The sequence below is a fragment of the Pipistrellus kuhlii genome, unplaced genomic scaffold (genome assembly GCF_014108245.1).
Source record: "Pipistrellus kuhlii isolate mPipKuh1 unplaced genomic scaffold, mPipKuh1.p scaffold_m20_p_1, whole genome shotgun sequence".
NCBI lineage: Eukaryota > Metazoa > Chordata > Mammalia > Chiroptera > Vespertilionidae > Pipistrellus > Pipistrellus kuhlii.
The window spans coordinates 89,291,797-89,435,975 of record NW_023425404.1 but is presented as its reverse complement, the minus strand read 5'-3'; the positions used below and the strand labels follow the sequence as shown (position 1 = coordinate 89,435,975).

Sequence of the window (144,179 nt, the reverse complement as noted above, 5' to 3'; positions counted from 1 at the left end):
AATCAGAGAACATTCACTCAGAATTAACAAATTAGACACAGCTGAGGAGACAATTCTCAATAAGGAAGGGCAGAGGATGCCTGGAGAATAGTAGAAGTGGGGATCTGAACTGGAGGGGAATGCCCATCCCTGGGTCAAGAAGGTGAGGTGGAGGCTGGATTGCACCTGTTAAAGAAAAATAACATTGAAACTTGTAAATAATTTTAGTGATTTTATTTGAGCCAAACTGTTGACATGCCAGGAAGCAGAACCTCAATGGATTGAGATAATGCTCCGAAGAATGGCAGGTTACATTTCTATTTATACTTTGCAATCAAAGGAGGGACATAGGTGGGTTACATGAAATTCATTGGTGATAGATTAAGGAGGTGGGATAAAGCAAAGTGGTGGGAAACACCTAGGATTGGATAAAAAGTAAAATGATGGATGGATACTTAGGTGAGTGCAGGAACAATTAACATAATAAAGAAGGAATTTGAGGCATCTGTCCTGGTGCCAATCACATTTGGTTGTGCCCCAGGGGCTCCAGAAAAAGGGAAGTTACAAGTTAACCAGACATCTCACAGATATGTTATCTTAGAGGCAGGAAAGCAAATGGGCTCAGGAAAGATCTAAGTTGATCTTTGTCAGGGAAAATATCAGCCTAGGACATAACTACCCACTATAACCTGTTTGTAGTTAAAGTATTTAATTTTCAAACCATCTTCTGTGGTTATTTTAGGTCTCTGAGTTTGCAAGACTGTCACACAGGCTTCCCCTGAGCTTGTCAGGTTAGCATGTGGCTCCTTTTGTTCACACACAAAAGCCATGTCCCTTGGTGACAGGTGTAACACCAAATTACGAAACTTCCCTAACTCCAAATCCACAGGGCTGCTGGCGCCCAGGGAATCTAGACCTGGGACCACAGCCATGGGGGAAGGGGCAGGAGGAGGGCAGTGAAAGATGGCCTGAAAAAAAATGGCTCGAGTGGCATGGTGCCTGTGGGCTGGGGGTTGGGGGAAGCGGGGTGGGAAAGAAACCCACCGTTTTGTGGTTGTTTTGCTTTTGTTTTGTCTTTGCTTTTATTCTCTAAACCCAAAATATAGGACTTTTCAGCTGCAAAAACTCACTCAAGTCTCCAGTACAGGGAGAGGCACAGATTTGTGTAGCCTGAGGAGAGGCTGGGGAGGGAGGTAGAGCAGTGAGATGTGACAAAGACTTCCCTAACTCCAAACCTAAGCAGCCATTTTTTTCCCAGAAGAGCTAGTCCCTCCCAGTGGCTGCCTCAAGGCAGAGACTACAGCCTGCCACATCCAGCATGCATTCTGAACTATACAAAGGAAACAAAGACCCTGAATAGCCCCAAAGAGCTCTCAGTGGCTGGGTTGGAAGAGGGGTCAGTCCACTCCAGTATTCTGGGAATCAGATTTATACAAACTCCAGGTTGCTAGCCACCCCACTGGTCTCCATAAAAGAATCTCTGACCAACCAAAGTCAGAGCTATATTTGGGCCACTCAGGTCAGGGAAAATACATCCATCTGATCCCCGGGTAATGAAGCAGCACCAATCCCACCTACCTAAAACCCTGAGAGAAACAGACTCTCGAGTGGTTAAGATTGACAGTTGGCTGACAAGCAAAGTAGGCAGATTGGTTCCACCTGCTTGCAACCAAGGCCTGTGGAGACAGACACAAGAAGAGGAGTGGTGGATTGCCAAAGATAGTGCCTGACAGTGGTTAGAACCTAAATACCTAATAGGGAGCCCAGAAATCAGCCCAAGCCTTATTGCTGAATATTTGACAAAGGAGGCAAGAGCATACAATGGAGTCAAGACAGTCTCTTCAATAAATGGTGTTGAGAAAATTGGACAGATACATACAAAAAAATTAAACTAAATTACCTACTTACACAATACACAAAAAATAAGCTCTAAAAAGATAAAAAGACATAAACGAAAGACAGGAAACCATAAAAATCTTAGAAGAATCCATAGGCAGCAAAATATCAGACATTTGTTGTAACAACATCTTTACTGATACAGCTCCTAGGGCAATGGAAACAAAGGAAAAATTAACAAATGGGACTACATCAAAATGAAAAGCTTCTGCACAGCAAAAGAAACCATCAACAAAACAACAAGAAAGCCCACTGCCTGGGAGAACATATTTGTCAATGTTACATCTGATAAGGGTTTAATCTCCAAAATGTATAGGGAACTCATACAACTTCCTTTAACAAAAGGAAGATAAATAATCCAATAAAAAAAAAAAATGGGCAAATTACCTTTGTAGACACTTTTTGAAAGAAGACAAACAAAAGGCCAAGAGGCATATGAAAACATGTAGAGAGCCGCCTGAGAAGAGACATGGACATTCTTTAAATTGTCAGCTGAGTATCTTTGTCCAGGTGTCAGCAGGGGCAGGTTTAGATATGTAAATCCAGTAATGCTAGAGCCTAGTTAAGAATGCAAATAAGCTCCTTTGACCTTATAAATAAACCTGCTGCTTGGCTTCGGGTCGCCTTGCTGCCTCTCCATCAGAGAGTATGGCACCCACCTAGCACCCAGCTTGATGAATCTATTTCTGCCTTCTTGTCTCTTTCTCTAATTTAGGGGTGTCGAACTCAATCAGAGAAGGGGCCAAAATCTAAAATCCAGCCTAAATCGCGGGCCGAATGGTTTACTGAACAGTCATAAACTGTCATTGTGATGGAAACGCAGCGGAGTGCAGTGATGACAGCGCGGTGTGGGCCACATTGCAAGGCCTGGCAGGACAGATTTGGCCCGCGGGTCTTGTGTTTGACACATGTGCTCTAATTTCTTAATCCCCAGCTCCTCCACTCAGGAACCTGTCGTTTTCCGTTTTGGAGATGGAAAACAGAGAAATAGCCCTCCGCATTTTGGCACACCGAGCAGGGACTGGGTACTGAGGGAAGAAAATAAGGGGGTCGCTTCCAGAAACGTGTGCACACAGATTTAAAGGAATAAGGTACTGTGAATTGAATTGAACTAGGTAGGTGTAAAACATTGGGTAATTTTTATAAGTTAAGAGTATGCTCAAAGTTCTTAGATGCTCTGTTAAGCGTAGTCAAATTCTTTATTTCTTAAAGTTTTGTTGATGAAACCTGGGAAAAGGTTAGAAAACAGTTGCATGACCAATACTCAGCAGAAAGTCCAGAGAAAATTCCTATTTTAATTGGTGATGATCTTGATTCAGCACAGGAGAGTTTAAGAATGTCTAAGTGGGGTGCAGCCATGGCCTTGCAGCCTGGAATGGAAGGGTGCGAATTTTTAAGAATACCATCTGCACCTCCTACACCTCCATGTGTAAACTACTTGTAACCAAGTAAAAAAGGATTAAAGGAATTTCTCAGAAACTGCCAATAATTCTTTATCTTAAAATCTTTTTCTTTCCTTAAAAATAAAAATAAATAAAAGTTGAAAAAGCAATAAAATAAAATAAAAAGGTAGATGCCAGACCATTGCTGAATCTTCTTCCTAAGAAACAAGGAGGTGGGGGGAGGGAGACATGTGGTGATCCAATATGGATACCACTCCCCAAGAAAGCAACCATAAGAGGCCTCATATTCACCATCTTTTTCCCAGCTAATGACTTAAAGCTTTTACAAATTCATAAATGCATTGGGGACTTCTGTGCTCATGTAAAGCAAAAAGGCCAGTTTAAAAATGAGTGCGCATAGTTTTTGAGCTGGGCTTAACTCTTTTCTGTGTACAGAATAAAAACTCTAAACTGTTTTTCAGCTTTAAAGATAGCAAAGATGACAGGGAGACAAATTAAAGCTAGTTTCCCCAGTCCTTTTGAAATTTCTCACCCTGAGGCAAGTAACCAGCAGGAAGTAGATAGCAAGTTTACATATGAGTGGCTGAGAGTTTGCCTCTTGACTTCCCCCAGCTTCAGGAAGGCAAGTTCCCACCTTCAGCCATTTTTAAAGAATGTGTTCATTTGCTTTTAAATGGCGACACCTTTTGCTAACCAACCTTCCCAGAAAAGGTGGCTCCTTTGAAATCAGCTTTCCACCAGGAGCCATTTTTTTAAGGACAAGTTTACATGTGGAAACCTACAAGTTTGCTTCTCAGTTTCCCTGGGCAGAAAAAAAAAACATGGTTTAAAGTTAATTATTAGATTTTGAAATTTATTCTTAAAAATATAAAAGTTTATTAATAAAGAACTGCTAAATATTTACTTACAAGCTCTGAAAGTTTAAGATTCAGATTGAATTAGGAAAAGTTATATAATTGTGGTAGCTAAATGCCTAGAGTATAGCAACTTGTTTTTGAGAAAATAAATTGTGCTCTCTCTTAAATAATTAGGAATTCAAAATATTTTACTTCTTGGTATGATTTAAAAAATAGGATTAATTCTATGATCCAGTTTAAATTTAATTGATATTCTTTAAGATAATTTAAGTATATAAACTTTAAATCATGTATATAAATACATATTATATATTTGATCTTTACAAGTATATTTCAAGGTTTTGAGTGTAACTTTTGGATGTTTTAACAGGCCCTGAAATGTTCAAAAGTCTGTTCTCTCTTTAAAAAATGTTTTTTTAAATTAAACAGATTGATACTTAAATCACATAAAAAGCTTTATCAAATAAAATTTAATTAACATATTTTACTTATATACTACATATTAAAGTTATGAAAGTTTTTGCCTGTAAGAAAGACAAAAACAATATATTTCTTAAATATAGCCAAAATTTTCAACAGCAGTATTTCAAGAAAGAAAAGCCTCAAGCAGCCTGCATGCATTTTTTAATCCACTGGAGGTGTGACACTGTTTATGCTTTTAGATCAGACCAATAAAGTATCAAACCTATAAATTTTACTGAATAAGTTTCTTTGCCATTTTTAAAATTAGATACTTACTTAAAATACTTTATAAATTAGCTTTTAAAATATAATCAATGTCTCATAAGTTAAGTTACATGAAAAACCAATGTTTTTATAAGTAATTGAATCCTGTCTGGTAGCTGCCTGCATTCTTAATTAAGCTAGAGGTGGGGCAACATTTGCAGTTTGTGAATTCAGAAGTAAATTTTTTTTATTTTAAAATGAAGATACCTACTTTAATTACTTAAATAAATTAGATTATTAAGTTATAATCAAGATTTTCAGCTAAATGAAAAGCCAAATATCTTATAAACAATTTTAATAAAGACCAGAAAACAACTAGTGATTGCCTGCAATGTAATTTTGACTTTCTTTTAAAAGAACAAAATGAGCAGCTGCCATGATAGCTATATGTCTTACCGCTCACATGGCTTGCTGCCCACCATCTTGACGTAACAAAGGCCAACCCTCTTACTTTGAATAAGCCAATGCCTTTATAAGCAATTTATTTTTATTTTATTTTTATTTTTTAAAAATATATTTTATTGATTTTGTACAGAGAGGAAGGGAGAGAGATAGAGTTAGAAACATTGATGAGGGAGAGTCATCGATCAGCCGCCTCTTGCACACCCCCTACTGGGGATATGCCCACAACCAAGGTACATGCCCTTGACTGGAATTGAACCCGGGGCCTTTCAGTCCCCAAGCCGACGCTCTATCCATTGAGCCAAACTGGTCTCGGCCCTTTATAAGCAATTTAAATATGTTTTCTATGAAAGTTGCTAAGACTTCCCATAATCCCTCTGTATATGCAAATAAGCATGAGAGGATACTTTAAAAATATAATTATAATTTTAATAAAAAGAGAAATTTTAAAATTTTGAATTCTCTTTCACTAATATTTACATGTAAACTAAGATTGTTGTTAAAATGTTAAATCTGAAAGTTAATTAATAGTCAGCCTTACTGAAAGAAGACTTGTAATATAACTAGCTAGTTGGCTATAGGGTTACTTCTCAAGCTGCAGCCTTACAGGATGCTTGTTGTAAAAGGGGAGACAAAAAGATTCTTAAATGAAATTCTATAGCCTGAAAAATATTCTGAAAGGAAATAAAAAGGTTTCTGTCTAATGCTGTAATGATTGTAATTGAAATCGTATATACTTGACCTCTTAAGAAGGGCAAAACATGCCGAGATCGGTTTGGCTCAATGGATAGAGCATTGGGTACTGAAAGGTCCTGGGTTTGATTCCGGGTCGGGAGCATGTACCTTGGTTGTGGGCGTGTCCCCAGTGGGGGGTGTGCAAGAGGCGGCTGATGTTTCTGACTCTCTATCTCTCTCCCTTCCTCTCTGTACAAAATCAATAAAATGTATTAAAAAAAAAAAAGGGGCAAAACAAAGTAACCAAGTAATTGATAGCCAGTTTGAAATTGAATTGCCATGGCTTAGAGCAAAGAATATCCTTACATTATATTATTCTACAATGTCATTATAAATTTTGATATTTTATAACAGCATATTGTACATTTATCTCAAACTTACAAACTAACTCTATGAATGTTTGGCAGCAATTTAAAAAGCATTTGAAAGGATTTAATCCCTTCCACTGTGTGGAAGGCCCCCTGGGAAGGTACTTGAGCATTCTATATTGGCCCTTTTTGCCAATTTAATTACTCACAACTGTTGCTTGAGTTTTCAGTTCATGCTGAGGTTGAAGCCTCATGGTGGATGGTACCATGGATCTGTCTCTCGCACAATAGTGTGAGCTGGGCCCTCCCTGGAGAAGAAACCTGGGTTCCCCAAGATATGTGATCAAGATATGCCACCCGCCGGCAAGGGGACTCCAAAGCAGGTGCTGGGCATGGAGGCCATAGGGCATAGGCTACCAAAGAAACAGAACTGAGCCTCACATCATCCTGCATGGCCCCAGAGGATGACTGGTTAGTCAATGACGGGTAAGATTCCTCAAGGGAGGAACGACCTAAGACAGGCACAGCCGCAGGGGGCCATCAGGAGGGAACTTGGGCATCAACAGGTGGGGCACAGATCCTCACCCCCCAATATCGCAGGGGCTTGAACACTCGCCCCTTCTGAGGGAGGTCTCCTGCCCCATGGCTGCTTCATGCTTCCCATGTCAAGCTCAAATCAGGACCCACGCAACAAACAGAGATGTCGCCCAGTTACAAAGAGACTTGGCACAGCTCAGACTGAGACCCAGGCAACAGAGATGTGGCTGTTATATTTAAATCCAGTCTAACACCAGGAATGCTTAGAACTTTCTCAAGGATGCATATAATCCTTCTATAGGATAGGCATTATAAGAGCCACTTATTTTCCAGACAAGATAATCCAAAGGGACACATTTCCCAGAGTCCTAGAACTTCTCAGGGATCTATAATACATAAATGTTTAAAAGTGAAAAAATTCTGGAGGAGAAAAACGGCTGTCGAATAGATGGACCCGTTCTGAGCCTAGTCCCAGAGTAGATAGAAGGAGTGCCTGAGAGTCACTCGGGGATTGTTAGTTGGCAAGCTAAGGGGTAGCAGAACTCTAAGAGAAGGTAAGGGTCTGCTGGACAGGATTTCCTGACCAAGCGGCCCTCACTGTGGCAGAGACCTCTCCCAGAGCTACAGGCTCAGAGGAAAAACTACTCCATCTTACAAAGAAAAGAGGATCTTATCTGAGGCCTGAAAAATCCACAACAGTGGAGACCACCAAACAGCTGTGATGCCCCAATTGGCGCAAACACGTGGATTCAAGGGAGTTCTTCAATCACCCATGGAAAGAGTTTGCCGGGGATAACGTGAGGGATCTGGGTCCCGCTGTGGTGGTGGCGGCGGTAGCTACAGTGGCTGCGCGGCCACAGTGGCTCCGAAAGAGGCAGTGGCTGCAGAGAGAATCATGTGCTGCAAGACCCAGTGCTGGGTTTGGCATGATCTTCCCAAAAATCAGGACTTTTTTTAAAATGCCAAGGGATGCAGGACAAATTGTTAAGAATTGGGACTGTCCCACCAAAAGTGGAACATCTGGACACCTTGGCACAGACCCATCCTGCGCCTGGTCCCCTTCAACCCCTTGCTTCTGAGTATTAAGGAAGGACTGCCCAGTTTGGCATATCCTGGGAGACTGCAGGAGGAAATTGCCTTCCTGGAAACAGGGAATCAGAGTGGGAAGAGACTAACTGGTAGCCAGCCCCAAGGCAGCCTACCTCAACAAACCATAGAGAGTGCCATAGAGAAAGAAGGCTAGAGCAGCCAAAAAGATGGGGAAGTCAGTCCAGAAACACTGCCACCTAAGTGCTGAATTACAAACTAACTTTTTAAATTATTATTATTACTTTTAATTAATCAAAAATAAATGGACACAAATAACTAAGAAATAGCCTTCTTAAAATTAAGGACTAGCTTACAAAACTGAGGTGCTGTGGAATGCAGGGAACTGCAATATTGTCTGGACCAAGAAACAGGTGTGCCAAATAGAATAACAGAGGAAGTGAATGACCACTACTGCACATTTTTATGCTAATTTTTCTATTTTTTATTTTATTTTCATTTTTTACATTTTTTATTTTATTTTCATTTTTACATGTTTTACTTAAGAAATGAATTGTTTTCTTTTTTCCTCACTTGATTTTACCTTTTCAATTATTACATTTTTTTAGTTTCAATCATCATTATTACTACTGCTATTTTGCATTTTTTTATTTCCTTTTTCTTTTTCTTTTTCATTTTTTTAAGTATCATTTTATTTTCTCTTTATTTTACATTGGGATTAGTCTTCTTCATTCTATTTTCATCTCTACTATAGCATCATTCAAACCTATCTCAACTCGACCTTTACGCCATCATTCTCTTACTAACCTTTCCCCTTTATGTCTCCTGTTTATCATAACCCTTTCCTGATTTAATTTTTCCCTATTCTTTCTACATACCTCCTGCTAAAATTCTCACCCTACTTATATACCTAATTTCCAACCCCCTGCTCCATGTGCATAAATACCACTCTCTTCGCAATATTAACTATTTTTAAAAAAACAAAAAACTGTTTTTCCTCTCTGTCCTTTTGTTGTTGTTTGCGTGAATGTTGATTATATTGAATTTTTATGCCTTTCAGTGAGATTGATATGCTTATTTTGTTGTTGTTATTGTTGCTTAGTATTTTTTAATTGCTTTGTTTTTGTTTGTTTTTTACTTCTGTTTATCTTAGCCCTGCTTGATATTAGTGGGTATTGTAGTTTGTATTAATCTCCAAGTATTGCTGCTGGCATTTGCTGGGATTAGTGATTGTTCTATTGGAATTTTCTTCACATATATATAGTTTGTTCCCCTTTTCTCTCTTAGTCTGCTTCTTGTCTCTCTCTCTCTTTTTTTCCTGTTTCCCAATTTCATTTCAACACTACTTTTTTTCTTTTTTCTTTTTTCTTTATCTTTATTTATTCCTCTTTTTTTTTTCTTTTTTCTTTTTTCTTTTCTTCTTTCTCTCCTATCCCCTAATTTGCCTTTCTCTAGTGGTCACCTTTATTAGAGGTTATTAATATCACAAATACATTCCTGTTCAGTGCCTTTTGTGTTGTACCTGGTAGTGTTGTATTTTGTGCCTTTAAATCAACGCAGGAGAAAGAGAACTACATAACCAGACATCCTGAAAAGAGAGACCATGGGGAGACAAAGAAATAGCCTGCACATGAAAGAAAAGCGGCATCACCAGAAAAGGAAGTAAACGAGTTAGAGGCAAGCAACCTACCAGAGCAAGAAATCAGAGTAATGATCATAAGATGGCTAAAAATAATGGAAGACAAATTTGACAATATGAGTAAGAACCAAGAGGAAATGAAGAACCAAGAGGAAATGAAGATGAACCAAGAAGAAATGAAAATGACATTGCTACTATGGAGAACTATATAGAAAGCATCAAGAGTAGACAAGAGGAGGCAGAGAACTGCATCAGTGAGCTAGAAGACAAGATGGAAAAAAATACCAAATTAGAGCAGCTTCTAGAAAAAAAAATTAAAAAGCAGGAGAGCCTTCGGGTGCTTCGGGACAATACAAAACAAAACAATATTCAAATAACAGGGGTTTCAGAAGGAAAGGAAACTGAGGAAGACATGGAAAACATATTTCAAGAAACAATGAAAGAAAACTTTCCTGAGATAGAGAAGAAAAAACCCACACAAATCCAGGATGCTCGCAGAGTCCCAAGCAAAATGAATCCCAAAACACCGACACCAAGGCACATTATAATTAAATTGGCAAACACCAATGACAAAGTAAGAATCTTAAAAGCAGGCAGAGAGAGACAGAAAATTACATATAAAGGAACCCCCATCAGACTAGCAACTGATTTCTCAGCAGAAACTCATCAGGCCAGAAGGGAATGGGATGAAATATACAAAGTCATGCAAAGGAAGGGTCTGAATCCAAGAATACTGTACCCAGCAAGGCTATCAATCAAAATTGAAGGTGAAATCAGGAGCTTCACAGACAAAAAAAAAAAAAAAAAAAAGAAAAAAAAAAAAAAAAAACCTAAAGGAATTTATCTCTACCAAACCAGCAATGCAAGAAATGCTAAAGGGTCTGCTGTAAAAATAAAGAAATAGGAAGAGAAGAAGGAACACAGGGGTATAGAATAAAAACAGCATCAAATAAGTACCTATCAATAATAACTTTAAATGTAAATACTCCAATCAAAAGACATAGGGTAACAGATTGGGTATGAAAACAAGACCCATATATCTGCTATCTACAAGAAACTCATTTCAGAAAAAAAGACACACACAGACTGAGGGTGAAGGGATGAAAAAAGGTTTTCCAGGTGAATGGAAATGAAAAAAAAGCTGGGGTAGCAATACTTATATCTGACAAATTAGATCTCAAAGGGAAGGACATAATAAATAATGAAGGCCACTTCATAATACTAAAGGGAGCAATCCATCAAGAAGAAATAACCCCGGTAAACATATATGCACCCAATACAGGAGCACTCAAATACATTTAAAAACAAAAACAAAAACAAAAACTGCTGGAGGACATAACTGAGAGATTAATAGCAATACAATCATAGTAGGAGATTTTAATACCCCACTGTCACCTTTGCACAAATCATCTAAACAAAAAATCAGCAAATAAGCATCAATCCTAAATGACGTACTAGACCAGATGGAATTAATCGACATCTTCAGTACATTTCACCCCAAACCCACAGAATTTACATTCTTCTCAAGTGCACATGGGTCATTTTCAAAGATAGAACACATGTTGGGACATAGGCAGAGTCTCTTCAAATTTAAGAAGATAGAAATCATATCAAGCATCTTCTCAGATAATAGTGGCATAAAATTGGAAATCAACTACAATAAAAATAATTCAAAGAAATCAAACACATGGAGACTAAATAGCATGCTATTGAACAAGGACTGGGTTACCAGAGAAATCAAGGAAGAAATTAAAAACATCTTGGAAACAAATGACAATGAAAACACAATCCAAAATCTATGGGACACAGCAAAAGCAGTTTTGAGAGGGAAGTTCATATCTCTACAAGCCTATTGCAAAAAAACAAGAAAAAAAATGGTAACAAATTATCTAACTCTACAACTCAAAGAGTTAGAAAAAGAGCAACAAGAAAAGCCCAGTGTAAGCAGAAGGAAGGAAATAACAAAAATCAGAGCACAGATAAATGACATAAAGACCAAAAAAACAATACATAAGATCAACGAAACCAAGAGCTGGTTCTTTGAAAGGATAAACAAGATATATGAACCTCTAGCCAGGCTAACCAAGAAACAAAGAGAGAGGACCCAAATAAACAAAATCAGAAATGAAAGAGGTGAAATAACAACAGACCCTGCCGAAATACAAAGATTGTTACAAAATACTACGAACAACTCTATTCCAAAAAACTGGACAACCTGGAGGAAATGAACATATTTCTAGAAAAATATAACCTTCCAAAACTCAATCAGGAAGAATCTAAAAATCTCAATAGACCAGTGACTTTGGAAAAAATTGAAACAGTCATCAAAAAGCTTCCAGCAAACAAAAGTCTGGGGCCAGATGGCTTCACAGGAGAGTTTTACCAAACATTCAAGGAAGAACTAAAACCTATCCTCCTCAGACTATTCCAAAAAATTCAAGAGGAAGGAACACTTCCAAACTCTTTCTATGAAGCCAGCATCACCCTAATACCAAAACCAGATAAAGACAACACAATGAAAGAGAATTACAGGCCAATATCCCTCATGAATATTGATGCCAAAATTCTAGCAAATCAGCTCCAGCAGTACATCAGAAAGATCATACACCATGACCAATAGGATTTATTCCAGGAATGCAAGGATAGTACAATACCCACAAATCAGTAAATGTGATATATCACATAAACAAATTGCGAGATAAAAATCATACAGTCATATCAATTGACACAGAAAAAGCATTTTATAAAATCCAACACCCTTTCCTGATAAAAACTCTCAACAAGGTGGAATAGAAGGATCATACCCCAACATAATAAAAGCTATATATGATAAACCCACAGCCAACATCATACTCAATGGGCAAAAACTAAAACCATTCCATCTAAGAACAGAAACAAGACAGGGATGCCCACTCTCACCACTCCTGTTTGACATTGTCTGGAAGTACTAGCCATTGCAATAGACAAGAAGAAGAAATAAAAGGCATCCAAATTGGAAAAGAAGAAGTAAAGTTATCCTTATTTGCAGATGATATGATATTGTACATAAAAAAACCAAAAGACTCCATCAAAAAACTAATTGACTTAATAAATGAATTTGGCAATGTAGCAGGATACAAAATTAACGCCAAGAAATCTACGGCATTTCTATACACCAACAGTGAACTTACAGAGACTAAAGAAGCAATCCCATTTACCATCACACCAAAAAAACTAAGATACCTAGGAATAAACTTAACTAAGGAGATAAAAGACCTATATGCGGAAAACTACATGACACTGAAAAAAGAGATAGAGGAAGACATAAACAGTTGAAAGAACATACCATATTCATGGATTGGTAGAATCAACATCATCAAAATGTCCATGCTTCCCAAAGCAATTTATAAGTTCAATGCACTCCCCATTAAAATACCAATGGCATACTTCACAGACCTAGAAAGAACTCTCCAAAAATTCATCTGGAACAAAAAAAGACCCCGAATAGCCACAGCAATCCTGAGAAAGAAGAATAATGTAGAAGGTATCTCAATACCAGATTTTAAGCTGTATTACAAAGCCACTGTTCTCAAAACAGCCTGGTACTGGCACAAGAACAAACATACAGATCAATGGAATAAAATAGAGAATCCAGATATCGACCCAAACCTCTATACTCAATTAATATTTGCAAAGGAGGTATGAAAATACAATGGAGTAAAGACAGTCTCTTCAATAAATGCTGTTGGGAAAATTGGACAGACACTTGCAAAAAAATGAAACTAGATCACCAACTTACACCGTACACAAAAATCAACTCAAAATGGATACAGGACGTAAACATAAGACGGGAAACCATAAAAATACTAGAGGCTTCCACAGGTAGCAAAATCTCTGACATATGCCAAAAGAACTTCTTCACTGATACTGCCCCTAGAGCTATGGAAGCTAAAGAGAAAATAAACAAATAGGACTACATCAAAATAAAAAGCTTTTTTACAATGAAAGAAACCATCAACAAAACAAGAAAGCCCACTGTATGGAAGAACATATTTGCAAATGTTATCACTGATAAAGGTTTAATCTCCAACATTTACAGACAGCTTATACAACTAAATAAAAGGAAGATAAATGAGCCAATTAAAAAATGGGTAATGGTCGGGTGCAGCCAGGCCCGGAGCAGCTGGTTGTGGAACAGAGCAGAGCAACAGAGGCCAGGCCCGGAGCAGCCAGGCCTGGAACAGCTCGCTCCTCACCTGCCCCCGCCCCAAGGCTGCCTCTCAGACATGGCTGGAAACTTTTGGGGGAACTTGAGGGTCTGCTGAATCAAGTGATGAAGGCTTAGATCTGAATGTGTTGAGTTAGTATAGCGCTGGGGTGTTGATCTGTGAGTGCCTTGTGTGGGGCCTGGATGAGGTTGATTGATCTATTTGGAAATGTCTTTTGTGTGAAGTGTATCCTTGGGCATGTGGAGGTATTATTGATTTGAGAAAATGCGAAGTAACTGATTTACTATCTGAAAAATTTAAAGTTCTGAAAGTTTAAGGTCTCTTGCCAAAAAGAGGTTTTAAAGCTAACACCTTAATTTTAATGGAGAAAGGGGAAGACATGCCCTTCCCATCCAGAACAGGTAATCCAATTCCAACCAGCAGCTATCTTTAAACCATGTGTTCATTTACACTTGAATGGCTACACCTTTTGATAACCTAAGGGCATGTTTACATGTAAACAAGTTTGCTTCTCAATTCCCAGGGCAGAAAAAAAACAAGGTTTAAAATTATTAGATTTTAAAATTTATTCTTAGAAATGTAAAAGTTTATTAATTTAAAAACAACAACAACAAAAAAGGAGATTGAAAAACCTGATGAACAATATTAGCTGTTGATTGCAGTAGAGTCAGCGATATGGGAGGGGAGTGGACTGACTGTTCTCAGGGAAAGGGGCGTGGTGGATGTGGGAAGAGACTGAACATAAACTGTGCAGCTATGGATGAGGACAATGGGGGTTGGGGAGGGGGCGGAAGGTGGGATGGGAACCTGGTGGAAGGGGGAAGAAATGAGGAACCTTTGTAATCATATGAACAATAAAGATTGATTTAAAAATAATAAAAATAAAATAAAATAAAAATCCTCTAAAAAAATAAATAAATAAAATAAAAAATAAAAAATGGGCAATGGACTTAAATAGAATATTTTCAAAAGAAGACAGAAGGAAGGCCAAGAGACAAATGAAAACATGTTCAAAATCACTAATTATCTGAGAGATGCAAATCAAAACAACAATGTGGTACCATCTCACTCCTGTCAGAATGGCTATCATCAATAAATCAACAAACGACAAGTGTTGGCGAGGTTGTGGAGAAAAAGGAACCCTGGTGCAGTGCTGGTGGGAATGCAGACTGGTGCAACAACTGTGGAGAACAGTATGGAGTTTCCTCAGAAAACTGAAAATGGAACTCCCATTTTACCAAATAATCCCACTCCTAGGAATATATCCTAAGAAATCAGAAAGGAAATATGCACCCCTGTGTTCATAGCAGCACAATTTACAATAGCTAGGATTTGGAAACAGCCTAGATGCCCTTCAGCAGATGATTGGATCCAAAAACTATGGTACATCTACACAATGGAATACTATGCTGCCATAAAAAAGGAGGAATTCTTATCATTTGCAGCAACCTGGGTGGAATTGGAAAGCATCATGCTGAGTGAAATAAGCTAGTCAATGAAAGAGAAACACCACATGACCTCACTCATTTATGGATAATAAAGAACATTATAAACTGATGAACAAAAAGATAGATACAGAGACAGTAAAGCAACAAACAGACTGTCAAATTACAGCAGGGAGGATAGAGAGATATGGGGGAGATAAGAGATCAACCAAAGGACTTGTATGCTTGCATATAAGCAAAACCAATGGAAGAAAAACTCAGGGGGGGGGCAATGGAAAGATATGTACACATATAATACCTTAATAAAAAAAATAATAAATAAATAAATAAATAAATAAAATAAAAGTGAAAAAATTCTGGCTCCAAAATACAAAAACTTCAGAATAACTCAAGCTAATTAATGTCTAATCAGATATCTATAAAATGTCATCAGTTAGTTTATATCACTAATTCTGTTTCAACTTTTTTAATTATTACATTAATTTTCATAAGAATTTCATTATGTTTGGAAGTAATTTTTAGATTGGAGTTTTTTAAAATTCTGCAAGTACTTAAAAAATGCAAGTGAATGCTGGGGTGCTGAAAACTTACAGATAATTGTGCTGTAAATGAGTTACTCTTAGCCAAATAATTTCCAAGGCAAGTGTACCAAAAACATTACTTCATATCATTTTATAGTAATATTTTATATTTAATGTATCAATTCTGTGTGTTTCAATAATTGTTTGGGAGGAACCTCCAAAAGTAACAGCACTTCATCCTAGGAAAATCTTAAAATGTCCTTTGATATAATTATCCCCATTTTACAGACTTAACTCCATGAGCTGAAGTTTCTGGGTCCCTCTACTCAACCTTCCCCAATATTTTCTAGCTAAAACCTCCCACCATCCTCCTTCCCAATGCCCTCCCTAACCTTCCTCACCACCAAGTTCAGCCTGGGCCTGGGCATACATAGGGTGTGTGTGTGTGTGTGTGTGTGTGTGTGTGTGTGTGTGTGTGTGTATGGGAATGGCCAGGCAAGGTAACATTTCCAAGGCCTGGGCCTCGGGCTTCTTTCATCTCTTCTCTTTCTCTCCACTGCCCCTGGCCATCCTTCCAGATCCTTGAAAGCTACATCTGGAATGAGAAAACCAGCTATCCCCCAAATTGCCACAAGATGGTGCCACAAGTTCATAACAAGGCCTCTTCAGGGAGACAAGATTCAGAACAGGAAGCTGAGGCGACCCAGAGACCCTCCCAAAGCATCTCCTTCTCTAATGACTCCTGCCCCTTCAGGGTGACCACCAGGGCTGTGTGCAACACTGTGGCAGACACAGCGGCTTGGCTCCTGCTCCCTCTCTCTGGCCCTGTCTCTCTGTTGTTTTGTCTCTCCATGTTCACCCTCCAGTCTCCCTCTGTCTCTCTTATCCCCATCTCTCCTTGTCTCTCTCTTTCTACCTTATCTTCCTCAACAAACCTTATGCTCCCTCATTTAATAAGTGTTAATAACCAGTTGCTGGTGTCTATTATATGGCAGACACTGCCAGGCTCTGGAAAGTCAATGAATGCAAGTTGGAGTCCTAGTCCAGGGAGCTAGCTCCCAGCAGAATGGGCAAGGCCCATTTGTCTTCAACTTTCTCCCTGTCCCCTCACTTCCTCTCACTTTCCTTTCTCTCTCCTGGCTGAGTGGCAGAGACTCTAGGGCAACAGGGATGGCAAATGTCTGCCCTTGTCCCACCCCCGTACAATGGAGTCGGGCTTGGCAGAGCAGCAGGAAGCCCCAGGATCTTGAGAACCTCTGGGAAGGCTGTCTTTGGGCCTGCAGGCTTGGGTCTTCCCACCTGTGAAATGAGATAGGTGGGTCAATCATTTTCTCCCTTCCAGCTTGGGACCCTGAGGTTCTCCAGAACTATCCCCACCCAGCCTTGGCTTTGAAGGCTTATCCCAGCTTCTTGCCAACATTGAAGCAATGGCTTCACTTAAAGACTCACTGTCCTGGCTGGTCAGCTGGGCTCCATTTGGCTTAGGTTGGGAATCTAGAATCATTTCCCAGAAAAAGACAGAAATATTGTCCTAGTCTCCAATACATAAACAAATCTCCCAGAAGTCCCACCTCCTTATCACTCTCAGTTCATCAACCGGAAGGCCTATGTGAGTGACCCAGTGACTAAAATTTTATTGCCAGCACTTCTTTCCCTTGACTATGTTACAGTTAATTACCTACCCTGCCCCACACTATATGCTAGGCTTTGTATGAGGGTGGGTACATGTTTAGCCCATCCTTATTCCCTTCCTTCTTTCTCAATTCTTCTCTCTCTCTCTCTATTTAAATTCCAAATGGGTCAAAAATTTACATGTAAAAAATAAAATTATAAGAATACTGGAATTCCTTTATGATCTCAGAATAGTTTTTTACTTTATTCAAGATCTAAGATCTATAAAATAAAATATTTATTAATTCAAATACATTTTTTAAATTTCATGGGATAATATCATAAGCAAAGTCAATATACGAACAACAAATTGGGTTTTAAGAAAGAACTTTACAACTCATATAAAAAACAGCTCATCTTCTGTGTGTTTAAAGAGCTCCCAGATATAAAAACAAAAATAGATTCAGCCAATGCTAGAAGAATGGTCAAAGTCAATGAAACAACAGTTCATTGAAAAGGAAACACAATGACTCTTTGGGACTGCAGGAGGGTGCAGGCCGGACTGACAGAAACCACCCCCACCCCCACCCTCCCCAACCCCTCCCCCAACCCCCCAACCCCCCTCCCTCCCCCCCACCCCACCCCCCGCACAAATTTCATGCCTCTAGTTAAATTATAAAATGTTCAACTTCATTCAAAATAAGAGAAAGGACAACTGAAAGGTTTCAAGGTAATTCAATGAGGAAAAGATATCTTTTCACCAAAAAAGTGCTGGATAATTGGATATCTACATGGAGGGAAAAAGAACCTCTATCTTTTAAATCACATCATACATAAAAAGTAATTCAAAATTACCTAATGGCTGAATCTATAAACTTTTAGAAGAAAACATAGGAGAAAATCTTTAAGACCTTAGAATGAAGACATAAAACTTCTGATCATTAAAATATTATATATTGAACTCCATCAAAATTAAAAACTATTTGTCAATTTAAAGCATCAAGAAGAAAGGCAAGCTGAGAGAAAATATTCCAAATATACGCATCTGCTAAAAGACTTGTAGTCAGAGTATGCTAAGAACTCTTAAAACTAGTACTCATATTATGTATATCAATAAAATAATCCAACTTTTAAATGTAAAAAATATCTGGACACTTCACAAGACATATGCCCAATAAGCACATAGGAATGAGGCTCAAGGTTGGCACTAGCACTGTGGAATTGGTTTGGCACTTTCTTGACCCAGAAATTCTCCTCCTAAGTATTTACTCAAATGAAGCATATGTCCATGTTGGCATGGCTATGAGAAAAACACACTCTCAATCACTGATGACGGGAGTTTAAATTGAAATAAACTCCAAAGAAGGTGTTTGGGCATTTATCCTATATAATAAAAGGCTAATATGCAAATCGACCTAACAGCAGAACTACTGGTCACTATGATTCAAACTGGCCACCAGGGGGCAGACGCTCAATGCAGGAGCTGCCTCCTGGTCGTCAGTGCACTGAGCCAGAAGCTAGACTCACGGCTGGTGAGTGCAGTGGCAGTGGCAGGAGCCTCTCCCACCTCTGCAGCAGTGCTAAGGATGTCTGACTGCGCCATCAGTTGGACATCCCCTGAGGGCTTTGGGACTGCAGGAGGGTGCAGGCCGGACTGACAGAAACCACCCCCACCCCCACCCTCCCCAACCCCTCCCCCAAACCCCCAACCCCCCTCCCTCCCCCCCCACCCCACCCCCCGCACAAATTTCATGCCTCTAGTTAAATTATAAATGCTTTGACCTAGCAATTTCCCTCCTAGGATTTTATGCTACTGATAAACACAGCTTAAGTGGCATATTTAAAAATTATTACTGCAACATTGTTTGAAAGAGCAAAACTCAAAACATAATCTAAATGCAAGATAGGTTAAATAGTGATACATCCATACAACGGAATAATATATAACTACAAAACTGAATGGGGACCATCTATGTGCAAATATGGGATAAACCTTAAGGTTTAATGTGAATAAAGCAACATGTGTTTGTTATGTTGCAACTTGTGTAAACACACAGCCACCCACACACACACACAGAGGATACGTATTTGGATTTTCTTATATATATACACACACACACACCAAAAAAAAAAAAAACTTCTGGAAGAATAACCAAGAAACTAGTACAAAGGGTACCTGTTAGGAGGAAGATGTGGGAAACGTGGATGGAGTCAGGAGTATGAAGGACAATTTCATAGTATGCCTTTTTAATCTTTTAAACTGTTTGATCCATGTGACTACTCGCTTGTGGAGAGCAGCTACAGTGTTTGGACAGGTTCAAGCCTCAGACTAATGAGAGGGCACAGTCCTCTCACGGCCATGTGCAAGTCCCAGCTTGGAGGGCAGAGCCCTCCCAGCACAATGATAGCCAGAGGCTATACCTGTAAGCTTGAATCTATGGTCCGAACACGTGGCCCCAGGCGCCTGAGTGATATGGGCTTGATAGAGTTCAGGTGTGTGTAATTGAGTAGATTCGAAACCCACAAGAACTTTGTAAGCATGACCATAATTTGCCTTGTGGCATCTGGCTATAAAATAAAGAGATGGCTTACAGGCCGTGGCGCTGTCACTAGCTCTCCACCAGAGAGGACAGCATCCCACCCAGACCCAGCTTTCTTCTCATCTGTCCTTTCTCAATCCTTCACTGCCTCCTCTCAGGCTCACTGAACCTGGCTGAGCTGGCTCAGTACCTAGCTATACAAAATTTAAATATTTTAAAAGTAACATCAAAATAATATATTATATATTAATATGTAAATACAGCATGACTATTGTAGTATATAGGCAGTGTCTAGTCCATCAGGAGGACATTCTTGGCACACAATAACAGTTACTATTTTTATTCCCACTCATACTTCACGTTCTAGTGCCCCAAATCAGAGGTGCCCAGTTGCTTCTCCTGTCCATGCCCTCACAGGGGCTTTCCCTTCTGCCCAATGTTTTCCCCACTTCTCTCCTCACCCACGTAGCAGCATATCTCAGGCAACACCTCTTCAAAAACCCTTCTCTGATTGACACCCCCTTCCCCACACCCTGACCCTGTTAGGAACCCCTCATTCTCCTGTGGGGACTGCAAGGTCTGCTTAGTCCTCTGAAAGTCAGGGACTCTGAATCTGTGGGCTCACTTTCCTGGACTGCTGGCCTCATCAGAGTAGCAAACAGTTCCAAGATGGGATATACTGGATAGCAGAGGACTCGCTCTCCACCATACAGACACCTGAAGCTTTCAATTTCCCCCGAACACTTATGTTGGTCCTCCCACGCCCAGAGACTGAGGAGTTTCAGTTTTCTTTAAGCGTTTACAGGAAAGGGCCTGCCTCTTGTAACACTTGGTGAGCCTTGTGTAGCCGTGGAGGGAACAGAGGTAGATCTCTCACACATGAAGCTCATGGTTCCACCAGTGCAGGCACTTTTGCAAGGAACTGACTCAGACCGTGGGAAATGGACATAATGAGCACCCCAAAGTGAAGGGGAAGCCCAAGTGAGAGGGAGGAGGACAGTGCCCCATTATGCCTCAGAGAGATGGGAGTATGGCTGGCTGGGATGAATGGGAAGGCTTTTGAATAGACAGCCTGGCCCTCTAGGTGAATGGAGAGGGGCAGGGCAGGGACAGCAGGCTGAGGCTTGGCCCTCTAAAAAGGGTCTTTGGAGCTGCAACCTGGACCTGACCCCGGTGGGTGTGCAGTCTGTGCCGGGAGGACATATTATACAAGAGGGACAAAGCCCGATGCCAAGGAAGCTGGAGAGGGTCCTGAGGAAGGCTGATGCCAGAGACTGTTCCTCAAGAGGAGGGCTCAGATTTCTATGGGGGTTTCCTCACAAGCCTCTTTAAGAAATGAGAGTCATTTCTCTTTCTTTCATCCTTCCTCTTTCTTTCTTTTTTTCCTTCCTTCCTCCCTCCCTCCCTCCCTCCCTCCCCCTCCCTTCCTCCCTCCCTCCCTCCCTCTCCTCTCTCTCTCTCTCTCTCTCTTTCTTTCTCTTCTTTCTTCTCTTCTCTCTTCTCCTTCCTTCCTTCCTTCCTTCCTTCCTTCCTTCCTTCCTTCCTTCCTTCCTTCCTTCCTTCCTTCCTTCCTTCCTTCCTTCCTTCCTTCCTTCTTTCTTCTTTCTTTCTTTCTTTCTTTCTTTCTTTCTTTCTTTCTTTCTTTCTTTCTTAGATTCATTTTTGAGGAATGGAGAAGTCAAAGGGTCCCTGGGGTTTGGGCTGGAACACTGAAGCAGAAAGCCAGGCCAGGCACCAGAGGCACCCAAGAGTAAAAAGAACAGGAAGCTGAGAGCAGCCCTGAAACCTCTCCTGAAAGTGGTGACTCCACCCTGCCTCACATTAGGTTGTTTCGGGACCAGCTCTGACACATGCATACCCCCTCTTTCCTGGCACACCTCCTGACTCTTAAAAGGAACAGAGTGCCTGCTCTTGCCCCAGAGGCTTCAAAATTCCTTGGCAGAAATGGGATCTGTGGGTAATTCACAGCATCATGAAGGTTTGGGTCAGCCTTCAGGGCCCAGGGCCCTGGCTGCAAACACTAAGGACACTGGGAACCATCCATCCCCACACCCCACTGCTCTCCAGTACATTGTAAACACATTTGTTTGAGTTTTCAAACCTCTGCTAAGAACCATAGGAAGGGCAGGGCTCCCCTTCATGCTGCCCTAGGCCCCAGCCTGGCCCATCAGGCATGCAAGTCAGAGTCAAGAGGACTCGGCCCTGTCAGGAGAAACAGGACCCATTCTTTCTCACCCCACCCCCACTGGCCTGGATCTGAATTGCAATCTGGAAGGTTGGACCTGCCTGATCTCCAGATCCCTCCAGCAGTGACCTCTTCTTGGTGGCCACCTCTTCCTCCATCCCCCAACTTCTCTGATCCCCCCACCCTGCCCCAAATACACATACACACACACTCTGGATCTGGGAGCCTGAGCCACATGCTTTGCTCCCTCATACTGGAACCAAATCAGCTGCTGCCAGGCTGTTTCTGTGGGCCCTGCCTCTCCTGTCATAGTGCTGTGTACCAATCTTAGGGTGGTTACTTAGCAGGGGATTGGAATGAGTAAAGGCTTCTCCAGAGAACCACTGTAGGTCAGAAGGGCAGTGCAGCCTGACTCAGCCTCGCCCTGCCACCAGTGTCTCCCAGCCTCCATTCATGGACTGCTGACTGGGTCTGAACCTTCTCAGGGCCTCAGTAAGCTGAGTGTAGTGCCAATGCCTCTTCCTCCATGATGCCCCTCTGGCTTGGTGCCAGACTTAGGCTGAACTGTGGATGGTCAGCCAAGGCAGCTACTTCAGGGCCTTAAGGACAGCTCCAGTTTCATGGCCATTGCTAGGTTGTCCTTTATCTTGAGTAGGGGGATAGGCATGCCGTGGGGAAAATGGGATTAGCATGTCCCACTGGAGGAGTAGAAAGTAGTGATTAAGTATTCAGGTTTTAGAACCCTGAGTTCAAATGCTATTCGCTATGTAATTGATCAAAGCCTCAGTTTCCAAACTGGGGAATGGGAATGATGATACAATCTAAATCACAGGCACACAGTGAGAAATAGGTAAGCTAATGAACAAAAAGTGCTCAGCACAAAGCCTGCCACACAGTAGGCCTACAGCATGTGCAGGGCTCTTGGTACAGGAAGCTTGGCTATCTGAGTTGTCCTGCCGAAGAGGACAGGGTAGGGAGACAGAGGTCTGGATAATCATTGTCTGCAAATGGTGCCTGAGCCCCTGACTGCTATGGGTTTACTCTAAACTGTTGGCAGGATCAGGGGTAATCTAAAAAAGAACCCAGGCCCAGCCAGCATGGCTCAGTTGTTGAGGGTCTACCAGTTCATGTTTGATTCCTGGTCAGGGCACATGCCTGGCTTGTGGGCTCAATCCCCAGTGTGGGGTATATAGGAGGCAGAGGATCAATGATTTTCTCTCATCATTGATGTTTCTATCTCTTTCTCCCTCTCTCTTCCTCTCTGAAATCCATACAAATATACTTTTTAAAAAAAAAGATAAAAATGGATCTGGGGTGGAGGGCAGGGGCTACAAGCAACCTTTGTGGGAAGGAGGGGGTAGGGAGGGCAGTTGCACCTATAGTTAGGTCCAGGAAGTAGATGCTCTGGGTGTCACTGGGAAGGACAACATTGAACTGCTAGCAGGACAACATTGAACTTGGCTGACCAGGTGGGGCTGCAGAGTGTCAGCAGTCCCTTGGCCACAGGCTGCTTCAAGCTGGGCCTAGCACCAATGTGAGGGGCAGGCAACTCAACTTTGCTCACCATCTCCAAGGTGTCTGGTGGGGGTAGTCCACAGAGTTGGGGAAGTGGCAGAGAGGGAAGGTCAATTTGCTGCCAAGGTCAGGATCACTGTGGCCTCCATACCTTCCCAGTAGTTCCCTCTTACACCCCCTTCAAGTCTGTGTTCAACTCCCTACTCTGCTAAGAAGCCACTCTTGAGTTCTCATTTTTAATTCTCAAACCCCATTTCTAAGCTATTCCAGTCTGAATGTAAATCTCTTTCCTACCATGGCCTCCACACACTTAGAGACATGTAGGCTCTTCCCACTGCCTTAGTTCTAGTCGGTTCCAGAATTGGAGTGGCCTGAAGAGATAGGCAGAGTATGGACTGCATAAAACTGCTTGCTTAAGGGAGCAAGTAGCAAAGCTCAGCCTGTGCTAGACACCAAGCTGAGTGCCCTGCTGAGCCCCCCACCCTTTGCAGGAGGCTCCTCACTTGGCCATGGGGGCAGGGTACTTCCTGCCAGTGAGTAAATGCCCCTCCCCAGGATATGAAGAGCCAGCTGCTGGAGGGGACTGTCCAGCTGGGCCCGGCCACACTGTCCTGGGGTGGCTATAGCACAGCCTCCACTGCTAGCTCCACGTGGTCCACTTCAAGCCCCCAGACCCTGGTCATGTTTTTGCTCTCCAGTTGGAGGACAGTGTAGGGATAAACAGAACTCATTCAGCACACTGTCCCAGAGCACCTTCTTTGGGCAGGCTCACGAGGCACCCCCTTGACAAGTTTCTGCTTAGAAACATGGGCACAGAATAATACAATCCAGCTGTGTGCTACTGGCAGTAAGCAACCAGGAGAGGACCAGTGAAGACATGGGGCAGTAAATTATACAGGTGAAAGGCATAATGTGCACAAGCTCAGACAGGAGAGGCTGGAACATTCTGGGACTGCAAGTTCCCTTTAGTTAAACTCTCAAGTGTGGGCTGTGAGGCTGGAGACAGCTGAGGAGATCAGGGGTAGCTGTTCCTGCTCATCTGGATTTATTCTGAGGCACAAGGAGCCCCAGAGAGGTGTATAGCAGGAAGACTTGCTTGTTGAAAAGACTCTCTTGGCTGCCATGGGGACACTGGGCTGGAAGGGGCTGAGGGTAGAGGCACAGAGACCAAAGTTGGATGTTGTTTCAAACTGCCAACAGAAATTATGTGGATCTGGTATCAGGCAGACAGGTGGCCGAGGAGCTCAGATATATTTAAGGAGGAGAACAATTCTGTAAACTATATGAAGCTATAGCAAGATACTAGAGAAAGATAACTACTGGGCTAGTCAGCTGCCCAGATGTGTGATGACAGAGAAATCAGTAAGGAGGAGTCAAAGAAGTCAGGTTTGTGGGAAGCCACAGCTTGCCAATACTGTCATGAGCATGCACCAAGGAACACAGGAGGCCAATGGCCCTTGAGCGTTAGCAGGGCTGACACTAGGCACCGATTGTTCATGTTGAGACAGTGGTAGCTTGAAGCAATCTCCTGACCTGATGGCCTCCAAGTAAATGTTTACTGGACCTTACTGATCCTTACTGACCTTTGAGACTGTCTGTCTGCTACTTGTTTGCCATGCTTTACTGAGGGTAAGATGTGTATCTAAAATTGAATAAAAAACAGATGGGGCCCCATCTTAGTGTGTCTCTTCAAGAAAGAGGCTCCACCTATCCCCCAACACCTTCTAAATTCGTATTTCTTGTATAGTATTTTCATCTGTGTGTCAGCCCCTCCTTCAGATCCTGAATCTCGCAGCAAAGGTCAAGGCAAGGTTTCTGGTATGGAGCATGAGTGTGGGTATTCGTCCAGAAGGGAACACAGCAGGTGATGCAGAATTGGGAGTAGATAGGGGAGAAATCATAATTTTTTAATACATTAAGATTGAGGTGTGTATGGCATAGCCAACTTCCCACTAGGCAGTTGGATAAATGGGTCCAGGGTGCAGGAGAGAGTAGGACTAGTGCAGAGTGGTGAAAATCATTAGTGTCCAGAGGTAGTAAAGGCCCCAGGAGGTCATAGACAAAAAGAGGCCATTGACAGAAACCTGGAAACTGAAGGGTAGGAGTAACAAGAGTGACCAGGAAGGAAAAAGGAAGCTGTGCTGCAGAGTAATGGAAACCAAGGGAAGCAGAGATTGATCTAGAGCACATGTGTCAAACACAAGGCCCGCGGGGCAAATCCGTCCCGCCAGGCCTTGCAATGTGGCCCGCACCGCGCTGTCATCACTGCACTCCGCTGCGTTTCCATCACAATGACAGTTTATGACTGTTCAGTAAACCATTCGGCCCGCGATTTAGGCTGGATTTTAGATTTTGGCCCCTTCTCTGATTGAGTTCGACACCCCTAATCTAGAGTAAGAAGGATGCTGCCAGGTGAAATAGAGGAAGGACTGAAAAGTGCCCTCTGTATTAGCAAGAGGGAGTTCACTGAGTGACTGTTTTAGGAGCCTGAGGGAAGCTTAGACTAAGAACAGGGGGAAAGGAAGGAAGGGAAGGAGAGAGAGGCAGAAAGGCAAGAAGAAGAGAGGATGAATGGATAAAGTGAGCCAGGTTCTGGGCCAGAGGATTATTGGTGTAAGGATAAACCTCAGACAGAGAAAGTAGATACTTCCAACATGGCAGGAAAAATAGCACAGCCCTGGCTTGTGTGGCTCAGTTGGTTGGAGAATCATCCCGTACAATGAAAGGTCATGGGTTCAATTCCCGGTCAGGGTACATACCCAGGTGGAAAGCAACCAATTGATGCTTCTCTCCTCTTTCTAAAATCAATGGCTGAGAGCTTCCTGGAAGATGGCGGTCAGGTAAACACTTGTACATGCTGCCTCTCACAACCATATCAGTGCTGCAAATGGGATCTTACCTGAGACCTGAAAAAAACCACAACTGTGGGGTCCCCGACCAGTGCAGACACGCGGATTCCACAGAAAGGTTGGATTTTGCCGGGGATAACATGGGGTGTCTTGTGTTCCAACAGCGAAAGCGGCAGCCGCAGAAGCTGCGGCCGCTGTGGCGGCAGAGGCAAAAGCAAGCGCGCTGGGACCGCGGAAATCTGTCCACAAAAGCCCCCCGCTGTTGGGTCTGGTGTGATTTGAGAGAGTGGAGGGGGGTCCCCAAGATTGCTAATAGTGGGGTTCTCTAAGGAGCAACCCATTCTGATCTGACACGGAGGGAGAACAAAGGCATTGGAAAGCAGTCTGTTTGTAAGTGCCCACAGACTAGCCCATCGCGTACCTAGGCTGGTTCCCCTGCAGCACTTTGCTTCTGATTACAAAGGAGAGATCACCCAGGTCAGCTGGCCCTAAGAGACAGCAGGGGGAAACTGCTTTTCTGGAAGCTGAGAAGCAGAGCAGGGAGAAATCATCCAGGATTCAGCTCCGAAGCAAACAAACAAACAAAAAAACCGATATTGAGTGCCATAGAAAAAGAATGCTAGAGCAGACAAAAAGACGGGGACATCAATCCAGAAACACTGCCACCTAGTGTCTGGAGTAAAATCAATGGAAACATCCTTGGGTGAGGATTAAAAAACAAAAAAGCACACATGTCCATGATTTTGAAGGGTGATGCTGGAGGAAGATAAAAGAGTTCTAGTTCTAGACTTTTCTCCTGAGGCTTAGGAAGCAAAGCCTGCTGCAGAAACTGATAGGCAAGGGTGGGAGGCTGGACCAAGGCAGTGAGTGGTAAATCAGCTGGCCTGGAGCAGCTAAGGAGAGTCTATCAAGTAAGAGGTGGGGAGTTTTCAATCCTTTCAGATGAAATGTAGGCAAAAAGGAGAGTGAGAAAGAGAAATGTATACCTGAACCAGGGCCTAGGGAGTTGTGCAGGCTTTCCTGAGATTTCATTTTAACCAGAGGCACTGATCCCACTTTACCAGCAGCCAACTGTGCCATTTAGGGAAATGGCCCCTAAATGATTTTAACATCTTGGTGTGAGACTGACTCCCCCTAAACTGTCTCTCAGTTTTCTGCACAGCAAAAAGAAAAAAAAAAAAATTTAAGAGGATAGTTTAGGAAACTTCTGGGACAACAAGTATAAAATATTTGCATCATAGGGGTTCCCGAAGTAAAAGAGAAAAAGAAAGAAATTGAAAATCTATTTGAAGCAATAATGATTGAAGTTTCCTGACCTGGCAAAGGAAATAGACACACAAATCCAGAAAGGGCACAGTCCCAAACAAGATGAATCCAAAGAAGCCCACCCAAGACACATCAAATTAAAATGCCAAAGGTAAAAGACAAAAAGAGAATCTTAAAAGCACCAAAATAAAAGATAATCTGATATCACAACAAAAACTTTGCAGGCCAGGAGAGATTAGCACAAAATATTCCAAGTAATTAAAAGCAAGTACCTACAACCAAGATTATTTTACCCAGCAGGACTATCATTTAGAATCAAAGGAAAGAGAAAGTGTTTCTAAGACAACAAAAAGCCAAAGGAATTCATCACCACCAAACCAGTATTATTGAAAAAGGTTAAAGAGAATTCTTTAAGTGCTACGACCTTCACGGCAGGGTTCAGGATCTGAAGGAAGTCCTCCCACCACGACCCCCTGGTCCTGTCTGCGGCAGCCTTGTTCCCACCGCCACTGCTCCCATGTGCTGACAGTGCCAGCCCTGCTTGCATTTGCTGATGGCACAGAGAAATTGGGTGGGTGCAAGAGGCAGCTCTGGCACCAGCTACAGGTGTGATCAGGGCTGGCACTGGCAGTGGGTGTGAAAGGTGGCTGCTGACCCCATCTCCCCTCAGGAGCAGGGAGAGGTGGAGAAGCCATCACTTGCTGTCAGCCATCACTCGCACCCACTGACAGTGCCTAGCAATCAGAGCCGACACTGGGCACTAGCAGCAGGTACAAGCAGCTGCTCTGGTGCCAGGCAGTGGGTGTGAGTGGGGCCAGTGCCAGCTGCAGGTGTGAGTGCCAGGTGAGAGCAAAGAATTTTTAGTAACCATCAGAAGCTCACCCCAATGACAATGACCAGCACCCCATCTTGGTCTGGTGCCCCCACTCACCTGATCCACCATTCTGTTGCAGCCAATGCCCACCATATTCTGCACTCTGCTGCCTGCTGCCTATACCCAGTATGTGTGTGCCCCTGGTGTTCAGCACACATCATTAGTCACTGGTTGTGAGGTTGTTTGGTTGTTCTGCTGTTTGGTTATTTGCATATTAGGGTTTTATAGATAGATAGATAGATAGATAGATAGACAGACAGACAGATAGATAGTATTGGAAGCCAACACAACAATCAGATGGAAGGAAGGAAGGAAAGAAGCTATAGCTCTCAGCCCACCTCCCTATATTGGACACGGCACCCGCACATAGGCAGGGGTCGGTTGGAGTCTGAAGGGCATCCCTGAATTTCCACATCAGGGTTCTTTACACAGCCCTGGCCTAGCCCACCTCTCTGAAGTGGCCAGCCAGGCTCTAATTGATGGCTGCCTACCATATAACAATACTATATAGGGAACCTGTATAAGATTAAAAAAAAAAAAACACCTATTAGAATAAGTGAATTAAGTAAAGTCGTTGTATATAAAACTAATATTCAGGCATTGGTTACATTTTAATACACCAATAACAAACTATCAGAAAGATAAATTAAGAAAATCCAAGCCCTAACTGGTTTAGCTTAGTGGATAGAGCATTGGCCTGTGGAATGAAGGGTCCCAGGTTCAATTCCAGCCAAGGACACATCCCTGGGTTGTGGGCTCGATCCTCAGTGGGGCATGCAGGAGGCAGTTGGTCAATGGTTCTCTCTCACCATTGATGTTCCTGTTTCTCTCTTCCTCTCTGAAAATCAATAAAAATATATTTTAAAAAGAAAAAAGAAAATCCCATTTACAACTGCATCAGAAAGAATAAGATAATATAGGAATAAATTTAACCAAGGAAGGTAAAAGAACTGTACTTGGAGTACTATGACATTGAAAAAAAGAAATTGAATAAGATATAAATAAATGAAAGCATATACTGTGCTCATGGATAGGAAGAATTAATATGGCTAAAATATCTATACTACCCCAAATAATCTAGAGATTCAATGCAATTCTTATCAAAATACCAAAGGCATTTTTCACATAATTAGAACAAAACAAAAAGATAACCTATTGAATGGGAGAAGATATTTGCCAGTGATGCATCCAAGAAAAGGTTAATAGACAAAATACATAAGAAACTCATATATACAACTTGACACACACAAAAAAAAACCCCACACAAACAATCCAATTAAAAAATGGGCAGAGGACCTAAATAGACAATTTCTCCAAAGAAGACACAAATATATGAAATAATGTTCAAAGTCACTAATAATCAAAGAAATGCAAATTAAAACCACAATAAGATATCACCTGTCAAAATGGCTATTATTAATAAATCAACAAACAAGTTGGTGAGGATATCCAGAAAAGGGAACCCTGTGCACTGTTGCTGGAAATGCATATTGGTGCATCTGTTACCTAACTCAAGGAGTTCACAGCTTGGGGTGCATTGATTATCTTTAGTTTTATTTACTTACAGCAAGTAAAGGAGACAGGAGATTCACAACCAAAGCTATATCTCCCTGATGGTAGGCTTAGCTATTGCTTAGATACACTACTAGTGACCTGGTGCACGGATTCATGCACATTGAAAGGAAATTAATTAGAAGAAATATTGTAATATCACTAGTCACCCTTTGTCTATAATAGAAGTTCCAGAGATGAAAGAAAATTAGTAAAATGTACTAATATATGAAAACAATATATAAATTGATCAATAAATAAACAATAATAACATGATATAACAACAACAAAGACATGATATAAAACAACAGTGATAAAAACACTGACTGGTAAATTGATTAAACTTATCCTAATATCTCCCTGTATATCACAAACACTTTCAGATTGCTTGACTAATTTCCCTTGTGATGAAGTATTTACTAATACAGCTTTAACTTTAACATCACATGCTCTTCGAACTTGAGAGAAAGTAACATATAGCTGACCATGCTGAAAACAGGTTTAGGTAGGAATATTCCTACTCTTGTCTAGAGTTTGTCCTTGTGATTTATTAATAGTCATTGCAACTGCTGGCATAATGGGAAACTGTATTTGAATTAATTTAAATGGGAGGCCAGTGTCAGACATGGACAAATCCTTGGAATCAGAACAAACTCTCCTTCTACAGATCCTGTTAATATTTCAGCTTTGATAATGTTAGGTTGCAATATTTTGATAATAAATCTCATACCATTACAAAGATCACATATACTATTAATATTTCTCAGTAGCATGATGATTACACCTACTTTCAATTTTAATTTATGACATGGCATTCCTGAAGGAGTAATACTATTAAGAAATTCAATGGGAAATTTTTCCTTTTCGGCATCATCCATTGAATCAATGGAATCATCACTCAAATAGATGTGAAAATTTCTATCCAGTGTATCTAAAATTTCTTCATTTAAATTATGAAAGTGATCATTTTTTGGACAAAGAATCATGTGTAAAGATATAGTTTTAATATTATCTATAGATATACTATTTCCAATGGTAGCTTCAATAATAGATCCATTACAAATCATTTCCACAAAAACAACCAAATTCACGATCGATAATAATAGATGGAAACACATGCATGCAATTGGCACCAGCGAGAACTTTATATGTATCGCACATGTGCAAGTCAACATTTATTTTTAAATTGCCAGTGTGCGTTGTATGTGCCTGCAGGACAGTCAGTAAGATGGTCAGTCACTTAGCCTTTTATATAGATAGATTTGGTTAATTAAATGTTGATTTCTTCTTTGCAGTTGGCTACACTTAATATGGCAGGGTTTCTGTCAAGCTCATCCTGTGTACAGCTGCTTCTGCAAATATTGGGCTACATTTTAGCACTTAGCAAGAATGGCATTTAGTAAAAACACCCAGACCTTGAGACCCTTGTCCTGTCTAACATAGCCACTATGGAAAACAGTATGGAGATTCCTCAAAAAACTAAAAATAGAACTACCCTATAACCCAGCAATCCCAGTTCTGGGTATATGCCTGAAGAAATCCAAAACACTAACTCAAACTGTTATATACATATCTATGTTCATTGCAGCAATATTTACAATAGCTACAGTATGGAAGCAACTTAAGTATCCATTAATAGGCAAATATATAATGAAATGGTACATACATACTCATAGTCCCACCCATACCACTGGCTCTTCAAAGGTTGTCACACTCTTCAGGCATGGGGTAGACTGATGCCTAGAATAATCTACTGCTTTGCTCAAAGTGGCCCTCAGGCAAAGTGAGGCCCAGGTGCCAGCTACCAAATTCTGCCCTGTGAAGTGCTGCCTACCAGGAGCTGGTTGCTGATCTTGAGCTTCTCCATCTGGATTGTCCACAGAGGCCTCTTGAGCAGGGCCTTGGTCATGACATTCTGGGCCAAGGTTGTGTTCAGGTCCTTTACAGTCATCACTGACAATACTGGAGCCCTAAACTGGACATTGGCCCCCACGAAGAGCACGGCCCCATTCTTAGGTTGGGGGCAGGGGGCATAAAAGAGGAAACTTTCAAGGGGCTGAAGCTGCAGGGAGATCAGACCCAGAGACCAGCTTGATTTACCTACCTGGTCACTAGACCCTATTGGACAAAATGGTGTCCCCAAGTACATGGGGTTGGAGCAAAAATGGGCTCCCAGCCTCTAGCCTCGATTTTTCTGCTCTCCTCTCTACCCCCCTTCTCTTGCCTCTGATGGCTACTCACAGGCCAAGGTACTGGCACCCAGAATATACTCTGCACAGCCCCCATTCTCTCTGTCCAGAGAGCCAAGAAGCCCCTCACCTCGCATGGAGGGACACTGAAAGCTCGTGTCCTCTTAAAGGAGTCAATAAAGGCAGGAGCAGAACCATGCCAGGCTCTTGAGGGGTACTGGTCCAGCCCAATAGAAACACAATCATCTGATCATAGGTGGGCACAATCTGCTCACAGTGGCAAAGGGAGGGTTCAGTGTGGTGAGCCCAGATTGGCATTGATGTCTGCCCAGGGCCCTCCCTTACCTCTCTCCCCCTTGCCCTGGGTAATGTCAGGTATACTTAAACTGTTCTTACATGAGAAAACAAGGCTCTGAGGGGTTAAATGACTTTCTCAAAAATCACAGTCCCTAACTGAAATAGGCAAGATCTGAATGACTCCAGAGGCCATGCTCTCCACTACCACACTGTATTGACTTGATCCTCAGAGAAACTTTTCTGTAGTCTGAAACTAGATATGACTCAAACCAGAAAACTGTCTTTCCTTGAATTAGTTAGGATCAAATTCTGGGCTGCTCTACCAGCAACCCTAAGCAAAGGGCTTTGCCAACTTCAGGTGCTGGAGTCCTCAAAGAAGTAAATACATCTACATTGAGAACTGAAGGCCCAGAAAAGTAAAGTGACTTGCCCAAGCTCATAGTATTTGTTTCAGTGGCAGTTTTAGGAGTAGGATTTAGGACTTTCTAAGGACTTTTTTCCAGACTACACCAAACCCTAAGTCTTTCTAGAAAAATAGACCATGGCTTAGGGCTGCACAAAGAGCAGGGCCTGCCTGGGTTTCCACTTCACTGCAAGTGTGTGATCCTCAACTATAGTTCATCCTTTTCCCATCTGCAGACACCCCCTATAGAAACAAGGCTTGAATTCCTTTCACTCATTATCTACAAGGCCAATTTTGCTTTTTATTTTTATTTTTTAATATATTTTATTGACTTTTTACAGAGAGGGAGAGGGAGAGTTAGAAACATTGATGAGAGAAAAACATCAATCAGCTGCCTCCTGCACACCCCTACAGGGATGTGCCCTCAACCAAGGTACATGCCCTTGACCGGAATCGAACCTGGGACCCTTGAGTCTGCAGGCTGATACTCTATCCACTGAGCCAAACCAGTCAGGGCTACGGGGCTAATTTCAGTGTTTCCCATTTCCAATTTAGCCTAATCCAAAGGCAGGAAGGTTTGGCAAAGAAATCTGTATGCACCTTAACACTATTGTCCAGAACCCAGGACTTGGGAGTTTGGTTCCTGAGTGACTTTGGACAAATATGAGCCTGTTTCCTCAAATGAAAGATGTGTCCTAGTCCAGCCCATTTCACAGAAGTATGATAATATACTTAAGGAAAGAGAACAAAAAGTTCATCTATCAATGCTCAGTATGATCCAATCACCCTGGGGCTGTCCCGGGCAAACCAGCCAGAAATGGGGAAGGTGACCACCAGCAGCAAGAACCCAGGAAACTGATGAGGCTGTGGTAGAGGCAGGAAGACCAGGTGTGAGGTACATCTGGGGCAAGAGAACAAAGGCAGTCAAGGAACACCAATCTGCTGGCCAGACAGCAGCAGGCACAGTGAACATTTTGCCCACCTCCCTTCCTTCTCAGAGCTCTGTCTGCCTCCTTGCCTAATACTCCCCTATCTTTGGGTAAGTGCTAATTAAGGACTATTCCCTCTTCCCACACATCAAAATTAATCTCTCCCAAGTCCAGTCTTCACACGGCTTTCTCTGCTGGACAATGGTCATTGGATCTGAGAAACAAAACCATGTGATGTCCTCCTTATTGGGCTGAGCAGGAATCAATCTTCTTGTCTGATTTATATTAACTTGGTAGAGAGCCAGGATTGGGTGGGAATTTGTAAAGACAGGTTGGGTTGAAGTGAATGCTCCTCTATCATAAGCCTGAGAAGTGTTCTTTCAAGGAGTCCTTTTGCCTAAAGAGATAAGGCATTAATGGCTCACCAATCAATAAGAGCCACAGGTGATGACTAAGTTGTTCTTTCCTAGTTCACAATTCTTTACCCCCTGAGGGTAATCAAATACTTGCTTTAGTTGAAGAGCTTCAGGGGGAAAGTGGGGAAGAGAGGAACTAGGAAGATGAGGCTCACCTCATGGCCCCTGCAGAAAAGGAACCCTTGGATGAGGTAGCTGTCATTACAGGAGGGTTAGGGGAGGGGCCAAATGCTCCAGTGTTTGGTTTTCAGGCTAGGCCACTAGGGAGTGTGAGATCTGAAATATGGGATTCAAGGCTTTGGAGCAAGACAGGGCCAGAGTTGACACACAGGCAGCTGAGAGGGTTTTTTGGTCTGGAACCTCCACCAGGAAACAGAGAGGTGCTCAAGCTCAGGGAATCTAGAGGTGCGAGGGGACAGAGGGGATTCTGCCACTCCTTAGCAGCAAGTGCCCTTGGCAAGCAGATGATCTTCTATGCCTAGACCTTGGTTTCTTTCTCGTCAAAATGGGAACTTGCAACCTCACCGAGGCCTAACGGGCTGAGCCAAGAGGAATGAGGTGTGTGGGAGCGGATGGAGGGGGGCTTTCTTGGAAGATGAGAACTGAAGGCAGCAGCCCCCAAACCCCAGAAGGGTAGATCGGTGCCAGCATCCCAACTTCCGGTACAGGCCCCTCTCCACGTAGCGTTTCCTCTCGCTCCCTCCTCATTGGGAGCGACTACGCCAGACCATCCTACTACTCACAGGCACAGAGCTCGGGCCTGGCGATGCCATCCGGCCCCCAACACTCACCAGCCCCCGGCCCCCCGCCGCCCCGCTCCCGGAACAAGCGGCCCTTCTGGGAGCCCAGGAAGCCGAAGTTCGACTGCGGGAAAGAGTCAACGTCCCCAAGGGTAGCGCCGGGTACCCAGACAGGAGGAGCAGCGTTCTAAACACAAGTCTAGCCAGTGCCGGAAGTGATCTGCCGGCCTCCGCCCCGCCCCTCCAGGCCTGGGCTTCGGGCTTCTCGGGAGATCCGGCTGCCTCCCGCAGTCGCACATCGCCACCTGCGCTAGGAGGACCGAACTGCGGACACGGGGCTGGGAGGAAAGGTGGTCCTTGCCTCCTCCTGCTTGCTACCTCTGGGCTTTGGAAAAGGATCAGGAGGGAAATTGGCTTTGAAAGGGATTTTTCAGGAACTGAATCTTATCCAGAATCAAGGAACTTGTACCATTCCCTCTCCAAACTCAAATATTAGCGGTGGGTGGGGTGGTAAAGAAAGTATGGAGGCTTATCTAGAATTACTAATGTTTCTCCAGGGCATATTCAGCAAATTATTGCACTTTGTGTACCCACAGCCCAGCAAGCAGAGTCTGGCACAGAGTGGATCTCAGTACTTATTTGTTGATAGGTCACTGTAGTCAAGGTGGGGCGGGAGGACCTGGACTTTGGCACAAAAAGAGAAAATTTTCATGTGAGACCTCAGGGAGCACAGCAAAGTAAGGAACGAGGAGTTAGCACAGAGTTAATGACGGGGCAGACCCTCCGGAACATCTAGAGGTGAGATTTTCAGTCCTTAGATCCAGAAACAGCATATCTCTTGATCCAGTTACCCAGAGGTAACTTGTCTCTCCATGGTTTGAGAAAATCCAAATGCAAATGGGGAGTTTACTCTGAGAAACATAAACTTCTAATAGGGCATTGAGGCAAGCTGTCTTCCAAAATGAGCAGTGATTAATAAAACTTTTCTTGTCACAGCCACATGCTAGTTGCCTCCTCATGCCCCTCAGCCTCTCAGCAATAGCCCAGTTCCAGGTCCCTCCTGCAGATAGCTGCTCACCATCTTTGGTTTTTCCTAGTTTGATGGCCTGATTCTAAAACCCTAGGGCCTAGGGGTACTGATGGGGCTGGAAGTTAGGGCAGGCTCCTGAAGGCTCTCCCACTCCCATACATGCCTTCAGACTATAAGCCTTTACAAGAGCACAGCCCTGTCACCACCCCTCCTGGTCTGTTCCAAGCTGGAACAACACAGAATGGGTACACAGTGGTTGGGATGGTTTGAAATTTGAAGCCAAAGATCCTGGCTCAGGGAGGCTACCTGGAGCTGTACTTTCTCCCTCACCAACTGGGGGTCTGGCATACTTTTCTGCTGGACAAAAGCTAACTTGCTCTCTCTCCTCACTCTTCATACCCTGTCACCAGCTTTCCCCCATCTTTTGGCATCGTCCACTGCCTAAAATTCACCAGCTTTTCCAACTGTCACCCAAGGCATCATCCTGTTCCCCTCATCTACACTCAGTGTCCTCCTAGTGTCTCTGACTCAGGTCCCTCTTGCATCCACAGCCACTATCCTAGATCAAGCTACCTGCCCCTAGGTTGTCAGAGTGACTTTCTAACATGCACAGCGAATCACATTGTTCTTAGGTACCAAACTGACTACAGTCCACAAAACTGGCCCATCTCCTTAACTAAGATCTTGTCCCAGTCCTTTCTAGGCTGACATTGTTCATGGGTCCCCTCTTAAATCCTGTTTCAAAACTTCATGCCTTTTCACGCACTATTTTCTCTGTTTAAAGTGTTTTTCCAATATTTGAGTCCCTGGTGAATTCCCACTGTTCCAAATCCCAGCTGAGGAACCTCCTGTCCAGCCAGTCTCAATGCTGTGTGAAAATCTCCTTTTGGGGCCTGTCCTTCCACTTGATCTGGGTGGGATTCTTCCAAAGCACGGGCCATGTTACTCATCTCTGCCCCAGGCTCCCAGCTCGGGGCTAGCAAAAAGCTGTGCCACTGTGAGCTGCTGAATGCCCAAAGCCCAGAGCGGGGCTGCCTCCCTCGTGTCAGCTCTGACACTTGCCTATTACCAGGACTCAGTGCATCTACTGTTCTCTCTCTCCCTCCAACCTGTCATGGGCGTGTCTTCCAAACCCACAGTTTGGCCTCTCCGCCCCTAGAACCGCCCCCAGTTACGGTTTCACTTCCTTTCCAGTGACTGTCCCAGAACTGGCCCTCCCCTTTCGGACAGCTCCGGAAATTCAGTCCTCTGGAGCGTGAGTCTCCTCCAGCTTCTCTCGCCCCTCCAAGATCAAAACTGAGAATGGAAACTGCGCCGGGATCCATGCAGCCGGAGCCTGCACCCGCCCGATCGGGGACCCAGCAGGACTCTACGCTGCCCTCCATGTCCACCATGCCTCCCCCGGAGTCTCCCTCCGAAAGCCAGCAGCCCAGCCCCGACCACAGCCCCACAGAGGTACTACTGGGTTTGGGGAGATGGGGTTTAGGCTTTGTTAATTTGCTGTTATGGGAGGAAAGGTGAGAAGGTCTGGTCAAGTACACAGAAGGAAAAGACCAGACCCTCTTGGCTCGAGTAGGAATAGAGGAGAGGAGATGAAAAAAAGATCACCGGGATGAGTCAAGGGAGCCTCTCTGGGCTGCTATTCTCCATTGAACGAACAGTGGCACCTCGGACCGGACTCCTACCCGCGCTGGCAATAAGCCTCTTTGCCCCTGCTCTGAGGAGGCCCAGAGTAATTGCCCACGCCTGGCATGGCTCTTGCAGGTGGTGGAGCGGGGGAGGCGGGGGTGGAGGGCGGAAGCGGGTGGAGTGGGGGAGATGGCGGAGAGTGCTCATGTTGGGGAAAACGAAACCCAAGTCCCGGATCCGAACCGAGTGGTGAATCATTAATGGCCTCGCAGCTCCTGTGGTTTCTTCTCCAGGAAGCCTTCCAGATACTTCTCCTGGACACCTTGCCCGCCCAACCCCCTTTCCCCAGGCAGGTATTTTTCCTGGAATCTTTCCCTTAGTCTTTTCCTAACAAACCCCAGCCTCCCACCCCAAAAAGGAGCTTATTAGATCACTTGCTCTGTGTTCTTCCAGGCCCTTTTAAAAGCAAAAATAACACCAGTTGCAGAAATCTGTATTATTTACATAAGTACAGCTAGGAATAATATTGCTTAATATCACTAGTTAACTCTATGAGCACTTATCATGTGCCATGCACTGTATTAAGTACTTCTTTTGCATTTTAAAAATTGTGGTAAAATATACACAAGATTGCCATTTTAACCATTTCTAAGTATATATTTAGTAGCATTAAGTACATTCACAATGTTGTGTAACCCTCACTACCTATTTTCAGAACTTTTTCATCACGTCAAACGAACTCTATACCCTTTAACCAATAACTCATAATTCCTCTCCCTCTAGCCCCTGATAATCTGTAATCTACTTTGTCTCTGTGAATTTGCCTGCTCTAGGTATTTTATATAAGTGGAATCATATATTTGTCCTATGTCTGGCTTAGTTCATTTAGCATAATGTCCTTCCTTAAATATGAAGGCTGAATAATATTTCGTTGTATGTACTTCATTTTGTTTATCCTTTAATGAACACTTGGGTTGTTTCCACCTCTGGCTATTGTGAATAGTGTTCTCCTGAGAATGGGGATATATATATATATATATATATATATATATATATATATATATAAAATCTGTATCTGTGTGGGTCAGTGGTTTCAGTTCCTTTGTATATATGTCTAGGAGTGGAATTGCCAAATCCTATGGTAGTTCCTCCAAAAGGTAGTTTACCTTTATGAGAAACCACCAAACTTTATAGAAGGTTGATACTTAATGTATCTCTTTTCTAAACCGAATGTATCTCTTTTCTAAACCGAGTTCAGTGATAGTAGGGGTAGAGGTATCCTATTTATCTTTGTATCTCAGGGCCTGGTATTGTGTCTGATGGGAAGTAGATACCCAATATATTGTGGAATTAGAGTGGGAAGGCCTGAGTAAATGGGGAGTTGAAATACTCGTAAGCCTGGATTTTCATCAACCAGTGACTGCCTGGAATGAAATATGAAGTCCCATTCCAGCCTCCAGCCATGGGGGCAGGTGACCTATGATGGTGGTGGGAGGTGACTACTGGGATGTAAGATCTCACCCCTCTCCTCTCCCCCAGCAAACTACTGAGGAGGAGTTCCAGTTCCTTCGCTGCCAGGGCTGTCAGGCAGAAGCCAAGTGCCCCAAGCTGCTGCTTTGTCTGCACACAGTGTGCTCAGGATGCCTGAAGCCCCCGGACATGCAGTGTCCTATCTGCCAGGCGTCCCTTCCTCCTGACGCTGATGGACTGGTCCTGGATAACATCTTTTTTGAGAGTCTGCAGAGACGCCTGTCAGTGTACCAGCAGATTGTGGACGCGCAGGCCGTGTGCACCCGCTGCAAAGAGCCCGCAGACTTCTGGTGCTTCGAGTGCGAGCAACTCCTCTGCGCTAAGTGCTTCGAGGCGCACCAGTGGTTCCTCAAGCACGAGGCCCGGCCCCTGGCAGAGCTCCGCGGCCAGGCGGTATGCCAGTTCCTGGATGCCACGCGCAAGTCCAACAACATCTTCTGCTCCAACTCCAACCACCGCAACCCTACACTGACTAGGTGAGCCGGTGAGTGTCTGGCTCATCCAAGAGCCAGGCAGCGGGTGCATGGGGAGGGATCTGGACTCACAAAGCTGAGAATGTGGGACAAGGAGTTTCTTGTAACTCCAGGTGTGGTGCACAAACAAGCAGATCAGTAGTGATGATCACAATTTACCAGTATGCTATGTCACCTAGTGGATAGTAATAGTTTCCTCCTATAGTAAATAATACTGCAGAATCATCTTTGCGCCCTATTCTGTAATTCCTCTGTGATAAATTTTTAGAAATGCCATTACTGGGTTAAGGGGGCATGAAAAATTTTACATTTTGATACATGCTACCTTTTAGAAAGTGAAATTTTACATAAGCACTCTAATGGAATCTATATAGCTGGATTCTAAGATGGGAGAGATGCAGGCAGTTTCTGTCTGAAAAGTTAAAACCTAATCACCGCGCTATCTGGGAATGTATGTATGGAAAAAATCAATTCCAGTTAGCATTATTTTTATTAAACAGCATAAGATTTCAATTATTTTAAAAAATAAATAATATTATTTATATAGTTCAAAAATTACAAACAAAACTTATGTGGGGAGAGCTCAGTCTCTGTTTCTCTTTAAAATCTGCCTAATCCCTACCACTTCTTTCTCCTCCCATCCAAATAATCATTGACACTAGTTCTGAATGTTTCCAAAGTTTCTTTGTGAGTATATAACAGAAGTTACCGTATTTTTCGGACCATAAGGCGCTCCGGACCATAAGACGCACCAGTTTTTAGAGAAGGGAAATGAAGAAAAAAAGATTCTGAAACAAATAGTGTCCTAAAATATTTTATGTGCATTAAAACCCAACATCACAGTCATAAACACATGTAATCAACCCTGTAAAGTAAACAGCAGCATTTAGAACCATTTTAGAGGCGGGCAAGCACACAGAGACCACACAGAGCCGGGCAAGTAAAAAAACCTTTTTTTTAAAGTATATGTGTAGGCTATATTTGGACCATAAGACGCAGGGACTTTTTCCCCCCACCTCTGGGGGGAAAAAAGTGCATCTTATGGTCCGAAAAATATGGTATATAGTCTTTTGAGGTCTTATTTATACCCCTTTTGGACAAAAAAGTAGCATACCTATGTGAACTTTGGGACATTGTCCCCCAGTAAATTTCTTATGTATTGTGTGCTTGTTCTTGGGGATGTAACTTTAAAGTGAAGAATAGGAGACACTTTGAGAACTGCATTCCTGCTGAGCTGACTGTGGCTCACTTTCAGCTTAGGAGGCTTACCACCCGCACTTCCCACTGCCTCTCTTCCAAACCCCTGCCTCCCCTCCCCCCACCTCCCCCTTCCAATTCCTCAACAGTGATATTATCATTTGAATTTGGATTTCTTTGCTTAGTTTTAAGGTTGAAGTTCAGCGGCTTTTCATATGTTTGTTTACCATTTTTTTCTTCATTTGTGAGTTTCCTATTTGGATCCTTTGCCTTTTTTCCCCTTGGAGAAATTAATCTCTTTAATTGTAGGAGACTGTTACAGTGCATGCACAATACTTCACACAACCTAAGGTATTGGCATTTAAGTTTTTAGTTTTATGTAGTCTAATCCATCAATCTCCCTTTATAGAAAGGACGGGGAACCTTTTTTTCTGCCAAGGGCAATTTGGATATTTCTAACATTCAAGGGCAATACAAAATTATCAACTTAAAAATTAGCCTGCTATAGTTGGTCAGACATTTAATCAACTCACCCCTAATGCCTTGACAAGGCCAGACCAAACGGTTTCATGGGCCTCATACAGCCCACTGGCTGGACATTCCCACCCCTGCTTATTCTAGCTTTGGTTATCCTAGGAAAGATTTCCCCCCCCCATACCAATGTTTAAAATATTTTCTTATATTCTATTTTAATAATTGTATATTTTTATTTTTATAATTAAATCTTTAATTCAAATAGTATTTATTTTTGTGTGTGGTGTATATAAGGTAGAAACCTTCACTTTTTCTCTCCAAGTGAAAAGCCAGTTTTCTCAACTTTCATTGAGAGATTTTAATAGTCCACTCTTGCCCGATTTGAAATGCCCTTTTAATCATGTACTAAATGCCCATGTAGTTATGCGTATGTTTGTAAGTCTTTGTTCTGTGCCAGTGATCTCACTATTCCTCTGCTAATCCATATGCTGTGGCTTTGTATCTGATAGAGCAAGTTCCCATTTTTCAAAATAACTTACTTTTCTTATGCAGTTTCAGAACTTACATATTCATTGAGATTTTGATTGAAATTGCAGTACAAATGGGGTGAATTGCCTTCATCTTTAGTTATATCTTTTGGGCTTTAAAATTATAGTTAAATTTTGAATATTTAATAATATTGAGAATTGAATATTATAATTTCTAATTAGTTATCATTAGCATTCACTAACCATCTCAACTTATGTGTATTAATTATAACTAGCCAATTATATCGAACTCTTTTTTTTTTTTTAATGATCTCTTATGCTTCCTTCTAGAAGTTTTTTTAATATATTTCATTGATTCCTCACAGAGAGGAAGAGAGGGACAGAGAGATAGAAACATTGACGAGAGAGAAGCATCGATCTGCTGCCTCCTGCACACCCCTCACTGGGGATGCGCCCACAACCAAGGAACATGCCTCTGACCGGAATCGAACCTGAGACCCTTCAGTCCGCAGGCCAACGCTCTATCCACTGAGCCAAACCGGTTTCGGCTATATCAAACTCTTTTTTATTTTTTATTTTTTATTTTATTGATTTTTTTACAGAGAAGAGGAGAGAGGGATAGAGAGCTAGAAACGTCGATGAAAGAGAAACATCAACCAGCTGCCTCTTGCACACCCCCTACCAGGGGTGTGCCTGCAACCAAGGTACATGCCCTTGACTGAAATCGAACCTGGGACCTTTCAGTTCATAGTCCGATGCTCTACCACTGAGCCAAACCGGTTTCAGCTCGAACTCTTTTTAAAATATATTTTTATTGATTTTAGAGAAGAAGGAAGGTGAGAGAGATAGAAATATAAATGATGAGAGAGAATCATTGATTGTCTGCCTCCTGCACGGGATTGAGCCTACAACCCTGGGCATGTGCTCTTGGCCACAATCAAACCAAGAACCTTTCAGTCCGCAGACCACTGAGCCAAACTGGCTAGGGTTCAAACTCTTTTATTCTGTAAGTTTTTCAATTTATTCCTTTAGTTTTTTTAGGTAATAATCATCTGCAAATAATAAAAACTTTTTTCTTTCAGTATGTACACACATTACTTTGTGGCTTTGTTTCATTGGCCAGAACAGTATTAAATAATAATATTTAGAAAAAGCAACTTTATCTTGTTCCTATGGCCCATGAAAAGTTTTCTTGTTTAGTATGATGCTTATTATTGACTTCCTTAGGTAGCTTTTAAAAATCACATTGAGAGCCCTAGCTGGTAAGGACAGATACAGTATTGGACTGTGGACTGAAAGGTCCGAGCTTCAATTTCGATCAAGGGCACATCCTCGGGTTGCAGGCTCAATCCTCAGTAGGGGACGTGTGCAGGACACAGCTGATCAATGTTACTTTCTCATCATTGATGTTTCTATGTCTCCCTTCCTCTCTGAAATCAATATAAGTATATTAAAAAATAAAAATCACATTGAGAAAGGTGCTTTTCCATTTCTTGCTTACTAAGAATTTTGTTTTATTTTTAACAAATACAAATATTTGTTAAGCACTCGGGAATGAGTGTTCCTTTGGATTCTAATAAGGTTTCCCTTCACCTTTTAGTATTATGAATTATATTAATAGGTTTCTTTATGTTGAGCCATTTTTTAATTCCCAGAAGGAAATCTCTATTTGGTCATAATATACTGTTATTGTTTTAATTTATAACTAGTTTCCATTTATATTTTATTTAGGCTATTATCTGTATTTATAGATGTGATCAATTTTTATGAATATATGTGATTTCTTTTTCAAGTTTTCTTATCTATTTTATACTAATCTCTCTCAATAATTTGTAAGCTTTCCTCTCATGAACATAATCCTATATAATAAAGAGCTAATATGCAATTAGACCAAACAGCAGAATGACTGTCCAGAACAGATGATGCCGGGCCTGCAAAGGCCAAGCCCCTTGCACGAATTTCATGCCTTGGGCATCTAGTAATATATATAAATTACTTAGCATAGCGCCTTGCACATATTTACAATAAATGTTAAAATCTTACTATTTATATCTTTTCTCTGCTCTACAATTTAAAGGATATAAACAATTGAGGCTTATAGAAGTTTCTTGAAAAATTATTTGAGACTGGTGCCTTTTTTGAGGAGTAGATTATTTTTCCATGGTATTGATCTACTTTTGATCTTGGCAGATTTTCTGGAACATTTTCCAGTTTATCCTGAGTTGTCTTTCATAATTTAAGTCTCCTTTAACTATACTTGTAACTATATCTTCTTTCTTATATTTAATATATATTTGTGGTTATTTTAGTGATCTTTTAAAAATACTAGCTTTTGGTCATATATTCCTTATTAATATTAATGTTTTCTTTTCAAGTGGCTTGTAATGTTTTCTTTCTATATTTGATGTTAATTTCTATAATCTGATCACTTAATATGTGAGAGTTCTATATCTTAGACTATATTGAGGTTTTCTTTGGAACCAGGCATATTCCTTGAACTAGTATATTCCTAGGATTTTTTAAAAAATGAGTATTCGTTAGAGTACACACATATCTATCTATCTATCTATCTATCTATCTATCTATCTCTATATTAATAAAAGAATAATATGCTAATTAGACCGGGAGACTTCCAGATGTCCTTCCGGACGAAGCCGGAGGCTTGGCCGGCCGGTAAACCACCCCCAAGCATCCCTCAACCCCTCACCAAGACTGGCCACATTCCCCAGCAGGGACCCCCACCCCAAAGGATGTGTGGCCAGCCTGAAAATGGTCCTCAGCCCCTTATCCAGACAGACCCTGAGAAGGAAAACCTTTATTTTGTAAAACAAAACAAAACCCTGCTGTTTGAAAATTTCTGCTGTTTTTCTTAGATGGCCTCTTAGTTTAAAAAAATGACTTTGCTTTCTAGGCTGCTTTAGCCTGTTTGAAGAATGATGAAGATAAACTTAGCTGTATGACCTTGTAGGCCAGAGACTAGATATGCCCATAATTTCAATGCCATGCCAGGTGCATTTCTTAATTGGATAGAACTGTGTTATTTTCAAGGCCAGCATCGAAATAACCACTAAGTGCACATAGGGCTGGCTCTTTAATAAAAAGGGAAGTTCTACTTGTAGCCTTGCTTAGAATATGAATTCATTTTCTCTAAGCTCACCGCAGTGAATATATTGTATGTTATATATATATTCTTGTTTTATGATTTCCTGTATTACCCTTTTTTCAAGTGAGCTGAGAATCAGTTTGATCATTTTGGCTGCTGATTCTTTTTATAGGTCCTGTGGTTCCTTGTTGTCTGCTCACATGTAAATGTTGATATCTAGTTTGTATAGTTTTAATAACTGATGTTAGCAGCAGTTCTATAAACCACAGTTTCCACCTCCCACTCCTACAGTGAGGATGGGGCCTCTCCTGTAGATGGTGATAGCATACAAGTAGCCCCACCTCTAGTGTGGGGGGTCAGGGGTAGATTTCTCCCCAGGTAAATAGACAAGGCTGGTTCAGCCAGCAAGAGGGCAGGACTCTGGACCTGTGAGCATGACAGATGGCTAAAAAATTTAAAAATCATACACAGTTCACACTGTTTCACAATTTACCAGTGGTTACTGAAAAAACTCAACTTGCTTTTTCTGCACAAAACCCACAACTTTCTTCAGGAATAAATCACTCTACCCTTGGACATTGAACTGATTAGGATACACGTTAAAGAGCGGCACCAGAGTTGGTCTTAAAGTGGGGCTGGTGGCATTTGGTCACCATGTCTGTGGGATCCATTCTTTCAGCCCACCTTCCTACTGTTTGGCAGGCCCTCTGCTATGTAATCCTATGTAATAAAAGGCTAACATGCAAATCGGCTGAATGGTGGAACTACTGGTCAATATGACATGCACTGACCACCAGGGAGCAGATGCTCAAGGCGGGAGCTGCCCCTTGGTGGTCAGTGCGCTTCCACAGGGGGAGTGCCACTTAGCCAGAAGCCTGGCGAGCACAGCGGCAGTGGCTCCATGGCAGCACTAAGGATGTCCGACTGATGGCTTAGGCCCACTCCCCAGTTGGACATCACCTGAGGGTTCCAGACTGTGAGAGGGCACAAGCCAGGCTGACGGACACCTTTCCCCCACCCTCTGCCTCCACCCGAGTGCACGAATTTCACACACTGGGCCTCTAGTAGGGAATAAATATGAACAGATACAGCCCTGGCCCTCCATGAGATCACAGTCTGGTGAAGGAACCAGGTCTGCTCTTAACATTTTGGGCTGCATGGTGCTATGAGGACACCTGCTCACCATCATCAGTCACTCTGTGCTTTGATAATTCCCTTTATTATACTGCCCTCAAGTTTACATTCTCCCTTGCCACTATCCCTGTCTGGTGTGTGCTCATTCAGTTTAAGGGCAGAAAGAAGAAGGAAGGTAAGCACAAAGGCAGATGATCTCAGAAAAGGCCACTTGCCCAGCCTAAATCTGCTAGGGAAGGCAGCTCCAAGAGGGTGTCAACATGCCTGACATATAAGGAAGGAGAAAGGGCATAGAGGTGGGAGGAGCAGGCTGAGGTAGCATGGAGACTGCTGCCTTCCAGGAGCTGCAGGTAAAGGTGTGCACAAAGCAATGTGCAGATGATGGTTTGTTGAGTTGTACACTTGAAACCTGTATGGTTTTGTGAACCAATGTTACCCCAATAAATTCAATTAAAAAAAAAAAAGAAACAGCAAATAAGAGGTTGATGAATTTAGACCTTCATAACAATCTAATTAAAATTTATTGTTATCTCCTTTATGTACAGTGCTCTTTATTGAAGGATAAACCATGTTATAAGTTGATGCAGGAAAAGAAAAGTCTTCCATGAGATTTGTTTGAGACTCAAATTTAATAGGAGGAGATGCAGAGTACTAGTAAAACACAGTGCTTATAATATATAATAGATATACAAATAAAAAGAATTCTTTAGATAAGGGGGAAAAAAGTGTGCATGAAAGCAGGGATTAGGTCAGACAAGATGAGCTAGGAGGAATCAGGGCTTTATCCTATAATTTCCAGGACATAGAATGTTCTCAGCTTGCTCCTTTCTCATGCAATTACTTTTGTTTCACCAGTTAATGACTTATAAAACATACTGTGCATGTCACCTTTTGGGACTCTGTTGGAAATCTGCTGATGGGTGTGAATGCAGAGAGTAGAAAGATCAGGTCCTTTCTATACTGTGCTACTGATTGAAATCAGTGAGTTTAGGAACAGGGAGACCAGTATTTGCTTCTTTAGCTGCATGCTTATTTATACTTCATTTAATTCCATAAATAATTTGAGGAGATTTACCACCATGCTGTTGGATTTGTGTGTCCAACAGAAACTGAAGCAAAGAATCTGAACCAAGGAAGAGTGAGCCACATTAGGAGATTGAGGTCATGGTGCAGGTGGGAGTGAGATCTGCAAGAGTGCACAGATGAAGGGGAGAAGGCCAGAGCCTGTCTGACCTAGAGGTCAAGGTGACTTCCACCCTTTCCATCATGTGTGATAGGGACGCTGAGTACTCTTCCCACCCAAGAGTAATATGGGTCTAGGATGCAGGTGGAGCTAAGACCAAAGTCTGGGTGTCATATCTCGAAGCTTGACCAGATTGGGTGGGGTAATTAATCCAGGGCCTTCAAGGTTGTAGCCAGAAAGAGCTTTAATTATAGTTGAGTGGAGAAAACAAAAGACTGATTAATAAAGTTTGGGAGGTATGATGATATCATAAACTGAGAAAAAGTCCCCAAGACCAGAAGTTGGAATCATCAGCAGCAGGTTGGGGAGAGGCATGCTGGGCAGGCCAGGGAAGGGTTCCAGGGCAGAGGTGGATATCATGCAGTGGCAAAGCTTGTGACAAGGAAGGGGAGCTCTGCTGGCTAAAGAAGAAATGGAAAAGACAGATCTTTCTGGGCCTACTTAGGGTCGGGGCTGGGTGGGGGTGGGGGAAGCCAGGAGCCAAGGGTGCCATCTCTAAGGAGTTCCCTTGCCCTCTGCATTCTAGCTGTCTGGCTGGCTTCTTATCCCTTCCCTGTCTGGTGTCCTCCGGGTATTCTCTGTGAAAGTATCAGTAAATTTGCATCTTATTGGTGATTGGTGATCTGGCTGGGATTGAATGCAGACCTAAAAAGAGCATCACATGGGCAGTAAAAAGGCTGCTGCTGGGAGTTAGACACAGTCAAATGACCCACTTTCTGTGAATTCACCCAAGAGACTTGGTTTCAGAGCCAGAAACAGCTGCCTTTCCTTTTTTCATGGAGTGGTGGTAGGGGAGATCGAAGGTAGATTTGGTTGAATAATATGTGAGTAAAAGGGATTCTCCTTCCCCTCCTTCCCCCCAATGTGCCCTTTTATGTTTTGGAGAAAGAATTTAAAGTAACCCAAGCCAAGATCTCTACTTTCTCCATCTGTAAAGAGTAGGCTTTGCTGCTCAGGGATGGAGACCATAGACATTTTATAAGAATTTTTAACAATAAGACTGGAAAGTATCAGGCTTTTGTCATTGATTTCTAACTCATAAGATTAAACTACCTGGAACCACATCCATCCATCTGTCCAGCCAGCCATTGAACAATCTTTTATTGAACATTTATTGCATGCCCAGCATTGTGACAACTGTTGCTGGGAGAATAAGAATCCCTGTCTTGGAAGTCTAGATCTGTGGAGGGTTTCTGTCTACCGAAAGTTGTGGGTACACACAGCCCTGTGCTCTGTGGCAGGGACCATTACATATTGGAAAACACGGTCAGATAAAGTGCAGAGGCAGTTTTAAGGAGGGGAAAGTTATGTTTAATTGGGAGGATGAAAGAGTTGACATTTGAGCTGTACCTTGACCTTAAAGGTTTGTGTGTATTAATTTTAACTAAGATAAATGTATAAATCAGTGGCACATTTTTATTTTGTGGCTTAAGCAAAAAAATGAGTGAATCACTTAAGTGAATAGGTGTGGAGCTGGCCTCTGGCCTTACTTTATTAGATATTGAAATTGTGTCACCAGGACCTATTTTTTTTGTTTGTTTGTTTGTTTGTTTTTTTCTTGTGACATAGATTTCCTCCAGCTCAGCTCCATCCTTGGCTGCCAAATGATTGCAGCAGCTCCAAAGGTTACACAACCTCATCCTGAAATCCAATGTCAGAGAATAAGAATCTTTTTCTCATGTGCTGAAAATGGGGAGTGTGGGGCTCCCTAAAGGTAAAGTCCAGTTCTGCCTGGTACAAAAAGAAAGAGGAGTGTGTCCTTCATGTGTCATGGAAAAACCAGTGCAAATGAAAGCAAAAAAGAGGAAAGATTCCAGGTGTGTGGGATGCAGTGGAGTAGAAACTGAAGTGCAGAATAGGTCTCTGCTAGCCTCAAGTGAAACTCCCTGACCCTTTGGGAGTTTGGTGCCTGGGCAGCCCCTTTCCAATAGAAAGCTTCCCTTTTCTAACATGGTCAGAGATGGACTGTCTGGTTGGATTCAACCTCTTGTTAACACAATAGAGCACTGTCCTATATTTTGTTTTGTTTTTTAATATATATTTTATTGATTTTTCACAGAGAGGAAGAAAGAGGGATAGAGAGTTAGAAACATCGATGAGAGAGAATCATCGATCAGCTGCCTCTTGCACAGCCCCCACTGGGGACGTGCCTGCAACCAAGGTACATGCCCTTGCCCGGAATCGAACCTGGGACCTTTCAGTCCGCAGGCCAACACTCTATCCACTGAGCCAAACCGGTCCCGGCTGTACTATTTTTTGAGATATTTTTCATGTGCTGTTACCATAAGTCCCACATTCTTCTGCCAGTAACATTTACTGGCATGTAAATTGTTTGTATCACATCATAAGATTTTTGAGGAAGAGAGAACTGTTATCCTTGTATAAATGAGGCAAGAGGTGAGAGCATTCATGGGAGCTAACCCAAACAGGAGGGCTTGCCCATGTCGGGGCCACACAGGATGCCGGTTCACCTGTCTACAGACAGTGCTCCTTTCCTGCTATTGCTGGCTTCTGCATTCAGGCACTCATCAACTAATAACTGGGTGGAGTTGCAAAAAAGGATTCTATAAGTCACTTGTTTAGAACTTAGAGTGTATTTCCCTTAGGATTAGATTATTAAGAGGAAGCATGATATTCAGGCAGTATTAAAATTTAATTTCCCTTTACATTAATGGAAGGAAAAGGAACTGAAGTAAAATTGGATCTGCTAAGCTTCAAAGAAATATTTCTTCATCCTAAAATATTTTCCTAAAAGATCTCTTTAAGATTAAATCAAACAATTATGAAGACATTAAGTGCTTTTAATGAAATGCTTCCATTTCAGACAGTAGTGACTGAGCCCCTTGCTATGAAAGGTCCGGATGGTCCCCTGCCATGTCACAATTGCTCCAATAGACAGCACTGGTCCTTTTACTTTGACATCACCTTTCATGGATTTTTAAATTTTTTATTCAGCTCTTGGTTGGATGCATGTTGTCAATCAGCAGTTTTTCTTCCCAGAAGGATGACTGTGTTCTGAATTCCTATCTCTTGGTGTGAGAATGTCTGTTGGTTGCTCTTATACTTGAATGACTTCTTGTCCAAGTCTAATATTTATCCCTGCATCACACTTTTTCTTTTAGAACTTTGTAAACTTGGCTGCATTGTCTTCCAACATCAACTGTTCGTGAGGAGAGGTCTGAGGCCTGATATACTTGCTTTTTCCGTCTTAATGCCTAGAGATCTTTTTTATTCTTGAAATTTATTAATTTAATCAAGCTGTCTTGGTGTTGAGCATTTTATATAAAATTATTCTGGAACCTGGTATGCTTCTTCAATCTAATAATTCTGTTTATTTTATTGAAGTTTTTGTAGATCTCTTCTCTCTCCTTATTTTCTTCTTTTTGCTCTATTACCATTAGTATTACAATTTTTAATTTATTATTTTAAGTGTTTTTCAGATTACTAATCTGAACAATCCTACCTAATAAAAGAGCAATATGCAAATTAACCGTCACTCTGCTCCACAAGCCACGCACACAAGCCAATCAGAGCAAGTATGCAAATAAACCCAACCAAGATGGCTACAGCCACAGAGAGCAGAAGGGAGGCATTTCCCGGGCAATGGAGAAAGCCAAGCTTTCCACCAGCCCTTGCCAGCCTAAGCCTCCACTCAAGGCTACAAAGTTTCAATTATAGAAGGTAAACAAATCCAAACAGAAACGGCTGCCACCACTGAGCAAGCAGGAGGCTTGGCTCCGTTCCAGGATACAAAGTTTCAATTGTAGAAAGTAATATATCCCAGATACCAGGGTCTCCACTTGGGTCACTGGGTGGCGTGGTTGGCCTGCAAACCACCACAGGCCCCTTGCTCAGGCTGCCCCAAGGGAACCCCCACCCTTATCTGGGACACCCTTCAGGGCAAACCAGCTGGCCCCACCTGTGCACCAGGCCTCTATCCTATCTAATAAAAGAGTAATATGCAGATTGACCATCACTCCAACACACAATATGGCTGCCCCCATGTTGTCAAAAATCCTGCCCCTATGTGAACACAAGATGGCCAGCAGGGGAGGGCAGTTGGGAGGCACCGGGCCTGCCAGAGAGGGCAGTTGAAGGCGATCAACCCTGCAGGGAAGGGCAGTTAGGGGTGACCAGGCCGGCAGAGGGAGGAAGTTGGGGGCAAACGGGCTGGCAGGGGAGCAGTTAGACATCAATCAGACTGGCATGGGAGTGGTTAGGAGGTATCAGGCTGGCAGGCAGAAGCGGTTAGGGGCAATCAGGAAGGCAGGCAGGTGAGCAGTTGGGAGCCAGCAGTCCTGGATTGTGAGAGGGATGTCCCAAATTGGAGAGGGTGCAGGCTGGGCTGAGGAACAAACCGCCCCCCCTCCCCGCTCCCATGCATTAATTTCGTGCACTGGGCTTTTAGTATTATTATAATTTGGGGGAAGTTACTTAATGACTATTGAATGATTAATGAAGAGCAAAACCACAGTGTACATTCAAAGCTACATAAAATCACTGTACACACATTTTTATAAAGGTACTTGAGAATATCAAAATTGTGTCACATAAATTTCACTGCCTATTTCTCTGTCACCAGATTCTATTAACATTTAATTATTAACTTTAGTCTTTTAATTTTCTAACAAATTCCTGCTTTGGCATACTTTATAATTGGATTTATCCTGCCAATAGAGTTGGTGGGGTATTTTGAGAGTGGCATGACTAAAGAGACGAAGTGCCTGTTTATACCATGTTATCAATACTTAACTCATATTGTATGAAATTATTGTTATCTTAACTATCAAGTACCATTTTTCTTACTCATGGTTTTAATTAATTGATTGTTTTAGCTATTTCTATTTCTTGCCATTTCATTTCCTGAAATTAGATCAGGTTTAAATAGCTTGATAATCACTGTACTTATCTAAGTGATAAACTTTGTCTTACTATCTTGTAACATTTACTGGCATATAAATTCATGTTGCATTAATGTTCACTAATATAATTGTAGTGCATTATTTTAAAACTCAATAAATTTCCCCAAGTGACCTAACTGTTCCCAAAAGTGAATCTCCTTTATGAACATGTAACTTATATGATGCTTTAAAAATGTCTTGCACTTGATACTCTTCCAACTGTACTTCTGAGGTGCATCATTGCAGTCTCCTCAGCATATGACAATAATCACATTTTAGAAATATCATCTTGGTGGCACTGGTAAGGGTTGATTAGAGAGACCAGAGGCAGGGAGGCCTATTGGAGAACAGTGCCAAAGGAGATAATCCCTAGTGGGGCAAGAACAAAAGCAGTAGCAATGGGAACTCATTTAGGAACCAGGATTCTGCCATAGTGACCTTTATATTCTATCTGCATGCCTGCACATAATTGTAGTTGGTACTCAGTAAATTTTTTAAAGTAAATGAAGATAGAATCAACAAGGCAATGAGTTCTTGCTGAAGCAATAGAGGATTGGGAGGAATCTGGAATTCCCCCTGGTCTTTGAGTTGTAGATAGTGCCACTCAATGCTATAAAGAGGGCAGGAGGGGCAGGGGTACCATACAGCAATGCATCTGCTACCTACTGAATGAGTTATGTGGCCTAATAGAACATTGTATACCATGGTTATACTTTCCCTATGTCTTGGGAGCAGGGACCCACAAGAAGAGTGGGGAAGAAAAGGCACAAATTTTCTTGTCCTCATTCATAGATATGAAGCCAGCATAAGAAACAGTGTGAAACAGACAAGATTTCTTCCATTTACCTTTTCTTGCTGCTTCTCTTAACTAGTATCTTTAGTATCTTCCTCTCAGAGCCCCCAGGTTCTCCCATCTCAGTCATCTTCTTCTCAACCAATGAATAATTAGAAGATTGAGGGCCATAGAAATAATGGTTTCACTCTCTTCAGGTATCCCAGGCTCTATAATTACCTATCTCCTCTCCTGGCTTCAGAAGTCTTATTTCCTCTAGCGCATAGGAGGAAACCAGTCTGGTTAAATGCATTCCATACTACTGTGTAAAAGACTGATGAGTCCCTTTAACTGCCCTCTAGCTAATTATTTGAGATTCCAGAAGAGGCTCTCCTTTTGCTACCTCTCCAAAGTGAAAGCTCCCAGTCCACTCTTGTGAGCGGGTGCATAGAGGTGGTGAAGTGGGGAGTTTTTCAGTTGTTGTTTAGGCAAGCCAGGCCTTGCCCTGAAGTCTTGCTTGGGGCTGGCTTCCTCCAGTAATCCTATTTTTATAGGGCTTTTGCTTCCTGCCTTTATGAGATACCCTATTTCCTAGAACAACAGAAGTAGCCTCCTGCTCTGGTCCCAGCAAGAGGTGTGGCTTTCCATACTGGGAAGGGGACAGCCCAGGGACAATACTTGATGGTGATGTTTCCTTACTGTCTAAGGTTGAAAGATTCACCCACTGAACAGTGGGGCTACCCATGTGTATTTGTGTAGTTAATGCCCCCTCTTTTTTAATGGCTCCAGAATGTCCCATGTATACCTGGCACTATGCTGGTCACCTCACATACACCAGCCTATCTTTGTCCTTGCAACAGTCTATGAGAGAGGCATCCTTATCCTCATTTTGTGGGTGGGCAAATGAAGTCCCAGAGACAGTAATTTATGCAAGGCCTCTTAGTTAAGAATTGAAAGAGCTCAGATTCAGGAGTCTATCCTCCTCCAGAACTCATACCCTTTATGCTTTTAGGTGGTTTCTGGCATGACAATTTAGACAGAAGCAGCATTAGGATGGAAAAACTGAAAACCTAGGAAACATGTTGGGGATTCATGTAAAATACAATGTAGTTAATTCACTGTATAGCCATAAAGGAGTAAGTGAAACTGTACATCTCAGGGAAGAAGAGAAAGCTTTGTAGTAATTCCTAGAGGGGATATTCTTCAAGGGTTCCCCATTGATTCCTACTTAAAATCCAAGTTCCTTCACCTAAAATTAATTTTGGGAACTTTTGGAAAATCTAAACAGGTGATAAGATAAAGAGGTAACTCTTAGCAATATACACCTTTTCCTTTCCTTACTATCTCTGTAATCATCTAAAACAAAATAAATAACTCTTATGTCTCTTAACTTGCTTTTCTTATTATAGGATGCCGTGAATATCTTTCCAAAAAATATACAGTTTTGAGTTCTTATATAGTTGCATCTGTTGATTATATGATTTCTTCCATTTCTTTTGTGGTTATAATGAAGCATCCATCTTATATAAAAACTGCTGTTTGAAATTTTAACCATGCTATTATGTCCAGGACAGAGTTGTCAGTGCTGGTACCAGGCCAGGCCTTGAGAATGGTCTCATGGCCCCTTCCCAGCATGCAGGCCTTCTTTTTCAGAAGGCCTGGAAGTCTCATTCCAAATTTAGAAGACAAAGAGCTAGAAAAAATATAAATAGAAAAAGTTTCCTCCATATGGTGGGTGGGGTGGGGGGCTCAGAATTTGAAAGACACATTTTTCTCTGGGCCTGTGCCTAATTATAATAAAATGTAACTCCCCTGTCTCTAAGTGTTGCTTGATTTTCTCTGGTCTTCTGTAACATTAAGATCTTTACTATTACGAGAATAGTTAGTCAACTATAGTATATCTATGGAAGCATCTTCTCATTTAATTCTGTGAGTCATCAGAAATATATCTTGGAGTCTGTACAAAGCAAAGCTCTAACTTGATCTGCCCCCCCATACCAGCCATTTTCCCCTGATCCCAATTGTTGAAAATCCCTTTAATAGCCATTAGTTTGGCATGCTTTCTTCATTGTATAAAATATCATTCTTGTTGATGTCAAGGCCTTACTTTAGGACTATCTGGTCTGTTCTGCTGATCTTTCTCTTGAATTTTAGACTAGTTCCACACTTTGAATAATGAAAGTTCTATAATGTGTTATCTAGCAGAGAAAATTCATCTTCCTTACACTAATTTTTCAGAAATTTCTTACCTGTTTGATCCATTTATTCCATCATGTGAAATTTAGAATCAGTTGGTTAAGTTTCAAAATCTATTTGTAGACTTTTGCTAAAATCTCTCACACAAGCTGTAGTTGGTGACAGCATGCCCCAAACCTGTCAATAAAAGGCCCAAGACCTGACACTAGCATCAGCCTGCTTTGCTTCACAGCTGGGCTTCCAAGTTCAATACAAATAGCAAATAACAGCCGTCTGCAGATCCTTCTATAGCTCCTGCCTGGTGTCCCAAGCTGTGGCTGACTTTGCACCTCCCTGGAGGCCCTAGAGCCAGTGCACCAGTGGACAGCTTCAGACCATAGCAGATTACAACTCTACACATCCCAAGCGTCACACACAAGAAGCAGATTCTGTGAACACCAAAGCTTCACTGAAGCAAGTCCTGCTCCATAAGGGAGTTTTTTGCACAGCAGCTCTCCCACTGTAGTTGCAGCTAGTCCTCACAGCCAATTGGCCTAGAAGTCACCTCCTCCCAGCTACACCAACAGCAATCAAGGTTGAAATACAAAAAGACTGTGCACACTGACCACACAGGGGTGCACCTAGAGTGCCCAACTCAAGTGATTGGGGAGGCTCAGCCACTGGACCCTACAGAACAAACACTACACTCTACCAATTCCAGGAGACATAGCAGCTCTACCTAATACATAGAAACAAACATAGGGAAACAGCCAAAAGGCAGAGACAAAGAAAAATGTCAAAAATGAAAGAAATGAGAGAAACCAAGATGGCAGCATAGGTAAACACCTGGACTTGCTGCCTTGCACAACTACTTCAAAACTACAACTAAAAGACAAAATGGGTATCATTCAGAACCACGGGAAGGCTGGCTGAGTGGAAATTATACAACTAGAAGGAAAGTGAAAAGTACACTGAGACTCGGAGGAGGTGCAGAAGTGAAGTGCAGAAGAATGGAGGCGCGCGCACAGAAAGGGCGATCAACTGAGTACACTGTTGTCTTTTTCAATCAGGAGGGAGCTACAAGCTCCCAACTGCTCTAAACTCCAGTTTCAGGCAAAATTCTGGGGACCCAAACTCATACGGGGAGAAACTGGACTATCTGGTATCAGGAGGAACTCAAGGATGGTTTTTCTCAGAGATACTTCCTGTACAGTGCTGTGGGACACAGAGACACAGGACCTGTTTCAGGCAGGGCTGACAGTCAGCTATTGCTGTTTGCTCCACCCTGGTGATTCCCTGAGACCCTGCCCCACCAAATTTACAACCCACCCAAGCTGTGCACAGAGGCTTTTGCATATAAATGGCCTGGCCCTTTGCAATCTGAAACCTAATGTACTGAAGCTAGGTCAAAGAGCCCCAGAGCCTCCAAAAGAAGACCCAAGGCCCCACAGCAGCTTGCATTGCTTCACAGCTGGACCTCATCTGGGCACCTCCAAAACCCAAACAAAGAATAGGAATCTGCAGATCTCTCCACAGCTCCTGCTGGATGGCCTCTCTCCTTGGAGATTTAAGAGCCAGTTTAAACGCTGGTCAGAGAGAGACCATCCAGATTACAACTCTTCAGATCCATAAGAGAGACACACTCAGGGGGAAGACTCAATGAGCACCAAAGCCCCATTGAAGCAAATGTTGCCACATAAGGGTGTCTCCAGCTCAGAAGTTCTCCCATCATAGACACAGCTGATCCGCACAGCCAATTGGCCTGAAGGTCAATTCCTCCCAGTGATACCAATAACAATCAAGGCTTAACTACAAGACTGTGCACACAGCCCACAAAGGGGTGCACCAAGTGTATCCACCTCAGGTAACTGAGAAGGCTGAGCCTCTGGGCCCTATAGGACACTTAGCACACAAAGCCACTCTATCAACTAAGGAAAGCAGCCAAAATGCAGAGATGAAGAAACAGGTCACAAATGAAAGAAATGGATGAAAGCAAACTACTGAATATAGAGTTCAAAACCATGGTTATAAAGACTACTCAAGAATCTTCTAGAAACTGCGGATAAATTTAGTGAGATCCTCAAGGATATAAAAAAGGACTAACTAAAAATTAAGCATACACTGACTAAAATAAAGAATAATATACAGAGATCCAATAGCAGACTAGAGGATCCCAAGAATCAAGTCAAAGATTTAAAATATGAAGAAGCAAAAAACACCCAACCAGAAAAGAAAAAAGAACCCCAAAATATTAAAATAGTGCAAGGAGCCTCTGGGACAACTTCAAGCATACCAACATCAGAATTATGGGGTACCAGAAAAAGAGAGAGGGCAAGATATTGAAAACCTATTTGAAGAAATAATGACAGAAAACTTCCCCCACCTGGTGAAAGAAATAGATTTACAAGTCCAGGAAGCGCAGAGAACCCCAAACAAAAGGAATCCAAAGAGAACCACACCAAAACACATCATAATTAAAATGCCAAGAGCAAATGACAAAGAGCATCTCACAAGCAGCAAGAGAAAAACAGTTAGTTACCTACAAGGGAGTACCCCTACGACTGTCAGCTGATTTCTCAACAGAAACTATGCAGGCCAAAAGGGAGTGGCAAGAAATATTCAAAGTGATGAACAGCAAGAACCTACAACCAAGATTACTCTACCCAGCAAAGCTGTCATTTAGAATTGAGGGTTAGATAAATAGCTTCACAAACAATATAGAGCTAAAGAAGTTCATCACTACCAAACCAGTATAACATGAAATGCTGAAGAGTATTCTTTAAGAAAAGTAAGAAGAAGGAGGAAAGGAGGAGAAGAGATTTAAAAAATATGAACAATAAAATGGCAATAAATACATATCTACCAATAATTAAATCTAAAAATCAAAATAAGTGAACAAGAAATCTAATGAACCAAATAAACTGGTAAATAAAATAGAATCAGAGGCATGGAAGCATGGAATAGACTCATGAATCTCAGAGGGAAAGGGATGGGGGGACAGGGACAGTAAGAGATTTACCAAAGATCTTAACCTATGGACACATACAATAGGGTGGTGAAAGCCTAGGATGGGGTGGGAACCGGGTGGAGGGGGACATTGGGGACAAGAAAGGAGGAGATCTGTAATACTCTCAGCAATAAGGATTATAGCCGAAACCGGCTTGGCTCAGTGGATTGAGTGTCGGTCTGCAGACTGAAAGGTCCCAGGTTCGATGTCAGCAAAGTTGTCTTCCTTCTAAAGCCAGGGTGGGGAACCTCTGGCCCATGGGCTGTATGAGGCCTTTAAAATCATTTGGTCTGGCCCTGCCAAAGCACTAGTGGTGAATTAATTAAATATTTGACCAACTGTAGCAGGCTAATCTTTAAGCTGATAATTTTGTGTGTCCCAAGAATGGTGTTATAAATATCCAATGGCACTTGGCAGAAAAAGGTTCCCCATCCTTGTTCTAGAGGCTGCTAGCATTCCTTGGTTCATGACCTACCTGTTACATCTTCAAAGCCAGCATGATAGTATCACTTTGACCTCTGCTTCTATGATCACTTCTTCCTTCTTTCACTCTCTTGCCTCCTCCCCTTTCCTTTATAAGGCCTCTGTGATCTTCCTCTGTGGGGAACCTTTTTCTGCCAAGTGCCATTGGATATTTATAACATCAATCCAGGATGATCTCCCCATCTTAAGATTCTAAATGTAATCACACTTGCAAAGCCCTTTATGCCATGTAAGCTACCATATTCAAAGGGAATTGTTACACTGATGGGGCCATTATTCTGTCTACCACAGTTTGCATCTTACCATTTACTAATTGTGTGACCTTGGACAAATGGCATAATAGTTTCTGCCCCATAGGATTTTGGGAGGATTAAATGAGTTAATATTTATCATTAATGATTGTGTCTGACATATAGTAAATGCTATATAATTATCTGCTAGCTGAAATCTATTAAGAAAATAAAAATATACACATTCTTTGACCTGGCAATACTCCTTTTGATCATCTCTTTCATAGAAGCAAAAACATCCATGCATTAGGTTACATAAAATATTGTTCATATTAGCCAAAAAGAAAAAGAGGAAAAAAATAAAATTAAAAAATGTATAAACAGAAAGTCATTGTTATGTCTGTTAACAGGAGAATGATTGAATCAGTTGTAATCCATATGGTATATAATGAGCTATTAAAGAAAATATGTTAACTCTATATTTAAAAAACCCAGAACAATATCCTGAATGAAAGTTAAATTAGAGGAGGAAGTTACAAAGTAATGCATAATCTCATTTTTTAAAGTACAAGCATCACCCCCCCCCCAAAAAAATCATCATTTGAGTCAACCTTTAAACCTCTGAATGTCTAATTTTCTTCATCTATGAAATGAGGATAACAATCATTCTCCCCTAACTGGCTAGATCTAGCAAGGATGAGCTGGGATGAAATGTACTAAGTCCTTAGACTCCTGCAAGCAGCTGCATAGTCTGGATATTTGTGTAAAGTGGTTTGAATGGAGAGAGGTGTGAAAGGATGTACCCAGGATGGTCACTTGGTTACCTGGCACATGAGGAAAGGAAATTCAGAAGTGGTGGGAAGAGATGATTGATGTTTTAAACATGTCTTTGCATTGTTTCATGGATGGAGACTACTAGCCACTGTTACTTAGTAACTTTAATATTCTAATGTTTTATTGGTAGTTTGGATACCACCACCATAGCCACAAACACTGAATTGGGGAAAGCACAAGCCTGGAAACATACCATGATTCAAAATTTTGTAATTTTTTAAGAGGAATGAATAAAAAGGGGGATGGGGAAGCAGGAGAACCCTAAATCAGGCTTGCCTTTTATGTCTGCAGCATCTACTGCCGAGGCTGCTCCAAGCCGCTGTGCTGCTCTTGTGCGCTCCTGGACAGCGGTCACAGTGACCTCAAGTGCGACATCACCTCAGAGATCCAACAGCGGCAGGAAGAGCTGGATACCATGACGCAGGCATTGCAGGAGCAGGACAGTGCCTTCGGCGTGGCGCAGGCACAAATGCGGTCAGCTGTTAGCCAGCTGGGGCGCGTGCGCACCAACGTGGAGGAGCTGATCCGCTCACATGTACGCCAGCTAGTAGCCCATGTGCAGGCGCAGGAAAAGGAGCTGCTGGAAGCAGTGAACATGCGATATCAGAGCGAGTACAAGAAGATCGCCGGCCAGTTGGGGCAACTGGACGCCGTGCTGCAGCGCATCCGCACGGGCAGCGTGCTCGTGCAGAGGATGAAGCGCTATGCCTCGGACCAGGAGGTGCTGGACATGCACGGCTTCCTACGAGAGGCGCTCCGCCGCCTGCACCAAGAGGAGCCCCAGAGACTGCAAGCAGCTGTGCGCGCTGATAGCTTCGAGGAATTCAAGGAGCGCCTGCAGGACCTCGTCTCCTGCATCACCCAGGGAACAGGTGAGTGCCCGAGGGGGCCGGCCTGTTTACCGTGGTGGGCTGTGCCTTGCTGCTCCCTGAGGAAGGCGGGCAGGAAGGATCATTTCCTGTGACAGAAAGGGAAACGGGCTTTTTTATTGTCTTGGATTTGATCACATTGTAGGTTCCAGGACACAGGATAAGGTAGAATGGAGCCCCCAACTTGGGGCTGCAGCCACTCAGAGGGATCACTTTTTACTAATGTTCAAGACCCTGCGAATTAGCTGTGATCTTGTGACCCTTGGGGAAGTTAAAAAAACTACAGTGCTGAGACCTAGACCCAATATCATTTTAGCTCCAGAGGGACCGACCACTCCAGAAGATTCTCTAACGTGTTCAGCAGCAGAGAAGTCAACTAAAATATGAGGTCACGCAGATGTGGACTGGGAAAAACCCATGGGGTGGCTGGGAAAGCCCCTTGAGGTGGCTGGGTGCTTACCCCAAAGAACATTATAGCTCAGTGGAGATTATTTGCCACCAGAATGGCCTGCCATCTGGACCAACTGCCACTTTGTGGGCCCTACCGATATTGGGCACTTGGGAGGTGGAAAAAAGCAGACCAGTTCCTCACTTCAAGTTGTCCAGTCCAAAAGGGGGCATATCTCACAGCTGGAGAAAGAGACAGAGCTTAGCTCTGCAGTTCAAATTCAGGCCTTATAGCAGCTCCAAAGAGCTGGATACGGCAGGGGACTTTCAAGATACTTGAAAGGGGTGGGGATGTGTGAGAGGGCCTCCAGGGTGAGGAGGCTTTAATGATTTCTTGAGAAAAATCTCTGGAGTGGAATCTGAGCTATGGACAGCTGATATGAAAAAGGGGAGGGAAGCTAAGAATCTGAAGGCCCCAGGGCTGGTGTCAGTGAGAAAGGGCTTACTCCTTCCTGTCCTTGGAACTGATGGATATGGGCTCATAAAAGTAAAGTGGGCACGGACTTGTGCCTTCTCCATCAAGGCAGTGAATGTTACTCCGTATATGGGAAATGACCCCACAGACTTTTAGACAGCTTGCCTTGGGGGTTGTAACTAGGCTGTGACAAAGACAGGAGTTACATATTTTAATCTAAAGCCTGAGTGATTTAGATTAGGTTTAATGAAATCCAGGCTGCAGGTCAGAAGAGTATCATGGAGCTCTCACTGTACGCAGAGAAGTCAGCAAGCAGTAACACCTTTAGCATCATGCACATTTTGCTTTCGTGTTGGCCTAGAGATGGAGAGAGGTGTACTTGTTTGGGCGAAAGGCAAGTGCTCACTAATGCTAATTACTACCCCTTTCTCCCTTCTGGCTAGGTTCATGCCCACTGTAGTCAGGGAGCTTTCCTTCCAACTCTTCGCCCCTCCATGGAATGCTCCAGTGTTGTGAGAGACTCTGATATCTAAGAAAAGCAATAGGCAAATTCCCTCTTTCCCTCTTTTACTGTCCCAGGCCAGGATTCCTCTCACCAGGAGTGTCCCTAGCCCGCTTATGACCTTCTCTGTGTTCTGCAGATGCAGCTCTACCCAGAAGAGCCAGCCCAGAGGCTACCAGCACTTCAAGGGAGCCTTCTGACGTTGATCTGGTGAGATGGGTTTGAGGTCTGACAGGGAGGCGGCACAGTCCAGAAGGTCAGGCAGAAAGTAAACTGAGTGCTGTCCCTGTATCTGCAGGTAATAGAGTAATGAGAATGCCTGAAAAATGAACAGCAAGTTGCTGGACTGGAGCTTTCAGTGGGAGAGAGGATTCGTGGCTTTCTCCGAGTTCCTAAATGCCACTGGAGCTCTTGATAGGTTCAGGAGCAGTTAAGTCTTAGGAATAGACAGAAGGCGAAGGAAGTGACCACTGATGGGCACCCCTAATGACCTCTCCCTTCCCTGCACCCCAGATATTTGAGTCTTTTCCTGCACCCCACCCCAGATATTTGAGTCTCCACAGAAGAATGGAGAATGAGGCCAGGAGTCAGACCTCCACCCAGCAGCCTGGGGTCGATTGGTATGATTTCAGGGTCAGCATATATCCAAGAGCCATAGTTTCTCAAGAATTGAAAGCTACCCATTCCTCCTCTAATGTTTGCGTTCATTTTGCAGTACCCCTGACCTGTCACCGTTCAGCTTTTATCCACACACCCTTAAGGACAGGAAGCTCACTCATTCTTGAAGGTTGTCACACCATCTCTGGACTGCTCTGACTTAGAGCATTTCCCTGGGTACTCTTTGGCTTGCCCTCTTGGGTGCTTGCATGCATGGCACTCTCCACCAGGATCCATTTCCTCGGTTCCTTCCAGAACCAGGAATCTGGTCTCCTCCCCATCCTGCTTATCCAGGTTTGCATGTGCCTGCCTGTCCAGGACTGATCTGACATCCATGAAAAGCAGGTCTTCTGGTGTGGGTGGTCAGGATGGCAAGCCTTCCTGGATTCACTTTACTATGGCATGGCCCATAGGAGAGGGAAAATGCTGAAGGCTAAGGCAATCAGTGTAGGCTTCCTGGAGGAGGCAGGACTTTTAGATATGAGTATTTTACAGCTAGGAGAGAGCATAGAGTCTAACACACACACACACACACACACACACACACACACACACGCGCGCGCGCGCCCTTTAGAGAAGATGAAGGTAATGTCCAGAGAAAGTGTGGCTTGACTGGAGGCCACAAGCTGAGCTGGGGTTGGGGGGAGGACTAGAGGTCACCTCCTGCCTTGGGTATCACATCCCCATATACATAGCTCCAAAAGTGACCAAAAAAAATAAATAAAGACATTTTAATTATTGGATAGGAAATATAATCGTATGGTCAGAAATAAAAACAGAGAAATGTCTCACTCCCATCTTTGCCCCCATCTGCAGCTCTTATGTTCACATACCTATCTTTTTTTTAACATTACATTTCCTTCCAGAATTTCTTTATGTAATTATAAGTAAATACAATTACAGATATTTGCTTTTCTCATTCTCTTTTTGCACATAGATAGCATAGTACCATGTATACATAGCATTGTGGACCATTGACTATAGCATGCATTTTTAGCCAGTCCTCTGTTGATGGATATTTAAGTTGTTTTGTATTACGTGCAGTGCTAGGATAATGTCCCCAAAGAAAGCATATGAATAATAGTGGAAAGTGCCCTGGGTCCACAGATCTCAGCTGTCTTCCAGGTGCCAGTTGCTGGTTGATGAACAGCAAGAACGCTCATACTGTCCATGTGAGGTCTAGGCATTTTGCCGTGTCTTTATCTTGAGGCGACTTCTCACTATCCATTACTAAGTAGTTTGAACTTGGAGCATGCGAAGAATGCTCTTTTTTGCAGAGCCTCTTGTGATCTTTAAGTAATAGGCTGGAGGAGTGGGTAGGCAGGCAGGTGGAGCTTGAAGAAAGGAAGGGAGTAACACAGTGAGTGCAAAAAAAGAGTGAGGCAGCTCGAATGAGATAGGCAGGTCTTGTTTGTTCCAGTAGCGTCAGGTCCATCAACTAAAATGAAGGCAACTCCTGGATCCACATCCCTGTATGGGCCTCTGGTGCCAACACTCATCCCTCCTGAAACTGTTGGTTAACTTTTATTACAACTGTATGCCTAGGCAGAAATGACAAAACATGCCTACAGGCTTAACTAGACCTTCTGGGGGAGTGGAGTAGCTCGGGCATCTCCCCTTTTGTTTCCCATACACTATTTTTGCAATGATGTTACAGTACTTTAGTGAAAAAAATAAAAAATTTTAAAGCTATAAAACAATTATAAATCAGTCATCATGATATTTTTTTTTCTTACTGAGCCTCATGTGTCCCCTGCTTCATTAACAGTGGGGGTGGGTGTAGAATGGAGGCAAAGAGGAACAAAGCCTGCTCTGGGGAGTTCACGGCCCATAGGGAAAGGTCTTTTACTGAGCAGCAGTCTGTAGAGCCAGACAAGAAAGGTAAAAAACATGTTTTAATGGTGACAAAATACACGTAACATAAAATTTACCTATAATTAGAATTGCTGGTTTATATGGTAATACCATTTTTAATTTTTTGAGGAACTGCCCTGCAATTTTTCATAGTGGCTGTACCATTCATTCTACATTTCTACCAACAGTACACAGGGGTTCCAATTTTTCCACTTCCTCACCCATACTTATTTTTAATGTCCCCATTGACATTTTAGAGAAAGAAGAAGGGAGAGGGAGAGGGAGAGAGGAAAACATCTATGGGAAAGAGAAACATCTATCAGTTGCCGCCTGCATGCACCCCACAACCCAAGCATGTGCCTAGGGATTGAGTGTGCAGCCCAGGCACCTTTCAGTGGGAATTGAACCAGCCACCTTTCAGTGCATGGGATGATGCTCAACCGAGTCACACTGGTCAGGGCTACTTTTTTTTTTTTTTTTTTTTTTAATATGTAATAGATAGTTTAAACATTTTGACCATCACTCATTATAAAAAAATATATTTAATATCTAGCCAACACTCTGTAGACATACACATAAAACAGTTTTGCAAAAAGAAGTTTTGCAAAAACAAATGACACTTATTACATGGGGTTATTATATTTCCTGTTCTATGTAATATAAAAAATGCGGGTCATGACCCACTCAATTGCTTTCATTATCTACTAATGGGTCACAATAAATATAGTTTGAAAATTGCTGGCATAGAGCACTCACTATAGACTGTGCACTTTCCTGGAGTCAGAGATTGTCCATTTTCTGCCCTTCCTACACACAGGCTTCATTCTCTAACCCCAAAACAACTCTCTTCCCTTTTTTGTAAATATGTTGTGCAAAAGAAACCAAGGGGAAGAAAGAAGGAAGTCAATCCATTTCAGCAGACTGTGGAGGAGCCCACAGCCCATGTCAGAGCACTGATGATACCAAAAAGAGCCCTGCCTGGCTCCAGTCCGGTACCTGGCACGTGGCCCCGTCATACTGGGCCTTCCCTATCTACTGCAGCTGGGTTTGGCCAGGTCATCGCTGGTGTCCTCTGAGAGTAGGCCTGGCCACACAGGAGGGGCAAAGCTTGTTCCTATTAGGAAAGTATCCCAGGCCTTGTACTCTCACAGTCAGTCACCTGGCTTTTCCAATGCAGCTCTTCTTGATGAAGGGCCCCTCTGCTGCGATGGAATACCTTGCCTTCACTCTGTGGACAGACTGCATGCTCCTGACTGATGATCATCACATAGAATTTGAAGCACCAATGGTCAGGAGTGTGGGCCTCTTCTTTCAAAGGAGCACTTCCCACATCATTCATTTTTAACAAGCTATTCAGTTTCACACAATAGGGAAGGATGGTGGGAGGGAAGCAAAGGAGACAGTGACTGAAGAAAAGCAAGTTGCGCGGGCACTGGAAGGGCACTGTTCAAACCCTAGTCCAGGCCCTTATTAGGTCTGTGACCACAGAAAATAACTTCCCCTCTCTTGTGCTTCAGTTTCCTTCTCTGTAGATTTGTGATAATCATAGGGTGGTACTTACCTCTTTTTTAAAAAAATTATAATTTATTTTTATTGTGGTAAAATTCACATAAGAAAACTTTTATTTTTTTAATCTTTATTATTGAAAGTATTACATATGTCCCCGTTTTTCCCCCTCTAGAAAACTATTTTAACCATTTTAGAGTATAAAGTTCAGCTACATTTAGTACACTCTCAATCTTTTTTTTTGTTTTTGTTAATCCTCTCCCAAGGATATTTTTCTATTCATTTTTAGAGAGAGTGGAAGGAGTGAGGGAGGGAGAGAGAGAGAGAAAAAAAAATTAACATGAGAGACACATCAATTGGTTGCCTCCTCGACCAGGATTGAGGATTGACCTGCAACCTTGATATGTGCCCCCAACTGGGAATTGAACCCATAACCCTTTGGTATGCTGGCTGATGCTCTAATCACTGAGCATACCAGCCAGGGCTACACTTACAATCTTGTACAACCATCCCAACTATCTAGTTCCGGAATATTCCCATTGCCAGGAAAGGAAACCCCGAAGCCATGAAGCAGTCACTCCCCATTGTGCCCACCCCCACCCCTTGGCAACCACCGTGCTCCTTCCAAAGGTATACATTTAGCTGTTCTGGATATTTCACAGAAATGAAAGTGTACAATATGTATCCTTTTGTGGCTGGCTTCTTTTCACTCAGCATAATGTGTTTAAGGTTCATTCATGGGTGTGTATCAGAATGTTATTCCTTTTTAGGGCTGAATAATACTCCACTATATGGGTGTGCCACATTTTATTGACAGACATTTTTGGGTGTTGTGAATAGTGCTGTGAACATTCATATGCAAGTTTTTGTTTAAACATCTGTTTTCTGTTCCATTGGATACATACTTAGAAGATTTGTTGAATCATGAAAATTCTGTCAGACTTTTTGAGGAGCTGCCACTACTTCATTTGGGGATGGGTACATGAAGCACCTCACTGAGCCTGGCACAGAGTGGTAATAAAAACACTATCATCCATCAGGTACTAAGTGCCAGGTGCTTTTTCTAGCATTTTACTTAGTAATGTACTTCATCCACACTACTCTGTGAGGTAGAGAGGATGATTATTCCCATTTACAGAGAGGGCCTTTGGCCTCAGGAGTTTTAAGTGATTTGTCCAAGATGCATTAATGCTATTCTGACCTAGGCAGAGTTAAAGCCCCTCGGGCAGTGTGAAGGCCACAGGGAGGCCAGTTTCAGCTCAATGGAAGGGTGTCCTTCCTGTTACAACTTGGCTGCTATAGAGGAACTGGCTCCTGCAGCAGTGAGCGTTTTGTTCCTGGAGCTGTGTAGGCTAGATGTCGAGCAAGCCTTGAGGAGTTGTTGGGCAGTGATTCCTGGATGCCAGCACCTCCGGGTCATGAGGTGAAGTCATGAAGGGGGTGGGGAAGGCTCCTGGTCCCTAGGGCCTCTAGGCTTTGGACTGGGTGAGGCCTTGGGAATTGGGCTGACCCCAGATCTAGGTTTCCAGCCCTTATGCTGCTGCACAGTCATTTCTGATTCTCCTTTTCTGACTTTGCAGCCAGTGGGGACACAGATAGCTCAGGTGCAGGCCCTGGAGCTGGCTGAGGCTCAACCTGTGGCCGTTGTACAGTCGGTGCCTGGGACACACCCCGTGCCGATGTATGCCTACTCCATCAAAGACCCCTCCTGTAGAGAGGTAAGTTTTCTGCAGTCCTGCCTCTCCTACTGAGAGCACAGATCCCAGCAAGCAGTAAGAGGAGCTGAGTGAGAATCCAGACCTTAGCACCTGCTGCTCTATGCCCTTCCTTCCTTTCCCTCGGCTGCCCTGTCAGGAAGTTCCCCTCTATACTAAGCATATGCGCCACTCCCAGGACAGGCAGAGGCTGGTGGTTAGTAGGCAGGGCCAGTGCGCATGGCAACCTGGGAGGACTTTTTGAGTGGAGAGAGGCAGAGAGGAAGGCACAGGCCTCTGCCACCCAGGTCTAGGTCTCTGCCCACCAGAGACCTTAGGGCCCCTGGAGGCTCCTGACCTGGCACTGTGATTTCCCACTGCACAGGAGGTTTCCAACACAGCCACGCCACAGAAGAGGAGGAAGTCCTGCCAGACCGAGTGCCGCAGGAAGGTTATCAAGATGGAGTCGGAGGAAGAGAAGGAGGCCAGGTTGTCCCTGAGCTCCCCCGAGCAGCCCAGGCCCAGCACCTCCAAGGAAGTCTCACCACTGCCCCTGGAGGAGTCCCAGAGCCCTGAGAGCCACACTGCTGGAAATGAGGACTTACTGCTCAACAGCAACCATGAGACTGGCGACTCTGGGGAGGCAGGTAGGGAGGTCAGGGACAGCAGAGGCTGAGGCCTGCATGCTGTTTTCCAGGGGCTGGGTGGGGCCCCTGTTCTGCATCCTGACCAACCCAGGGAGCCCAAAGCCAACAGCATTCCCTGTGTTCTGCCCTCAGCTGCTACCACACGGGGCAAGGAGAGCCCACAGTTTTCCTGGGGGTTGAGAGTGCATGTGGCTTATTTCACCATGTGCTTTGACGGGATTCCAGTGTGGGGAGCACCAGAAGCTGAAGTTAAGTTCCTTAGCTCCTTCCCCAAATACACTTCTGCAGAACCTGCCGTGTTTCCCCGAAAATAAGACATCCTCCGAAAATAAGACCTAGCGCATGGAAAAATAAGACATCCCTTGAAAATAAGATCTAGCGCATCTTTGGGAGCAAAAATTAATATAAGACACTGTCTTATTTTCGGGGAAACAGGGTAGCACCATGTCTCTGCACAGCATGGGTCTCCCCATGAAATGTTTGTTTGTGGGTGTCCAGCACATTCCCAGAGAGGACTCGAATAAAGACCATGGACCCATCTGTTCCCAAATTTTTCTGCAAAGGCTACCGCCTGATGGCCCCTCATTTGTCCTAGATGTCTTTCAGGGACACTGCCAAATAGGAAGTCCTTTGGCAAGACTAGCGGTCAACCCATAGAATTCTGGAATGTTCAAGACAGTCCAGCCTTGTTTTCATTCTAGGTCCCCCGCCTGGGCCCTGACCCTGCTGACACACCCAACCCTAACTAATATTCCTTGCTCACAAATGCTATTGGCAAATCAAAAGGTTTTAACTAGATATAGGCTATTGTTTAACTGAACATTCTCACAGGTCTGAGAATTGGAATACACCAATGAGCTTCTTTAGGATTACAAAAGGTTCTAAACCAGGTGGTGTTTGTCAGGCCTCCACAGGGAGCAAATTATGCTTACAGGGCCAGCAGGCATTTACAGATTTCGCAGGCAACACAAGGTGAATGTTGACATCCCCTCTTGCAGGCCACATATCACCCACCCAGTCCAATGGCCAACAAAGGTCCCCACGGGAGAACTGGGGCTGGGATGGGTAGGATTGGGTGTTCCTAGGAGGGCCTAACGCTGCCTCCCCTACCTTGTTTCAGAGGAGCGCATTGTGGTGATCAGCAGCTCAGAGGACTCAGATGCCGAAAACTCGGTGAGTGGCCCAGAAGTTTGGCCCGGGATTCCTGCCTCCCCCCATTCCAGGGGACACAATCACAGCAGGTGACTCTCAGTCCTGAGCTGTCCTAAGGATAATCTTCAAAGGCCTATGGGCCTGAACCACCCAGCCCTCCCTCCAGATGAGGGGCCTTCAGTAACCATATATTCTCTTCTAAACTGCTGATAGAGTAATTCCTTCCAGATCTGTCTCTTTTCTGAACTAGACATGGCCTTTGTTGGGAGCTTCCTTATGTATTTCTGTCCCCTTCTCAACAAGGAGGGTGGACACAAGTGAGGGCCAATTTGAGGATTGTAAGGGCACAGGGCAGCGCCACATAGGGCTCACACAAGAAATATCACTCCAGGTAAGAAAGAACTTCTTTAAAGCCATCCTGTAATGGGACAGTGGTTTGTGGGTTGTGTCCCTTCTGTCCCTGAGATTTGTTAATGGGCAGTCCCATGTCTAGGGGAAAAGAGGATCTGAACAGAGTAAAAGGTTGGACTGGGTGGTCCCTGAGCCCCTTCCAGCCCTCAATCTGAGGTTCTGTATTGGAAAGTGCTTGGAGCCCATGGAGACTGCTGCGACATACTCCCGGCCAGCCCACCCCCTGCTGAGAGCACTAAGAGCATCCCACACCTGCCGGGCCTCCCATCTGCCCCGAGGTGCATGCCACTTCCTGGCTTGGTCTCCCCACAATCCCACCAAGCAAGTCAACTCCGATGCCACATCTCCCAGCCAGCCTGCCGGGTACCAGGAGCATGCTGCCATCCATCGTGGGATCAGCCACCTGTCTCGCAGGATACAAAGAGCCATCCGCCTTCGTCACATCCACTTGCCACTCAAACCGTATCGTGCCCCCCTGTGGACTTGTTCTTCCCCAATGGCCGAAGCCACTACCCTTGCCGTTACTGAGCCCCCCAACCATTCTGCCAACCTCCAGGAGTGTCTTGCTTGCCTCCAAAAGCCAGCCATCCGCCAACCCCGACTGGTGCGGCAGGCAGGGCGGTCTCTTGGCCACTCCCTCCGGGGGTCCTCCCAGGTAGCTCAGTGGCTCAACAACTTCTTTGCTTTTCCTCCCTCCTCTGTTGCTCCCCAGATTGATGCCTCTTTCAGGGGAAGCAGGGCAGGAGGCCAATCACCCCAGACTCTTGGGGCAGGAATCTCCCTCCAGGATTCTGACAGGACCCCTGCAGAGAATCCCCAAATCCAGGAAGTCCCTCCAAATGCATCCCCATCACTCCTGTCCTCAGAGAGGCCCCCCACCAGCCCAGGTCCCCCTCAGACAAGCCTCTGAGAGCCCCGAGTGCCTCCCTCTACAAACACTGGCCACCATCCTCTTGTAACCTTGGGCCAACACCCACACCCTGCTCTGCCCCCTCCTCCATCCCTCTGCCCAGCCTAGCCCACACACATAAAGACCCTACAAGCAGTAGGCATTCATACATCTTGGTCAAAGAGTGAACTGAGGATGGAATGGTTGCATAGACTCTGGGCAAGGAGATTTTAGTCCTTGTTAGTTGAGAGGGCATGATAGATTCATGCCACCACTCCTCACATGTCTGGGCCTCTGCTCAATGAAAGCTTCTTTCAACCTTTGTACCTCCCACTGTCCCATCCCCCTACCCCAGGCCTTTCCACTGGGCTTCTGTCAGGATCTAAGACCATGAGGGCAGGAACTGTATCAATCCTACGACCTGGCAGATGTGGCTGCTCAATAAATGTTTGTTGAAAGACCGTGACCAACAGATTCCTTGCTGGACTTAGCTTTTGTCACTTCTCTGTCCTGAAACGTGGTTTCATGTAGGGTTACTCTGTCCCTCTTTCTGCCACATCAGAGATAGGAGGTGGGATCAAGGCCCTCTATGTCTCCTGGGCTGTTTCAGTCCCACCATCTGATAAGACTGCCTATGCCTTTGAGGTTCCAGATCTTGAGGTGAACCCCACTTCCCTAGCTCATATCAGATGTCTTCCTACTTTCCCCACATAGGGAAGACTCTGACACCTGCCTCCTAAGGTTCCTCTCTCTTCCTCTTCTGGGGATACAGCATCCTTTATCTCAGCCTCTCTGCTCCTTGACCTCTCTCCATCACTAGGCCATCCATGGAACCTCACCATCACTGAACTGTCCATCTCTAAACTGGCCCACTCAAGACTGACCATCGCCTCCTGTTCCTTGAGCTTTCCATCAGTAACTTTTAGTACCTCTACTCTCTCCCACCCAGCTCCTCCTGGCCTCCAGTTAGGCCTGCCCTTCACAAACAACCCTGGTGGGATTTAGTAGGTTGCCTCTGCATTGCTACCCAGAGCCGAATTCTGTTGGAGAAAATCAACGGGAGGAAAACCACAAAGAATAGTCAGTCAAAGGCTCTCTCCCACTCTCCACCTCAGCTCACTGAACCTCCACAGCCTAAGATCTGGGCCCTCATCCTCACCTTCACTCTCGGCAGGTGACCACACCCTCTGCTTTAGGAAGACAACAGGGGCTTTGGTGCTCACTGAGTCTTCCCCCTGAGTGTGTCCCTTATGGATCTGAGGAATTGTAATCTGGATGGTCCCACTCTGACCAGTGGGTACACTGGCTCTTGGATCACCAAGGAGGTGCTAATTTAGCCTCTGCCTGAAGCCACCCAGCAGGAGCTGTGGAGAAATCTGCAGATTCCTCTTCTTTGTTTGGGTTTTGGAGGTGCCCAGATGAGGCCCAGCTGTGAAGCAGTGCAAGCTGCTATGGGGCCTTGGACATTCTTTTGGATGTTCTGGGTCTCTCTGACTCAGCTGCAGTTTGTTAGGTAAGTTTAGATTTCAAAGGACCAAGCCATTCATATGCAAAAGCCTCTGTGCACAGCTTGGGTGGGGCAGGGTCTTAGGGCAGAGCAAACAGCAATGGCTGACTGTCAGCCCTGCCCTAAAAGCTCCAAGGTCTCAATGTCCCATGGTAATCACAGTAAGCACCTCTGAGAGAAAGCTGCCCTCGAGTTCTGCCTGATGCTAGACAGTCCAGTTTCTCCCCATATGAGTCTGGATCCCCAGAGTCTCACCTGGAACTGGAGTTCAGAGCATTTGGGAGCTTGTGTCTCCCTCCCACTTGAAAAAGACAGCCACACCTTCAGTTGCCAGCCCTCTCCACACGTGCGCCTCCGTGCCTCTGCCTTTACTTCCGCAGCTGCTCTGAATCTCAATATGCTTTTCTTTTTCCTTCTAGTCGTAGAATTTCCACTCAGCCAGCCTTCCTGTGGTTCTAGATGATGTCCGTTTTGTCTTTTAGTTGTAGTTTTGAAGTGGTTGTGTGAGGCAGCAAGTTCAGGTGTTTACCTATGCCGCCATCTTGGTTTCTCTGCCTTCAAGAAAGAGCTGGGGTTTTGTATATGCAAAAGCTAACTGTGCATGTCTTGCCAAACTGATCCCTGCTGTTGCTTAAGCTTGGCTGCTGAGAAAGTCCCTAAGCTGGGACTCTTGATAAGCAATAATGTCAGGTACTATGCAGATATCTTCTGGTTACTCGATGCTGAATATCAAAGGGTTTGGCTCCTATCTAGCTGATGACCAAACATGAACTTAAATCAGTAATTAAGACAATCCTTCACAATCCTGCCTGATACTGATCACTTGGGGTTTTGCCAATGACAGATTCCTAGGTCCCATCCACAGAGACCCTAATTGAATTGGTCTGGGATGGAGGCTGGGCATCAAGCATCTGTTAAGCTGCTAATGCAGAGCCAAAGGAGAGAACCCTGAAGGAGTTGGGGGACTCAGTTGCACAGTCCTGTCAGAGAAGTGCTGCTAAGATGTATATGTATCAGTTTTTAATGGAGGTGACAAATACCTCCTGGGATACTACCCAGAAGGGGAGAAGACAACTGGATCAAGGAAACATAGTCCATTAGCCAAGTATAATAGAAAAATAAATTCCTGTATCTCTTGGCATCTTTCAAAGGGATCCAACTCATAACACATAGCAGCACTTTAAAATTCCTTTCCCTCTTTCAGCTGTCATCATCTCACACTCATTAGGTCCTCAAAGTGTTTTTACCACTGCTCACTTTTTAGTCCTCACACAGGGACTTTCACCTGTCCCCACTTCATTTCTGCCCCCATTCCTTTCCCAGCCAAGTAACCTCAACTTTTACCAAGGAAAGATTCTTTCCTGGCTTCTTGGGTTCTGTTTTTACACACTGTCCCTTTCTGCTGCCCCACCCACTCAGTTATGCTGATTGTGGAATAGGTTGAGGTGTGGGGGGTGGAACATGAGGGTTTTCCTTAGTGAGCAGAGGAAGAAAGGTGTTTTGTGTCTGGTCATCCATATGCCTATAGCTCTTTAGAAAAGTCTTTTTTAAATGTACCGGTACTTCCCAGGGTGAGGGAATTGAATTTACAGATGGCTAGAGTTCAGTGAAAGGTGTTCCCATGAGACCAGCCCCTCTGAGAAGCCATATTTTATGTAAGTCCCCAAGGGCAAGAGGAATCTGGGAGCAAAAGGAGTTGGGGCTGGGAGATCCAGCTTTCCTTAATTGACAATCTCAGCAGAAAGGAGGTGGTGCCCTTTCATTAGGGCAGCCTGCAAGGTTTTCTGTAAATTCAGACAGGACAGTTCCATGACTGTAAAAGAAAATGACCCAGGACAATGGCAGGCTCTAAAATTGAGGTTCTGATGGCCATCATAAATGACCCCTCCCTATAAAGATGGGGGAGCAGGCCCAAAGATGGAGTTGTGCTGCTCTCCAGGGAGCTTAATTTGAAAGAGAATATCCTAAAGAAATATTCTGGTTCTAAGGTATGAAGAGACACTGCAGAAGGAAGGAGGCAGGTGGAAATCCTCAGGGCCACTGCATGTTTGGAGCCAAAAGAAGGTAGAAGAAAAAGCCTAGTGTATTATGTTAGTGGGTGGCAGAGAGGATTCAGCCAAGGGAATGGATCTTCAGCTGTTCATAAGAGATCTGAGGCTAAGGCAAGGACACAGCAAGGGGAGTTCAGCTCTCCACCAGCTATCAACTTCAAGGAAGATTCTGTAGGACTCCTTACGAGGGAGGGAGGAGGCCAGGACAGTGAGACAGAGTCAGAGCCAGTTATGTAAAATTAGCCTTGGACATGTGGCAGATTCAAGGATACTGATATGCAAGGCATTTGACAAAGTCTCTTATTAGCGCCTTCTGTCTAAAGGCCAGGAACGCAGGCTTCTCTAAGTAAAACCAGCTCTGGATGGATTACTATTGAATATTTCTCACTGATGGAAGAATTTGGTGATGAGCCTGGGATAGGGCTATGAGACACAAACAAAAGTAAAAATCAGCCACTCCTAAGAATATCCAGCACATGTTAGCTGTGGTTAATAATGACTTAGCTTTTGGTTCAATTTTTATTCATTAAATGTTTCACCTGGAGAGTAGAAGGGCCTATGAGAATGTGCTAATTGTCTCTCATTAGTCAGCCAGGGTTCATGGAGGCCTCATATAGTCCCAACTAAAGCCAACTCTATCAACCAGCCAGAGGCAGTCGATAGAAGGAAAGACCAAGGCCTGCTCTGACCTGGGTCCCAGCAGTTCCCGCAGCCAGCCCCGGACACTTGCCATGCCCTTCCCTCCTTGTCTCTGGCTGATCTCCATAGGTGGTATTCACAGGAGGTTCTGAGTAGGCCACCAAAGACAACATCTGGGTTTGGCAGCTGTGCAGATAATGAGCAATTAACTCTACATTATGAGAGAATACTTCTCCCTCTGTAGCCACAGCCCCTTGGAAGCTGGAGCCCTTCCCCTACACCAGAGACCTTCCAAACTGTTCTCGCCTCTTCCAATCTGTGCTCACCCCAGAGGAGCCTCAGGCTTCCCTGAGAAGCTAGCTCCTGGTTGCTGTCTGGCAGCATCAACTGCTCTCAGTGCTGGGCTCTGTGTGTCCACCTAGGTGTGTGTCCCAGAAGCTAAGTAGTCCTCCCCTCCCCTTTGCATAGGACACTGATACCTCAGCGGGCTTTTGGAACAAGAAAAGCCAGGCTCCTGGCCCCTTCCAGAAAAACATCTGGGATTCAAGATGAGAATCTTTCCTCCTGACCCCAGTTTGTGTTTCTTCTGAGTCTTCTCAGAGATCAAGTGAGGTACAGGCACCTCGAGCTGTACCCACAGAGCACTAGCCCCACTCCCAAGCCTCCACACCCCATACACACTTGTGTTAATACAGGTTCATAAATTCACACCTCCCTATGCATACCCAGATATACACACACTTGCCCACATGATCTCATCTTCTTACCCCTCATTAATGTACACTGGCTAAAACACAGCTTTGCACAAGTGCACATGTGTATCTGTGTCCTATCACGCACACACATTTCCATGCATATGTACTCACCTAGACATACACCTTCCCTTTCCCAATAACATGCCCTTGGTCATGTGCATCCAGATGCCTAGGCCGTGCCAACTTGCTCATGTTCACACACATGTGACTACACATACCTGCTTACCAGAACATGCTCCCATGACCAATATGCTTCCTCTCACCCTCCGGACCCCTGACCTGTTGGTTTTTCTGTGTTACAGTCTTTCCGAGAGCTGGATGACAGCAGCAGCGAGTCCAGTGACCTTCAGCTGGAGGGCCCCAACTCCCTCAGGGTCCTGGATGAGAGCCTCACAGACCTCCAATCAGAAGTCAGGCCCCTGGTTTTCTTTGACCTCAAGATTGACAATGAAAGTGGGTTCTCTAATGACCATTCCCACCCCTTTCTAACTTAGTCTCTAGGTCCCCAAGATAAGTACAGGCAGAGCTATCTGCAGGGTCCAGGAGAGCCCTGAGCTCTGGTCAGTGACCACAGCCAGAGAGGGAGGAGCAAGTGTGCACTGCATCTCCCCTGGGACTCCCAGGTGCCCTACTCTGTTGTTTGAATAAGGACAGCTGCCCTGACCAGTGCCTGAAAGTGTGAGGCAAGTGCCTCCAGGAGTTCACAACTCTGAGGAGTGCTTCTCTTCCATAGAGAGCCTTGGGAAGACACTTTTAAACAGAAATCCAGTGTTTGTAAAAAAAAAAAAAAAAAAAAAAAATCACTGCTATGAGACCAGCAATTCAAGCCAGGCATGGGACTGTGTAATTGCACATTTCTAGGTATAAGACCCAGTCCACTGGTGGGGGGTGGGGGGAGGGCGCTGCATGGAGAGGCCAACAGAACTGAGGTCATAAAGAGATATGACCTCTCTCCCAGAAGCCCCTCAATTCCTATAGAATTTGCTGAGGCCCTGCCTTATGGCACAGTCTCAACCTAGGGCTAGCTCAGCCAGCCAGAAGCAGTGGGAAGCTGTTTCCACAGGATAGGGAATTCACTCACAGACCTCACAAGTGGCTCTGGGCCACACTCTGAGGGCAGTAGATTGGGCAGGTATGTTGTATGTCTCAGGGCTCCAACTAGCTGGGAGCCTTAGCTAAGTGATTGATGGGACTGGAGACCAAGGATAGGAAGTAGAGAGCTAGGTATAAACTGTGAGGAGTCTCAGGGTAGTGGAGTAAGGCTGACAGAAGAGAAACGTGAGGGACCTGGGTCTAAAGGGTTTGGTGAACTCCGAGGCACGCAGCAGGGGATGGGGGAGCTGGACTCGCAGCCAGTGAACAAGGCATTTGAGGGCAGCAGACCTCCTCCCAGCCTCTACCTGCCTGAAAACTGCTCTCTATCCACTTCCCTCATATCTGCAGTGTGTAGTCAGCAGCTTCCCCTTGGGTTCTCCCAGGGGTTCTCCCAGCCTCTGCCTGCCTCAATGTGACCTCAAGATTGACAATGAAAGTGGGTTCTCTAATTACCATTAGAGAAGACTTGAATCTTCAGAGCCTGGGGCAGAGTTGCAAATGTTTGGAGGCTGATGTTTGGTTCCTGACAGAAGACCCCAAGGTGGGGTGTCTGGATAATGGGTCAGCAACCCTGTAGGTCCCCCAATCCCTCCTAGTGCCTCCCATGTCCCTAGGCCCTCATCCTGCCCTTCTCTCCTGCCCAGCCCAGAAGATTAGGCAGCTGGCAGCCGTGAACCAGGAGAGCAAATTCCGAGTGCTCATCCAACAAGAGGCCTTCAGCGTCTACTCCAAGGCTGTCTCCCTGGAGGTGGGGCTACAGCACTTCCTCCGCTTCCTGAGCTCCATGTGCCGTCCCACCCTTGCCTGCTATAAGCTGTGGGGGCCCAGCCTCCCCAACTTCTTCCGGGCCCTGGAGGACATGGACAAGCTATGGGAGTTCCAGGAGGCCATCTCCGGCTTCCTGGCCACTCGGCCCCTCATCCAGGAGCGAGTGCCCCAGGCCAGCAGCTTCAAACTCAAGAGTTTGGCCAAGACCTACCTGGCGAGAAACATGAGTGAACACAGTGCTCTGGCCACTGTGCTGACCATGCGTGACCTGTGCCGCCTCCTTGAGGTCTCCCCGGGCCCCCAGCTGGCCCAACATTTCTACCCCTTCAGCAGCCTGCAGTGCTTCGGATCCCTGCAGCCCCTGGTGCAGGCAGCCGTCCTGCCCTGGGCCGAGGCCCGCCTCCTGGCCCTCCACAATGTGAGCTTCACGGAGCTGCTGACTGCACACTGTCGAGACCCACAGGGGGGCTTGAAGAAATACAGCCTGTATCTACAGGCCACCTCATCGCCCCCTGCACAGCCTGCTCTCAACTTACAAGCTATGAGTACCTACTTCAAAAGCCTGATGGAAGGGCCAGCCTTGGCAGTGGGAGAGGGCATCTCTACCCCTCTTGCTAGCCACAGGTTGGCCCAAAGGGCTTCCCAGAACAGCTGAGATGAGAGGATGACTGACTTGAAACCTCTGGGAACAGAGGGATGTTGTCCTTTAGCCAGGCTTTCCCCATCACAGCATTCCCAGAATCTGGTCCCTAATACTCAGCTGACATTTGGTCCAGAATTAGGTCTTGTTCTCTGGGACCAAATTCCCCTTCTCTAAAAATCCCACAGAGAAAGTTTTAAGGCCAAGAAGCCACCCACTGGAACTACCAGATCCCTAATGCACCAGTGAGTTAACTCACCAGGCTGTTGGCCCCTCCCTTGCAGGAGCCAGACCCAGGGTTGTCCAGAGTAAAGAAAGCATGCCATTGCTAAGTGGCCTCCAGCCATCCAGCCTGCCACTTTCTGTCCCTATAGCTCCTCCCTGACTCCCAGCCACTTCCCAGGGGACCCACCAACAGCTCCCATGGACACCATCTGCAACATCATTGGCCCCACAGGTACTCAAAGTGCCTTTCAAACTAAACTGCCCCTCATGAGCTTGGGTTCTCTCAGCCTCTGCCTGCCTGCAGGCCGGCTCTCTGTCCACTTATATCTGCAGAGACAGAAGCTGCTATGCCATGCCTGTCTTCACTTCCCGCCACCCTTGCTTCCTTCCTCTTGGCCACACAAACACTCCTTAGTCCAGACTTTGCCCATTTGGTCCTCAGGCTACTGACCCCTCTCAGCATGGTCCTTGGCCAGTTCTGCACTGCCTGCCTCAGCCGTGCCAAGGAATGTCCTCTGACCCAGTGCTGCTCTCTGTGTAGTCCAGAGGCCCACACCTGATTCCCCCTGATAGCCTCTTCCCCAGACCTCTGGAATTGGACTGGACAAGCTATGGGAGTTCCAGGCACCCAGCAAGCTGTATAGTTTAGCAGGCTGTCCAGGTGTTGCTAAAGATGCCTGCTGAGTTTTAGGACCATTGCTGTGTAGACTGCACTTCAAAGGAGGAGTGTGGAGCAACAGAGAAAGTCCTGACCTAGGATAAGGCCCCTTCCTGAGTCCCCTTGTCTCTACCTATAAAATGGCTGTTTGGCCTGGTTGGTCCAAGTCCCATTCAATCCTGCCATTCTGGGATTTTAAGAATGGGCAGCATGCCACTAGGTGGTAGACAGATGGTTTCATTCTTGAACCCTAGCCCCCAACCCTAAGCTAAAGTTCCCAGCCCAAGGGCACAACAGAAAGCAGCAGCACACTAGCAGGTCAGAGCCATCCATCCCTTCTGACAGGGAGAACCAGTGTCCCCTCCCCTTCCCATCCATGTTCCTCGATTTTTGCTACTGGATGCAGCCCAGACTCCCAGCTTCTATGGGCTCAGCTTTCACAAATATGATGAAGTCTGGGTGCGCATTCCTCAGCTCCATCTTGTGGGTGCCCTGAAAACCCATTAAGGGATTACAGAGAATCTTGCTACAACAGCAAGAGCACTGGTTCTAACGGTGAACTCATGCATTTAAAGTAGATGCTGCCTCTGAAGCTTGACAGGAACAGACTGATGGAAATGGGGAGGAGGGGCCTGGGGCCCTGGGTGGGCTGTGTTGCCATCATCTTTTCAGCCACAAGGCAGCCTGGGCCTGGATTGGGCAGTGCTCAACTATCCTAGCACAAGCCCAGCCCCACAATGCCTGCTGCCTTCAGATGCATTTTGTCACAGCATTTATAATAAAGTCTGGTCTGCCCTCTCCACTTTCACAGCCTTTAATAAAGACTTGAATCTTCAAAGCCTCATGCTGCCCACCCTAAAGTCACTGAGCAGTATCCTGCCTGGTGAAGGGGGTGCTTCCAGGCCTCAGGGAACTGTTCTTTGTAGGGACCTTTCAGGACTTAGCAGAGCAGAAAGCCCCACGTTATTCACTGCTAAGGGCCTCACAGATGTCAACCTCCTATTCCAAGTGAGGAAATGAACATGGACCTGCCCATGATTATCTCCAAAGGGGAGAGCCATGTGGAGGGAATGAAGCACTAAGCTTTAAGGATTACCCCTAGAGAAAGTCAGGAGCCAGACACCAAGGTCTGTTGAAACTTCACCTCTATCTCCTGCTGGGTAATCTTGTCCCCTGTCTGTGCAGGCCCGCAGGTGATAAAACCTTTGGCAGATAGGGGAGACCTAGGATATCAGCAATGTGTGACTAATGCTTTGCTTTCTTGGGTGTCAGATTATAGTACTTGTAGGGATTACCGTGGCACAGGCAGTGTAACTGGTAGCCCTCCCCTGGCCTGGGCTAGAAGCCAAGTAATGAGATTTGGTCACTGTCACCACCCTTAACCCTATCTCCCTGTCCCAGGTACTCAGATTCCAGTCCTGAAGTTTTTAGTCTCTAAGAACAAGCACAAACATGTCACTGGTGCTTCAGTTTTGAATTCTCTGTCTGGTTTATCTATGTCAGCTATGTGGGGCTTGAGGTTAGAAGACTGAGTTTCAATCCTAGTAGCCTATGACTGGTCTGGTACATCAAGCACTGACTCTAAAATAGGGTAGAGGTCATTTTTACCTGATAGGATGTTATGTGAATCAGTGAGAAAATGTTTGTGAAAATAGCTCTTTAATATGTGGAGAATCACCAAATGTAAGATCTTATTTTACAGACAACTTAGATGACAGTGTTATTACTTTATAAGTTAGAAAAATAAACAGATATTAGAGCTCAGCAAGAAAAAGTACATGGGCGTGTCTTCAGAGGGATGAAGAATAAGAGTTATCTGTCAGACCCTGGGTCTGAGGGAGCTCTGAAGGAGAGCAGGGGAGTCCACCTTGAAGTGCTAAACAGTAGCTGTCTCTGTGTCCCCGGTACACCCAGATGGGAGAAGTCAGCCACACAGACCTGAAGCTGAAAGCAGACTTCCTGTGACAGCTCAGCACTGCTCCAGTGCTGCCTCCTGAGGCCCAAGGGCTCATTTACATCCAAGAAAGTTTGCTTAAAATTTTGCTTTAACTCCAGCCTTGCTCTCCTACCTGCATAACATCTAGCTGCTATCTGATTCTTAGCCCTTTTGTGCTCCTGCCATACCCCTCCCCTCATCCAGCATGGGCCTGCCTCACTCCCATTCTTATTCCTATCCTAGACTCACTCTGACCCCTGGTCCCAACCCTGACAATTCTCTATACCTCTGAGGTATCCTGAACCCCAAACCTCCCAGCAGGCCCAGGTCCTGTCCTGCCTTCTCTGACTTTAGACTTATTTCTATCCCATCCCAAGTGCCCCAACCCCTACACCTAGAGTAAGAGGATCCTTTCTCACCTTTTTTTTTTTTTTTTAAATTTACCATTATTGTTGAAAGGATTGTATTATAGAGGTCCCCATCTTTTTTTTTCTCATTGACCCCCTTCATCTGACACATACCTCCCCCAGCCTTTACCACACTATTGTCTGTGTATCATAACTTCATGGTTAATATTTCTTCACCTGCCTCTTTACCTCTGAAATTCATCAGTCTGTTCCATTGATCTATGTCTCTGGATCTATTTTGTTCATCAGTTTATTTTGTTCATTAGAATCCACATATGAGTGAGATCATGTGATATCTGTTTCTCTGACTGGCTTATTTCACTTAGCATGATACTCTCCAGATCCCTCCATGCTGTCTCAAAGGTAAAAGATCCTTTTTTTTACAGCTGCACAGTATTCCATGGTGTAAATGTACCACAGCTTTTTATCCACTCATCTTCTAATGGGCTCTTGGGCTATTAACAGATCTTAGCTATTGTAAATTGTGCTGCTATGAACATAGGGGTGCATACATTCTTTCTGATTGGTGTTTCTAGTTTCTTGGGATCTAGTTCTAGATGTGGGATCACTGGGTCAAATGGGAGTTCCATTTTTAATTTTTTGAGGAAACTCCATACTATTTGAGGAAACTCCATACTTGTGCACTGCTGGTGGGAATACATTCTGGTGCAGCCAGTCTGCATTCCCACCAGCAGTACACAAGGTTTCCTTTTTCTCCACATCCTCACCAACACTTGTTTGTTGATTGTTGATGATAACCATTCTGACAGGTGTGAAATGATACCTCATTGACATTTTAATTTGCATCCCTCAGATGATCAGTGACTCTGAGGATTTTTCATATGTCTCTTGTCCTTCTCTATGTCCACTTTGGAGAAGTGTCTGTTTAGGTCCTTTGCCCATTCTTAAATTGTATTGTTTGTCTTCCTTTTGTTAAAATTAACCCCTTATCAGTTGCATCATTGGCAAATATGTTCTCATGCAGTGGGCTCTCTTTTTATTTTGTAGATGATTTCTTTTGCTGCACAAAAGCTTATTATTTTGATGCAGTCCATTTATTTCCATTCTAGTTTTCTTTGCCTTAGGACCATGGTCTGCAAACTGAGGCTTGTGAGCTACATGCGGCTCTTTGGTCCCTTGAGTGTGGCTCTTCCACAAAATACCACGGTCTGGGCGAGTCTGTTTTGAAGAAGTGGCATTAGAAGAAGTTTAAGTTTAAAATTTTTGGCTCTCGCCAAAACCGGTTTGGTTCCATGGATAGAACATCAGCCTGAAGACTAAAGGGTCCTGGGTTCGATTCCAGTCAAGGGCATGTACCTTGGTTGCTGGCACATCACCAAGTTCCTGCACACCAGTAGGGGGTGTGTAGGAAGCAGCTGATCGATGGTTCTCTCTCACTGATGTTTCTAGTTCTCTATCCCTCTTTCTTCCTCTCTGCAAAAAATCAATAAAATATATATATTTTAAATGTTAGCTCTCAAAAGAAATTTCAATCATTGTACTGTTGATATTTGGCTCCGTTGACTAATGAGTTTGCTGACCACTGCCTTAGGAGATATATCAGTAAACATATTGCTATGAGAGGTGTCTGAGATTTCTTTTTAAAAAAATATATTTTCAATGATTTCAGAAAGGAAGGGAGAGAGAGAGAGAACATCATTGATGAGAGATAATCATTCATTGGCTGCCTCCTGCACACCTCCTGGGGACTGGGCCTGCAACCTGGGATTGTGCCCTGACCAGGAATTGAACCCCTGGTTCATAGGTTAATGTTCAAGCACTGAGCCACACCAGCTGGGCAGATCTCTGTGGTGTTGCACCTTACGGTTTCACAACTTAGATTTAAGTCTTTTATTCATTTTTACTTTATTCTTTTTATGGTGTAAATTAATGATCTGGTTTCTTTTTTTCTTTTCTTTTTTTATGTATCTGTCCAATTTTTCAAATACCATTTATTGAAGAGACTGTCGTTACTCCATTGTATGCTCTTGCCTCCTTTTTCAAATATCAATTGAGCATAATGGCTTGGGTCAATTTCTTGGTTCTCTTTACAATTCTATTGGTCTATATGCCTGTTCTTGTGCCAGTACTAGGTTGTTTTGAGTACAGTGGTTTTGTAGTGTAACTTGATATCTGGTATTGTGATTTCTCCAACTTTGTCTCTCTCTCTCTCTCTTTTTTTTTTTTAATCAAAATTGCTTAAGCTATTTGTGATCTTTTTTGATTCCATATAAATTTTTGGAATGTTTATTCTAGATCCATGAAATATGCCTTTGGTATTTTTGTAGGTATAGCATTGAATCTATAGATTGCTTTGAATAGTATGAATGTTTTAATGATGTTTATTCCTCTAATCCATGAACATGGTATAGTCTTCCACTAGTTTATATCTTCCTCTATCTCTTTTGTCAATGTCTTGTAGTTTTCCTCCTTGGTTAAGTTTATACTTAAGCATCTTTAGTTTCTTTTTTTGAGAGTTAATTATTGGTCTATAAAAATGCCATCTATTTCTGGGTGTTAATTTAGTATCTTGCTATGTTGCCATATTCATTTATTAAATCCAGTAGTTTTTTTGGTGGAGTCTTTAGAATTTTCTATGTACAGTATTATGTCATCTGCGAATAATGACAGTTTTACTTTTTCCTTTCCAATTTGGATGCCTTTTATTTCTTCTTTCCTGATCATTATGGCTAGGACTTCCAGTGCTATGTTGAGTAGAAGTAGTGAAAGCAGACATCCTGTCTTGTTTTTCTTTTTAGGGAAAATGGTTTCAGTTTTTGCCCATTGAGTATGATGTTGGCTGTAGGTTAGTTATATATCGCCTTTATTATACTGAGGTATGATCCCTCTATTGCCACTTTGCTGAGACTTTTTTTTTTTTTTTTTTTTTTTTTTATCAAAAACGGTGTTGGATTTTGCTGAATACTTTTTCTTCATCAATTGACATGACCATGTGATTTTTGTCTTCCAATCAGTTTATATGATGTATCACAGTTATTGTTTTGGGAATATTGTACCAGCCTTGCATTCCCAGAATAAATCCCATTTGATCATGGTGTATGATCTTTTTAATCTGATTTGCTAGAATTTTGTTGAGGATTTTAGCATCTATGTTTATCAGGGATATTGGCCTGTAACTTTCTTTATAGTGTCTTATTTGCAATTAGGTTAAAACTATTGTAGCTTTGTAAAAAGAGCTTAAAAATGTTCTTTCCTCTTGAATTTTTTTTTAAATAGTTTGAGGAGGATAGATGTTAATTCTTCTTTGAATGTTTGGTAAAATTATCCTGTGAAGGCGTCCAGACAAGGGTTTTTGTTTGCTGGGAGTTTTTTGATTAATGCTTCAATTTCTTCAGTAGTTATTAGCCTATTTAGGTTTTCTTATTCTTCCCGGTTGATTGTATTTTTCTAGGAATATGTCCCTTTTGTCCAGGTTGTTAAGTTTGTTGTAATATAGTTATTCATAATATTTCTTTCTGATCCTTTATATTTCTGTGGGGTAAGTTGTTACTTCACCTCTTTCATTTCTCATTTTGTTTATTTGGGTCCTCTCTGTTTCTTCATGAATGGCTAAAGGTTCATCAATCTTGCTTATCCTTTTAAAGAAACAGTTCTTGGTTTTATCGGTCTTTTGTGTTTTCTTTTTAGTCTCTATGTCATTTATTTCTGCTCTGATCTTTATTATGTCATTTCTTCTACTTACTCTGGGCTTTTCTTGTTGTGTTGTTCTGGTTAAGTTATAGGATTAGATTGTTTATTTGAGCTTTTTCTTATTTCTAAAGATAAGCCTGTAATGCTATGAACTTCCCTCTTAGGACTGCTTTCACTGTGTCCCATAGATTTGGCATTGTTATATGTTCATTTTCCTTTGTTTCCAGGAAGTTTTTTTTATTTATTCCTAGATCTCTTTGATAACCCATTCATTGTTCAATAGCATGCTATTTAGCCTCCATGTGTTTAAATGTTTTGGGGTGTTTCTACTGTAGTTGATTTCTAATTTCATTCCACTGTGATCTGAGAAGATGCTTGATATAATTTCAATCTTCTTGAATTTGTGGAGGGTTAGTTTGTATTCTAACATATGATCTAACTTTGAAAATGTCCCGTGTGGAATTGAGAAGAATGTATATCTGTAGCTGTCAACTAATTACATCTAATCTGTTTTGTTGTTTAAGCTCACTGTTTCCTTGCTGATTTTTTTTGTCTATAAAATGTGATTATATTATTGTCCATCTCTCCCTTAAAATCCTCCAGAAGTTTTATTATTATTATTATTATTATTATTAATTATTATTATTATATATTTGGATACTCCTGTATTGGGTACATATATGTTTACCAGATTTATATCTTTTGGTTGTATCAATCCCTATAGTATTATGAAGTGACTTTCATTGTCTCCTGTTATGGCCTTTATGTTTAAGTCTATTTGGTCAGATATGCGTACTGCCACCCCAACTTTTTTTTTTTTTTTTTTTTTTTTTTCATTTCCATTTGCCTAGAATATTTTTGTGGTACTTTCACTATCATACTGTGTGAGTGATATTGAAAGTTTTGAGGTGTGTCTCTTGTAGACAGCATATATATGGATCATGTTTTCTTATTAATTCAGCTACCCTATATCTTTAGATTGGCACATTTAAGCCATTTACATTTAAGGTTATTATTGATAGGTACTTACTTGTTGCCATTCTTTTTCTTTATGCCTGTGTTCTTCTCTTTCTTTCTATTTCTTCTTCTTACAACAGTCCTTTTAGCATTTCTTGCAGTGCTGGGTTTTTTGTTGTGTGTGGGTTTTTTGGTTTTTTTTTTTTTTGTAATTGTTATTTGTCTGTGAAGCTTTTTATTTCACCTCCAATTTTGAATGATAGCCTTGCTGGATAGAGTATTCTTGGGTTCAGTCCCGTGGTTTTCATTACTTTGTATACTTCATGCCACTCCCTTCTAGCCTGTAGTGTTTCTATTGAGAAATCAGCTGACAGTCTAATGGGAACTCTCTTGTAGGTAACTTTCTGTCTCTCTCTTGTAGCCTTTCAGGTTCTTTCTTTATCTTTAACGTTTGACAATTTAATTATTATGTACCTAGGTCTTGGGTTCATCTTAATTGAGACTCTCTGTGTTTCCAGAACTTGAGTGCCTTTTCCTTTACAAGGTTAGGGAAATTTTCTGCCATTATTTCTTCAAACAAGTTCTCTATTTCTTTCTCATATTCTCAGCTTCTGCTGCCTGAATGATATGAATGTTATTATATTTCATGTTGTCTCAAAGCTCCCTTAGACTCTCCTCCTCCTACTTAATTTTTTTTTATTTTATTTACATTTGCTGCTCTGAATGGGTGTTTTTTCTATCTTGTCTTCTAATTTGCTGTTTCAGTCCTCAGCTTATTCTAGTCTACTGTTGAATCCTTTCAGGGTGTTTTTATTTCAGCTATGTCAATTTTCATTTGCAATTGATTCTTATTTGTTTTTTCAACTCTCTTTTCATGTTGTTGTAGCTTTCATTATATTAGTCCCTTATATTACTCATTAAATTGCTTGTAGTTTTCACTGAGTTGTTTGAATATCTTTATTACCATTATTTTGTGTGTGTATTATGTGTTTTGGGGTTTTTTTGTTTTTGTTTTTCCAAGATGCTGGCTGAGGAGAATTTTTGTTACTTTTATGTACAGAAAACTCAACAGTGCATACTTAGCCCAGCTCATGCCAGCTCCTTAGCCTTGGCCTTCTCCAGCTTGGCGATGCGAGCCACTGACTTTGGACCCAGCACGTTGCCTCCCCAGTGGCGGCGGATCTCATCGTATCTGTCGTATCTTTCGTTGTAGTTGGTCCGGATGGCCTCCACCAGCTTAGCCAGAGCTCCCTGTCTTCCGACTTAACCTGTGTGAAGGCGACAGTGGTGCAGGTCTTTCTGTGGACGAGGCAGCCCAGCCTGGCCTTCCCCTTGATGATTCAGTAGGTGCCCCCCATCTTCTGGCACAGGGCGGGCAGGAAGACCACCAGCTCGATGGGGTCCACGTGGTGCGCTATCACCACCAGCTGCACCTTCTTGTTCTCCACCAGGTGGTGATCATGTTCACCTCTGCTCGCAGGACAGGAGGCCTCTTGGTGGGAACATCCCCTTTGCCCGCAGCTTTTTTCTCAGCCCTGGCCAGCAGCCGCTGCTTATTCTCTTGCTTGGTCTCGGGCCTGTACTTGTGGGCCAGCTTCAGCAGCTGAGTGGCTGTTTGGCGGTCCAGGGCCTGGGTGAACTGGTTAATGGCAGGCAGCACTTTGAGCCGCTTGTAGAGAATAGCCCTTTGCCGCTGCAGCCAAATGTAGCGGGGCCACTTGACTAAGTGGGTGATGTCCCTTTTGGGCTGGATGTCTTGTCCAATGACAAAGTTCTTGGGCCTTTTCTCAAACAGGGGGTTGACCACCTTCTTGGCTTCCTGCTTCTTCATGACAGCAGGGGCCGGAGCCACTTTCTTCCCCTTGGCCTTCTTCCCCTTCGGCATGTTGGGCGACAGGAGGAGAGAGCTGTTTTTATGGTTTTTTAAAATATATTAAAAAAATAATAAAATAAAATAAAATAAAATAAAATATATTTTATTGATTTTTTTACAAAGAGGAAGGGAGAGAGGGAGAGAGGACTAGAAACATTGATGAGAGAGAAACATCAACCAGCTGCCTCCTGCACACCCCCTACTGGGGAAGTGCCCACAACTAATGTACATGCCCTTGACTGCAATCAAACCTGGGACCTTTCAGTTCGCGGACCGACGCTCTATCCACTGAGCCAAACCGGTTTTGGCTATTACCATTATTTTGAATTCTTTATCTGACAAATTGCTTGCCACCATTTCATTTATGTTCTTTTCTAGTAATTCATCCTTTTTCATTTGGGGACTGTTTTATAGTCTCCCCATTTTTACTGTCCCTTTGTATTTGTTTTTATGTATTAGATCAAACTGCTATGCCTCCTAGACTTTGTGGGTTGGTCTTATAGTAGGTGTTTTATGGAACCTAGTGGTGCAGTCTCTTAGATCTGAGCGGGGTGCTCTAGGAAAGCCCCTTGCTTGAGTTATTTGTGTCCTCCTGTTGTAGTTGAGTCTTTAATGTTATTGTACTGTTCATGTATGGAATCTCCTCTCAGGCTGGTGGACGATGTGGCTCACCCTGGAACTGACCACACATCATGCAAGCTGTTGTGGAGGCGCTGACTAAAACAACAAAATACAATAGCAAAACACAAAACAAAAGAAACATTACAAAAATATGCACAAGATTCCTACAGCACCAACAAAAGCAACCACCAGAGAAGAGAGAATTAGAAAAGAAAAAGTAGAGCAGGAATGATAGAAGAAGAGAAAGAAAGAAAAAAAAATATGAGAAAACAAAAAAAAAAAAAAAACATAAAAAGGGGGGGAGAGGAGAAAAAAGAAATAAGTAGTTGCAGAGCTGAAATATCATAAGAATATTGGGTTAGGGAACAGGGGGAGGAAAACAGTTTAAAGTAAAGGTGGAAGAAAAGAAAAGGAAAATAGAGGAGAAAGCAAATAAACCCAATATAAGAAAAGGAAAAAAGATGAGAAACCAGGTGAAAAAGAAAAGAAAACATTTTGAGTAGGAAGAGGGAAGTTACATATATGAACAAAACAATAGAGTCTAAAATAATAAGTCAATAAAGAAGATTGGTAAAGAAGATAATTTTTTTAAAAAGTAAAAAGAATAAAGAAAAAAGGGGAAGGAAAAGCAAAACAGAAAGTGAAGTGAGTTCCTTTCAGCAGAGTGTAGAGCCCCAGGGAAGCTCCCTTTGCATCCTGCTCTTCTGATGACTGGCTGACTGCTCTGTCTGCCAATTCTGGGCTTCCCGTGAGCTGCGTGGGTGTTAACCACTATGAGAAACTGTCATCATTTGGCTTTCAGCAACCTGCTTGAAGCTTCAAGGGATCTTCAGTTTGTGTCTGTCTCCATAGGACTTGGCTGCACACAGGAGAAGCCAACCTGCCCTCTAAAGCAGCTTTGTTAGCAGCATGGGGCCCAAGGCTGGGTCAGCAAACTTCCCCAGGATCTCTGGGATCCCCCTCTGTCCACCTTTGCCTGCTAGCCAGCTGTCAATCTTAATCACTCAAAAGTCTATTTCTGAAAGGTCTGAGGGTGGGGCAGGCTGTAGCAGGTAGGGAGGGTTTTTTTTTTTTTTTTCCTGCCCTCCTGGCTACTGGGAGCAGCTAGTTCCTCTCAGGAAAAGTGACCATTTAGGTTTGGGGGTGTATGACCACATACAGGATTTCTGGCTGCTGCTTTTCCACATCTTCTTGCAATACTTTCCATCCCAGCCTCTTCTTAGGCACTTCAAGTCCACTCCGCCCTTCCTGCAACAAAGCCTCAGGTGAGTAGCTACAAATGAAAGCTCCTGTGCTCTGTTTTGTTGTTGTTGTTTTTATGAAAATGAAACAGGCTTTCTCTACCACCAGCTGGTCTGCCAGCTCCAGACTGTGATGGCCAGCAGCTCTGCTTCCTTTCACACTGGATGTTTCATTGGCTGCCAGTCTCGGCTCTGGTGTTCCAGGCTGTGGTTCAGAGCCTGGTTCTGGGCCTCTATCTCCTGAAGGAACTGACCCTCCTATAGCCAAGAGCTCCCTCCTCACTCTCAGTCTGCCACCCCTGGAAGTGGCTCAGCTCCTCTTGCAACATCATCCTTCCTTCCAGTCTCCAAGTGTTTTCTGTCCTTCCTTGATATAAGTCTCCTCCTCAGTTAACCAATTGGTAATTCTGGGTATATGTTCCCCGCTTTAGTTTTATTTTCAGTGTTAACATAAAAATCATTGAAACCTGTAAAGAATTTTTGTAAGTTTATTTCAGCCAAACTGTCAACATATGCAGGGAAGCAGAACCTCAACCAACTGAGATAATGCTCCAGAAATTGGAGGATTACATTTGTATTTATACATTGCAATCAAAGGAGGGACATAGGTGGGTTAATGAAATTCATTGGTGATAGACCAGAGAGGTGGGAGAAAGCAAAATGGTGGTGACGGGGAAGGACCCCTGGGATTAGATAAAAAGTTAAAATGATGGACACATACTTAGGTGAGTGCAGGAACAATTAACATGATAATGAAGGAATTTGTGGTATTTGTTCTGGTGCCCAGCACATAAGGTTGTACCCCAACGGGTCTGGAAAAAGAGAAGTTCCAAGTTACCTAGACATTTCAAAGGGTATATTATCATAGCTGCAAAAAGACAGATAGGCTCAGTTAAGGTAGATGTTGACCTTGTCAGTGAAGATACTGGCGTAGGAGGTGACTACCCACCATAACTGCTTTTAGTTAAAGTTTAATTTCAGACCATCCTTTGTGGTTACTTTAGGTCTCTGAGTCTGCAAGACTGCCATGCAGGCCTTCCCTGAGCCTGTCAGGTTAGCATGTGGCCCCTTTCATCCAGACATCACCCTTTTGGTCATAAATCAATCCAAAGGATGCATTGATGATCAACCTTTTGGTTGGATAATGGAATCCCATGGTTCTAGGAAAACTCATTCCTAGAATGTCTCAATGTCAGCATGTCTTGCTGAACAGGGTGGAACGCTGGGGATGGGGCAAGACCATAGACCTTAGATGTCATTTAAGGTCGAATTACTATTATTCAAAAGGGGGGCAGGTACCGTGTTTCCCCGAAAATAAGACATCATCTGAAAATAAGACCTACTTACAGGTTTCCTTCTGAGTGAAATATAAGGCATCCCCCTGAAAATAAGGCCCCCTCTAAGCTCTGTCTCAGAATGCTATTGCTAAACATGAGAGATTTGGTCCACTGATTCTGAAAGAAGTGGAGTCACAAGAAATTCACCAGGAAATTCAGGAATTGGATTGTTATGATGATGTTCCAGAAGATGATGACATGATTATCATTGAATAAATGAGTAAATTCTTGATACTGTAGGATTCACAGTTTGTTTGGTTTGTGTTGACAACTACCATACTGCCGTACCGTATACAGGTAATAAATTTCCTTTATTTTCATTTAACAATAAATGTATACCGTATTCTTCTTCATGGAAAAATAAGACATCCCCTGAAAATAAGACCTAGCGCATCTTTGGGAGCAAAAATTAATATAAGACACTGTCTTATTTTCGGTGAAACAGGGTAGTAACACCAAATCAGAGAGCACATTGTGGACCCCACCCAGAGGGAAGTGGAACTGAGCTAGAGCTTCTCCCAAACTCTACCAGCAGAGGGTGCAGCAGCCCCACCGGGCCTGGTGTGGTGGCCGCTGCTCTCCTGGATGGGAACTAGTGGTGCATGGGCTTTAAAGTGCCACTCATACTTCTGTATCATTAGGTAAATGGTGCTTGGAGAAACATTTTTGAAATCTTAATCATTCCTGGAATATACTTACTCAGAATGACTCTACAGTGAGCTTCTTTGAAAGTCTAATTTAAGGAAAAATATTAAGTAGCTATAAGATCAGAAGGAACAAAGGTATAGTAAAACTTGTGACTGTGGGAGTGAGTGGCTTAATTTTGGAAAATCCTGGGTTACCATTGGAATTAGAAGAGCATTATAGTTTGGAGGTGTGGGGAGTAAAGAGGATGGGAGTCTGCTGCTCAGAAGAGTGCTAGGGGCAGGCTGAGATGAGGCCTGGGCCTGGAAAGATGGTGTGTGTATGTGGGAGTCGGTAGGGGGTTGTTCCAAAGGTTATCCCCCACCCCCAAAAAAAGAATGAGGATTATGGATGAGAGTTAGAGCAAAGGTAAAGGCCCAGGTTAGAACTGGGGTAAAGATGGGGTGGATTAGGAGTTAGAGTGAGGCCTAAAGTTAGGATTTGGGATTATAATAAATTTAGGATCATATTTGGTGATTAAAGTTAGAAATGAAGTTAGGAATTTAATTAGGAATGGAGTTAGAGTCACTTTTGGGGCCACAGCTATTTGTCACTTTAGCAGCTGTAGGCCTATATGGGCAGGAGCTTCTGAGGAAGACCCTCTAATATGCCACCCAAAGGGCAGTGCCCTGGTCCAACAGCCTCTTCTGACTCACTGCTAGGGGTGAGGGTGGGGTGCAAACGTATAGTGAGAGCCTCTAGAAAAACCCAGTGACTAATGCTCCCAGATAACATGACTGGAAGATAATTCTGCGCCAGACACGAGATGTTTTCTCATTTAGCACAGGTGACTCATTTAGTTTCCCCCAAACCCTATACGCTCACATTCTCATCCTCACGTTACAGATGAACATAGGGTGGAAGGTTGTGCACCTTGTTCAAGATCTTAAGCTTGTATGTGCCAGTGTTGGGATTTGCCCCCCAGGGAGCCTGTGTCTAGACGAGCCATCTGGGGCCCATGCTGTGTGTTGAGGGAGTCAGTTTTCTGCTCTCTTCTTCCTATGCCCTTCTGGTCTTCTGGTCTCATCAGATGCAAAATCCAGGCCCCAGAAAGCTCACCCTCCATCCTGCCAGTACCAGCAGCTTCTCAAATCTTTTTTCTCCATTTTTGCTCCCATAAGTAGACTTTTTTTTTTTGACATTTTTTCCTAGTCATGACTCCTTGCAATGAAATTTTAATACCAAATGAACAAAAGAAACTGATGAATAAAATAGAATCAGAAGCACAGGAAACATGGAACAGACTGATGAATCTCCAAGGGAAAGGGTGAGGTGGACATGGGAAGAAATTAACCAAAGATCTTATATGCACCTATGGACACAGACAATAGGGTAGTGAAGGCCTGGGGCAATAGGGGGAAAAACTCTCAGCAATCAAGATCAAGGGTTTTAAAAAATAAAAATAAAGTATAGAATTTTTTAAACTGAATACCATAAATATACTATATACTATAGATTCTTTTAGGATTTTCTATATGCAAGATCATGTCACCTGCGAATAAAGAACATTTGACTTCCTCCTTACACAGATGTACTATATATCTGTTCATGTACTCTGGTCCTTTGGATGTACTATTCCACTGGAATATCTAAGATTGTTAGTGGCCCCCTTGAATCAGTTTTTATTCTCTGTGGCATAACTTTGCTCCTGTTGAGAATGTATGATTTCAGGAAAGGCCATATTCCCAGGCACGATGCAAGTCAGGGGTGTCTGCTGGGACTAACCCCTCCATTTGGCTCAGCTCAAAGAAGAGGGGAGGCAGGCTGCAGGGAGGTGGGAGGGAACATGGGCAAAGTTCTCCCTAGACTGAGGTGGGTGGCAGGTGGTAGAACATGAGGCTGGGGGAGGGGGGGAAGGGGATAGTGCCCTACCTAAAAAAAACAAACAAACAAACAAACCAGAAAATTTGGAAATCTCTACCCTCCTTTGCAAAATGCATTTGCTAACAAGTGAGGGGGAAATTCCTTCATTCTTGGCTCAAGAAACTTCCTTAAACTCAGCCCAGAGAAATTCTTTGAAGACTGAACTATGCTAAAGTCAGTTTATAAATATAAATATCTCAAATTTGATAACCAAGCAGATTGCAAAAGCTAACCACAGATATTTTCCTCAAAGCTAGCCAGCTAAACAAGTGTGATAGGAATTATTGTGAAATTCAGTGTCACTTGTCTGATTGTCTAAAACTGTGTTGCCCAGACTGAGTGCAGAGTGTCTGCGGGCAGAATTTACCCAAGGGCTGACTCTCCTGGAGTTCTACAGCCATAAAGCTTTGGCTGACACCAGCGGGACTACAACCCTAGGTATACCTGACCAACCAAGGAGGAAGTATCCAAGGTGGCGCCCTTTTTCATGTTTGCTTGGGAGCGGGAAAGAGTGCCATGTGGTAATTCCATGCCAGCTCTGCTGTGTGACCTTGGATAAACTGCTTAGCCTCTGTGGTTTCACATGCAAACTGGGGGTGATAATACATACTTCAGAATTTGTGAGGTTCTAAGATCTGGAAACAGCCTATGTGCCCATCAGAAGATGAGTGGATAAAAAAGCTGTGGTACATTTACACCATGGAATACTAGGCAGCAGTAAAAAAAGAAGACTCTCTTACCCTTGGAGACAGCATGGAGGAACATGGAGAGCATTATGCTAAGTGAAATAAATCAGTCAGAGAAAGACAAGTATCTCCTGATCTCATTCATATGTGGAATCTAATCAACAAAATAAACTGATAAACCAAATAAGTTCAGAGACATAGAATCATAGAACAGGCTTCAGAACCTCAGAGAGAAAGCAGGGGATGGGGGAAAGTAAGCAGGTGGGAAGAGATCAAAGAACTTAAATGCATATATGCATAACTCATGGACACAGACAACAAGGTGATGAAGGTTGAGGCAGTGGCGATGGGCTAGGAGAGGTTAATGGGGGGAAAGGGGACATATGCAATACTTTCAACAATAAAGATTTAATTTTAAAAAGAAAATTGTGAGGATTAAATGAGAAAACATACATAAAGCACTAAACTTTGTGAATTGGCAATACTCAGTGAAAAATAACTATACATCCAATACCCTAGAGGAGAATGCATTGTGCTGATCCTCCTCCTTCTCCTTCCCTCCCACCCCCTTCCTCTCCTCTCTGCTCCCACCCTTCCACTCCACTTCTCACCTCTCCCTCTTCCTTCTTTCCTTCTCTCCCTCTTTTCTTTCTCTTGGTTCTGGTTCATTTAGGATCTGGTGACTCTGTTCCCAACTACTACTCCTGGTACCTCTGTTCCCAGCTTTCTAAGCCTTCTGGACTGTCTCCTCTACCCTGATGAGGTCACCCTGCAGGCTGGGAGGATTTATAGCATGCCCTCCCTCAGCCCCCACCTGGCTCACCAGACACAGCATCTGCAGGAAGGTCACTTTCTTTCAGTGCCGGCAGAGAGGCAGGGATGTGAGTTGGACAGAGGAGGTCCTGACAGAAGCAAATAAATACATCAAGTTTCCAGCTGGGTCTGGAGATAAGAGCTCAGGGAGAGGAGGCTGAGGCACTCACCCTCCCTGTCCCCTCCACACTGGCTTTCACAGTAAAACCTATTTGGGGCCCTTCAGATAGGTTGCAGAGAGCTATGCCTGGGGGCTGTCCCTCATGGGAGGTCACTGCTTGGAGAGAACCTTCCACATTTTGGAATGGGTAAGGACAGATCTGAGTGGTGAAAATATGAGAAACCCAAGATACTGTCCTAGGTGGGTGGGGAAGGACATTTAGCCTAACAGCACAGGAGGAGAGATAGGTCAGGAAAAGAGAGACCTTTCCAGAGTCTCACAGAAAGTCAATGGAAAAGCAGGTACAACCTCCTGACCCTAATCTCCTGCTCCAGACTCCCTTACGCTGAATTGTACCTGGTTGTCACCAAGATGTAACCATTAGAACTGGCCTTGCCTGAGTGTAGCATTAGATGAACCTCTGCAACATGCCACCTCAGGAAGAGTTCTCCTTTCTCCAGATCTCTGCCCCAACCAGCTGCCTTGTTGGAGGTACTCTCTTTGCGGAGCCTGGCTGGGGGGCCAGCATGCTATTACTAGAGCTGCTGCAGTTGAGGCACAACCTCAGTCTATTGGGAAGTAAAGGGGGCTAATACAGATGTGAAGTGGACCACCTGTCTCATCCAGAAAAAACAAAACAAAACATCAGAGAGACCTCATTGGAGAGTCTCAAGAGCTTTCAAACCAAGGTCAGTGATGGCCACCGAGATTGGCCGGTCTTGGACCAGAGAAGCTGCACACTGGAGACATTTCACAGTCCTACCTATTCTGTGACCTCCATCTTGGCTTCAGTTTCTCCAATAAAGTGAAACAGTAGGGATAGAGAACCTCCAGGCTCCAGCTCTGATGCTCTGTGACTCTGAACAGCTTCCTGTTCATTACAGCGGGTGCAGATGTCTTTCAGGTAGGTCACCTATTGAAGCAGATGGAGCCTGTCCTGGGGATGCTAGCCTCCCAGAAGCCCCAAGGTTCACACAAAGGAAGCTCAAACATGCTGAGAGGTGCAGGAGCCTGTAATGTCTCTTAGAACAGAGATGCCGTCTGCCTGGTTCACAGTTGTACCCATTCCTGGCAACATGGGAGACTCAATCACTACTTGTGAAATAAATGACGTAGCTGACCCATTTCTGCATGCCCATCCCTTGGCTTCTGTGTGCTTTGCTTCTTCTTCTTCTTTTTTTTTTTATTAAGGTACTATATGTGTACATTTCTTACCATTGCCCCCCCACATCCCATTCTCATACATGCCCTCACCCCCCCCCCAATGTTTTGCATTCGTTGGTTATTCTTAAATGGATGCATATAAGTCCTTCAGTTGATCTCTTATCTCCCCCACCTCTCCCTAAACTTCCCGCTGTAATTTGACAGTCTGTTTGATGCTTTACTTCCTCTGTATCTACCTTTTTGTTCATCAGTTTATAATGTTTTTTATTATCCACAAATGAGAGAGATCATGTGGTATTTTTCTTTCATTGACTGGCTTATTTCACTTAGCATAATGTTCTCCAATTTCATCCAGGTTGCTGCAAATGGTAAGAATTCCTTCTTTTTATGGCAGTATAGTATTCCATTGTGTAGATATACCATAGTCTTCTGATCCAGTCATCTGCTGACCAGCACCTAGGCTGTTTCCAAATCCTACCTATTATAAATTGTGCTGCTCTGAATATAGGGGTGCATATATCCTTTCTGATTGATGTTTCTCATTTCTTATGATATATTCCTAGGAGTGGGATCACTGGGTCTAATGGGAATTCCATTTTCAGTTTTTTGTTTTTTGTTTTTTTTGAGGAAACTCCAAACTGTTCTCCACAGTGGTTGCACCAGTCTGCATTCCCACCAGCAATGCATGAGGGTTTTTTTTTCTCTACATCCTTGCCAACACTTATCGTTTGTTGATTTGTTGATGATAGCCATTCTGACAGGTGTGAGATGGGACAACATGGTCGTTTTGATTTGCATCTCTCAGATAATTAGTGACTTTGAGCATGTTTTTATGTGCCTCTTGGCCTTCCTTCTGTCTTCTTTTGAAAAGATTCTATTTAGATCCATTTCCCTTTTTTATTTTTATTTTTTTTAAAGAGCATCTTTAACAATTTTATTTATTTATTTATTTATTATTTTTTTAATATATTTTATTGATTTTTTTTGCCCCTCTCCCTCCCTCCCAGACATGCCCTCCCTCCCCAGAGTTTTGTGTCCATTGGTTGTACTTATATGCATGTATAAAAGTCCTTCAGTTGATCTTTTATCTCCCCCAGATCTTCCTCCCCTCCCCGCTGTAATTTGACAGTCTACTTGTTGATATACTGTCTCTATATCTATTTTTCGGTTCATCAGTTTATAATGCTCTTTATTATCCACAAATGAGTGAGGTCATGTGGTGTTTCTCTTTCATTGATTGGCTTATTTCACTCAGCATGATGTTCTCCAATTCCATCCAGGTTGCTGCAAATGATGAGAATTCCTTCTTTTTTATGGCAGAAGAGTATTCCATTGTGTAGATGTACCATTGTTTTTGGATCCAATCATCTGCTGATGGGAACCTAGGCTGTTTTCAAATTCTGGCTATTGTAGATTGTGCTGCTATGAACATAGGGGTGCATATATCCTTTCTGATTGGTGTTTCTAGTTTCTTGGGATATATTCCTAGAAGTGGGATTACTGGGTCAAATGGGAGTTCCATTTTCAGTTTTTTGAGGAAACTCCACACTGTTCTCCACAGTGGTTGCACCAGTCTGCATTCCCACCAGCAGTGCAAGAGGGTTCCTTTCTCTCCGCAACCTCGCCAACACTTGTCATTTGTTGATTTGTTGATGTTGGCCATTCTGACAGGTGTGAGATGGTACCGCATTGTTGTTTTGATTTGCATCTCTCGGACAATTAGTGACTTTGAGCATGTTTTCATGTGCCTTTTGGCCTTCCTTCTGTCTTCTTTTGAAAATGTTCTATTTAGGTCCATTGCCCATTTTTTAATTGGATTATTTATCTTCCTTTTATTTAGTTGTATAAGCTGTTTATAGATGTTGGAGATTAAACCTTTATCAGTGGTATCATTTGCAGATATGTTCTCCCACACTGTGGGCGTTCTTGTGGTTTTGTTGATGGTTTCTTTTGCTGTAAAAAAGCTTTTTATTTTGATGTAGTCCCATTTGTTTATTTTCTCTTTAGCTTCCATTGCCCTAGAGGTAGTATCAGTGAAGAAGTTCTTTTGGCATACGTCTGAGATTTTGCTGCCTGTGGATACTTCTAGTATTTTTATGGTTTCCCGTCTGATGTTTAAGTCCTGTATCCATTTTGAGTTTATTTTTTGTGAATGGTGTAAGTTGGTGATCTAGTTTCATTCTTTTGCATGTGTCTGTCCAATTTTCCCAACACCATTTATTGAAGAAACTGTCTTGACTCCATTGTATATTCGTGCCTCCTTTGTCAAATATTAATTGAGCATAGTGATTTGGGTTGATATCTGGGTTCTCGATTCAATTCCATTGATCTATATGTCTGTTCTTGTGCCAGTACCAGGCTGTTTTGAGAACAGTGGCTTTGTAATATAGTTTGAAGTCTGGTATTGAGATCCCTCCTACTTTACTCTTCTTTCTCAGGATTGCTGTGGCTATTCGGGGTCTTTTATTGTTCCAAATGAACTTTTGGAGAGTTCTTTCTAGGTCGGTGAAATATGTCGTTGGTATTTTAATGGGGAGTGCATTGAACCTATAGATTGCTTTAGGAAGTATGGACATTTTGATGATGTTGATCCTACCAATCCATGAACATGGTATGTTCTTCCATCTCCTTACATCTTCCTCTATCTCTTTTTTCAGGGTCGTGTAGTTTTCCGCATATAGGTCCTTTACTTCCTTAGTTAAATTTATTCCTAGGTATCTTAATTTTTTTGGTGTGATGGTAAATGGAATTGCTTTTTTAGTCTCTGTTTCTGCAGTTTCTCTGTTGGTGTATAGAAAAGCCATGGATTTCTTGGCATTAATTTTGTATCCTGCTACATTGCCAAATTCATTTATTAAGTCAATTAGTTTTTTAATGGAGTCTTTTGGGTTTTTTATGTACAATATCATGTCATCTGCAAATAAGGATAACTTTACTTCTTCTTTTCCAATTTGGATGCCTTTTATTTCCTCCTCTTGTCTAATTGCAATGGCTAGTACTTCCAGTACTATGTCAAACAGGAGTGGCGAGAGTGGGCATCCCTGTCTTGTTCCTGTTCTTAGAGGGAATGGTTTTAGTTTTTGCCCATTGAGTATAATGTTGGCTGTGGGTTTATCATATATAGCTTTTATTATGTTGAGGTATGATCCTTGTACTCCCACCTTGTTAAGAGTTTTTATCAGAAAAGGGTGTTGGATTTTATCGAATGCTTTTTCTGCATCAATTGATATGACTATATGATTTTTATCTTTCAATTTGTTTATGTGATGTATCATGTTTATTGATTTGTGGATATTGTACCATCCTTGCATTCCTGGAATAAATCCTACTTGGTCGTGGTGTATGATCTTTGTGATGTTCTTCTGGAGCCGATTTGCTAGAATTTTGTTGAGGATTTTGGCATCTATGTTCATGAGGGATATTGGCCTATAATTCTCTTTCATTGAGTTGTCTTTATCTGGTTTTGGTATAAGGGTGATGCTAGCTTCATAGAAGGAATTTGGAAGTGTTCCTTCCTCTTGGATTTTTTGGAATAGTCTGAGGAGGATAGTTTTTAGTTCTTCCTTGAATGTTTGGTAAAACTCTCCTGTGAAGCCATCTGGCCCTGGGCTTTTGTTTGCTGGAAGCTTTTTGATGACTGTTTCAATTTCTTCCCAAGTCACTGGTTTATTGAGATTTTTAGATTCTTCCTGATTGAGTTTTGGAAGGTTATATTTTTCTAGGAATATGTCCATTTCCTCCAGGTTGTTCAGTTTGTTGGAGTAGAGTTGTTCATAGTATTTTGTAACAATCCGTTGTATTTCGGTGGGGTCTGTTGTTATTTCACCTCTTTCATTTCTGATTTTGTTTATTTGGGTCCTCTCTCTTTGTTTCTTGGTTAGTCTGGCTAGAGGTCCATCTATCTTGTTTATCCTTTCAAAGAACCAGCTCTTGGTTTTGTTGATCTTATGTATTGTTTCTTTGGTCTCTATGTCGTTTATCTGTGCTCTGATTTTTGTTATTTCCTTCCTTCTACTTACACTGGGCTTTTCTTGTTGCTCTTTTTCTAACTCTTTGAGTTGTAGAGTTAGATCATTTGTTACACTTTTTTCTATTTTTTTGCAATAGGCTTGTAAGGATATGAACTTCCCTCTCAAAACTGCTTTTGCTGTGTCCCATAGATTTTGGATTGTTGTGTTTTCATTGTCATTTGTTTCCAGGATGTTTTTAATTTCTTCCTTGATTTCTCTGGTAACCCAGTCCTTGTTTAATAGCATGCTGTTTAGTCTCCATGTGTTTGATTTCTTTGGATTATTTTTATTGTAGTTAATTTCCAGTTTTATGCCATTATGGTCTGAGAAGATGCTTGATATGATTTCTATCTTCTTGAATTTGAAGAGACTTTGCCTGTGTCCCAAAATGTGGTCTATCTTTGAGAATGTCCCATGTGCATTTGAGAAGAATGTATATTCTGTGGCTTTGGGGTGGAATGTTCTGAAGATGTCAATTAATTCCATCTGGTCTAGTGAGATATTTAGGATTGATATTTCTTTGCTGATTTTTTGTTTAGATGATTTGTCGAAGGGTGACAGTGGGGTATTAAAATCTCCTACTATGATTGTATTGCTGTTAATCTCTCCCTTAATGTCCTCCAGCAGTTTTTTTATGTATTTGGGTGCTCCCGTATTGGGTGCATATATATTTACCAGGGTTATTTCTTCTTGTTTGATTGCTCCCTTTAGTATTATGAAGTGGCCTTCATTGTCTCTTGTTATGTCCTTCACTCTGAGATCTACCCCAGCTTTCTTTTCATTTCCATTTGCCTGGAAAACCTTTTTCCATCCCTTCACCCTCAGTCTGTGTGCATCTCTTTTTCTGAGGTGGGTTTCTTGTAGACAACAGATGTATGGGTCTTGTTTTCTTATCCAATCTGTTACCTTATGTCTTTATATTGGAGCATTTGAACCATTTACATTTAATGTTATTAATGATAGGTACTCATTTGATGCCATTTTTATTCTATACCCCTGTGTTCCTTCTTCTTTTTACAGTATACCCTTTAGCATTTCTTGCATTGCTGGTTTGGTGGAGATAAATTCCTTTAGTCTTTTTTTGTCTGTGAAGCTCCTGATTTCCCCTTCAATTTTGATTGATAGTCTTGCTGGGTACAGTATTCTTGGATTCAGACCCTTTCTTTGCATGACTTTGTATATTTCAACCCATTCCCTTCTGGCCTGATAAGTTTCTGTTGAGAAATCAGTTGTTAGTCTGATGGGGGTTCCTTTATATGTAACTTTCTGTCTCTCTCTGGCTGCTTTTAAGATTCTAACTTTGTCATTGGTGTTTGCCAATTTAATTATAATATGTCTTGGCGTCGGTCTTCTGGGATCCATTTTGCTTGGGACTCTGCGCGCATCTTGGATTTGTGTGGGTTTTTTCTTCTCTATCTCAGGAAAATTTTCTGTCATTATTTCTTGAAATACGTTTTCCATATCTACCTCGGTTTTCTTTCCTTCCGGAACCCCTATTATTCGAATATTGTTCTGTTTTGCATTGTCCCAAAGCTCCCGTAGGCTCTCCTCCTGCTTTTTAATTTTTTTTTTTCTAGAAGCTGCTCTAATTGGGTATTTTTTTCTATCTTGTATTCTAGCTCACTGATGCGATCCTCTGCTTCTTCTAGTCTGCTCTTGATGCTTTCTATTGAGTTCTTCATAGTAGTGATGTCATTTTTCATTTCATCTTGAGTCATCTTCATTTCCTCTTGGGTTTTTTTCATTTCCTCTTGGGTCTTACTCATATTGTCAAATTTGTCTTCCATCCTTTTTAGCCATCTTAAGATTATTACTCTGAATTCTTGCTCTGGTAGGTTGCTTGCCTCTATATCGTTTACTTTCTTTTCTGGTGAAGCCTGCTTTTCTTTCATATGCGGGCTGTTTTTTGGTCTCCCCATGATCTAGGATGTCTGGTTGTGTAGTTCTCTCTCTCCTGCTTTGATTTAAAGGCACAAAATACAACACAACCAGGTACAACACACAAGGCACTGAATAGAAATGTGTTTGCGATATTAATAACCACCAATAAGGGTGACTAGAACCCAGCTAACAAAAACATACAATCAAACAAAAAGCATAGGCAAATCAATCTTATAAAAGAAAAGCATACAACTTCAGTAAAGTTAACATTCAACATACAACTTTAAAGAGTTAGAGAGAAAGACTGTTTTTTGTTTGTTTGTTTGTTTTGTTTTTAGGACAACTGCGAGGGAGGTGTGAATGGGTTTGGAGCAGGTAGTTGGAAATTAGATATATACAAGTAGGGTGAAATTTTAGGAGGGAGTAGACAGAAGGAATGGGGGAAATCTAGAGCAGGAAAGGGTTAAGATAAACAGGGTATCAAAGGAAAAGATTGGAAAGAGGGTGAAGGCATAAAGGTAGGGTTGAGATAGAATAAAGCGTTGGAGAAAGAAGGATAGATAAAGACTGTAGAACAGTAATCCTGAAATTAAAATATATATATATATATATATATATATATATATATATATATATATAATCAAATGAAATAAAAATAATAAAAATAAACAAAAGAAAATAAGATGAAAAAGGTAAATTAGTAGTAGTAATAATGTTGATTACATATACAATGTAATAATTATCAAGATAAAATCAAGTGAGGAAAAAGAAAAAAAATAGTTTCTTGAGTAAACGTTGCAAATAATGAAAACAAAAATAAAAAACAAAAATTTAAAAATTTAAAAAAATAATAATAAAATTTAAAAAAATTTAATTAAAATTTGCAGTAATGAAGGTCATTCGCTTCCTCTCTTGTTATGATCCAATCCTGATTTTTAGGCAGGTTTTGCTTTGTTTTTATTACACTAGAGTCAATTTGTGAATTAGCCTCTGGGGGCAGTGTTTCTAGGTTGACTTCCAGACTCTAGAGTAGGGGTGTCGAACTCAATCAGAGAAGGGGCCAAAATCTAAAATCCAGCCTAAATCATGGGCCGAATGGTTTACTGAACAGTCATAAACTGTCATTGTGATGGAAATGCAGCGGAGTGCAGTGATGACAGCGCGGTGCGGGCCACATTGCAAGGCCTGGCGGGACGGATTTGGCCCGCGAGCCTTGTGTTTGACACATGTGCTCTAGAGCCTCTCCAGCTTTTTTTTTTTTTTTTTTTTTTTTTTTTTCGTTTTCTCTGAAGCTGGAACTACGGAGGGGTGGAGGGGGCAGGTCTGAACAACTGGAATCTCCCGCAACTCTCTGATATCCCTCCAAGCCGGATCCAAATGTGTTGCTCTTTAGATATCTCCCCTGTTAGGAGCCCCGTCCACTTTCAAAGGTGACAACAGCCCAACAGCGGGGGCTTCTACTTATAATCACGGCCCTTGTTCTCCAGCTTCCACGAGCGCGCCCTGTGCTCGCAGGCTTTTTGTTTTCGCCGCGAGCGCTCTCCACCCTCTCCCCAAGAAATCTGACCTTTTCGCTGAGCAGTGGGGCAATCCTGTGAGGGCAGGTGTTCGCGCCGCCTGGGATCCGCGCTCTGGGAGTCACAGATGCTTGGTGGTCCCTGCGGCTGTGGATATTCAGGCCTCTGACACGATCCTATCTTCCTCTCAAGATGGCGAGGTTTCCCCGTCCAAGCCGGTAGGTAGCTCCGGGCAGGGACACAGCCCTTGTGGGTGCTTCCCTGTGAGGGGCACCTCTGTCAGCAGCCCCCCAGCAGTTTCTTCTGGTGTTCACTGTCTCCCAGCTTGCCGATAAACACTCACAGCACAAGACCCTCAGTTGCTCTCTCTTTCTGCTTCGGGAGAGGGCTCAGAATCCGCCCATCTATTCTTCCGCCATCTTACCTCCTTCCCCATTTCCCTTTTTTTTTATTGGATCATTTATCTTCCTTTTATTAAGTTGTATAAACTGCCTATAGATGTTGGAGATTAAACCTTTATCAGTGATAACATTTGCAAATATGTTCTTCCATACAGTGGACTTTCTTGTTGTTTTGTTGATTGTTTCTTTTGCTGTGAAAAAGCTTTTCATTTTGATGTAGTCCCATTTGTTTATTTTCTCTTTAGTTTCCATTGCCCTAGGGGCAGTATCAGTGAAGAAGTTCTTTCAGTATATGTCTGAGATTTTGTTGCCTGTGGATTCCTCTAGTATTTTTATGGTTTCTCGTCTTATGTTTAAGTCCTGTATACATTTTGAGTTTATTTTTGTGTTTGGTGCAAGTTGGTGATCTAGTTTCTTTCCATTCTTTCTTTTTTTTTTTTTTTTTTTTTTTTTTTTTTTTCTTTTTTTTTTTTTTTTTTTTTTTTTTTGCATCTATCTGTCCAATTTTTCCAATACCATTTTTTAAATTTAACAAATCTTTATTGTTCGGATTATTACAATTGTTTCTCCTTCCCCCCACCCCATAGCTTTCTTCCAACTGGTCCCCAGCCCACCCTCTTCCCTTACCTCCCGCCTACCCCCATCCCCATTGTCCTCATCCATGTGTATGATTTTTGTCCAGTCTCTTCCCATATTCCCCACTCAGACACCACTTTCCCCCTGAGAATTATCAATCCCCTCCCATTTTATGCCCCTGATTCTATTATATTCATCAGTTTATTTTGACTTATAGATTCACTTGTTGATAGATATGTATTTGTTGTTCATAATTTTTATCTTTATTTTCTTCTTCTTTTTCCTCTTTTTAAAGAACACCTTTTAGCATTTCATATAATACTGGTTTAGTGGTGATGAACTCCTTTAGCTTTTTCTGAACTGTAAAGCTCTTTATCTACCCTTCAATTCTGAATGATAACTTTGCTGGGTAGAGTAATCTTGGTTGTAGGTCCTTACTATTCATTATTTTGAATATTTCTTGCCACTCCCATCTGGCCTGCATAGTTTCTGTTGAGAAATCAGCTGATAATTGTATGGGTGCTCCCTTGTAGGTAACTAACTATTTTTCTCTTGCTGCTTGTAAGATTCTCTTTGTCTTTTGCCCTTGGCATTTTAATTATGATGTGTCTTGGTGTGATCCTCTTTGGATTCCTTTTGTTTGGGGTTCTGTGTGCTTCCTGGACTTGTAAGTCTATTTCTTTCACCAGGTGGAAGAAGTTTTCAGTCATTATTTCTTCAAATAAGTTTTCAGTGTTTTGTACTCTCTCTTCTTCTGGCACCCCCCCTAATTCTGATGTTGGTATGCTTGAACACTATCTTCAACTTTTTTGATTCTCTTCTCTTCTTGCTTCTCTGGAGGAGTTTCCTTTGCCTCTTTGTATTCTAAAATTTTTACTTGATTCTTGAGTGTCTCTAGTCTGCTGTTGGGTTTCTGTATATTTATTATTTCAGTCAGTGTATGTTTAATTTCTAGTTGGTCCTTTTTCATATCCTTAAGGTCTCATTAAATTTATCCACCTTTTCTAGGAAATTCTTTTTTTTTTTTTCATTTTAAACAAGAAGTTTATTTAAACAACAAGACACTTGACTTGAAGAGAAAACTATCTAGGATTCATTTTTTAGAGTAATGTATCCCTACTTAAAGACAGATTGCCCTACATGTAACAGCTACGTACAAAAAAGTTATAAAATTGTCCTTGGTTTTACAATGATAAATGAAAAACATTAAAATTCTCCAATCAAACAAAGTATGCAAGAATTTTTATGTTGTTCTTTTTTTGTTAAACGGTGAGAGCAAAATAACTTACCGGAATATAAAGATAGAACTGAATGAGCATGCCACTAATGGAGAAAGGGGGTGTTTTCACAGAACCAGTATTTTTTCCCGTCCCATCTCCATTTAATGTAGATTAAAACATACCATTAGCCATTTAGTTAAAAAAAAAAAAAAAAAAGCAAATGCTTGTGCACATACACCAGTTACTTTATGTACAATAAAGGAATGGGGAAGGGGGAAATGAAAAAATAAAGAAAACTATACTGTAGTAGTCAGATGTGTTGAAACCAAATTGCAGTTTTCTAATTGAGAATGTCTTCTTGGTCTGGAGGAACAGAGTTCTGGAGTAAAGTAGCAGGTTCCCTTTTTAGTAGACACCTCCTGTCTGTTGCTGGAACACATCAATTGTATCTTCATCCTCCATTTCCAACTGTGCAGGCGTGTCTGTTTCATTGATTGGCTGCCCGTCAAATCAGAATCTGATCTGCCTCATTGACAAACCCTGTCATTCACAATAGGTTTTCATTAGTTTACTAAGTGGTGTATGCCTTTTAATCTTAAACTGCACCACAAAACCTTCAAATTAATATGGTCGCTGTTCTCAGTCTTGACTCCTTCCTTGGGCTTTTCGTCGGCCATGGCGAGCGCCGGGGTCTCCTCAGCTGCCGCTTCACAAAAGAGGCACCAGGAGGTCCGCACCAAACGAGCACACAGGCAGCACCAGGAGCGGCAGAAGAAGCCTAGGAAATTCTTGAAAAACCTTATAATCGTGGTTTTGAACTCTATGTCCAGTCATTTGTTCTCCTCCATTTCTTTTGTTTGTGATCTGTTTCTTTGTTTCAGCATTTTCGCTGCTTCCCTGAGTTGGTAGGGTATCGTTGTGTGCTGAGGGTCCTATATGATTCAATGGGTCAGCCTCCCAGATACCTGATGTGGACACTCTTGGTGCACCTCTTTGTGGACTGTCTGTACACCCTTGTTGTAGTTAAATCTTGATTGTTGTTGGTATCACTGGGAGGAATTGACCTCCAGGCCAAATTGGCTGTGAGGACCCACTGTGTCTATAATGAAAGAATTGCTGTGCTGGAGACAGGTTTATGGGGCAGGATTTGTTCCAGTAGGGCTTTGGTGCTCACTGAGTCTGTCTCTTGAATGTGTCTCTTAGGTCTAGTAATAATTAATGTCGTTTTCTAATACTTTTTTAAATTGAATTTATTTAAACAATATAACAAAATTTAATCAACAATATAGTTGCCGTTGTTTTCTACTACTTGTGCCCAATGCTCAGGAAGCATTTTAATCCCTCTGTTGTAAAATTCTTGTGATTTTGATGCAAAAAATTCGGTCAATGCATTTTTGAGGCATTCTCATTATTAAATTTTTTTTCCAAGAAGAAAGTTTTGCAAAGAACGAAACAAATGGTAATCGGAAGGGGCAATATCAGGAGAATATGCAGGTTGAGGGAGAACTTCCCATTCCAGCTGGCGCAGTTTTTCAGCAGTGATTCTTGCAGTATGCGGTCGTGCATTATCATGGTGAAGAATTACGCCCTTCCAATTAATCAGCGCGGGTTCTTTTTCTCTTAAAGCTTGGGCTAACCTTTCCAATTGGGCACTATACACTGCACTTGTAATGGTTTGGTTAGATGGTAAAAGTTCATAATGAAGAATTCCTTTAAAATTCCACCAAACACACAACATCACTTTTTTCGCATGCAAGTCAGGTTTTGGCGTGGGCTGCGGAGCCTCATTTTTGTCCAACCATTGAGGCCGCCTTTTCAAATTAACATCCAGCACCCATTCTTCATCTCTGGTAACAATTTGCTCTAAAAACGGCAAACGGTTTTGACGAGAGAGGAGCGAACTGCAAATTGTGACTCTTTGATTACGGTTGTTGTCGGTCAACTCATGAGGAACCCATTTTCCAAACTTTTGGACTTTGCCAAGTGCACGCAATTGATTGGAAATTGTTTTTTGTGAACAATTTAAAGTTGTCGCAAGCTCTTGTTGGGGAATTTGAGGATTTTGCACCAAAAGAGCTTGAAGAGCTTCTTGATCAAAATTGGACACACGGCCTCGACCACTCTTGTCATCTAATGAAAAATTTCCCTCACGAAATTTCTCAAACCAACGCTGGCATTTTCTGGCACTAACTGCATCTTGACCAAGAGCACTACAGATGTTTTTTGCAGCCTCACTTGCTTTTCTTCCTAATTGGAACTCGTAAAGCATGCAGTGCCGAATATGCTCTTCATCCGCCATCTTCTTAGCCCTAGTTTTGCAACAAAAACCAAACCAAACACAAACTTTTTCAAGCAAAACTTGTTAATTGCACTTCACACGTTCTGTAGATACCACGTGTTTGAAGGTTATGTCAATACAAGTCAACACCAAGCAAGATTTTAAACGAATGTTTAAAAACGACATTAATTATTACTAGACCCGATAGTTGAAATCTGGTGTCATCTCATACCAACCACTAGATACATTAGTTTCTGTATCTCCAATAGGGTACAGGTCAGCTTCTGTCTGAGGCCACCCAGCAGGAGCTACAGCAAGAACTACAGTTTTCTCCTCTTTGCTTAGGATTTAGTGGTTTTGGAGCAGTCTGACTGGAGCTGCAGTTTATTTGGTTAAGCTGCCACAGGGCAGGCCATTTATTTGCAAAAGCCACTGTGTGGAGCCTGGGTGGGTTTGTAGAATGTGTGGGTCACTAGGTTGGGGCATGGCAAACAGCAATGGCTGCCATCAGCAGTCACTGCCTTTCAGTGTTTCCAAGTCAATGATTGCTGCGCACACCTCTGCAAAAATGTCACCCTCATTCTCGGACGGTATGGCTGACAGACCAGCTTCTCCCCAAAAGTGTCTGGGTTTCCCTGGTGACCCTAGAAACTGGATTTCAGAGTGATTGGGAGCTTATTTCCCTTCGGGTTGAAAAAAAGCTGCATGCCTAGTTGCTTGCCACCAGCCCAATTTGCGTGCATACCTCAGCTTTTCAGTGCTGTGTTCCTTTCTCTTTTCTTCTAGTTGTAAGACTTCAGTTCAGCCAGCTTTCCAGTGGTTCTGGGTGATAGACATTTTGTCTTTTAGTTGTAGTTTAGAAATTGTTGTGCGAGGTGGCAGATTAGTTGTTTACCTTTGCCGCCATCTTGGTTTCTCCCAACATCATTTATTGAAGAGACTATCTTCACTCCATTGTACGTTCACGCCTCCTTTGTCAAATATTAATTGAGCATTGTGGTTTGGGTCTATATCTGGATTCTCTATTCTATTCCATTGATCTATATGTCTCTTCTTATACCAATGCCAGGCTGTTTTGAGAACAGTGGCTTTGTAATACAGCTTGAAATCTGGTATTGAGATCTCTCCTGCTTTATTCTTCTTTCTCAGGATTGCTGTGGCTATTTGGGGTCTTTTTTATTCCAGATGAATTTTTGGAGAGCTCTTTCTAGGACTGTGAAATAATCCGTTCATATTTTAATGGGAAGTGCATTGAATCTATAGATTTCTTTGGGTAGTATGAACATTTTAATGATGTTGATTCTACCAAATCCATGAACATGGTATGTTCTTTCATCTGTTTACATCTTCCTCTATCTCTTTTTTCAGTGTCCTGTAGTTTTCCATATATAGGTCTTTTACCTCCTTGGTTAAGTTTACTCCTAGGTATCTTAATTTTTTTGGTGCAATGGTAAATGGGATTGCTTTTTTAGTCTCTCTTTCTGTAAGTTCACTATTGGTTGCTTGTCTCTAATTTGTTTACTTCCTTTTCTGGTGATGCCTGCTTTTCTTTCATATGCGGACTGTTTCTTGTCTCCCCATGGTGTCTCTTCTCCAGATGCCTGGTTATGTAGTTCTCTCCTTACTGTGGGTGAGTAAAGAGCTCCTTTAATCCATGTGTTTGCGCCAATTGGGGACAGGTATTCTGGGGCTCACAGCTGTTCGGTAGTTGCTGCAGTTGTGGGTTTTCAGGCTTCTGATAAGATCCACTTTCCCTTTCAAGATGGTGTGGTCTCTGCTTCTGAGTCCATTGCTCTGGGAGGGGACCCAACCGCAGTGGAGGCTGCCCAGTTAGGGGAATCCCGTCTAGCAGTCCCTCACCTTCTCCTGGTGTTTAGCTGTCCCTTAAGTTGCCAACAAACACTCTCCATTTGACCCTCAACTGTTCTTTCTTTCTACTTCGGGACAAGACTTGGAACACATCTGTCTATTCCACCGCCATTTTCTCTCCCTGTGTGCTTTGCTTCTGACAACTCACACCTGCAACTTTCTTTCTAGGCCTGCCCCTTGGGCTACTGGAGCTGATTGCTTACAAGCACAGAGAGGGAAATGCTTGGAAGTTTCCATCCCCAGGGCACTCCCTGGGCAGTGTCTGGTTGCTGTGAGTTCATTGAAGCCACTACCAATGCCTAAATCAGGACAAACTTTGAGGTGTGTTTTCCCCACAGAGCATCCTGGGACAGGACAGGCAGAGAATTCCTGAACTTTTATGTTGCCTTGGATGAGTCTCAGAATCTGTTTATTGTGTCCCCTGAAGGCAACAGAGAACTGAAGGTCTCAGAGCAGAAAGCAGTGGCCAGAATTGCAAGCATCCTTTCTTCCTTCTGAATTGGGAGCTCCTTGCAGACTTGGCCTTTCTTCCTGGGCCCCTATACCTATTCAGTAATCAGATTTTATCTCTAATGATGTCCCCTTTCTACACCCCCCCCCCCAGTCCTGCTATGTGAAGGGCCTTCAGGAAGTGATTTGTAGCAGGAGGATCCCTGCCCCCCATTATTTTAGGGGAGAGGGTTAGCTCCTGGGCCCAGGTGTCTGATGACCTCACTAGATGAGACAGATGAAGTGTGATGGGATGGAAAACAAGGAAACTGCCCAGGGGCAAAGGGAAGCCCAGGTGTAGGCCTATAGAAGCCCCAACTCATCCTCAAATTGCTTCTCCTAAAGCTGCAGCACCCAAGGACCAGGGTGTCAGGGAACAGCAGCACTGAAAAGGCCTCAGAGCATATCCAACCCATTCTTAGGAGTTGCTGAAGATCACACAGTGAGTCTGTGGAGCTGGCAGCTTTGTGCTGCCTTCCTACTTGTTAAAGACCAGGGCAGAATTCTCCCTTCTATTTTTCATCTGGACAGTAGAGTGCTCCTCTTCTCAGCCATGGGACCAGGTAACATCTTCAGGATGTGAAGTCAGGTAGGAACAAATATCTTTGAGTTCTTAAATGTCTCCTGTTCATAAATACTCATAAAACTAAAGACTGAAGCTTTTATTGCTCTGAATATAGCTTTGGATCCCAGCATGGGCATTTCCAAGAACACATTTTTATACATTCAATAATATCTTCTAGCCGAAACTGGTTTGGCTCAGTGGATAGAGCATCAGCCTGAGGACTGAAAGGTCCCAGGTTCGATTCCGGTCAAGGGCATGTAACTTGGTTGCGGGCACATCCCCAATAGGAGGTGTGCAGGAGGCAGCTGATTGATGTATCTCTTCCATCGATGTTTCTAACTCTCTATCTCTCTCCCTTCCTCTCTGTAAAAAATCAATTATATATATATATATATATATATATATATATATATATAGAGAGAGAGAGAGAGAGAGAGAGAGAGAGAGAGAGAATATCTTCTAGTTTGTATGTATGACTATCCAAGAGAACCCTCTGATCCTGCTCACACACTGAACCCCAACCCTGTTTATATACTGAGCCCTACTTCTGCTCACACCCTGAGTACTGATCCTGTTCACACACTGTGGTTATAGACTGGTCTATCTCCAGATAAGAGGGTGTCTAATGTAGTTCATTATAATTATGGCCAGTCTCATTTAAATTCATTTTGACACAATATTAGATTAGTCTGATCATGCAATTTCCTTACACTTCTTTTTAAAGGGGATTTCTTCCTTATAGTGACTATTAAGATTGACTACTCAACATCCATTTCAGGACTAGATGATCATTACTCTAAATCAATAAATTCACCCCTTCTGCCAGTGACTGGCTCAGAGATGGAAGCCCTAAGTCAATGTGTTGATAAGACCTAAGAAGAGGCTGTGGCTTCTGGAATGAATCCAATCTCTCTATCCACCAGTCTGTTACCAATAAACATGTGACACCAGCTGCCACTGAGCCCTTTTTCAATGGCACCTAAGAATACAGTCTCAGGCTGCAACCCTTTTAAGGGTGGCAGAGGAGAAAGACAGAGAGAATCTGGGCCTGCCAATATCATTCAGTGTACCAGCCCTGCTTCTCGCTTGTGAGATGTACACTTAATCATCTAAAACCTTTTAAGATGGGAATTTTGTTAGCAGCAGATAAAGCATCTTGAAATGATTCCCTGCCCTCCCTTCCCTTCACCCTTCTATGGAGGGTGCTGGCTGCACAGGACTCCCCTCTGGAGAGAGAGCCAGTGGGTGCCTGCACTGGGTAGAACAGCTAGGCCTGTTGCCCCTCACAGGCAGTACTGCCTTTTCTCATCTTTAGTGAGGTAATTACACTTCCAGGAGATGCCACTGGAAGAGCTGTCATTAATTGTGATGGCAATAATGGGCCTTGCCAGCATGTTAAGCTAATTTCATGAAAGCTCTAGGAGGAAGGTCATAGACTGGATCCCAGATTATTAATAATGTCAAGCTTCATTTGAACAATTCAGGAAATTCCTCCCAGTTGCCACCAGCAAACTGCCACAGGTTGTTACTTTCCTCTGAATCAACAGTCTTCCCATATGCAGATGTGGATTCCCCCACCCCTAGAAAATAATTAAAATCACAGAACCCAATAAATACTTAAGCAGATTGTGGTTATAATTAAAAACCTTTGATCAAGGCTGTAGCTACAAGCCTCTCTTCACTTACAGGGGCACTGGAGACAGCCACAGCATCAGAATCTAGGTTGAAGTATCTCAGACTAGAAACCTTTATAAATCCTAATAGTAATTTCTGATTGCTATCTATACCAGGATAAGGGGAGAGGGGATGGGAGTGAAGAGAGACATTTGAGGGTAGGGCCAAGGTCCTTCCTCTGTGGGGAGTTAGGACAGAAGCATGTGAAAGCATGTTGCAGCAGAACATCTCATCCTATCTGGACCCCACTCCGCAAGGCATCATTATTAATAATGATGGTTAATTATAGCTATTGTTGAAAAAATAATAGCTCAGCCCAGCAGGTGAGGCTCACTGGTTGAGCATTGACCTATGAACTAGGAGATCATGGTTCTATTCCTGGTCAGGGCACATGCCTGGATTGGGGGCTCAATCTCCAGTGTGGAGTGTGCAGAAGGCAGATGATTAATGATTCTCTCTCATCATTAATGTTTCTATCTCTCTCTCCCCCTCACTATCTCTCAGCTAGTACATGGTGGAGTGTGATGGTAGAACTTTTCCTCCTAACCAGTAGGTAAAGTGTATATAAGGGAAAGATGAAATGGAAGGTAGGAGGGAAAGATGAAATGGAAGGTAGGAGGGAGGTTTATAAAAGCAGCTTTTGAAAGGGAACACTGTGAAGGTGTGGGGGGGGGGCAGTGGGGGTGGAGAGAGACTGGACTATAGAAGCTGAAAGGTAGGAAGCACTGAGTGTTTAGGAGATTCTGGTTGTAGGGCAGCTGTGGGAAGGGTCTTCTGAGCAGGCTGCCATGCTGAGCATATTTGATGCCCTCCTGGCTCTTTTATTTTTATTATTATTTTTTCGTTTTGGCTCTTTTATTTTTAGAGGCCCTTTCATATCCATTAAATCACCCCTATGCCGCAACGCATGTACAACTCTGCAGCAATGGTTGCAACTGAACCTTAATCAAATATCCACTACTTCCAACTGCAGTTTTCTTTTTGTCTCTTAGAGCCTAAAAACTTTATTTTTCATATCTCAGACATTTTATAGGTACCCAACAAAATCATGAGATTTAAGGACAGTCTTCAAACAGGGCTCAAAGAGAAAGAGCTCACGCAAGGAGGAGGATGGGGAAGGCACAGGAAGGTTCTGTCCCAGGAGGACTAAGTTCGTTAGTTTGTGCCAGGGACTATTCGTTCATGGAGTATTCAGATGGTGCCTATATTGTGTCTGGGCCCTGGAAACAGTAAGGTGCATGCGAGGGCTGTACTGTTAGATAGTCCCAGGAGGTTGCAGATTCCTGGGACTAATTTTTGCTGGGTGGACATGAGGAAGCAAGCTTCGGTGCCTTAGTTAAGAGTCCCCCACTTCAGAGCATTGCCGCTCTGGGAAACGGCGCGGGGGGGGGGGGGGGGGGAAGGGGGAGAAAGACGTCGTGTCGCGTAGACCTTGTTGCAGGAGTTTCAGCAGAAGCCCTTCTGGCCGGGTCCCCGGCCTTGGCACGCGGCAGTGTCCAGCAGGGAGCGGGCGCGAACTCGGCCTGGGCCAGACACCTTAAGTGAACTGCGCCAGAGAAGCCAATGCCCGGATCTACTAGATTCCGACCCACCCCACCCTTGGGACCGTCAGGGTCCGCAACGTCGCAGTTAAAGATAGTTCTGCAAAAAGCTGCCCAGAGCTCCAGCTCTCGGCCGCTGGGTCTGTCTAGGGTCCATACCCCAACTTCGCCAAAAATCCTCAGCCTGTATTCTTACATATTCTGAATTTGGGGACCCCGCGCCGAGTCCTTGAAACCTTATCTCTTTCTTTCTCCTCACACCTACTTCCACCCACCTGATAAGGGGCCTGTTTCTTTAACGATCAAGGACGTGGGCAGCGGTGGGGTGGAGTGGTATCTTAGTTCCCCGATTCTCCAGCCCCTCAGTAACTGTACCATTATTAACATTATAATCATTAGACTGCTGCTGCGCGCCTGGCGGCGCTAGACGACTAGCGCTCAGTCTTCTAGCTGAGCTCTGAGGCTGAACCCGGAGTCGTGGCTCCCACCCCAGTTATTGGCGGACCTTTCCAGGAGCAACTCGGGCTTCAGGCTGCCGGGTCAGGCATTGGGCTCTCCGTCGTCGACAGCTGGGGTAAGGGTTGTCTATCCCGAGGGCACGCTCAGGGAACAAAAGCGCTCGCGGTAGAGTAGGCGGGAACCACCGGAGCCCGTGGGAGTCCGCGCCCTCTCTGGGTGGCCACCGCGCCCTTAGCCGCCCGCGGTCCTGGCGCCTGGAGCCCTACCTCCTGCTGCATTCGCTCGGCTTCTGCAGCCCCGGCAAGAAAGCAAGGGAAAAGGTTCTTTCTTGGCCCCGCGGGTCCCGAAGGTTCCCGGGTCGCTGGCGGGACAAAACACTCCGTGGAGAGTAAGCGAAACCATTCTCACTTCCACGCCCTAGCCTCTGTCTTATAGTCCCTCAACCCTTCCAAGACGTCCCCTGCTCCCGCGCCTCTGCGTTCACCTCCTTGCAAAAAGAACCAGGAGAGAGGAGGAAACTGGATTGGGGGGTGGGGGTCCACAAACCATGCGACTACACCCGGGAGCCTGGATCCCTACCTCCGCGCCAGGCGCCTGCCCCACCCAGGAAAGGCTCCAGAACTAGACATCCAGACACTACTCTCCATTTTCGAAGCTGGGCTCTGCCTCTTCCAAGCTCCTCTTCCCGGGTCAAGCCTTTTTGAATCGCTTCCTCTGGGCTTCCAAGACGCAGACAACACTCCTAGGAAGATCCCCTTGCTCCGCAGACAAAGAGACTTTGCCCAGGTCCGCCGGCTGTGCCACTCCCCAACCCAGCCAGGCCAAACCGCAGGACTCACTTCCGAACTATGGATCCTTCCCCCATCCCACCACTGGGTCCAGGCGCTCTCACCCCTTCCCCCCAACCCCCCACACGTACACACACCGCCCCTCGGGTCTGCTGTGGGGACCACAGTAATAGGAGAAATGAAGTTCTGACTCTGGTTCTGGGCTGAGCAAATGCGCTGATCCCAGCCTGCTCGGCCTCCCGTAGCGGCAGTAGGAGTTGGAGAAAGGGCGGGACACGGAATGTGGGTGCGCCAGTCAGTCCATATTTAATTTACAAAAGATCCTCGGTTCCCGGATCTGGTAATCTCTTTAGATGCTGCGCTCACCGCTCGGCTCTCTCCCCCACCCCCCTAGCTCATTAAAATGCCCCACATTTAAATCTGAAAATTGAACTTCTCAGAGGGCCCTAACCCGCGTCCAACGACCCGCCGCCAGAGACCACCCGCCCCCCAGCCTGGAGTGAGGGCTGGGGGGCCTAGGACCACCCGAAAGCTCAGTGTCCACTAAAGGACTGGGGAACTCGGGAGCTTTGTGTGTGTCCGGGAACCTACACCCATTTTCTAATTCGGGCCAGCAACGCTGTCTCCAGAGCTTTAGTGGTTACTGCAGGGGGGCAGGAATCAACTTTTAGCCAAATTCCTGATATCTCCTCTGCTTCCTGGTCGCTAAAATAAATGTCGGGGTTTAGCCAGAGACTAGTGAGAGTCGGAAATAGCGAGTATTGTATGTGGAGGCTGGCTGTTGTGTGAGAGAGCGGTACAGACTGTGGAAATCCTGTGTGGGGTTGGCGGTGTGTTTGCTTGTGGGGCTGTGAAGAAGATAGCAAGATATCGGTGTTCCCAGCCCGCTGTGCTCAAAAGACCAGGAGTTTTGTAGCCATCCTTTTGATGCCTTTGCCCCAGGCATCCTTCGCCTCTAGCTGTCAAGACCTGAGGCGTTGGGTGTGCTCAGGCAAGCTTCCTGGGTGCGGAGTCCGACACCCTCGCGCCCCGTCTGGCCCCTCTCAGCGGCGCGCACAAGCCTGAGAGCTGGGCAGTGGGCTTCAGCGCTAGTGTAGCCACAAAAGACCAAGCGTAGAGTCGCTTAAATGGCTGGGCAGGGTAGGCGGTGGGCTGTGTGTGTGTGTGTGTGTGTGTGTGTGTGTGTGTGTGTGTAGTGGGGGGGAGGAGGAAGGCTTTGCTTCCCCAGTACGCCCTGCAGGGCCTGGCGTTCGAGTTGCCGGGTTTCACGGGCGGGGCGGGGCGGGGCTGGGCGGGGCGGGGCTGGGGAGTGGGGAGAAAGAGACCTAGGCATGTATCGCCCAGATCCTGGCAAAAATGGTAGGGAGGATGAGATGCTCTGCTAACACTATCAATTATGCATCGTGTTGAATGTGGCTTCAGGGAGGAGGCGGCTAGCCGGGTGGGGGTGGTGGAGGGGGTACACGCAAGCCCGGCCCATCCCACTCGAGGTCTGTCTGCCTCCTTACCTACATTTGTAAAAAGAGTTTAAATGCAAAACACAACCCCGTTAGTTGTGCTCCTTGCCTTCCCCCAAATTCCTTCAGGATGGTTTGTCTCACGTATTGTGGGGTTTGTAAACGGATCGGATTCAATTAGCAGCGAAGTTCCTGGTCCCTGGCGGACCCACTGCTGTGCGGGTGAGTACGCATGAATCTGTGTGCGTGCAAGATGGGGAAATGGTGAATGTCCTTGGTAAAGGTGTGTACCTTGGAAAATGTGTGTGACTCTAGTGAGAGCTCAACACATCGATTCGATTATTGCATGATAGATAATTATAACACCAGGAAATGAGGGTCTGGTGCTAATATGTGTGTGGGGCTGAGGGTGGGGGAGGGGCGATGTGATAAGAACTAGCAATAATGTCTGCAGATTTGTAAATATGGGGGGACATGGGTTATGGGGTGCGGTGTACTGCAAAGAGCCCAGCTGAGGGTGGTGGGTGTGGGGGCCTAAAGTGTCTGCGCCAGGGTAGAGCCTCTATGGCGTTCACAAGCATAAAGAATGCTGGAGGTGGGAGAGGCTGTGCGCGTCCCTGCCAAGCCGGAGCGCGCAGAAGGACTCTTCAATCTGCAGCCAGGGAGAGGTGGAGGGAACGAACACAAAAGGAAAAACTGAAGTGGGGCTGCAGGGCCAGGTAGACCCCAAAACTACCCGTCCCTTTTCCGTCTTCCCCACAGTCTCAGCAACAGATGTGGGAAGCGCCCTTGGGCTGTCTTCGTCTCTGAGAAGTCAAGTCTGGAGAAGGGGTTGAAGCCCCAGGCAGTGCTTGGGGAGACAACAAATGGCAGGTAAGCTTCAGAGGGCCCCATAACCTGCATCCAGGTGGGGGTAGAACCAGATTAACTAGCTGTACCCAATGAGACAATGGAGAGAGGGGGAGGAGCTTTCCCCTGGGAGCAAAGGTGGAGTGAGGGGCAAGGGTTCCTTCCTTCCCAAAGATAGGGTGTCTGCAGAACCTGCTGGAACCCTAAATGGGAAGGGCAGTCTGTGTGTAGGTGCATTTGTGTGGCTGAGGATAAGAAGGTTTTATCGGAGAGGGGGCTCTGGGGTGCCCTAGAGCTGCAAAAAAGAAGCAGAATCTTGAACCTTCTCCTACTTAGCTAGTGGCAGTCCCCAGGACCCATGGGCTAGGGACCCCCTCTGCTCCCTGGGGAGCTGCCTGGGCTCTGCTGTAGGGGCATGGGAGGGTTAGCAATGTTCCTACAATGCCCCTGATCCATGCATGTAGGAGGACCTCCTTCCTCAGATGGAAGGCTGGCTGAGCACCCCGAGTTCTCCCCTGACGGGAGCTGCAACCCAGAGCAGGCAGCTTAGGTTGCATCAGCTGAGGGGTCTGCCAGCAGGCTTCCTTGCCTCCCAGGGATCTTGCAAGTTCTCTACATTGCTAATCTGCTGGGATTTTGGTCTCGGGAGGGCTGTTTGCAAGCGCCAGGGCACTCTTGTGTCCCTATGTGGGGGTAGGTTGCATGAGGGTTTGTGTCCTTATGTCCTATTCAATTCCTACAATGAATAGGAAAGCATTTTGCACCGCTGCTGTGCAGAAAGCTATACAAATGCTAGGTTGGGCTGGAAGAACAATGAGGTCTCCAGTGTATATTGTGTTATGTCTGGGTGCCTCTGTTTGTGTGTCTACAAAATGTGTTGCTGAGTTGTGTTCCTGCAGAAGTTGGTGGTTTGATGGCAATGCCCCAGCATGTTTGTATTGTGGTTTGCTTGTATGGGCGTGTGTGCAAGTGCTGTATGTACATGAGACAAAGAGTACGAGGGAGGACACCGGTCATGGAGGAAAAAAAACCCCTTTCTGTGTATCCCTTTCAGAGGATTAAACAAAGGCTTTGAAATTCAGTGCAGAGTCCAAGGCGATCAGCCTAGCCTGTGCAGAGGGACTAGGGTGAGGGGTAGATAGAGAAAACAGAGCCAGATAGAAGGCCGCTGGAAAAGGAAGAAGGGGCTCCGAGATGGAGCAACCTTTTAATCCAGAGGCTTTTACTGAACTCAACCCATGCCCAAGAAATGCCCCTGGGCATAAAGGAGGTTATCAGAGGCCTACTCTAGGCTGCTTCTGGGAAGCAGAGCTTAATAGAAGGAAGCTGGGGCTCAGTGACTCACCTTCTCCCCTTCCCCTTCCTTCCCCTCCTTCCACCTTCAGGACCCGCAGTGGTGCCCTTTGGAGCAGTATGGCTAGTGTGGGCGCTGCTAGGAGTGGCGGGAGCGTGCCCGGAGCCGTGCGCTTGCGTGGACAAATACTCGCACCAGTTCGCTGACTGCGCCTACAAGGAGCTTCACGAGGTGCCTGAAGGATTGCCGGCTAACGTGACCACGCTTAGTCTGTCGGCCAACAAGATCTCCGTGCTTCGGCGCGGGGCCTTTGCCAACGTCACGCAGGTCACGTCGCTGTGGCTGGCGCACAATGAGGTGCGCACCGTGGAACCCGGCGCGCTGGCCGTGCTGAGCCAGCTCAAGAACCTCGACCTGAGCCACAACCTTATATCCAGCTTCCCCTGGAACGACCTGCGTAACCTGAGCGCCCTGCAGCTGCTCAAAATGAACCATAACCGCTTGGGCTCGCTTCCTCCGGACGCACTCGGTGCGCTGCCCGACTTGCGCTCTCTGCGTATCAACAACAACCGGCTGCGTACACTGGCTCCCGGCACCTTCGATGCCTTAAGCGCACTGTCACATCTGCAACTCTATCACAACCCTTTCCATTGCGGTTGCAGCCTTGTGTGGCTGCAGGCCTGGGCCGCGAGCACTCGAGTCTCGCTACCTGAGATTGATTCCATTGCGTGCGCCACGCCAACAGCGCTGCAGGGCATTCCTGTGCACCGACTGCCTGTCCTGCCCTGTGCATCACCCAGTGTGCGTCTGAGTGCCGAGCAGCCTATCGAGGTGTTCAGCAGCCCCCTGCGGGCCGGCATGGCGCTCATGCTGCACTGCATCGCCGAAGGACACCCCACGCCCCGCCTGCAATGGCAACTTCAGATCCCGGGTGGCACCGTAGTCTTAGAGCCGCCGGTCTCGAGCTGGGAGGACTACGGCGGCGTCAGGGACGACGGGGTGGAGGGAGGAGATGGGGAGGGGGCAACGCAAACAGAGGCTCCAACTCTGTCTCCGGCACCCGCTTGGCCCGCGCCTCCAGCAACCCCACGCTTCCTGGCACTCACAAACGGCTCCCTGTTGGTGCCCCTCCTGAGTGCCAAGGAGGCAGGCATCTACACGTGCCGTGCCCACAACGAGCTGGGCGCCAACTCCACGTCGGTACGCGTGGTGGTGTCGGCAGCTGGGCCCCCAAAGCACGCTCCTAGCGCCGGTGGGGACCCGGATATGCAGGCCCCAACCTCTGAGCGCAAGACCACAGCTAAAGGCCGGGGCAACAGCGTCCTACCCTCCAAGCCCGAGGGCAAAATCAAAGGCCAAGGCCCAGGTGGGGATGGCATCCTCAGGGAGACTGAGGCGGGGCTGGAGGCGGAGGCTAGGGAGGGAGAGGAGGTGGAAGACCAGGTCTCTGCAGACCCGGTGGTAGAGCAGCGCTGCGGCCACGGGGACCCCTCCCGGTACGTGTCCAACCACGCTTTCAACCAGAGCGCCGACCTGAAGCCGCACGTCTTTGAGCTGGGTGTCATCGCGCTGGACGTGGCCGAGCGCGAGGCCCGGGTGCAGCTGACGCCGCTGACGGCGCGCTGGGGCCCTGTGCCCGGCGGGGCTGCGGGAGGGGGGCGGCTTGGGCAGCGACCCCTGCGCCGGCTCTATCTGTGCCCGGCGGGGGGCGGCGCGGCAGTTCAGTGGTCTCACGTGGAGGAGGGGGTCAACGCCTACTGGTTCCGCGGCCTGCGGCCTGGCACCAACTACTCGGTGTGCCTGGCGCAGGCAGGCGAGGCCTGCCACGTGCAAGTGGTGTTCGCTACCAAAAAGGAGTTGCCCTCGCTACTGGTGATCGTGGTGGTGAGTGTGTTCCTTCTGGTGCTGGCCACTGTGCCCTTGCTGGGCGCCGCCTGCTGCCATCTGCTGGCCAAACACCCGGGGAAGCCCTATCGTCTGATCCTGCGGTCCCAGGTCCCCGACCCCATGGAGAAGCGCATCGCCGCCGACTTTGACCCACGCGCCTCCTATCTTGAGTCCGAGAAAAGCTACCCACCAGGCGGCGAAGCGGGCTGCGAGGAGCCGGAGGAGGGCCCCAGGGAGGGCCTTGACGAAGAGGCGGAGGAGGGGGACGCGAGTGGGGACCTGCAGAGGGAGGAGAGCCTGGCTGCCTGCTCGCTGGTGGAGTCCCAATCCAAGGCCAACCAAGAGGAGTTCGAGGTGGGCTCCGAGTACAGTGACCGGCTGCCCCTGGGTGCCGAGGCGGTCAACATTGCCCAGGAGATTAACGGCAACTACAGGCAGACGGCGGGCTGAACTCCTGCTCGCCCTGCCTTCCCAGTCTCACCCTCCCCCCTCTCCTTGGGTGCCTGGGGCTGGCAGGATTTATCTCCTCCCCTCCCGTCCCCCTCCCCCCCCCACATTTATTCTGCCCTTTCACCACCACCACCCCAATCTTAATTCTGGCGACTTCTAGTGGGTAGTGGAACCATTTCCCTAGTACCCACCACACCCACGATCGTCATTGACCTCGGGCTGAATTCCCTCTGGCAAGCACAGTTCTCTGCTCTCCTCTTATAAGGCACCATCGCTGACCTGGAGGCGAAATCCAGGCCTCTCCACTCCTGCGCAACTATCTTGGAAATCTGCCCCGCAGCCCACCCACTGTGAGCGGTGCAGCCAGAGTAAATGGTAGAAAGCGTTAACGCTGTAGCGCGGGCTTTGGGCTGGTACTTCCCACAGACGTCCCTGGTGTGGAGCGCCGAGGTCCCGCCTCAACCCTACCCTGCCCTTTCGGGGATGCACACCCTAGAAGCCAGGGTTCGGTGACAACGCCCCGTTTTTAGTTTCAAAACCCCCTAGCGACTGGGAACCAAACCCGTCTGCTCCCCCTCCCCCCGCTTCGTGTTCGGATTTTCATACTCTCATTGTTTTCAAAGACAGCGATGCTCGGTCTGGTGCTAACACTTTTCCCAGCCTCTCTGGGAAAAGTGTGTGTGTGTGTGTTGTGTGTTGTGTGTATGTCTGTTGTATGCGTGGTGTGTGTGGTGTGATGTGTGTGGTGTGTGTATGTGTGGTGTGTGGTGTGTGTGTGTGTGGTGTGTGGTGTGTATTATGTGTGGTGTGTGTTATGTGTGGCGAGTGTGTTATGTGTGGCGTATGTTATGTGTGGTGTGTGGTTTGTGTTATGTGTGGTTTGTGTTATGTGTGACGTGTGGTGTGTGACGTGTGGTGTGTGGTGTGGGGCGGGGGACCATTTCTCCCTATCCCCGCGCCCTCTCACCTAACTTAAAGCGCCTCGGAACCGCGAGCCCTTTTACCACCGAGGGTAAGCGCTTGGTCCCGAGCCAATTTCGTTGTGGATGAGTTGGGTTTTCCAGAGATAGGTGCACTGGACAGCTTCGCTTCCGCTGCTGCCCGGGATCCAGACTCAGCTCAAGAAGCGCGGGGTCCCTAGGAAATAACTGTGGCCTCCCGGGCTTGGTCCCTCCTGAGGGCGGACGCCCTGGTTCCCACAAAGCCCGTGGGTAGCGGCAGCAGGATCCTTGGTCCTCCCCCGCCCCATCCCTCCTCCCCCCTATAGCATTTGCCTGGCGCGTAGTCCTAGAAGAGCGCGCTCTGTAGGAGAAAAGTCTGTCTGTAAAGTGTGACCGTGAAGTGTAGGGGGCGGGCGGGCGGGCAGGTGGGCGGGAGGGAGGGAGGGAAGGAGAGGAGAGGGCAGAAGCGTCTAGCTGGACTCCCTTTTTAGTTCTTGAAGGAAAGCGTCGGATCGGGGTAGGGGTGGGGATGGGGGTGGGGGGGTCGGGCGTCCGGACCAGCCGGGTCCGTGAAATGCAGCACAAGTGCAGCCCAGGGCGGAGAAGCCTCGGGGCGCGCCCTTTTCTAAAGGCGTGTCTGTGTGTGCACAGTCAATAAAACAATCGATTTGAACCGGGCTCGGTGATTCTTTGTCAGCGGACTGAAGGAGGAAGCCTGGGGAAGATGCCCCAGGAAACCGCAGAAGGAAGGCGTCCGGAGGCCCCTTCCGTTGGGATCCTTTGTGAGATAGAGTGTTTGTTTGACTGTCCAGGGATTTTGTCAGGCGTTTACAGCCGGCGCCTGCTCCCTGTGCCTCCAGCTCAGGGGTAAGGGGCGAAACCACATGGGTGTGTGGGGCGGAGGAACTGGGGGAAGGCGGGTAGTGAGTGAAACAGGCTCGCAAGAAGCGGGGCGGGGTTGGGGGTGTCTCTGAAGATTAAACATAAATTCTGGAGTGTGTGCATAGATGTGTTGTGTGTCTGCACAATTCTCCTTGGGTTGACCCTGTCGCTGACATGGGATGTGGCTCTGTGAGTGTGTGTGTGTGTGTGTGTGTGTGTGTGTGTATAAGAGAGGGGGGGGACTGCCTAGTTTTTGTCTCAACACTAGCCTCTTAAAAGTCTCTGAGAAGCCAATGGAGAGATTCACAGGGAAGACTTCTGTGGTTTGCACAAAAGAACTCACAAATAATTAACTACAGAGCAGGCAAATGATAGAGATCAGAGAAGGGGCAACCTGGCAAGTTGATTCCACAGAACAAGTTGGTAGCCCAGGAGCCTAGTGCCTGTGCAGGAGCGTTGTGGGAGAGGGGGAATTGCTCAGTGAATGGTTAATGGACAACTGTAAGGGTGTGTGAGGCTGCCACGTGGGCTAAGGTGGAATCAGGTTGAAAACACACTGTTTAATATACTCAGAAATGGGGCTTCTTGGGTGGGCAACAGGAGAGAGAGGGGGGCCCTGTGCTGTGCTGTGATTTGACTGGCCATGTGTTTCATCTGAATCCCCCTGTGGGAAGATTAGAAAAGAATAGAAATGAGAGGAGCAAATGAAGATTCCATTCTACTCCCTCTGTGGGTGCTAGGTCTTCCTAATTGGACCAGTCCAGGCTGGGGGCCAGGCCCAGATCCAGACACCCAGCAGCTATCCAAGCCTGCATCCTGGCAGAGGTGGTGACTGTGACACTCCCCAGGACTGGGCCCAGGTTCCCTGCACAGACCCGCAAAGCTTTCTTGGGGGGAAGTTTCCCTTCTGAGAGCCACAGCCCAAACCCTGCCATTGGAGCCTACCCTCTTCTCCCCCCACCCCTCATCAGGAATGTAATCTTTTAGGAAAGGACTGCTTTATTCCGTCTGAAAATGCTGCCTTTGAGCAAGGGCAGGGACTGGCCCAGTTCATATGATTGGTTTAGGAATACACCCAGACGATTTTATTTGGGTGCAAGCATTGCTGTGGCCCCAGATGCTTATTATTTTGGTTTCACCCAATTCTCTGGCCAAGGGATGGGGGGAAGGGAAGAAGGGATCCTTCCTGCCTTCTTAGGATTCTGGGTACTCCCCTCCCTCCCCCTCCCCCAGGGAAATGTGCAGAGATGCTGAGCCTTCTGTCACTTCTTTGTTTTGGGCCAAGTTTCCTAAGGATGAACACACACTGCTCATTTGGCTTCAAGGTCAGGCTTTGCCCACAAGACAGAAATGGGTGGGTGCTGGAGGTGAAAGACCAGCGTGCCATGACACTCCACTGACTGCCCATTGAGATACCAGTCCTCTCAGAACTTTCCCATTTCTGTCTGAATATTTGGCACATGCACAAAATAGTTCCCAGCCTCTCGCATTCTTGTCTCCTTTTAAATTTTATTCTTTCATTACCTTCCCTTCTCTTTGGTCTCTTTTTCTTTTGCCTCTTTTTTTTCCTCCCTCAAGAATTTCATAAAATCCAGGAGTTGAAATGATGAGGAAAATAAGACTTTTTTTGGGGGGGTGGGGGGGGGGGCAGCAGCCTGATTCTATACCTAGTTAATCAGTGTCCCTAGTGCACATTCTGGTTAGCCTATGGTCGAGTCACTGCCCCTTCCTTAATTATCTGGTCTTGCAAGATCTGAACCATACACAACCCCCAGAGGGGGTTATCAGCACTTGCGCCAGGCCAGGCCTTTAGGTGTGGTCTCACGTCCTCAACACACAGGGCTTTTTGCAAAGCCCAAGAAAGGTCTGGAAGTCTAATCTTTATTTGGGGGACAAAGAGGTCAAAGGATATAAAGAGAAAGCTTCCTCCATATTGGTTTGCTCAGGATTTGGAAACAGGCTCACCTGAGTCATGGTCCTAGTACATCTAGAAATAAATGGGTTTTTCCTGTATCTCCAAGTATTCCTGTGTGTGTATGTTCCAGTCGTGTGGTGTGGGAACCCTTAACACAACCCACGTGATTCAGAGTCCACTCAGGGTCCGGTTTCTGGAGGAGGCCGCACACTAAAATGAAGAGACTGGAAAAGAGTTAATTTGGGACAAATGGGGGGGCAGGTGGGAGTCAACCTCTAGTGGGAAGACTACCACTGGGCTCTGGCCTTGCTATCCCTTTAATTGAGGCTATGGGATACACCCATTACTCTTAAGCAACTTTGGGAAACACCCAGAATCCTTAGCAGGTAATAAATGGATTATCATATTAGTAAGGATTTACATGATTATAAGATGGGGAAGTTGCCTCAGTTACCATTGTCTCAATTAGATAGGGAATGGTTGACTCTGACCTTTCGGGGCTTCAAGGTTGACCAGCCTCTTTTTATTAGTGAGACAATGATTGGTTTCCAGCTGTGTGGTAAATTCTCTAACAGAAAGGGACCCTGAAGACTTGCTAATCTATTTACCCATTTGAGGTTCATTCTTTTTCTACATTATCCCCATTAGCAGTTGTACTCACAGATTTGGGCACCATTCACACCCTCCCCTCAAAGAACCAATTGTTGAGCAGTGTAACATGTATCTCTCCCTTACATAACCCCTAAGCCTGACTCTATCACTGGCATGTGCCCTGTGAGAAATTGCAGCTCATTCCAGAGCTCCAAAGCTTTTCATTCACAGATATTTTATTATTATTATTATTTTTATATTTTTATTGATTTTGTACAGAGAGGAAGGGAGAGAGATAGAGAGTTAGAAACATCGATGAGAGAGAGTCATCGATCAGCTGCCTCTTGCACACCCCCTACTGGGGATATGCCTGCAATCAGGGTACATGCCCTTGACCGGAATCGAACTGGGGACCCTTCAGTCCCCAAGCCGACGCTCTATCCATTGAGCCAAACCGGTCTCGGCTCACAGATATTTTTTGAGCATCTAGTGCTGTGCTGGCTTAGCTTTCTCCAATGTGTTTTGTCAGAAAACTGATTTGAATGCAACATGGGAATGTAGTCTAATGGGTTGAAGAGTATGTGTGTGTATTAGGGGGAAGGGGGTAAATGGAAAATAGAGAATGCAATGATATAGCAGTAGCCTCGGTACTCAGAGCAATTTATCAGGGCCAGTCATTCTCTGAGCTGTATAAACCAGATGCCCTGTCCAGGAAGTAGCCTTGAATCATATTGGAAACCAATTGACAGAAAGGTGACTTGAAAAAGAGTGCCCCCAAATCCAGTGTCTCCTAAAAGATCAGCAGGAATGAAGACCATCCACGATCATTTGAGAACGCCCATTAATATAAAAGGACAAAGGGAGGTATTGCTTCACCGAGGAAGAAGCAGCTGTGTGGGATTCTCTGCTTCTTAATCTGGTACCTGGAATGCAACTTTCTGAATAACAACCACAGCTAAAGCTAACATCTCTAAGATTACTTGAATGAGTAAGTGTTTGGACTGTTATGACGGGATCTCTCTTTTCCACGTCCAGCACAGAAAGAGAGATGAACCAGTTCTGAATAAAGGCAGCTGGGGATTGAGAAATAAAAGAAAGAAAGAGACAAGACACAGAAATAGAAGGAAAAAAGCTGGGACCGGGTGGGACCACCATCCTCTCAGATGGAGGGACAGGGACCCTGAGTCGATACAATAAGTTTATTTTATAGCCCCCAAATACCAGGAAGTTTCACCAAAAGTTAGGATCAAAGAGATTATTTGCATTCTTGAGTAGGCCCTAGCATTCCTAGTGCTAGACTGGATTTATATATCAAAGTCCCACTACCCAACACCTGGGCAAAAGTAAGAGTCAGTGCCTTTTGGTAAATGTGTATCCAAGACATGGCTCTGCCTGTCACCTTGAATTCAGCTGACAATAATTTAAAGAATGCCCATGAGCCTTCCCAGGGGGCCCTCTACACATTATTACTCCTTCGTGAAGATGGTAACCTCAGTCTAAGAGCCATGCATTTTGACAGATAAAGGAAAGGAGGTAGCATGTTGCTATAATTGCCTCAGCTCAGACTTAACATCAGAGCCTCATTTATGAGACATTCCACAGGGGAAGGGGTGCCTGCAGTCTGCACAACCAGAGGCACCATTAGCAGAGAAAGAAACACAACTGCATGAAAACTGAGCAAGTGAAACTAAAGGGCCTTATCCTTTCAGAAATGAGGTGTGTTCTTCACTGAAAAAGCCAAGCCCAGGGACAGAAATCTAGGCCTCATGTAGAGGACATAAGTTGCCAAGTCTGACCTAACAAATAGTATCTTTACCTTGTAAATCTCCAGCATAAAGATATTTTTTTCTTAAATAAATCTTTATTGTTCATATTATTACAAAAGTTCCTCATTTTTTTCCTCCTACACCAGGTTCGCACCCCACCTTCTGCCCTTTTCCCACCCCCCATTGTCCTCATCCATAGGTGCACAGTTTATGTTCAGTCTCTTCCCGCACCCCCCACTCCTCTTTTCCCTGAGAATCATCAGTCCACTTCCCTTCCATACCTCTGATTCAACAATATTCAACAGTTAATATTGTTCATCAGGTTTTTTAATTCCCTTGGTTTTTAGATTCACTTGTTGAAAGTTACATATTTGTTGTTCATAATTTTTATCTTTATTTTCTTCCTCTTCCTAAAGAACCTTCTTCAGCAATTCATATAATTCTGGTTTGGGGGTGATGAACTCCTTTAGCTTTTTTTAATTTTATTTGTGAAGCTCTTTATCTGGCCTCTGAGTCTGAGTGATAGCTTTGCTGGGTAGAGTATTTTTGGCTGTAGGTTCTTGTTATTCATCACCTTGAATATTTTTTGCCATTCCCGTCTGGCCTGCATGGTTTCTGTTGAGAAATCAGCTGACAATCGTATAGGTGCTCCTTTATTGGTAACCACCTGCTTTTCTCTTGCAGCTTTTATTTATTTATTTATTTATTTATTATTATTTTTTAATATATTTTTATTGATTTTGTACAGAGAGGAAGGGAGAGAGATAGAGAGTTAGAAACATCGATGAGAGAGAGTCATCGATCAGCTGCCTCTTGCACAACCCCTACTGGGGATATGCCTGCAACCAAGGTACATGCCCTTGACCAGAATCGAACCCAGGACCCTTCAGTCCCCAAGCCGACGCTCTATCCATTGAGCCAAACTGGTCTCGGCTCTCTTGCAGCTTTTAATATCCTCTTTTTGTCTTTTGCTCTTGGAATTTTAATTATGATTTGTCTTGGTGTGGTCTTCTTTGGGTTCCTTTTGCTTGGGGCTCTGTGCACTTCCTGCACTTGTAAGTCTATTTCTTTCACCAGGTGGGGGAAGTTTTCTTTCACTATTTCTTTCAATATGTTTTCGGTGTCTTGCTCTCTCTCATCTTCTGGGATCCCCATAATTCTGATGTTGGTTCACTTGAAGTTGTCCCAGAGGTTTCTTACACTATCTTCAACTTTCTGGATTCTCTTGTCTTCTTGCTTCTGCGGAGGAATGTCCTCTGGCTCTTTGTGTTCCAAATCTTTTACTTGATTCTTGCGATCTTCCATTCTGTTTTTAGGACTCTGTCTAATATTTTTTATTTCAGACAATGTATTCTTTATTTCTAGTTGATCCCTTTTCATATCCTCATAGGTCTCGTTTATTTTATCTGCCTTTTCTAGGAAATTCTTGAAAAACCTTATAAGCATAGTTTTGAACTCTATATCCAGTCACTTCTTGTCCTCCATTTCTTTTGTTTGTGATCTGTTTCCTTATCTCGGCATTTTCGCTGCTTCCCTGCGTTGGTAGGGTGGCTTTGTGTGCTAAGGTGTCCTTTATGGTTCAGTCTCCCAGTTACCTGAGGTGGACACTCTTGGTGCCCCCTTTTGTGGACTGTGTGTACAGCCTTTTGTAGTTAAGTCTTAATTGCTATTGGTATCACTGGGAGGAATTGACTTCCAGGCCAATTGGCTGCGAGTATCAGCTGTGTCTATGCTAGGAGACAGCCTTATTCAAAAAGCCTCTGTGCTCAGCTTGGATGGGGCAGAGTTTCAGGGAGGATCCTACAGCCCTGGCTTCCTGTTAGCCCTGCCCTATGAGGTTCCTGAGTCTCAGTGTTCCTCAGTGTTCTTTAGTACTCACTGCAAGCACCTCTGAGAGAAAGGTGCCCTCGAGTTTCGCCCACTACCAGACAGTCTAGTCTCTCCCTCAGTGAGCCCAGAACTGGGGTTCAGTGCAGCTGGAAGTGGGGTTAAGTGCAATCCGGAGCTTTTGTCTACTTCCTGCTAGGGCAACCCAGCGGTACAGTCAACAGTCAGTCCTCTGTGTGCAACGTGTGGCCTCTGGGACTTTTTTTCTCCACTCCCCTCAGTTTCCACCTTACAGCCCAGATTTCCTCCATATGAGCTTGGGTCCCCAGGGTCAGGTCTACAACTGCGGTTCAGTGCAGTCGGAACTGGGGCTTAGCACAGTCCAGAGCTTTTGTCTCCTTCCCCCTACGGCAATCCCGCGGCACTGTCAACACTCCATTCTCTGCACGCAATGTGTGCAACTACAAGGCTCTGCTTTTTGCTGCTCTCCTGAGTTTCCGCCTTATAGCTTAGAATCCCTCTGTTTGAGCCTGGGTCCCCAGGGTCTCGCCCAGAACTGGGGTTCAGTGCAGTCAGAACTGGGGCTCAGCACAGTCCAGAGCTTTTATATCCTTCCCGCCAGGGAAGCCAGCCAGGCACTCAGCCTCCCCCTCCTCTCCAGCTCCGTCCTCTCCCCATGTGCGCAGCATGTCTCTGTACCTTAGGCTTTTACAGCTCCTCTGATTTTCCTCTGGTTTTCTCTTTTCTTCTACCCTGTTTCCCCAAAAATAAGATAGTGTCTTATATTATTTTTTTCTCCCAAAAATGTGCTAGGTCTTATTTTCAGAGGATGTCTTATTTTTCCATGAAGAAGAATACGGTACACATTTATTGTTAAATGAAAATAAAGGAAATTTATTACCTGTATATGGTACGGTAGTACGGTAGTTGTCAACACAAACCAGACAAACTGTGAATCCTACAGTATCAAGAATTTACTCATTTATTCAATGACAATCATGTCATCATCTTCTGGAACATCATCGTAACAATCCAATTCCTGAATTTCCTGGTGAATTTCTTGCGACTCCATTTCTTTCAGAATCAGTGGACCAAATCTCTCATGTTTAGCAATAGCATTCTGAGACAGAGCCTAGAGGGGGCCTTATTTTCAGGGGGATGCCTTATATTTCACTCAGAAGGAAACCTGTAAGTAGGTCTTATTTTCGGAGGATGTCTTATTTTCGGAGAAACCCGGTAGTTTTAGAATTTCCAGTCAGTCAACTTTCCTGTAGTTCTGGATGATGTCCACTTTATATTTTAGTTGTATTTTTTGAAATTGTTGTGTGAGGCTGCAGTTAGGCTTTTACCTATGCCGCCTTCTTGGTTTCTCTCCTACATCAAAACCCAGCATAAAGATATTGATGAGCAATTCTGCTGGAAAATTGAAGATGGAGCAAGCAGAGCCATTTCAGTTGTACTATGCCAATTAATTGATTTCATTTGCAACACACCCATCCACTCACATGTTCAATCTTGTCATTGAACTTAGTAGAAATAATAAGACTTAATAGAAATAACATTATATTGAAAATGAAAGATCTTCTGTAATTGGCATATAAAAAGATTGAATGTCTTGCATTTAGTTCAATACAAATGAGACTTGATATGGATTGTTTTTTTAAAGTCATCCAAACGCCCATGATAGGTAAAAAATAAAAACAACTTTGTTGGGTTAAATTATTATAGTTGGAAAGTCTTTGTGTCACCCTTTGGTTGATTTGTGCTAATTGTGTGTGCTTTGGACATGGGAATGTAAGCTTAATTAAGTTTAAGTCCACATGGATTAAGGAGAATAAAAACGAATATAAGAGCTGAAACTGGGCCGGGACCAGTTTGGCTCAATGGATAGAGCATCGGCTTGGGGACTGAAGGGTCCTGGGTTTGATTCCGGTCAAGGGCATGTACCTTGGTTGTGGGCATATCCCCAGTGGGGGGTGTGCAAGAGGCGGCTGATCGATGACTCTCTCTCATCGATGTTTCTAACTCTCATCTCTCTCTCTTCCTCTCTGTATAAAATCAATAAAATATATTAAAAAAAAAAGAAGAGCTGAAACTGGTTTGGCTCAGTGGATAGAGCATTGGCCTGCGAACTGAAGGGTCCCGGGTTTGATTTCGGTCAAGGGCATGTACCTTGGTTGTGGGCACATCCCCAGTAGGGGGTGTGCAAGAGGCAGCTGATCGATGATTCTCTCTCATCGAAGTTTCTAACTCTTTATCCCTCTCTCTTTCTCTCTGTAAAAAATCAATAAAATATATTTTATATAAAAAAGTTAATATAAGAGAAAGATACAAATTAACCATACCTCCATGACACCCACCAGCCAATTAGGAGTGACTATGCAAATTAACCTGCCAAAAATGGTGGGTTAATTTGCATATACAGGCACTAGCGGCCTCGGTCCTGGGAACTGTAGACCCATGTGTAGGCCCTGAGCTGCCAGGGTCCGAGAACTCCCCAGCCACTCTTGGCTTACAGGCTTTGGTGCTAAGCGGCCAGGGGTGAGGTGACAGAGGCTTGAGCAGGGCTGGAGTGGAGCTGGGGGATGCAAAGGAAGCACCTTTTCTGACCACTCATTGGCTAAGCTCCCTGTACCCCTCTGGTAATGTTTTTGGTAACTTGGGTTAATAAAAAGGTGATCTAGGGTTTTTCCACCATACTCCTCGAGGAAAAAACAAAGCTCTGCTGCTGGAGGGCTAAGAAATGTCATATCCTGCCCTAGCAGGTTTGGCTCAGTGGACAATGCCTTGGCCAGTTGACTGCAGGGTCTACCGTGTTTTCCCGAAAATAAGACATCCTCCGAAAATAAGACCTACTTACAGGTTTCCTTCTGAGTGAAATATAAGGCATCCCCCTGAAAATAAGGCCCCCTCTAGGCTCTGTCTCAAAATGCTATTGCTAAACATGAGAGATTTGGTCCACTGATTCTGAAAGAAATGGAGTCGCAAGAAATTCACCACAAAATTCAGGAATTGGATTGTTATGATGATGTTCCAGAAGATGACATGATTGTCATTGAATAAATGAGTAAATTCTTGATACTGTAGGATTCACAGTTTGTTTGGTTTGTGTTGACAACTACCATACTACTGTACTGTATACAGGTAATAAATTTCCTTTATTTTCATTTAACAATAAATGTGTACCGTATTCTTCTTCATGGAAAAATAAGACATCCTCTGAAAATAAGACCTAGCGCATCTTTGGGAGCAAAAATTAATATAAGACACTATCTTATTTTTGGGGAAACAGGGTAGGTTCAATTCTGATCAAGGGCATGTACCTAGGTGTCAGGCTCCTCCCTGGCCAGGACCCAGGTCAGGGTTTATGCAGGAGGCAACCAAAGTGTCCCTCTCACATTGATATTTCTCTCTGTCTTTCCCTCTTTCTTACACTCTATAAAAATCAATGGAAGCTGAAACTGGTTTGGCTCAGTGGATAGAGCATCAGCCTGTGGTCTGAAAGGTCCCAGGTTCGATTCCAGTCAAGGGCATGTACCTTGGTTGCAGACACACCCCTGGGAGGGTTGGTGTGCAAGAGGCAGCTGATTGATGATTCTCATCAATGTTTCTAACTCTCTATCCTTCTCTCTTCCTCTATGTAAAAAATCAATAAAAAATATTTTTTTTAAATCAATGGAAACATATCCTCAAGTGAGGATTAAAAAGAAAGAAAGAAAGAAAGAAAGAAAGAAAGAAAGAAAGAAAGAAAGAAAGAAAGAAAGAAAGAAAGAAAGAAATGGCATATCCTATGAAAGACACATCTTGAAAATGCCTAAAGAAAGTTGCCATTTTTTCATGGTGAAGGGACTGGAGTCCATGTTAACACCTTGGCAGCTGCGGTGGCTGGCAGTGGCTGCAGCAGAGTGATGGGGCTGGTACCTTCCCCTGATCAGCCCAGTTGCCTCCCGCAGAGGGAGGCCAGACTGCAGCTTAGGCCCATTCCCCATGGAACTGGGCTGAGGGACACCCCCCCCCCCCTGCAGTGCAAGATTTCATGCACCAGGCCCATCTCTCTCTCTCTCTCTCTCTCTCTCTCTCTCTCTCTCTCTCTCTCTATATATATATATATATATATATATATATATATATATATATATATACACATATATTCAACGTTTTGCAATATGTCCCCTTGTGTATTAGGAGTTAATATATATATTTGATATTTTGCAATATGTCCCCTTGTTGTGTATTTGGAGTTAATTTGGTTTTGACAAATTAGGTGCATTTTCTTTTAGCAATATTCTAGCAAACTGGTCTTTAAATTGAGTCTGAAAGCCATTTCATTTGAGAGGAAAATTGCACAATCTTGGAGATCAGAGAAACTTCATAAGAATTGATCAGTGTTATCTTGGTCTGTGGCTCAGTGGTTAGAGCCTGGGTCCTGCACACTGAAGGATTGTGGGTTCAATTCTCCTCCAATGGCACATATAGCTCCCCTCCCCTAGTCAGGGTGCATGTGAGGCAACCAGTCAAAATGGCTTTCTCACATTGATGTTTCTCTCCCTCCCTCCTTTCAGCTTTCTCTGAAAAAACAATGGGGAAAAAAATACCCTTAGATGAGGATTAACAAAAAAGAAATAATTGATCCATGTTGAAATGGGGAAAGAATGGGGAATGGAGGATTAATTATCAATGCTCTTTAATAAAAGTGGCTTTTATTTAATAAAATTACATTATTATTTTTTAAATGTAATAAAATAAAAATTTAGACTGGCTAAAAATGCTAAGGTCACCATGTATTAATATAAATATTGGCAATATTGACAGTAGCTAATATTTATGGAACTCAACATATTCCAGACATATAGAATTTATAAGCATTTTATTAATCATTTAGATTTTTCTTGTCTGGGAAACTCTTTATCTGTCCTTTGATTCTAAATGATAGCTTTGCTGGGTAGAATAATCTTAGTTGTAAGTCCTTGCTTTTCACCACTTTGAATATCTCATGCAATCTCTCTGGCCTTCAAAGTTCTTCTTGAAAAATTAGCTGGCAGACATCTTGGAGTTTCCTTGCAGGTAACTAACTGCTTTTCTCTTGCTGCTTTAAGATTCTCTCTTTGTCATTAACCTTTACTATTATAATTATGATTTGTCTTGGTGTGTATCTCCTTGGGTTCATCTTCTTTGAGACTCTCTGCACTTTCTGGACTTATGTGTCTGTTTCTTTCACCAGGTTAGGGAAGTTTTCCATCATTATTTTTTCAAATAGATTTTCAATTTCTTGCCTTCTCTCTTTTCTTTCTGGCACCCATATGATATGAATGTTGTTTTGCTTAAAGTAGTCTCAGACACTCCTTATGCTATCCTCATTATTTTGGATGTTTTTTCTTTTTGCTGTTCTGATTGGGGGTTTTCTACTTCCTTATTTTTCAAATTGTTTATTTGATCTTCTGCTTCATCTACCCTACTGTTGATTCCCTGTAATGTATTCTTCATATCAGTTAGTGTAGTCTTCATTTCTACGTAGTTCTTTTTTATGTTTTCTATTTCCATTTTTATGTATCATATATCTTTGTTAAAGTTCTCACTAAGTTCCTCTACTCTTTCCCTAAGTTCATGGAACATCCGTTTGACCAATGTTGTTTTTTGATGTTGTTGCTGCTGTTGTTGTTGTTTTGTTTGCTTATTTGTTTGTTTGGTGGTTTTATTTTTTTATTATTTTTTTCCAATTACAGTTTACATGCAATATTATTTTATATTATTTTAGATGTACATTATAGTGGTTAGACAATCATATACTTTACAAAGTGTTCCCCTGATATTTCCAGTACCCAACTGGCATCCTACATAGTTAATACAATATTATTGGCTATGTAAAGTATATTGCTATACTTTACATATCCTTTACTATTTTGTAACTACTAATTTGTACTTCTCAATCCCTTTACTTTTTTCATTCAACCTCCCAATTCCCCTCACCTCTGGCAATCATCAGTCTGTTCTCTGTATCTGAGAGTCTGTTTTTTTTTGTTTTGTTTTGTTTTGTTTTGTTTTGTTTTGTTTTGTTGTTGTTCATTATATTGTAACTAGTTATTTGAACTCTGCATCTGGTAGATTGTTTTTTGTTATGTTCTTTCATTGAGAACATGTTACTTTGCCTCCTAATTTTGGCTGACTCTCTGTGTTTGTTTACATTGTATTAAGTAGAGCTATGTCTCCTGTTGTTGGTAGAGAGGCTATATGTAGTAGGTATCCTTTAAGGCTCAGTGGCACAGCCTCCCCAGTCACCCAAGCTAAGTGCTTCAGGTGCACCACTGGTGTGGGTTGTCTGCACCCTTCTATTGTAGTTGAGTGCCAGAAGCCAATTCCAGCACGTCTAATTGCAAGAGTTTCATAGAAAAGTTGATGGAACTTGGGGGCTCAACAAGGGCTGAGTCACATTGCCTGCTGAAATGGCTAAAGGCATTTTCCCAAATCTGAAAGGGGTGCATAAATTGATTGCTTGCTGCCATACATCTCAGGGCATCTTAATCTACATGTTATTGCCTCCTGTTGGCCAAATACCTGAACAGCTGGAGGCAATTGTCCAATCTGACAATGGATTCTGTATAAAACCCTACCCTTTCAAGTGTATATCTCCACCTTGCATTTAGGACAATTTGTGTTAATAAAAAGCAAGGGGTCCTGAGACAAGGAGAACTTGGTTTCTTTAACCAGGCTCCTTTCTTCCGGCCCATATGCCTTTCAAATTTATGTTTCATCGCTGGATTCTTATTGATTTAGGCACAGCCACTTCTCCGGGTTTCCTTAATCATTCTAGATGTTGGATTAAGACCACTGATGTTAAATGCTGTCCAACGAGGGTGTTAGTTGAGCCTTGGTTGCTATTGGCTTATCAATGGGAGGGATTTATCCCCAGGCCAATCAGCTGCAAGGACTGACCACAACAAATGTGGAGGATCTGCTGTGCAGGTACTAACCCATGGAGCAGGACTCATTCAGTGGGGTTTAGATATGTGAAAAATTCACTCCTTTAGTGTGTCACTTGTGGAGATGGTTAGGTGTGGTTCAGTGTGGTCTGAAGCTGTCCATTGGGTGCATTGGCTCTGAGGCCTCCTGTGAGTTGCAGGCCAACATCAGTTTCCATCTGTTCCTTGCCCAGGGCCATCAAGCTTGAGCTACAAAACAATCTGTAGATGGCTACTACTCATGCTGGGCTTGGAGGTGCCTGGTAGAGGCCATACTGTGAACCAAGGCCAGCTGCAGATAGTGCTGAGCCTAGGGCTACTTAGCAAGAGGTACAGGGTATGCAGAGGCCAGATCCTACTTGTTTGAAGAATTTTAGGAAAGTAAGCAGTGTGAGCTAAGACAGGCTATATATATGGAAAAGCCACTGGAAAGGGCTTGGGTGGGCCTGAAAGTTGGGTTGGGTATGGTCTCAGAGAATCACCAGGGCTGAGCGAATAGTGTTAGGTTAATGGAGACTCTATATGGTGCTCTGCTGGCTCTGTGAGGGAGGGCTTAGCATGTTAATTGGTTTTTAAAGCCAGAATTTATGGGGACTTCTTATCTTGGCACTAGAACCCAGGACTGGGGCATTTGATATGAGGCTGAGTCCCCTGACTCCTCAGGGCAGACCTCCAGAGGTAAGATATCCATCCTGATTTTTAACAGCCACAGATGGGTATGAGATCAGCCTGTTCCTGTTCTCTGCCCCTCTTAATGTTCATGGTGGTTGAAACAGCACCAGGTATTAAAGTGGTGTGTCAGACTGTTCCTTGGCTCAGCATCCTGGGTACTTGAGTTCTGGCTAGGAAAGCATTCAGAGCCAAGATGCAAATTATAAGAGAACGTTTATTTAGAAAGTCACAGAGGTAGGAGAAATTAGTGGTTAAAGAAATGGTCAGGGAATAAGTTACAGAGGCAAAAGAAGGGCCCTTGGAGCTTAGAAAACAAGAAGCAAAGAACTGTGCCTGGCAGAAAGAAAAGGGAGAGGGGAAGGGAAAAGGCATGAATGTGCCCTCAGAAGGAAGGGGACTGGGTCTTCCCTCCTAAGAGCCTTTATGGGCCAGGATTTTAGGAAAGGTCTCAGGGGAGGATCCTAATAGAATATTCATCAGCTTCCCAGATGATATGGCCTTTCAGGGTCATGGTCTGCACTGATTGGTCATCACCAGAGCATGGGGTTATTAGTTAATGCAGCTGGCCTTGAAGTCAGCCATGGTGTCGTTTTTTCTGGTTTTTCTGCTTTTCTGGCCTGGGATAAAACACAACTGAGGCCTAGATGTATTTGATGGGGGTCAGAATCTCCTTGTCCTGGGACTTAATGCTTAAGGGTTATTCTACAGTGTTCCTGTTCCTTCTCTAAGTGGGTCTAACCTGCATGACTAGCTATAGGCTGGGGGTGGAAAAGTTACCTTGGGATGAGATTCTTGTTTTCTCAGTTTCGTCTGTTGCTATGGACCCAGGGCTTTTCCACCCTGGTGATCTTCTGTACCTGGCCTGTCATCCTGGCTCTGCTCATGTCTGTCTAACTGCCTACCATACTATCCAGCTCAATGTGGCTTCTTTATATCCTTAGTTATTAGGCTTTTGTTCAACTAGATTTCAGGTGCTTCTAAATAATGATTATTTGCATTTTAGTTGTAATTTTGATGTGGTTATGGGAGGATCTGAGTACTGCGTTTATCTATGCCGCCAGCTTGATGGAAAATCTATACCTTCAGATTTTTTTTTTTTTTACTTTTTTAACTTTTATTATGCATTACATAACACACTGTATAACCTTCTAGCAGGGGTAGATGAGCAAAACTGAGTTATTTTTCATTAATCAGGAAGTGCTTCCTTAATCAATATTCTCCAAACCCTTTACTTATAGTAATGATTAACTTCAGAGACACGCTTATCTCTTTCCATCAAAGACCAGTGATATGAATAATAGGCAACCCTTTTTTCCTTGCCGCCGTTGCAGAAGCGGTGGATGTGCGCGGTGGCGATGCCGGGGATGAGCAGGCACACGCCCATGACCTCGAGCCCGGGCAGAATCTCAAACCACATTGCGGCCAGGTGGGCAAGGCCAGAAAAATACCTCCAGGACCTTAAAAGTGACCCACTCTGATCCTTTCCCACTGCTTATACCTTCAGATTTTTTAAAACTTCAAAAGTAACCCTTGGAAATAATGAAAAAAGTGAATATGTATTTATTATAGAACTGCACTATTCTTTACAGTAGTCCTTAGCCACATGTGAATATTTATGTTTAAATTTTAATTAATTAAAATTAAATAAAAATAAAAATTCATTTTGTCAGGAGACATATACAATACTTTCAACAATGAATACGTTTTTAAAAGTTCAGTTTCTCAACCAAACCAGCCACATTTCAAGTGCTGAATAGCCACACTCTGTGAGTTGTTACTATATATTGGACAGCAGAAGAATAGAGCATTTCTATCATCACAAAAAACTTAAATGTAGTGCTGTTATAGAACATTGAAAAATACATAAGTGTATAAAAAATAACCTCTTATAATACACCCACCCAATGAAAACCATAGTTAACATTTTTAAAAAATCCTTGACAAATAATTTTTTATTGATTTTAGAGAGAAAGGAGGGGAGAGAAAGAGAGAGAAACATCAATATAAGAGAGAAACATTGACCAGTTGCCTCCCATATGTGCCCAGACCAGGAATCAAACCTGTAACCTTTTGGTGTATAGGATGACACTCCAACCAACTAAATCACCTGGCCGGGGCTATAGTTAATTTTTTATATTCTTGCAGTCTCTTTTAAATAATTTTTTACATTAAATCATGAGTAACATATGAATGCATTCTTATCCTAAAGGAATTAAATATTGATAAACTGAAACTCCCCCTCTGCAATCCCAGAGCTCTCCCCCGTGGTGATCACTCTTACCAGGACAGCATATATCTTTTCAGATTATTTTTTGCATGCACTTATAAACATGCATGTATCTGTATGGAAATATAAAGCGATGTCATTAACACCAACCTAGTTCAAGGAGCTTCCATCTGGTCCAGTTCACTCCCCTCAAGGTCATGTGGAGGATATTATCTCACCATCCACATCCCACCATGAGTATAGCGTTCTGCTTCTTCTCATCTCAAATTACTATGGTCCTGGGATATTGTAAAAACAAAAGGTCACATGAGACAAGTCAGATGAGCAGACAAAGCACAGTCTCACATGTGGGAACCCCTTTCATGTCCCGCGTGGTTCAGGGTTCAGGTTCTGGAGAAGGTCACACACAAATGGAAGAGACTAGAAAAGTATTAATTGGGAAATTTTGGGGGCCAGGCGGACTACCACCTTTAGGGGAAGGACTACCACCTTGCTTTGGCCTTGCTATCTCTTTTATTAAGGTTATGGGATACATTCATATCCTTTAGGCAGAAAATTCCAATAATAGCCAATCAGGAAGAATTTACATAAGACTAACAGGTAGAGGCTGCTTTAGCTACCAATGTCTCAACTAAACAATGAGTGATTAGCTCCGACCTTTCAGAGCAATTAAGGTTGACCAGCCTTCCAAATTCCCTGTCCACACCTCTCTATTAGTGACAATGATCGGTTTCTGGCACTCACCATGCAGAACTGACTACTCTTATCAGGTGTTCCCAGAGCAAGGTGTTGACTATAAGTCAAGTAGAATATTTATTCCATACTGACTATGTGGAGAGCTAGCCTGTGCATGACTCAGCTCCTACTGGTTCCTCCCACAAAGGATTTTGCTGCTTTAATGCCCCATTGGAGAAAGGAACTCTTTTGTGAGGCTGCCCAGAATTCTATTGGTACCAACGAAATAATTCTCTTTCTTGAGTAGCATGGCAGAATGCATGGTACAGACTCCCTCTGACTCAGACTAATACACTGTTCAAAGCTTACCTTTTGAATTCAGTTCTTAATTCATTAATTTTTAAGCTTTCTTCATTTTAAAATATGCCTTTAGAGCTATTAATATCCTCCTAACTCACACTTTATAGCACTCCCTCCTTCACCCCCCACCCCCAAGATTTGGTATAGTATTTCATTGTTATTTAGTTTAAATATTTTATTTTCATAACATTTCTTCTTTGGCTCATTAATTATTTTGACATGTGCTTTTTAATTAAATGTATGTGTTTTTTCCTTTCATTTTTGTTTTGTTGATATTAAATTCATTGCATTGTTGTCAGATAATATGGACTGTATGATGTTAGTTATTTGATGATTATTAAAATTTTCTCTGAAGAATAGTAAGTAGTTAATTTTTGTAAAAGTTGATATGTGTTTGATATGTGTTTGAAATGAATGTTTATTATTGGTTGTTAGGTTCATACATACATTCATTAGATCAAGTTTGTTAATTTTATTGTTTATGTCTTCTATTTACTCAACCTTTTTTTTATTGTTCTCCTTGCTCTATTGGTTTCTGAGAAAGGTATGTTAAAATCCATCTTTCTAAATTTTCAAATTTTCCTTGCAATTTTGATTATTTTGCATTGTTTATTAATTTCTGATTTTTATTTTTATTATACTTATTTTTTATTTCTACTTCCTTTTTTTTCATTTTTAGCTCTGAGAGTTGAGAGCTTAATTTAAAATCTTAATCTTTTTTTTATCCAGAAGCTTAATAAATCTTTATTGTTCATATTATTACAAATGTTCCTCTTTTTTTCCCCCTTCATTGCTCCCCCCCCACAGGTTCCCACCCCACCCTCTGCCCTTTCCCCACCCTTCATTGTCCTCAACCATAGGTGCACGGTTTATGTTCAGTCTCTTCCCACACCCCCCTCTCCTCTTTTCCCCCCCAAGAATCCTCAGTTCACTCCCCTTCCATACCTCTGATTCTATTATATTCAACAGTTAATATTGTTCATCAGATTTTTTTTTAAATTCCTTGGTTTTTAGATTCACTTGTTGATAGTTATGTATTTGTTGTTCATAATTTTTATCTTTATTTACTTTCTCTTCCGAAAGAACTCCCTTCAGCAATTCATATAATTCTGGTTTGGTCTTGATGAACTCCTTTAGCTTTTTTTTTTATTATTATTATTAGTGAAGCTCTTTATCTGGCCTTCGATTCTGAGTGATAGTTTTGCTGGGTAGATTATTTTTGGCTGTAGGTTCTTACTATTCATCACCTTGAATATTTCTTGCCATTCCTGTCTGGCCTTCATGGTTTCTGTTGAGAAATCAGCTGACAATCGTATAGGTGCTCCTTTATAGGTAACTACCTGCTTTTCTCTTGCAGCTTTTAATATTCTCTCTTTGTCTTTTGCTCTTGGAATTTTAATTATGATTTATTTTGGTGTGGTCTTCTTTGGATTCCTTTTGTTTGGAGTTCTGTGCACTTCCTGGACTTGTAAGTCTAATTCTTTCACCAGGTGGGGGAAGTTTTCTGTCACTATTTCTTTCAGTATGTTTTTGATATCTTGCTCTCTCTCATCTTCTGGGACCCCATAATTCTGATGTTGGTTCGCTTGAAATTGTCCCAAAGGTTTCTTACACTATCTTCAACTTTTTGGATTCTCTTGTCTTCTTGCTTCTGCGGAGGAGTGTCTTCTGGCTCTTTATGTTCCAAATCTTTTACTTGATTCTTGCGATCTTCCATTCTGTTTTTAGGACTCTGTATAATATTTTTTATTTCAGACAATGTATTCTTTATTTCTTGTTGATCCCTTATTATTTCTTGTTGATTCCTTATTATTTCTAGTTGATCCCTTTTCATATCCTCATAAGTCTTATCGATCTTTTCTAGGAAATTCTTGAAAAACCTTATAAACATGGCTTTGAACTCTATATCCAGTCGCTTTTTGTCCTCCATTTCTTTTATTTGTGATCTATTTCCTTATCTCGGCATTTTCACAGCTTCCCTGAGTTGGGAAGCCTTAAAAGTCTCTGTGTTCTGCTTGGATGGGGCGGAGTTTCAGGGTGGAGCCTACAGCCTTGGCTTCGGTCAGCCATGCCCTATGCAGCTCCTGAGTCTCAGTGTTTCTCAGGGTCCTCCGGTACTCGCTGCAAGCACCTCTGAGAGTGAGGTGCCCTCGAGTTTCGCCTGCTACCAAACAGTATAGTCTCTCTCCCAATGGGCCCGGAACTGGGGTTGGAAGTGGGGTTCAGAGCAGTCTTGAGCTTTTGTCTCCTTCCTGCCAGGGCAATCCCGCAGCACAGCCAACCATCCCTTCTCTGCATGCAATGTGCGTGCCTCCAGGGGCTCTGCCTTTCTCTGCTCCCCTGGGATTCTGCCTTACAGCCCAGGCTTCCTCTATATGAGCCTGGGTCCCCAGGGTCTGGCCTAGAACTGGGGTTCAGTGCTGTTGGGTCTGGGGTTCAGCACAGTCCAGAGCTTTTATCTCCTTCCCACTAGGGAACGCCAGCCAGGCACTCAGCCTCCCCCTCCTCTCCAGCTCCGTCTTCCGTGCGTGCGCAGCTTACCTCTGTAACTTAGGCTTTTACGGCTCCTCTGATTTTCCTTCTGATTTTCTCTTTCCTTCTTGTTGTAGAATTTCCAGTCAGTCGACTTTCCTGTAGTTCTGGGTAATGTCCATTTTATATTTTAGTTGTATTTTATTGAAATTGTTGGGTGCGGCTGCTTGATTGCTTTTCTAAAAATATGTTTTTATTGATTTTAGAGAGAGAGGAAGGGAGGATAGAAAGATAGAAACAACAATGAGAAAGAGACATCTATCAGCTGCCTCCCGCACACACCCTGCTGGGGATTGAGCCCCCAATCCAGGTATGTGCCCTGACCCAGAATTGAACTGGGGATCTGTTGGTTCATGGGTCGATGCTCAACCACTGAGCCACACCAGCCAGGCACCCTTGATTGCTTTTGAGTAAATTCATTGAAGGCTATAGATCCTCTGCATGCTGTTTTAGATCAATCTCACAAGTTTTACTATGTAATATTTTTGCTCTTTTAAAAGTTTGTGTTTCAGTATGGGATGATGAAAAACTTGTGGAGGTGGATAATGGTCATGGTTGCACAATAGCATGTAGTTAATGTCACTGAACTCTAAAATGAAAAATGGTTAAAATTTTATGTTAGTTATATTTGACCACAATAACAAAGTTTTTAATTCCCTCTTTATAAGTATATTTTAAATTTCTCAAGTATACAGTTGTATGGTGGTTGTTGCTATTGATTCATTTGGCTATACTGTTTTTCTTAATTCTAATTTTATTATATGTGGCTTGTGAAGGTGTTATGGTATAATTTCTTTTTTTAGTTTTATTGATTTTTTTGTGGCATAAAGAATATTTAATTTGTAAGGGAAATGTCATATATAGTTGAAGAAAATATGTTCTTTCCAATTATTGGGTAAAATATTTTAGGTCTCATTTTACATCAAGCTACCCTTATTTCCTATTTATCTGATCTGAACTTCTGAAAGATGTGTTAAAAATCTTTGACCGAGGAATCAAGATGGCAGCATAGGTAAACGCCGGGACTCACCACTTCCCACAACCACATCAAGATTACAGCTAAAATATAGAATAACCATCTTTTC

General features: G+C 43.8%; 4 protein-coding genes and 2 pseudogenes across 17 annotated transcripts; 2 read left to right on the top strand and 4 right to left on the bottom strand.

Moving 5' to 3' along the window:
- Positions 1–22,940: 22,940 nt before the first annotated feature.
- STOML1 (stomatin like 1) lies at positions 22,941–37,039 on the bottom strand. The gene is given in 12 exon segments (XM_045586860.1): positions 22,941–22,992; positions 23,379–23,498; positions 23,500–23,617; positions 24,058–24,147; positions 24,150–24,244; positions 30,521–30,528; positions 31,929–32,105; positions 33,770–33,834; positions 33,837–33,884; positions 35,120–35,218; positions 35,221–35,482; positions 36,920–37,039. Coding segments are annotated over 12 exon segments (1,254 nt in total).
- A 253-nt stretch (positions 37,040–37,292) lies between these two features.
- Positions 37,293–118,134, top strand: PML (PML nuclear body scaffold). Of its 14 annotated transcripts, none has more exons than XM_045587014.1 (10): positions 37,293–37,553; positions 39,267–39,733; positions 60,063–60,643; positions 62,144–62,214; positions 63,238–63,246; positions 67,602–67,739; positions 68,101–68,362; positions 69,483–69,535; positions 76,069–76,219; positions 77,506–79,993. In XM_045587014.1, exons 1-10 carry the CDS (start codon positions 37,401–37,403, stop codon positions 78,282–78,284), a joined length of 2,664 nt encoding a protein of 887 aa, XP_045442970.1. In that variant the 5' UTR covers positions 37,293–37,400; the 3' UTR covers positions 78,285–79,993. The 14 variants fall into 14 exon arrangements, with proteins under 14 accessions (XP_045442970.1, XP_045442980.1, XP_045442984.1 ...); XM_045587024.1 differs by having other exon boundaries at positions 77,511–77,652; XM_045587028.1 differs by lacking the exons at positions 76,069–76,219; positions 77,506–79,993 and adding an exon at positions 118,033–118,134.
- On the bottom strand, positions 87,129–88,012 carry LOC118729044 (annotated as a pseudogene).
- LOC118729076 lies at positions 105,946–106,929 on the bottom strand (annotated as a pseudogene).
- On the top strand, positions 118,033–122,459 carry ISLR2 (immunoglobulin superfamily containing leucine rich repeat 2). Its single transcript, XM_036456243.2, has 2 exons — positions 118,033–118,143; positions 119,505–122,459. Exons 1-2 carry the CDS (start codon positions 118,137–118,139, stop codon positions 121,748–121,750), a joined length of 2,253 nt encoding a protein of 750 aa, XP_036312136.1. The 5' UTR covers positions 118,033–118,136; the 3' UTR covers positions 121,751–122,459.
- A 15,999-nt stretch (positions 122,460–138,458) lies between these two features.
- Positions 138,459–138,780, bottom strand: LOC118729080 (NADH dehydrogenase [ubiquinone] 1 alpha subcomplex subunit 1-like). The gene has a single exon (XM_036456335.2). It carries the CDS (start codon positions 138,715–138,717, stop codon positions 138,529–138,531), a length of 189 nt encoding a protein of 62 aa, XP_036312228.1. The 5' UTR covers positions 138,718–138,780; the 3' UTR covers positions 138,459–138,528.
- Positions 138,781–144,179: the final 5,399 nt, after the last annotated feature.

Excerpts from the sequence above, each read along its gene's own strand:
- LOC118729080 (XM_036456335.2), bottom strand. The coding sequence starts at position 138,717 with ATGTGGTTTGAGATTCTGCCCGGGCTCGAGGTCATGGGCGTGTGCCTG.
- PML (XM_045587014.1), top strand. The coding sequence starts at position 37,401 with ATGGAAACTGCGCCGGGATCCATGCAGCCGGAGCCTGCACCCGCCCGA. Across the intron at positions 60,644-62,143 it reads CTGCATCACCCAGGGAACAG|ATGCAGCTCTACCCAGAAGA; the intron begins GTGAGTGCCCGA and ends TGTGTTCTGCAG. Across the intron at positions 67,740-68,100 it reads AAGACCCCTCCTGTAGAGAG|GAGGTTTCCAACACAGCCAC; the intron begins GTAAGTTTTCTG and ends CCCACTGCACAG.